Source organism: Jaculus jaculus, chromosome 1 (genome assembly GCF_020740685.1).
Source record: "Jaculus jaculus isolate mJacJac1 chromosome 1, mJacJac1.mat.Y.cur, whole genome shotgun sequence".
Classification (NCBI taxonomy): domain Eukaryota; kingdom Metazoa; phylum Chordata; class Mammalia; order Rodentia; family Dipodidae; genus Jaculus; species Jaculus jaculus.
Window position 1 is genome coordinate 285,040,425 of NC_059102.1, and position 144,179 is coordinate 285,184,603.

Genomic DNA, 144,179 nt, shown 5'->3' on the forward strand with positions numbered 1-144,179 from the left:
TGGAGCAGACTCTAGGGGAAATCCATAGAAAAATGGGCTAATTTTACAGCTTAACTTGTCCTCTTTTCTAAATCTTGTGTTCTTTATGTTGTGACTATGTGACATTTCTCTAGAGGACATATCACCTAAGCATAACCCAAAACTGTGGTAATTCAAGACAACTTTTTTTAAATTATCTTTGCCACCTACCAAATTTATGGCACTATCTTTAGGCCAAAGTTACTTTACTATGCTTTTAAAGGTATTCCTCAAATTTAGTCTATAATTCTGCTTTCTGAAATATATATTTTTGGCAAAATCGAGAAAATGAGGAAAGAATCCTGCCAAATGGTATTTTGCCAATTATTATTAATACTGGCTATTTTAGATGATTAATGAGCCAATGCTAGTTAATAACTGTATGCTGTTATTTAGAGTATGAGTTTTTGTGCCTTTCCAAAAAGATCTTGAGTGGAAGTATATTTCTTCTTTCTCTTTTATGAGAGAATAGTGACTTTTCCATCAATGCCTTAATTGAAAATTTCTAGTTTCACACTGTATGTAAGAATATTAAAAGAAAATCAGGTAGATTAAACTAGTCTCATATTTTATTAACCAAAATAATTTTAATTAAAAAGGTTTTGTTTTGTATTACAAGTCCTGTTTCCTAAGTTTAATTATTTGTAAATATTAAACTGTCTATTCAAGACACCAACATTGAATCATGAAAGTTAAATTGGTTATCTTCAATATTACAGCACATTAAGTAAAGCTACAGAAGTTCCAAAGGGTAGGACTAAATTCCACTCACTAGCATATTGCCTAACATTCTCATAAAACAGTTAGTTATAAACTTTTAATAAATGTAATTTCTCAGAAATTATCAACTATAAAGGGTGAGATTGTAGCATTAATGTTTTCTTAATTAAATATAAACCCTGGATTTACTTATTATCTAGGAAATATAGTTTATTTTCCTTAGCATTGTTTTTAACAACAAATTTTCCTAAATATTAACAGTAACCATAAAAACAGTTTCAAAAACTTGTTTACCACTTGGGTGCACTCTACTAATGAGGTAAAGTCTGTATTTTTTTCCCCCATAGGGCCGTATTATAATACAGTAACATGGGCTATGAAAATGTAACTGTGCTGAGAAGTATTATGAACTACAAAATCATAAAGGCTATAGTCTCCTAAAGCAATCATGTGTACAAACATTATTTCCTATTATCTAACTAAGGTAAACGGCTTCCAGGAGTCTGTCTACTTTACCTCTTCTGAGTCAGTGTCCTCATGTACTAAGAAAGTAGACATTGGAATATAAGCAAAGAGATTAACATTCCATAGGCCATAGTGCTCCAGAATCACACTGTCTTGGACCTTGGGTATCTAGGGCTTCCTTTAGCTCGGCAGCTCAGTGATTTGAAGAGAAAATCAACTTAATGTGGTGGCCTTTCCCTCCTTCTTAAACTCTATCTTATTAGATTTACCTAATGCCTTCAGAAAAGGTCATCTTTAATCTGATTCCCACATGACAGATTGAATATTAGCTCTTTGAAATATTGTTTTTCTAAAAGCACTATCAAAATAGTATACAACTGAAAGAAGTAAACTTTTATGTTATATTCTATTTAACATTTCCATACGTAATAAAATGTTAGCTCATGTTACAATCTTTATTTTCAGAAGATCCTGGGTTTAGAGAATTCAGTAGCTCCCATATAATATTTAGGTTCTTTAACTTTAAATTCAATTCAACCATGAAATTTTGGTGTATCTACTGCAGCTAAGATGCTCAATTCAACACTCGACCAAGGGTTAAAATCAGAGTAACACTGAAGTAATGCATAATTAGAGTGGGAAATGCTAGTAGTTTACTGGCCAAAAGTATCTTAGGTAAATAACATTTAAAAATGTTACCAGTTGCCTTGAAGGAATGGCTATAAATCAAAGCAGCATCAACATGTCAAATACACCTGAAAGGAATATTTTCTTATTCCCAGAGCCTATATTTTCCAAAAAACAGAGGAAACTATGTACACAAATCCTTACACTACCAAAGCCTGTCTTTCCCCCCAAATATAAAACCTCTAACTCCCCAAGCACAAGGTTGTAACTTAAATTTCTAGTACTTGGTTTTACATGTAACAGTGAGAATGGATTTACAAGCACTCACTAAAACTCAATTACAGTGCATAAAAATTATTTTATACATAACTACCTTAGATAGCATCATAAAATTATGAGAAAAAGGTAAGAGTGTTTCAATAGACTGCTTCCATGCTAACCCTCCCAATGGAAGACAGGATAATTGTTCAAAAAAATAATGTATATTAGTATAATGAAGAGGAAGTTTAATACACCGAAAATATTTTAAAATATTTCCTACACACTGGTTAGTAAGCTACTCTAAAATTCCTTTAAACCTGCAGGATATATCTTGCTTTATTACTTCTTTGCCCTATGAAAAAGAATGGGCTGGGCATGGCGGTGCATGCATTTAATCCCAACACTTGGGAGGCAGAGGTACGAGGATCACTATGAGTTAAGAGGCCAGCCTGACTACAAAGTGAATTTCAGGTCAGTCTGGAATAGAACTGAGATCCTACCTCAAAAACCAAAAGAAAAGGAAAAGAAATGGTTTCCCACAAAACGAATAATGGACAAAGATGTAGGAGGCTACTGACACATTCATAATTAAAAAAGATATAAAAAAAAAGTTACAAGTAATTAGCAGAATTCTTATTTTAAGAGCATGGAAAAACTAGTTATGACATTTTAATTGTTATGCTTTCAAGATTATGAATGGGGGGCTTAAATCTATGAAATATTTTATTTTCATTTCTGAGTATGAAAATAGTGATTACATGATGGTATATTTGTTATTCAGAGGACATCACTGTCAAGTTATTCCCTACTCATGGCAACAAAACACAATGAAAGAAAACAAATCAGATTTCTCAGTAAATACAAACTTAACAGTTTCTTTTAGATTTCCATGATGTTTTGGTCAAAGGGTAACAAATTCCACAACTACAAATGAAGCACATGAAATAAAATATCTTTTTCATTGAATAAGAAAGCTGTTATTTATATGATCTTAGAAAACTCTGAAAGGAATTGCAAAATTTAATCAAATGTCTGTCTGTTTTTTCACTACCTTGGTATAAAAGTTTACCACATGAGTTTCATCTTCTATCACAGTTACTTGGTCTAGTGCATTTCAGAGTATTTGGAGATATCAAAGCTGTCCTTTTCCAATGAAAACAGTTAAAAAAACAGTAAGCACTTCTTCAAACAAGTGGCATGATGTGGGATTACTCACTTTTGGATCTCACCTCTTTTAAGTACAAATGTATTGTTCACCAGAGTGCAATGTGATTATTTTATAGTGTCTATTAACAAGAAGTTCTCTATCAGATAGAGGCAGTTACAGTATCTTGAAGGTAAGCTAGCTTAGTACATATGATTTCCAGCTCAGCACATTTTTTCTTCTTTCTTTCCTTCCTTCCTTCCTTTATTTTCTTGGAAATGTATGTTTTCATTGTGCACACACTGATCACCGTCTCACTGGCCTGCGATGAGCTTGGAAGTTGGGGTGTATGACTAGTGAGGTCTCCTAGTAGCAGTGGACTCTCAGATCATGCTGTACGTATGTTAAATCACATCTAGTGTGAAATTGCGAATTACATCCAAAGCTCCAGTATCAAAGCCACACATATCCAACATGCCCCTATCATCTGGGTCTGCCACGGTGAAACCATTTGACGTCATCCCACAGACAAGCAATTTAGCTGGAATATCCAGTTTCTGTAGGAAAAATAAAGGAAGAAGTAAATACATATAAAAGTTGTATGTAAGGAAAAACTAACCCTTATAAAATTAAGATTTTAGAGCCTGTCAGACTTCTATTATAAGCCTTTTTTTTTTTTGTCAATCTTTTAAGGGTCAGAGGAGAATGCAAAATAAAACAATAAAAATCCTACTTTAATTTTTTTTTTTTTTTTTTTTTTTGGTTTTTTGAGGTAGGGTCTCATTCTAGCCTAGGCTGACCTGGAACTCACTATGTAGTCATGTAGTCCCAGGGTAGCCTTGAACTCATGGCAATCCTCCTACCTCTGCCTTCTGAGTGCTGGGATTAAAGACGTCCACTACCATGGCTGGCTGAAATAATTTTTTTAATTTATATTTTTACTCATTTTTATTTTATGGCATGTGTGTACGCATGTGCACGTGCACACTGCAGTAAGTGTATGAAGGTCAGAGGACAACCTCAGCTTCTACTTTGTTTAAGCCAGGTCTCTTGTGCACTGCTGCATTAGCCAAGCTGACCTGTGAGCTTCTGAGGTGTTTGCCCATCTCTGCCTCACATCTTGCCATAGTGCAATGGGATTACAGATACCTGCTACAGCGTCCAAATTAGATTGGATTCTGGGGATTCAATCTTAGGTACTCATGCTTGTGCAGCAAATGCTTTATCCACTGAGTCAACCCTATATTTTTGCTTGTTTTATGGGCTGCAGAATACATTTTGTAACTATGAAATCTGTCAGGGATGCCAAGCATTTTATCAAACATATCAAGTGTTGGTGACTGTGATTGTGAGTACAAGTACAGATAGGGAAATATTTCTCCGAGATTATCAACCTTATTCTATCTTGCTTCTGAAGCTTAGTTTGGCCTGAAACTCACTAGAACTTGAAGTCTCTACCACTGTGCTACATTCCCACTTTCTCTACATCTACATTTAGGGTTTAAATAATTCTAAGAAAAACAACAACAACAACAATAATAATATAATAACAATAATAATAATAGGTTCACTACCGCAATGAACCTATTAAACAATGTATCTAATGTAACTGGAGGTCCCTCCCCTCACTTTTTTTTTTTTGTTTCCAAGGTAGGGTCTCACTCTAGCTCAGGCTGACCTGCAACTCACTATGTAGTCTCAGGGTGGCCTTGAACTCATGGCGATCCTCCTACCTCTGCCTCCTGAGTGCTGAAAGGCGTGTGCCACCACAGACGGTTTCCCCTCAATTTTTAAAAAAAAATTAAGTAGAAAGTTGTATGGATACATCATCTCCCTCCTCCCTGCCCCCATTCTGCTGAGGGCCCTCCTCAGTGAGATTGCTGGTATTTCCCCTAAGATTGCCAGTTATGAGATGTGAGAGTGGCAGTTTGTCATTGTGGGTGGGAGGCAGTATCTCTGGACAGTCCTTCCACTCTGTGGCTCTATCACTGAACCCAGAGACCCTTATTTTTTGGCTAGGCCAATTGACCAGGGAGCCTCTGCAACACTCCTATCAGTGCTGGGGCCATAGTCATGTGAACTGCATGCAGTTTCTTATGTGGGTGCTGGAGATTGAACTAAGGTCTTCATGTTTGCACAGTAAGTGCTCTTATATACTGACCCACCTCGCAGCCCCTAGAATTAATTATTATTTTAAAATTTTATTTATTTATTTGAGAGATAGAAAGAGAACGGGTGTGCCAGGGCCTCCAGCCACTACAAACAAACTCCAGATGCACGTGCCATTTTGCGCATCTGGCTTAAGTGGGCTCTGGAGAGTCAAACATGGGTCCTTAGGCTTTGAAGGCAAATGCCTTCACCGCTAAGCCATCTCTCCAGACCTATTATTAATATTATTATCATTTGGTTTTTAAGGTAGGGTTTGGCTCTGGCTCAGGCTGACCTGGAATTAACTATGTAGTTTCAGGGTGGCCTCAAACTCACAGCAATCCTCCTACCTCTGCTTCCTGAGTGCTGGGATTAAAGGCATGCACCATCACGCCCAGCTTCCTATTATTATTATTGAGACAGAGTTTCATGTAGCCCAGGCTGACCTTAAAGTTGCTATGTACTCAAGGATGAGTCTGAATTTCCTGGATCTATCTTCCTGGTTTTATGTAGTGCTGGCATCAAACCTAGGGCCTCATGCACGCTAGCCAAGCACTCTACCAACTGAACTATAGCCTTAGTACTTCATTTATTTATATTTATTTATCAGTACATAAGTAGCCCAGGCTGGTCTTGAACTCCCTATATAGCTGAGGTTGGCCTCACTCAGGATCTTCCTGGCTCAGCCTCTTGGATTACAGGCATGAGCCATTATGCCCAGGTCTAATATAATTGTCATATCAATTCTAAAAGGTAGAGCATAGATCCCTACTATGACATGTATTATTAAATAATTTTTTCAGATCCATAATTAGCAGAAGAGACTCAGAAGTTAGATCCAGACCACCTTTAATCCAAACACTAATCTCTCACCTGTGGTTCTCAAAATTAAGCATTCATCAGAATTCTAATTCAATTTCTAATTTCAAGCGGAAGGTCGCACATGCCCACTAGGTGGTGCAAGCGTCTGAAGTTCAACTGCAGTAGCTGAGGCCCTGGTGCACCAATTCTATTGCTCTCCCCCTCTCTCTCATTCTCTCTAAAAAATAATTTCAATTCCCCAGGACCCTTGTAAACCAGATGCACATGGTGGCACATGCATCTAGAGTTTGCAATGGAAAGGCCCTGGCATGCCCATCCTGTCTCTCTCATAAAAAAAAAAAAATTAAAAAGAATAGTTTTAGCAGTGAATTATCTTAGTAATATTTAGCTCTAGAATTGGTTAAATAAATGAACTGCATTTGTATAGTCACCAAGTTTATTATTTCAAGTCCATAACTGAAAGAGAATGGAGAAAAATAGTTACAGAAGAATTATCTCACCTTTCGATATTCCCTCAGAGCAACAGCAGGATGGACATTTCCAGCAAAGGTCTCATTGTCGGTGAATACAATGAAGACATCAGCAGCTGTATTTGTCTTCTGAGCCCAGATCATTGGAAGAGAGCAATCAGTTCCACCTGCTGGGATCTAACTCAGAAAGATAAATATGAATAACAATATAATAAAATTGCCTTATCCATAATGAGATGTCTGAGATAAATAGTCAAAAGAACCTTTTTTTTTTTTTTTGGTTTTTCGAGGTAGGGTCCCATTCTAGCCCAGGCTGATCTGGAATTTACTATGTAGCTTCAGGGTGGCCTCAAACTCATGGCGATCCTCCTACTTCTGCCTCCTGTGTGCTGGGATTAAAGGCGTGCGCCACCACACTGGGCTTTAAAAGTACCATTTTTTATAGTATCATTTTAGAGCTAATATACAGGCCTTTCCTATGGCTGTGTGTGTGTATATTTAAAAAAATGTGTATATGTATGTTCACGTGCATGGGCAATGCTTGGGCATGTGTGCATGTTTTTATGCAGGTGTGGGAGGTACAAATTTACGCCTTCATGATTGCAACAAAAGTACTTTGCCCATTGAGCTATTTCCTCAGGCCCCTGCATTAAGTATTTTTGGTTTTGTGCCTATTATGAGAATACAAAATAATTTCTTCTTACAAATTAATATTATGCATGCCATGAAATTACATATTAAGTACACAATTAAAAGTTTCTTACTTGATTCATAGCCATTAAAACCTGCTGTAAGGTCATCTCTGCAGTCACAGGGAATGGCACCATTTCATCTGAAAAAGCAACTACAGAAGAATCTTTTTCTGTTCGTGTGACCACCTGAAAAATTCAATGGTGGTAACTTTTAGCAGACTTGGGGGAGAGAAATCCATACAGTCTCTTGAAGTTTATAGTCTATCTTTGAAAGAAACAGTACAGTGCTTATTTTGTTTCTAAACTCCTATTATTGTGTTTAAAGAATACAAATTTATCTTTTTAAAAAATTTTTTTTGTTTATTTGAAAGTGACAGATAGAGAAAGAGGCAGAGAGAGAGTGAGAGAGAATGGGCACGCCAGGGCCTCCAGCCACTGCTAATGAACTCCAGATGCATGTGCCCCCTTATGCATCTGGAACGTGGGTCCTGGGGAATCGAGCCTTGAACCGGGGTCCTTAGGCTTCACAGGCAAGCGCTTAACTGCTAAGCCATTTCTCCAGCCCCAAATTTATCTTTACATGTAAAATGATACCTAAGTTGAAATGACAAAAATAAGTAAATAAGTTTCTTGTTATTTAACTCTATGGCTACTTTTACCCATTTTTAGAGGGGTGGAAACTCTAGTTGTTTCAGGTATTCTCACCATGCTCATTGCTGCAGCAACTGTACTAGCATGGAGTATGCTACCCAGAACTCTCTGGTTCATAGAAGCACTGACATCAACAGCTAGCAGGAAACGCTTTCCAGTTGGCTCCACTGTCTAAAAGGAAAACAAAACAAGCAATCATTAAAAGAAGTCACAGACATTGTAAGTAGACTAAATTTCTAAAAAAAAAAAAAAATATATTATTTCCTTATCTTTTGAAATAAAATTTCTGACTATTTTATTTAAAAAGTATTTTATTTGAGAGAGAGAGAGAGGGAGGGAGGGAGGGAGGGAGGGAGGGAGGGAGGGAGGGAGAAGCAGATGGATACATAGAGACTAGGTCTCCAGCCACTGCAAATGACTCTGGATGCATGTACCACCTTGTACGTCTGTGTTTATGTGCGTACTGGAGAACTAAACTTGGGCTGTTAGGCTTTGCAGACAAGCATCTTAACTGCTAAGCCATCTCTCTAGCCCATGATCCTCTTTTTTAGACATCTTTTATTGCTGAAATAAAACAGGAATTTGTAGGAATTGTTTTTATTGTGGTATAAATAACAAAATTTACTGTTTTAACTCCTCCCCCACAGACAAGGTCTCACTGTCTAGCCCAGGCTAACTGGAATTCACTATGTATTCCCAGAGTGGCCTTGAACTACAGCAATCCTACCTGTGCCTCCCAAGAGCTGAGATTAAAAGTGTGTGCCACTACACCCAGGTTCTGTTTAACATTTCTATTTTATTTTATTCTTAATTTATTTGAGACACAGAGAGAATGGGCACACCAGGGCCTCCAGTCACTGCAAACGAACTCCAGACACATGTGCCACCTTGTGTATTTGGCTTATGTAGGCCCTGGGAATTGAACTGGGGTCTTTGGCTTTGCAGAAAAATGCCTTACCTGCTAAGACAGCTCTCCAGCCCTTAACTCCCTTTATTTTTTATTTATTTGAGAGAGGAAAGAGGTGAGAGAAACAATTTTTAAGTATTAAATTCAGTACTTTAAAGCATATTCAGAATGTTGTAAAACTACTGCTTTTATTTCCAATATTTCATCATTCCATATAGAAACTATTCCCATTAAGTAATATAACTCCACAGTTCCTACTTCCATTAGTGACTTGTTTTTTTTTTTTTTTTTTGGTTTTTTTAAGGTAGGTTCTCACTCTAGCCCAGGCTGACCTGGAATTCACTATAGAGTCTCAGGGTGGCCTCAAACTCATGGCAATCTTCCTACCTCTGCCTCCCAAGTGCTGTGATTAAAGGCGTGCACCACCACATCAGACCATTAGTGACTTTTTGACATATCACCCAATATAGACTTGTAATATTTATCCTTTTACATTATACATACAGCTTATTTCACTTAACATGTTTGCAAGGTCTACTCTTTTTTGGGGGATGGGTTTTCAAGGTAGGGTTTCACTCTAGCTCAGGCTGACTTTGAATTCATGCTGTAATCTCGGGGTGGCCTTGAACTCATGATGATCCTCCTGCCTCTGCCTTACAAGTGCTGGGATTAAAGATGTGTGCCATCATGCCCAGCCCAAGGTCTACTCATGCTTTAACATAACAAATTTTATTCTTTTGTAAGGGTAAATATATTTTACTGTGCATATACACCTTATTTGATTATATTTACTTTTTTATTTTTATTTTTTTCTCAAGTTTTATTAACATTTTCCATGATTATAAAAAATATCCCATAGTAATACCCTCCCCCTCACTTTCACCTTTGAAGTTCCATTCTCCATCATATCCGCTCCCCATCTCAGTAAGTCTCTCTTTTATTTTGATGTCATGATCTTTTCCTCCTCTTATGATGGTCTTTACTTTTTAATTTTTGAGACAGTGTCATGCTATGTAGCCTGCCCCATGCTGACACTGAACTTGAATTTGTAATCCTCCTCACTCCTTCAGTTTGGTCAAGGTTAAATTTGTAATGGACTGATATGTTTGGCTGAAGATATTGGACTGAGAGATTTAAGATTTAAAGTTGGAAAACCTCAAGCAAATTAAAAATACAGGTACTAAGACTAATTTTGGGTTACTGAAGCTACTACTGACAAACACATTAGCAGTCTAAAGGAAGACAGCCCAACTGTTTTACATTAAAACAATGGAGAAGATGCCTGAGGAAAGAGTGTAATAGAAATGCAAACTCTTTTGGAAAGAGTTGACTGGAGAAGGAACCTGCTCTTCAAGGTCATGATTTATTTCATCTCTGAATTAAGAATATATTGGTGTCTTGCACACCTGGTATTGATTTCAAAAGCATGAAAAATGCATGGAGTGAAATATAAGCCATTCCAGAAGCTGCTGCTGAGATGTGGCATATAGGCAGGGCATGATGATCCTCATGAATAGGCCAGAAGAGCCTTTGGAAGATGGGACCATTGTTTGCATGGAGAGATGTTTTGAATATACCAGGACTGTGCAAGGGCTACCATGGTGTGCACTGCTGGCCTGAGATGGAAGTGTTCCCTGGCTACTCTACCCAGCTGGAAGGGCAGAATTGGAAAATCTGGAGAATGTCATTCTCTGGTTATACTGGACCTGACCTACAGAAGTTTGATTTTTGCTTGAAGTGGTTGAACTTATATTGTTTCAGTATCTCCTTGTTATGCCTTATACCAGTTGAAAATGTTTACTCTCTGGCTTTATATGTTGAAAGCTAAGAGACAATCTTTTCCTTTTTTTTTTGTTTAAAATATATTTTATTTATTTATTTATGAGAGAGAAAGGGAAAGAATGGGCATGTCAGGGCCTCCAGCCATTGTAAAGGAAGTCCAAATGCATGCACCCCCTTGTTTATTTGGCTTATGCGGGTTCTGGAGAATTGAACTGGGATCCTTTGGCTTTGTAGGCAAATACCTTAACTGCTAAGCTATCTCTCCAGCCCCTAAGAGATAATCTTAAAATTCAGAGGAGATTTGGGACTTTGTTGGTCAAGCCTGTGGGGAACTTTGAAATTGGACTGAATACAATTTACAGCATGTGATAATTTTGAATCTATTGGGAGCCAGGGGTGGAATGTGGTAGTTTGCATAGATGACCCCCAATATATTCAGTGTTTTATTAGTTTGTAGTTTGGATCTGCAGCTACCTGGCTGGCTATGTCACTGGGTGGATCTTAAGGTGTGGTGGTGGTTTGAAATTCCAATCTAAAGATATGCAAAGTGCCTAGCTCCACCAGGAGTCCCTGAAGTGTGCTGGCTGTGTGGCTTTTTGCTTGTGCCCCCAACCACCCTCTCTGCTTGGGCCTGCGAAAGCAGGCCAGCCTCTTCTGCTATTATGGAATTTCCCCTGGATCTGTAAGCTTCAATACATATCCCTTCTTCTATAAATGTGCCTGGTTTGGAAGTTCATCTCAATGAACCTGAAGCTGTCTGCTACAGTGTGCTTCAGATGTGTGGTGTATGCACAAGTATGTGCCCGATGCCCATGTGTGCACAGGCCACAGAAAGGTGTTGCACATCCTTCCATGTCAATCTTTCATTTTATTTCCTTGAGACAGATTCTCTCCCTGAACTTGCAGCTCAGAGTCCTAGGTATCCTCCTGTCTATATCCCAGCTCAGAGCTGGGATTACAGGTACACATGGCTATGCTCAAATTTTTTATGTGGATGCTAGAGATCAAATTTAGTTCCTCAGGCTTGCACAACAAGTACTTTTACCTACTGAGCCATCACCACAGCCTCTGATGTTAGCTTTTGGAGATGGGGTCTTGCTAAGTATGCCATCATGCCCAGTCTAACTGATGGTTTTTTTCAATGTATTGATTTAACATCCTTCAACTTTGCTGAATGTGCTTAACTCTAATAGGTGTGTGTATGCCCCTGTGTGCACACACATTCTTTAGTGTACTCTCTATATAAGATCATACCACTTGAGGACAATAATTGAGTTTTCTTACCAAGCATGGTGGTGCATGCCTTTAATCTCAGCACAGAGGTAGGAGGATCACTTACTGTGAGTTAGAGGCCAGCCTGGAGTAACAAGAGAGAGTTCCACATGAGTCTAGGATAGAGGGAGACCCTACCTTGAATTTTTTTTTTTTTTCTGGTTTTCTGAGGTAGGGTCTCACTCTAGTCCAGGCTGACCTGGAATTCACTATGTATTCTCAGGGTGGCCTTGAACTCACAGGGATCCTCCTACCTCTGCCTCCCGAGTGCTGGGATTAAAGGCGTGTGCCACCATGCCCGGTTTGAATTTTTTTTTTCTTTTTTTTACTGTTTTCCTATTTGTATCTTTCTATGCTTTCTCCCTTGTATAATCGTTACTACTTTCCATACTAACACAATGGACCTCATTCTTATCTTCAGGGGATGATTTATAAAGAATATAAAAATGATCTTAGGGTAAAAGTAGCTGCAACACAAAGGTAAAAAGAAATACATTACTAAAATTTACAAGGTTAATTATATAGCCACCTGGATACAATTCAAGGGAAAACAAATGAATAGGAACTTAAAAATGGGTAGACTATTAATAATGCTATTAAAGTGTTTTTCTAAAGAAGTATTAACCTGAAGTCACCCCCTCCTCCCCCACAGTAGGGTCTTACTCTAGCCCAGGCTGACTTGGAATTCACTATGTAATTTCAGGCTGGCCTCAAACTCAGTGATCCTACTTTAGTCACTTTTTAAAAAACAATAATAAAACCATTACCTTAAATGTTTTATAAAAAGCAGCATCCAACGCTTTTAAAATTTCTTCATCAGGATTCCACTTCAGTTTACCTCTGAGTCCGTGACCTGTTTTGTAAGTTTCTAATGCAATTAAAATATGAAATGGATGTACACGAGCCTAGAAACAAGACAAAAAAAAAATAACTGCAAAATTCAAGTAAAAAATAGTGACTATGGGTATTCATTTTTATGTTAGTGAAGGCATTAAACATTTATAAAGAAAAAAAGAGTATGTTTTAATGCTCTATTTAAGAATCAAGTAGCAAAAGAACACTTAAAAACAGTTGACTTTATTTCCAACATTTAAGAGTCAACTTTTTCTGCTAGTAGCTAACAAAAACCATTGATAATATATACCTTTTTTAATAATTTTTCATTGCAAAGTTTTTCACATACTAAAGATACTTCAGAATTTCCTGGTTCAAGTACTGAATTAGCAGTCATCTTTCCTAGATTCCTTAGTAATGCAGTAAGAGGCATTTCTTGTAACAAAGCCTTCCATACCTACAGGAAAAAATATAAGGATGTAAGGAGACTAGCACAGGTAGAAATATAATAAGGAGAAATGAATTAATGTAACATAGCTACATCAAATAAGAGCAAATAAATGAATAAATTCCATAAGGCTTTCACTTAGGGTATAAAGTATTTTCAGAATGAAAATTTGCAGATGTTAATATAGAAGAGGAGGGTGATGGTAATCTTTTTTTTTTGTTTTTGTTTTTGGAGGTAGGGTTTCACTCTAGTCCAGGCTGACCTGGAATTCACTCTGCAGTCTCAGGGTGACCTTGATCTCAGGGTGGCCTTACCTCATGATGATCCTCCTACCTCTGCCTCCCAAGTGCTGGGATTAAAGGTGTGTACCACCATGCCCAGCAATTATGTATGTTTTTAAAATAAAGGTTATTTTTTAAAAAAGAATAACTTGCCCAGCAAAGTAGGTAGTATAGCTGATATGTGAAGGCTGACAATGCAACCTCTTTAATTAAAAAAAAAAATGCCTTAACTGCAACAAAGGATTATCAATCCAAATATTAGATTAAGATAGTGAAGTTCATTTTGTGGAGAAAATACGCAGACTTTTAAATTTGTTAGGCAGCATATTTTCTTTACTGGAACTAATATAAAACACCTACTATATTCAGGTATCTTGTTCATACCGAACATTTTTACTAAATATTAATTCCAAGATATATTTTTGTTAATTCTATTCTCTCTCTTCTTTGGGGGGATTTTTCTTTTTAAAATAATTATCTCAGGCTGGAGAGATGGCTTAGTGGTTAAGGTGTTTGTCTGCAAAGCCAAAGGACTTCTGTTCAATTCCCCAGGACTCACGTAAGCTAGATGCATAAAATGGCACACGCGTCTGGAGTTTGTCTGCAGTGGCTGAAGGCCCTGGCGTGCCCATTCTCTTTCTGTCTCTCTCTCAAATAAATAAATACAATATTTTAAAAAAGAGAATTAACTTACCTCTTTGGACTGTAGGTGATTTGTTAGCAGATGCTCCCTGACTAATCTATGTTCTTCTATTAGATGAATGACTTCCAGCTCATCTTTTGTGCGCTTTACTTTCTCTACAGCCTCCAGGTACTTTAATAATTTTTCAGTCTCCACAGAAAGTGCTTTTTCTTTATATAGTTCATGGACTTCTTTCCAGCCCTTTGTAATATACTTAGTCACAATAGCAAGTCCTTCAACAAGATAAAGAATTAAAAGGTAAGTAGGATTACCAAGTAAAAAAATAGAAGGTGTTTTCCAAGAATGCCTCATGATCAGCTTAGCAAAATGGATAGGATTTAATTCCCTGAGGTGGGATGCTATTTTCTGTAGTAACAAACACATTTAAGCAACTGAAATGAGTTAAATTTACTTACTATACTATTTCTGTTTAAATATGAAAAGGAAATCTATACACCCTGAGTAATTGTACTACAAAAGCTTTTTTTGAGACACCAGCCCCTGAAACTTGTAACAGTGCCTACTTCATGTTTACAATCTTAGAACAATCCACAAGAGTATAAGATCTATTTCAATTAATACCATGATCAATTGTCCTATGTATCTAGATAAATATGCATTAATGAGCAAAAGAGGTGGGAAGAAGCAGACAGGTAGATTTTTAAATTGTTAGTAACAAATTATGGAAAATGCTATTAAAAATAATTTGTTCAGGGTTGGAGGATGGCTTAGTGGTTAAGGTGTTTGTCTGCAAAGCCAAAAGACCTAGGTTCGGTTCCCCAGGACCCACGTTAACCAGATGCACAAGGGGACGCACACATCTGGAGTTTGCTTGTAGTGGCTGGAGGCCCTGACATGTGCCCATTCTCTTTCTTTCTCCCTTTCTCTGTCAAATAAAAATAAAATAAAAATTAAAAAAATAATTTGTTCATTCCTTCTACAATTTCTTCTAATAGTGAAAGAGGTTTGGGGTGAGGAAATCTGGGTTAATCTTTCTGCCTCTTAGCCTCCAGATCTACAAAGGATAAGGAACCCTTTATCCAATTCAAGTGTGTGAGGGAGGAGGAATGTTAAAACACAAAAGTGGCCATGGTGATATAAAAACTACTAGGACTGTGGTGAACTGCAGAGTATGCACTGACAGGTTTTGGCCATGTATTGACTTAAGTGTTGCAAAAAAAAAGTATTTTCAAGAGAAGTCTTGAGCTGCGCCTGGTGTTATAGGGCCTTGTAGTACTAGGTACTCTAAAGCCTGCATGAGCTACAGAATGAGTTCAAGGCTAGCACGGGCAACTTAGTGAGACTTTGTTTAAAAATAAGAAGTTTAGAGGGTTGGAGTATAGTTCAGAGATACAGCAAATGTCTAGCATGTATGAAGTATGAGGTTCAATCCTAGTGGCACATGTATGCACACACACATGCATGTGTGCACACACACGCAGAAACACACGCAGAATACAGATTTTTTTTTCTCTCAAGGTAGGGTCTCGTTCTAGCCCAGGCTGACCTGGAATTGACTGTGTAGTCTCAGGGTGGCCTCAAACTCACGGCAATCCTACCTTGGCTTCCCAGGTGCTAGGATTACAGGCATGAATCACCATGATGGCCTCAGAATAGTTTTTAAAAAATTATTTATTTATTTTCGAGGAGAGTGAGACAGACAGACAGACAGACACAAGAGAGACAGAGATGGAGAATAGGTGTGCCAGGGTCTCTAGCCAGCTGTAAAAAAACCAAAAAACTTCAGATACATGTGCGACTTTGTGCATTTATCTGTCTTTACGTGGGTACGGGGATTCAAACCGAGGTCATTAAGCTTTGCAGGCAAGCACCTTAACCACTGAACCATTTCTCCAGCACCCAGAATACAGACTTATTTTTTACTTTTCTGGTTTTTTGAGGTAGGGTTTCACTCTAGTCTAGGCTGACCTGGAATTCACTATGTAGTCTCAGGGTGGCCTTAAATCACGGTGATCCTCCTACCTCTGCCTCCAGAGTGCTAGGATTAAAGGGGTATGCCACCACGTCTAGCTTAGACTTTTTTTAAGTTAAACTTTTTATATTTACAATATTCTCATCTTTTGCTAGGTTTAAAAATGTGTACAAAGCTACAAAGGGTTAGGGCTGGGGTGCAGTCGCAGGACTGTTCTGGAGGGGCTGCTATGGAAATTAGAGCCCATAATTATATCATGGGGTGCCTAGCCCTGCTCTCTTGCCCTAGATCTGGGGATATTTGCCTACATGGCTCAAGGGTAGGCTGATAGCATTTGGAAGTCATAGCTATTTCAAGAATTGCTAGACCAGGCAGAGGAAAGGGCCAGAAAAGAACTATATTTCCATGGGTGGAAGTGGGAAGTCCAAGGGGACTCAAGACCAGGATTCTGGATCCAGGTATCAGTGGAAGAAAGCACCCCACCCTATCCAAGTTTGGCACTAACATCCCATAGAAAGTCATACAACATATTCATCACACCTCCACTGGTGTCCCTTACAATCCTTTTGGACATGGTTCTTCTCCCAGAGTGCTTGTGAAACCCAAGGATCTCTGGGCAGGTACCTCACATTTCCTCTCAAATTCTTCCTGCTGGTATCTACTAAAGCCCCTGTCAGGGCAGCGGACCTCATTCACTCCTCAACCTGTCCACACAACCTTTTCCCCTGTTCCCTCCTCTCTCCTTTGTTCCTTTCTTTTTCATCTTATTTTATCTCATTTATTTATTTATTTATTTTTTTGAGGTAGGGTTTCACTCTCAGGCTGACCTGGAATTATGGAGTCTCAGGGTGGCCTTGAACTCAGTGATGCTCATATCTCTGCCTCGCAAGTGCTGGGATAAAAGGCTGTGCCACCAATGCCCAGCTTCCTCTGTTCCTTTTCATCAGCCCAAGCAGTCAGGGAGGGAGAGGAGGCAGGACAAAGAAGGTAAAGAGAGAAGGCTGGTCTGACCCTGAGAGAATGAGGAATCAAGACAGAGGGAGGAATGACAAAGAAAGACAAGACAGGTGGGGGTCCCCTTAGCTTCCACTTAGCCCTTGGCATTCCCCTCAACCTTGCCTAGGATTAGGAGATCCTTGCACATTTTAAATTTCCCTGCTCCCACAACCCACAGGTTGCACAGGTGAGCAATGGTGTGAGAAAGGCTGTCTTCAACCCTATGAGGGCTCTGGTCAAACACATATGGCTTCTGTGGGTGACACATGCCATGCCCCCATCCTCTCTACTCAGCACTCTCTCAGTTTGTACATCCTCCTTAGCTTCTGTCAGGTTGAAGTTCATTCCCACCTGTTAGGTGAGGAGGAAATGAGTGCTGGGCCAGAGGCATGGGGGATGCAGGGAAGGGCTGGGGAGACAGGTCCCTCTGCCTGGGAATCACACACCTCCATGAGGGAACATGTTTCCACTCAGTGAAGTATGTGCAGGACCATGGGAAAAGAAGTTTCCAGGCCATAGTGAGAACACAGACCTTCCTTCCCCCTGACGGGAAATCTGTTTGCAGAATGCAAGGGCCTTCCTAGGAGAACTTGCTTCACCTGATATGTGCTATGGTGGGGGGGGGGGGGGGGACACAAGCTTTGTAGGGTGATGGGAAGACTGGGGTCAGAGGATGTGATGTCCTTGTTACTCCCCAGGTACCAATGTCTAGCGGCCAATGGTCACCAGAAGACAGATTTTTATATGAAGTCTTATGACTTTAAAATATTTACAATTTGTTTAAATTTCTTTTTACCACAGAAGTCTAGGGATCTTCTATATGCAACATAGGACTACTGCTATCAACATGATCATAGCATAAGCTTCTGCCGTGAAAAATTAAGATGGAATCTTATTGTGGAAGTAAGTTTAAGGAAGTTTTAAAATTCTCCACTTTACAGACTAAATCAAGAAAGCCCAGAACTGTTCTTAGGTTTGGAAACTAATCTGTTTAACTACAGCTGTCAATACAGGTGGTGCTTCTAGCACTCTACACTTGCTCTATGCTGCCATATACTATCTCAGCAAACAAAACTGGACCAGATTTAAAAAGTGAAAGCAAAAAAAAAACACCTTGAAGCACAAAAACATAAACGTTTTTGTCACTTTAAGGTGGAAAGTGTCTTTCTAAACCTAACACAAAACAAATACCTATGAAGACATAAGCAACTTTGATTGGATTGAAAAATCCCTAATGTTAGTGTTATCAGAACTCCCTCACCCTGCAAAAAAGAACAAAACAAAATCATGAGGGACAGACTCACTGTATATGATGATAAATTACTAATATCTATAAATATGTATCCTAACTTTTTAGATCAATATCCATATGTAGTAGATACTCAGTATGTATTTAAACTAAAGAATGAGGACTATAATCAGTATTAAAAAAGAAACAGGGGCTAGAGAGATGCCTTAGTGGTTAAGGAGCATGACTGTGAAGCCTAAGGACTCAGGTTCAAGTCTCCAGGTCTCATGTAAGCCAGATACACAAGGTGACACATGCTTCTGGAGTTAGTTTGCAGTGGCTGTAGGCCTTGGAGTGCCCATTTTCTTCCTTTCTTTCTCAAATAAATAAATAAATAAAATATATTTAAAACAAAGCAGAGCTGGGCATGGTGGCACATACCTTCAATCCTAGCACTTGGGAGGCAGAGGTAGGAGGATCACAGTGAGTTTGAGGCCATCCTGAGACTACATAGTTAATTCCAGGTCAGCTTGGATCAGAGACCCTACCTCGAAAAACAACCTCCCCCCCAAAAAAGCAGTAACTAGATAAAAGGGCAATGATACAATAATATAACACACATATGTACAAGATACAAATAATCAGCAAGCATATAAGAAGGTGGGCAATGTCTCAAAAATATAAAAACAAAGCACAAGACAGAAATTTTCAACCATCTTAGTAGCAGAGATTGGAAAAACATCTTAAGAGTCTGTTCAACTGTGAGGAATCTGTACTCTCTCCCTTACTGTTTGAAGAGACTGCTAAGATGGGAACTACTTGAAAATCATCAAGATAATAACTGAACATATTATAGTACATTATAATATTAAATATGAATTATTTCTAATAGCCTGAAAAAAAAGGGAAAGAAGTCAAGAACATATGTAAAACTTGTTTTTTTCAGTAACACAATGTATGTTTAGGAAAAACCTGGAATAATATATCATATCTCATATCTGGTGGCTTCTTTTGAAGTATAGAACCCATAGTTCTGTATCATAAGTTTTCTGCATTATTCAACAATTATTTACTAATTTATTTGAAACGGGGACTCATTATGTAGCTCACGTTAGCCTAGAACTCTTGTTCCTCTTGCTTTGGCCTTCCAGGTGCTGTTGCACATGCCACTAAGCCCAGCTGACTCAGCTACTTAAAAATATATCATCTTTAATAAACAAATCAAGACACTATGTGCATATAAATCTCTGCAATAATTTATTAACTTTCACTTGAAAGTCATTGTTGCAAAAATGTTAATCAGGGATTACTGAAGAGATTCTATGCATAAAGATATATTATGTTAAGCTTGGTGGGGGAAGGAGTGGAAGAAAACAGTGCATTTCTATTACATGCCAGGAACTATGTGTGCTATTTTAATATACATGATTACATTTAGTCCCAACAACACTAAACAAACTTCATCTCCTTCCCCCTCTTTTTTGGTTTTTCATGGTAGGGTCTCATTGTACCCCAGGCTGTCCTGGGAACTCACTCTGTAGCCCTAGGCTGGCCTGGGAGTCACAGTGATCCTCTGCCTATGTAGTGCTGGGATTAAAGGCATGTGCCACCACACCTAGTGCAAATGTAAAATTTTGAACATGTTCACTTATGTAGCAGCTCACTTTTTAAATTATTAATGCCCATGACATTTTCTTTTCTCCTCAGAAACACTATACAACCAACTTCTAACTTCTCAAAAATCTCTTTCCATAGACACACTTTCCAATAATTAACAGCCTTAACTGTTCAGTTCAGCACTATTTAAGGTACTCTTTAGGTGCATGGAACGTATAGTCTGGAAAGTCAAGGAGGAAAAGATAGCAAGCTAGACCAGTAGAGCTTTGCTACCTGTCACCTGTGGCCAGGAAGCTGTATTTACTAAAATTTCATCTTGTTCCTGCTGCATTCAGACCATAATCTGCTAGTGAGCTTGAGTTAGTGTTGTCACATTTTAGGATTTAGAACATTAATCTGTAAATCTGTCACACGATTATTAAATATTAATGTTTAGATTGCTAGTGTCAGGCAATTAGTTCAGGTTGGCATTAGATATTTTGGGATTAATTCATCAACATGTTTGTGAATGAAAAAGGCGATTCTAGAAAGGTTAATCTCCAATGGAAATTTGTTGTTATTGGATATCATCTCTGCCTACTACCCTTTAGGAAAATCTTATACTTACCTTCACTGGAAGGTTTAAGATGTGACAGTCTTAAAAGATCTTTGTGAGACCAGCCATTTCGCTGTTTATATTTTGTCACTGCCAGAGCAACGGCCATTCCACCCTTTTCATTATACCAGTCCGCAACTGCCTTCCGGAGAGCACGACCCCACATACCGCATTTCATACTTTCTTTCAGATCCTTCTTAAACTGAATGAAAGTAAAGAGATGTGTGGGGATACGGCAAACTTCCGAAACAGCTTTAAATGCTGCCTGTTTGGTTTTTACATCGGAACACTGAGAACAAACTGCAAGCGCAAAGAGCAAAGGCTCTTGCTTGGCAGCTCTGCCTTCCTGACTGAACGACTTTATTTCCTGGATCACTTCATGTCCTCTGCCATCTTCAATCAATCTAATTAAAGCTTCTGCATTTTCTAGGCCCAGCTTCTGTTCCTTGATATAATAAGTGCCACCTTCGGAACCAAAGCATAAGAACCGGTGTAGCCGGTTCATGTCAGTGACTTGCCATACATATCCACCTTCAGAGTTCACTATTTGCTTCTCATTCAGAGGCTGCATTTGGTTTACAGATTCTTCCATCTTTTTCTTTTAGAAAACCTATCAAAAAAGCAAAATGTTAGTATAAACAGATGGTTGTAATATAATTATATAAGGGAAAACAGTATTAATCAATACACACTTATTGAAAAATTATGAAATCACTTTAAAAATATCTCTTGGGCTGAAGAGATGATGGCTCAAAAGGTTAAAGGCTCTTGCTTGCAAAGCCTGATGGCCTGGGTTTGAGTCCCTAGTACTCACATAAAGCCAGATGCACAGATTGGTATATGCATCTGGAATTCATTTACAGTGGCAAGAGGCTCTGGTAATCCTATACTCAGTGTCTATTTCTCAATCTGTCTGTTTGTCTCTCTCTCTTTCTCAAATAAATGAATAAACAAATATAAAAAATAAAAATAGGACAAGTGTGGTGGCACACGCCTTTAATCCCAGCACTTGGGAGGCAGAGGTAGGAGGATCAGGATTGCTATGAGTTCAAGGTCGCCTTGAGACTACAGAGTGAGTTCCAGGTCAGCCTGGGCTAGGAGACCCTGCCTTGAAAAGAACAACAACAAAAATATCTCTAAGCTCAGCAAGGTTTTTTTTTTTTTTTTTCTCTCAGCACAAAGTCAATACAAATGTCCTTAAGAAAAATTAGAAAAGGCAGAAAATGAAGAAAAAAAACCACATGTGAATATGGTGTAATGATTTATAGTAATATATACTTTTTTTTTTGTTTATTCTTATTTATTTGAGAGCGACAGACAGAGAAACAGGCAGAGAGAAAGAGAGAATGGACGCGCCAGGGCTTCCAGCCACTGCAAACAAACTCCAGATGCATGTGTCCCCTTGTGCATCTAGCTAACGTGGGTCCTGGGGAACTGAGCCTCGAACCGGGGTCCTTAGGCTTCACAGGCAAGCGCTTAACCACTAAGCCATCTCTCCAGCCCATATATACATTTTAAAATTATTTTATTATGCATTCATATTTTTATCATCTAGGGAAATCCAAAATACTTCAAATTAGATTATAGTCAATAACCACAAAGAACTAAGGAGTGACATTTTTGGGGTAGGATGTATTGCTCCCAAGGTTAAATACAAAGTTTTAAAGCTCAGGCGGGGGGGGGGGGGGGGGGGGGGGAAGGAAAGGAGCAGCAGTAGCTGATTCTGAGAGCTTATTCCCTATAAAAGTATAGACATTTTTTGTCATCTATTCAGGATTCACACACCTTCTGCCTCCTTCTTTCTTTCTCCTCCTGGTCTGAGTGCTTTGTCGCCTGCAGTCTACTTTGCCTTTCTCTTGTTCAAAGAACGAAGATTTTTCTAAGCCAGTGGTTCTCACACTTGGCCTATATGCTTGAAGTACTGTTTAAAATACAGATCAGTAGGCTTTTCCTGGCCCGAGTTTCTTTTATTAAGTGTGGGGTGAGGCCTAAGCATATTACTTACTTCAAGTTCCCAGGTGATGCTTTTCCTGTTATGCCAATGGTAATCATGGTGTTCTCACTCTTTTTGCCACAGGCGTGGTACCTGAGAAATATTTATAGCTTATGCTACCAGTAACAATAACTTTCACTTTCCTCCTAAGCTTCAAAGCTGCTAGAACTAGCTTTCTTCCAACAACATTCCTTTTCTGTTCCTAAGGGTGGAACCACAGTTATAAGTACATCTTCCAGTAGTATAAGTTTACTTATGAATAGGGCAAAGCTAGGACTCAAGATATAATGATTATGTTATTGGGGTAAGGGCATGTGAGAGTGGAGAGTCTCATGTTTTGCATGTGACTAAGAAAGACAGTGATTTGAATTTGTGTTTGAAACATCAATATCAATATTCCAAATTTACTTATGGTTTTGGGTAGGGCTAGGCCTCAAGTGTTTGTTTGAGGTAGAGTTTCATTCTAGTCCAGGCTGACCTGGAATTCACTATGTAGTCTCAGGGTGGCCTTGAACTCATGGTAATACTCCTCTATTACTGCCTCCCAAGTGCTGGGATTAAAGGCATGTGCCACCACGACCAGTTTTATAATGATTTATTAGTAATTAGGATCTTATAGGACTGGGTGTAGGCTGAAATTCCTGGTGCTTTGGAACCAGCTATTTTATTTCCAATTTAATTTGCCTTTACCTTTCCTTTTTTAAAATATTTTATTTTAATTTATTTATTTGACATAGGAGGGGGTTGGGGAGAAAGAGAGAATGAATGGGTGCACCAGGGCCTCTCCAGCTGTTGCAAAGGAACTCCAGATGCATGTGCCTCCTTGTGTATCTGGCTAACACGGGTCCTGGGGAATCAAACCTCAGTCCTTTGGCTTTGTAGGCAAATGCCTTAACCGTTAAGGCATCCCTCTAGCCCCATTTGAAAAAAATTAAAATTTTTTTTTTTATTTATTTCTTAGAGACGGAGAGAAAGAGAGAGAGACAGAACGAATGGGTGTACGCCAGGGCCTCTAGCCACTGCAAACGAACTCCAGATCCATGCGCCACCATATGCATCTGGCTTACGTGGGACCTGGAGAATCAAACCTGGGTCCTCAGGTTTTGCAGGCAAGCACCTTAACCGTTAAGTCATCTCTTCAGCCCTGCCTTTACCTTTCAATATAAATCTAAGAATTAACACTGAAACTGGCAATTCCAGTAGAAACATTTTTTTGTTCATTTTTTTAAAAATTTATTTATTTGAGAGCGACAGACACAGAGAGAAAGACAGATAGAGGGAGAGAGAGAGAATGGGTGCGCCAGGGCTTCCAGCCACTGCAAACGAACTCCAGACGCGTGCGCCCCCTTATGCATCTGGCTAACGTGGGACCTGGGGAACCGAGCCTCGAACCCGGGTTCTTAGGCTTCACAGGCAAGCGCTTAACTGCTAAGCCATCTCTCCAGCCCTCCAGTAGAAACTTTTATCTTACAATATTATCTAGCATTTCTGGCCTCTTCCTTAGCTTTTCACAAAAAGACTCTCTGGTGGCACTTTCATCTGTTTGTTCAAGTTTTCTCATTGCATTTGTTAGCTGAGTAACACTGACTTGAACCTTCTCCAAGGTCCAAGTGGTAGAATTTAAAGGATCCAGTTCCAACCTCAAAATGTACCCTAACCATTCTTTTCCTACAGTATTCATCATGAGCATGCCTATCTACTTCATTGGTTTCTTGGAGAGCAAGATCAGGTTTTGTTTGTTTGTTTTCTGAGGTAGGGTCTCACTCTAGCTCATGCTGAGCTGGAATTCACTATGTAGTCTCAGGGTGGCCTGGAACTCATGGCAATCCTCCTACCTCTGCCTCCCAAGGGCTGGGATTGGTTTTTATCATGTTAAAATCTCTTTTTTTACATATGGAACATTGTTTTTAAATAAGGAATAATATTTAAGAAAGACTGAATAGCATTAAGATGGATTTTTTTAAACCATATGCCTAAAAATTATGTATGATTAATTTTTCTTTTCTGTAACTCATTTTGAAAATAAAAGCTAAGTATGATGAGAATTTTATTTACAAACAATCCTTTATAATAATTTCTGTAATCAATCAAATAACAAATGTACTATATGCAGGAAATACAATCAAGAAGAAAATATAATTAAGTTACAAAGGAAAGTAATAAGAGCTGAGTAAAAATGTCACAAGAGAACAATAATTCAGTTAAGTTTTTATATTACAGGATATTTATATAGGGTATTCTCATATCCTTTGAAAAAGAGCAGCAGAATAAACACCAAACATAAAGAATGCCAAAGACAGGCCATCCCTAGATAGAACCCTCACAAACTAGACTGTAAGTAAACCAAAAACTTATTTCTTCTCAGTCCAGGCTAGACTGGAACTCATAATCCTCTTACCTTGGCTTCCCACATGCTGGAATTCTAGATGTGTGCCAAGTTCAGTTCTATGACTATAATTTCACTAAAAATGTCACTGTCTTATACTGAGCCTTCGAAGTAATCCTCAATAGACCAGGCAAAACCAAACTGTAGCCAATCATGCTAGATGTCATACAACTTGAAGGGAGCAGACAGATCTATCCAAAGACCAAATGTTCTGAGAAGTGAAAATTCTAGCCCACTTGAGTAAACAAGTTAGTCCCTTGTAATTTAACTTCTCTAAAAACGCAATCTCAGGCTAACCAGCATCTTTTCTTCTATTCTTGTTCCTTCCTACCTTACCTTACTCCCTGTTTTGTTGCTGTCCAGTGGTACTCTTCATTCTATTCTATACAATATAGTGCCACTCTAGAATCGCAAATAAAAGACAATTAAGATATTCAACATTGGCTACAATTTTGTCCTTTGGCACAAGAAATAGTTACTTATACACAGCTTTACCAGTGAACACTCACCCTTGAGTATATTAATGACAGCCACCAATATACAACTGTTCACTAGCTCTTTAGCATAAATTGTTTAGCTTTTAATATGCTTCTCTGATGATACATTTTAGGGAACAATATAAAGCTGTAAACCAGACTGAGGCAGCATAGGATAGGGAAAACTGAAAGGGCATGAGAAAGGAAAAGAGCCTCATCCTTCTGGATGTCTTTCATGTTTCTCACTAGCTGAGCATCAAAGCACTGTGACATAAATGACTAAACCACTCAAGACTCCCTTTAAATGAGAAATACCTCAAATAGCATTAAGACAGCTAATAAAACATGCTTAAAGTCAAACATACATGCTAAACCCTTGCAAACTTTCATTTACCAGCATACAATTTTCAACCATTAACTTGAATATTGTGCCTCATAAACCACCATACAATCTTACTTATAATGCAAATTTTAAGAGAAATAAGCCAGTTTAGTTTTTCCTTACTTTTGTTTTATTTTTATTGTTTTTTAAAAGATTTCTGGAATTCTTTTATTTTTATTTATTTATTTATTTATTTGAGAGAGAGAGAGAGAAAGAGAGAGAGAGAGAGAGAGAATGGGCATGTCAGAGCCTCCAGTCACTGCAAACCAACTCCAGACACATGTGCCACCTTGTGCATCTGCCTTACGTGGGTCCTGGAGAATTGAACGTAGGTTCTTAGGCTTCACAGGCAAGTGCCTTAACCACTAAGCATCCCCCCAGCCCTAGTTTTCACTTATTTTTAAACCTTATTTAATCTTTCATTCTAAATATAGGTTATATCCTCCAAACAATGTAATTTCAAGTCATAAAATCGCATCTGTAGATACCAACCAAATTAGGAGTCTCTGTTGAGGCCTGCATTTGAATCTGTTTCTGGGTGTATATCTTCCTTTACTTTTTCTTTTTAGTTTTTCCAAGGTACACTCTCACTCTAGCCCAGGCTGACCTGGAATTCACTATGTAGTCTCCGGGTGGCTTCGAACTCATAGCAATCTTTTTACCTCTGCTTCCCAAGTGCTGGGATTAATGGTGTGTACCACAACAACCAGCATGATAACTTTCGTAATAAAACTTCAACTAGGCTTCACATGGACTCATCCTGAAATTCTTTTCTGCAGTGTAAGTCAAGATCCTATCTGCACCTGAGCAGAGGTTTCTGAAAACTCCTCAGGTTACACAGTGACATAATCATTTTCAGTACTTTACTATGTACTTACATAAATGTACCAGAATCAAAATTCAAAGTTAAAAGATGGAAACAAAGTGGCAGCATGTCCTCCCAAACCAGTTATATTTATTTTGCCACTGAGTGCTGAAATAGAAAATAATTCTAAAGTTGGCTATGTGGTATGAATCTGTGGTCCAACATGGTTCCTGATAGTTTCATAATCTCTTGAACTACTCTGCTAGGAGTGTCTTTAGTAATGTGTATAAAGAGCCTTATTGTGGGCCTCAGGACAGCTTCAGGATATGGGAAAAAATCACCAGAAATGTCAATCATGTAATTAATTACAGGTTCGAAACTTTGGGCAGATGAAGGCTCAAGACAGAGTTTAATCACATGACCCATGGTTTAGTTCCATCATGCCTATATAAAGAAATTCCACATGAGCACTCTGGACACTGATACTCAGTGAAACTCCCTGGATTTCCACCACAGGTAAAATGTTAAAGGAGGAGCAAGTAGATTTTAATTTTAATGTATTCATTTGGACCAATAAACATTTTCTTTTTTTTAAAATTTATTTGAGAGTGACAGACACAGAGAGAAAGACAGATGGAGAGAGAGAGAATGGGCGCGCCAGGGCTTCCAGCCTCTGCAAACGAACTCCAGACGTGTGCGCCCCCTTGTGCATCTGGCTAACGTGGGACCTGGGGAACCGAGCCTCGAACCGGGGTCCTTAGGCTTCACAGGCAAGTGCTTAACCGCTAAGCCATCTCTCCAGCCCCCAATAAACATTTTCAATCTCAGAGTAATATTTCAGATTAAAAAAAAAATCACAACTAGGCATAGTGGTCTATGTTTGCAGTTCCAGCACTCAGGAGAAGCCTGGTGGATTGCCATGAATTTGAGACCAGCCTGGGATAGTGTGAAACTGTCTTAAAAATCAAAACAAGGGCCGGAGGGATGGCTTAGCGGTTAAGGTGTTTGCTTGCAAAGCCAAAGGACTCATGTTCAATCCCCCAGGCCCTATGTAAGCCAGATGCACAAGGTGGGACATGTGTCTGTCTGGAGGCCCATTCTCTGTGTGTGTGTGTTTCTTTCCCTCTCTCGCTCTCTCAAATAAATAATTTTACAATAAAGAAAAAATCAAAACAAAACACATGATTTTATTAAAAAAATTACAAAGAGCCCTGGGATCTAATGCCAATCAACTTTAGATAAGGCTCATAAAGAAATGTGACTATATACCTTGTGTCTTCAAACTTTTCCAATTAGGTATCACAAGGATAGATTTAGAATGGAACTTCCCCAACTTGTGGGCTGTACTCAGGGAGAAAAGTCCACATTTCAAAGAAATGTTTTAACTCCACAATACACCTATATTTGTTTGAATAAAAAAGCAGTTCTGTTATTTCTTTCTGCAAAATATATCATGCTTATCTTATTTCGTGGGCTTACAAAGTCTAGCACAGTAGTTCTTAAACTGCAGGGTACAGGTCACCAGTTTGAGAGACAAGAAATCAGTTTCATTCACGTAAGTTCCTGCCCCCCGCCCCGGTGAAGCCAAAGGCTTTTCTTGGAACATGTTTTTTAAGGAATGATAAATATACTGTAAAAACAATCTTAATACTATAGTACACGGTAAGAACCTGATGAGAGCTACTTTGTGAAAAATAGTCATTTTTGGTTTGATGCATCAGAACTCTCCCAACAGTTCCTAGAGTATTACACTATATTAAAAAGAAAAGAAAACCACAGCTCATTTTCCTGTAAGGCATCATATCCCGTTACCGAACTCTCTAATGTCCTTGGACTTTAGGACAGATCTTTCTCTTCTCCCTATTTCCTCTAAGATCAGTTCGCCTTCTGTCTTCCCACAAAGCTCCTTCCAAAACCCCGGATGGGAGACAACGCCTGTGCGCGGACGCCCCGGGGAGCAGCAGGGAGGAGGGGGCGGCGGCGGCTGGCAGGCCGACAGGACGCCGGCGGGGAGGCAGGGTGGGTCGGCCCGGTCCCTCCCTGCGGGGGCGTCCGCACAGCGATGCTCCGCTTCCCAGCAGGAGCAGGGCGCGGCCGCCCGGCCTGGGAGAGTGAGGAGGACCGGGCCGCGCGGCGCGGCGCGTCCCGGGAGCGCCCCGAGCGCACAAAGACCCATCCCCGCCCCCCAGCAGCTTCCTCACCGGTGTTTGGAAGACGAGCCTGCGGGCCCGCAGCGCCGCTACGCAAGCCCTGCGCAGCTCCGGGAAAGACGAGGCGGCAGCCTGACGAGCAGGGACACGGCTCCCGATCCGCCGCCGGGGTTCGCAGGTTCGGGTCCCAGAGCGCGCCCCGCCCCTTCCCTCGCGCCCCGCCCCCGCTCCAGAGTGGCGCGGACCCCGGATGTTCCCTTCTGGGCTCGGAGGCTCCGCCCCCTCTCCTCGGGTCCCGCCCCTTCCGATCCGCTACGGGTCCTGCGAGGCCGGGGAGAGTGTCGATGTCTCCTTGGTGGCTAGAGCGTCCTCCGTGCTCTGTCGCGCCGCAGGTGTCGGCGCCCGGAGGCTGTCGGGAAGTAGGCGGGGTGACGTGGGGTTGACGAGCTCGGCGGCGGGTTTGCTGAGATCCGTGGCCGGCGGCAGCTGGTGCGGGGGGCTACCTTGAGCGAGAGGTGGAGTGGGGCGGTGTGTTGCCAGGGCCATGGCGGGCAATGCTGGGGAGTGGTGTCTCATGGAAAGCGACCCCGGGGTCTTCACCGAGCTGATTAAAGGATTCGGTGAGCACCTAGGGGACCGTCCTGGGCTGGTGGGGGGACTACAGGAGGAGGCCCGCGTTGGGCATGGATGGAGTGACCACCTGCGGGTCACCGGCGTCCCGCATCCCAGCAGAAGTGACCTCAGGAACCTGGAGTCGGCTTCGGGGACCAGGAGTTTCCTCCTGGTCTTCGCTCCGGGGCAGGCGCGGTTCACACCACGAGGGCAGGGATCCTGGCTGTCATGTGCACTGCTGTATTCTCAGGGCTCACACACTGACTCGAGAACCTTCCCTCCCTCATCTGACACCCTCATCTTGGCCTCCCCCCTGTCCCTTCTCTTCTGAGCCTCCCTGTTCGAGGCTCGAGTGGTCAGGTGCATCGCTCAGGCCACCGATCCTGCAGAAGTCAACCTTGGGGTGCATGTGCCCCAAGGTGGTGTCTCGGCCCCTGCGCCCAGGAACTCGAGGTTCCAGTTTTTCCAAGGAGAACACCTGGCCCCTGTGCATATCTCTTCCGCCCCGCCGCAGACGCTGACTGCGCGCGTCTGGCACGCTACTACACTGGTTCTCCCTCAGCGTTTTTGGCTTCCGGTGAAATGGGTTTTCTGGAGGTAGTGCTCTCGCCTAGAGGCCACATGCTTTCCTTTCTGCTTTTCTCTCTTTTCATTTCTTTCTCTACTCTGAACGTAGATTTAAAAAAAAAAAAAAATTGGTCCCAGCCTCACTGGGGAGTAAAAAAATTTCCTGCTCACGTATTATTTCTAGCTATTTTGTTAAAAATTGTGCTTTGGAAAGCAAGCATTAATGTAGATAATGTCTGTTGTAGATAAATGGGCATTTGGGATGTTTCCTGACATGTGTTACTCATCTATGCTGAGGCATACTGTTATGGATTGGGATTTGTTATTTATTTAGAGGATATGAGAATATGAATGAATGGGGATGAGAATTGGCATGCCAGGGCCTCTTGCCACTGCAAACAAACTCCAGATCCATGTGCCATATTGTACCTTTGGCTTTATGTGGGTGGTGGGGAATCAAGCTCTGGCCGGAAGGCTTTTCAAGCAAGCACCTTTGACTGCTGAGCCATTTCCCCTGCTTGATTGGACGTTTTAAAATACTTTTATTTGTTTTTAACCAGAGAGAGAGAGAGGAAAAGAGAAGGGGTGTGCTAGGAGCTTCTTGCCATTGCAAACAAACTCCACATGCATATGCCACTCTGTATCTGGCTTACATGGGCACTGTAGTATCAAACCCAGGTGGTTATGCTTTGCAGGCAAGTGCCTTAACCACTGAGCCACCTCTCCAGCTCCCCACTGGACATTTTTAATGTGACTACTTGGACTGCTGTTAGGAAGAAATGATAGTGTATGCCAATGTTACATTAAGCATATGTAGAGAATGTTTTAAGAACATAGGTTATGGAACAGCAGAGGCAAAAGAAAAAGCATAAATTAGTGCTGTTACATGCATATCACTTAGGGAACAGTTAGCAAGGTAACTAAAACACGAAATGAATGAACAAGAAGGCTATGGATCTGAAAGTGACAAGGTAAACCAAGGCAAGATTGTAGGCTACTTTGTACAGCTTGGATTGCCCTGAAGTCACAAGAGACTGACTCTGAAAAGGATTTGAATGAAATTCAAATATATTGAAATAAAATTATTTCTGTAATTGAGTTTGACTGTGCCTATAAGTGTGCAGAGGTGTAAGATGAAGAGAATAAAATCTGAAAATGGACAGTTTGTGACGATTAGCTTGACTTAGATGTGGGCCAAAGAGAATACACAGTCAGTACGTATGCTGTATTTAAATCATAAGTTGCATGTGGAAATGCCTTCTCCTCATTCCTTTTTGGAGGAGGAATACATCCATAATATGCTACACTAAAAAAAGGAGTTCTCAGGGCTGCCAACCTTACAGTAGAGGTTGAGTAGTAGTATATTTCTCCTACATTAAAAAAAAAAAAGCCCAGTGTGGTGGCGCACAATTTTAATCCCAGCATTCAGGAGGCAGAGGTAGGAGAATCACCATGAGTTCAAGGGCACTCTGAGACTACATAGTGAATTTCAGGTCAACCTGAGCTACAGTGAGACCCTACCTCGAAAAAAAAAGGGGTGGGGGTGCTGGGTGTGGTGGTGCATGCTTTTAATCCCAGTACTTGGGAGGCAGAGGTAGGAGGATAGCCATGAATTTGAGGCCACCCTGAGACAACATTCCAGGTCAGCCTGGGTTAGAATGAGACCCTACCTCAAAAACCCAAAATAAATAAATAAATAAATAATGCAAAATTTAAAAAGGGGGGGGGAGCCAACAGGACTATTGCTTGAATGTGGGAAAAAGAAGCATTTGTGGCTATGGTTGTAGCTTGAGCAGCTGATAAAATAAAACTACAAGACAGGGTTGATGGGCAAGAAAGTGGAGTCAGTTTTGGACATACATTGAGTTTGGTAAATTTTAGTGATAAATTTTACCTTCCAAATTTTATGGTATGAGTTTTATTTATTGTGTTTCATGTGTGTGTGTGTGTGTATGTCTGTATGTAGGGTCTCTAGCTCAGGCTGACCTGGAATTCACTACATAGTCTCAGGGTGGCCTCAAGCTCTTGGTGATTCTCCTACCTCTGCCTCCCAAGTGCTGGGATTTAGGCGTGCGCCCTGCAGGTTGTTTGTGCCTTTCTTGATAAACAGACATAGATAAAACAGGTTGAAAATTAGATTTTTTTAAAATTTTATGTGTGAGTTTCTATCAGTGTGTTGCGAGATATTCAGGTTTCTTATAGTCCTCTACTACAATTCATGGGGTAACTATTTGTGTATGCATCTTTCATATCAGAGTGAACACTAAATAGATAATTGCTGAGCAGAGCAAACAGGCAGAGTGATATGAATGCCCCATGTTACATTGTTATTTGAACTAACAGTTTTGCTTGTGTCATGCTGGAGATCGAACCCAGGGCCTCAAAAAAAAAAAAATGCTAAGTTTGGCTGGGCATGGTGGCACACACCTTTAATCCCAGTACTTCGGAGGCAGAGGTAGGAGGATCACCATGAGTTCGAGGCCACCCTGAGACTACTTAGTGAATTCCAGGTCAGCCTGAGCTAGACTGAGAGTGAGACCCTACCTCGAAAAACCAAAAAATAAAAAGAAAAAAAAATCTAGGTTAGTGCTGTACCACTGGATTAAGTCAACCTTTTAAAGAAGTTAAATGTTTTTAATGTATGGTCTGAAGGCTTCTCTGGCTCTCACCTGAAAGTAATTAGAAATGTTAGATACCTAGACTATCCATGTGTGAGTTTTAATTAATACTGGCTGTAGTGAATTTAGAAAAGCCACTTAATATCTCAAATCCTTTTCTGTTAAGTTCATACCTTGTAGGTATTAGAAAAAGTAAATTCAAAACACTATATATAAGAAAACATGGTAGTTAATAGTCATTTCTTACATTGTGATAATAATAGCTAACACTTAGTAGACCCTTACAGTGCTAGGCACTGTACTAATATTACATATATCATGCATTGTCTCATTTATTTCTCACAACTCTGTATGGGGAATGGAGAGGTTAAATGTCATACACCTAGTAAGTGGATGAGATTTTGGGACAGATACTATTGGAGGCCTCATTATATTTGCTAACTGCCCCTGAACTCCTGACTAAAGCCATCCTCTTGTCTCAGCCTCCTTTCTAGTGGCTGGAACTACCGATATATGTCTTCTCAACCATCCAGATAATTTTTGGCAGTGCTGTCCTGTGCAGTCAATGTAGGAGGATTATCTGAATTCCTGTCTCTACTCACTTGATGCCAGTATTTAGCCATCAATCCTCTCTATTCTAGTAACAATTAAAAATGTGTTTAGACATTCCTAGATGTTCTAGGAGAGCAAAATAATTCTGGTTGGAAACCATTGTACTACCAGAACATATTTAGATAGAGGAAAGAAATAAATATACACAACTGGAATTTATTGAAACTAAACTTGTGCTCTGAAAGTCATTGCCAACGGCTAGGTTAACAATTTTTAAAAAAGGATTAAGGATGGAGTAGGGAAAACTCAGTAGCTGAAGAAGAACCAAGGACTGAGATAAGAGAGTAAGTCATAGGGCATTGACTTGATGCAAATAAACTCTTGAGACTTTAATAATGTCTTGCATAAGTCACTGGGAAATGTTAGAAGTGACAATAAAACTTGGCTATGAGCTTTATCTGCTTTTCCACTTTAATTGGTCATGTCTTACTGCCTCACTATATACCTTTCTTTTAGTTAATATTTTATTTAATAATGAAGGGAAAACTGAATTACTTTATTTTCTAAAGAAAGTAATTTCTTTTCCTAGGTTGCCGTGGAGCCCAGGTAGAAGAAATATGGAGTTTAGAACCTGAAAATTTTGAAAAATTAAAGTAAGTATAGTTGTAGTTGTGTTAAGAAGAATATGTCTATACCTCAGCAGACTTTAAAAAATACTCTGATTTTAATTGAATTATCACCTTAGGTTGAATATTTTATTTCTTAAAGTCTTTCTTTAATCCTGCAAAAAAGGTAGTATTCTGATTTTATAACCAGGAACTAGAAGCTTATAGGTAGGTAACATGCAAGAAATCAGACCTAAGGCTCTATAATTTCATATCTACAAAGTTCTAATTTGTTGATTTTTCACAAAGTTCACTTATAGGCCAGTAGTGTTAGAGTATCTTATATCATGCAAACATGAATAATAGGTCAGTATAAAAAACATTTTATGCCGGGCGTGGTGGCGCACGCCTTTAATCCCAGCACTCGGGAGGCAGAGGTAGGAGGATCACCAAGAGTTCGAAGCCAACCTGAGACTCCATGGCAAATTCCAGGTCAGCCTGAGCCAGAGTGAGACCCTACCTCGAAAAACCAAAAAAAAAAAACAAAAAAACAAAAAACATTTTAATAAAGAATACATATCAATAGTAATTCAGAACTTCTCTATATATCATATTGCTTCCTGAGAAAGTAATATTCAATTTCTAAATGTAGATGCCTAGGAAGAATCATCCCCTTTCTGATCACCTCATTGAGCTGAGCTAAGAGGTGAGGCTGAGGTAAAAGGATTACTAATTCCAGGACAGCTTTGGATATATAGCTTCTAGGTCATCCTCAGCTACAGAAGTGAGATATTATACAAACCAGTCCCCCAGAAGCACCTCTTAGAGCCTTTCTCCTTAATTTTGCTCTCCATATCTTCAAGGATTGACCCTGCTGTGCAAATGGAGGACTAGAAGCATTTTTATTTGGAGAGTTCTTAGAGTCTTAGAATGGGGATAAGGAGTAGGCTTTACAAAAGGAAAACGGGAACCTTATAATCCCAGAATTTGGGAGGTTGACACAGGAGGATTGCCATGAGTTCACAGCCAGCCTAGATTAGCAATAAATTCACTGTCAACTGGCCATAGAGTAAGATGTCTTAAAAGTCAATAAAATAATGAAGGGGAACTAGGGACTTAGGTGATACAGCTTTCTGCACTTAATTGTAACAAATTATTTGTTTTCTCCCATCTTTGTACAAAAAGAGCAATGATTTGAGAGGAAATAAGAGATTGATTTTGGCTGAAATCAGGAAAGGCTAAAGATGTATCGTTAAAATTGTGTTATAAAAGTAAAGATTTTTTCAAGTACAAGGATGCTATGAGAGACAAGGAATCCTAAACAAGTGACTTCCTGTTTTGTACACATCAACAGTTCTATTAAAAATGTGAATGACTCCACTATGTATGAAGTAGCAGTGGCCATTTGTACCATAACTGGAAGATTATGTATGAACTGGATAACTATATGAAGGGAACTTCCTGGATTTAACAGTGTTACAGTCAGGTCTGCATTGCTGATAGAAATCACCCAACCAAGAGCAGCTTCTGGGAAAAAGAGGTTTATTTTGGCTTACAGTGTTGAGGGGAAGCTTCACAATGGCAGGTGAAAATGATGGCATGAGCAGAGGGTGGATATCACCCCCTGGCCAACATAAGGTAGAAACAGCAACAGGAGAGTGTGCCAAATACTGGCTTGGGGAAATTGGCTATAATATCACCCATAAGCCCGTCCCCAACAATACACTCCCTCCAGAAGGTGTTAATTCTCAAATCTCCATCAGCTAGGAACCTGGTATTCAGAACACCTAAATTTATGGGGGACACCTGAATCAAACCACCACAAACAGTGTGTATGCTACTAGCTGTTTACATGGTGACACCCTAGAGGAAATTGTTTTGTAGAAGTCAGAATTCCATAGCATCTAGATTTCTATGTTCTTCATTTTTAAATGTTTTTGGGTGGAGGGGATGGGCAAGATATAGGGTCTCATGCATCCCAAACTGGCCTTGACCTCTTGATCTTCCTGCTTCCACCTTTCCAAGTGCTGGGATTATAAGCTTATACTCCCATGCTCAGCCATTTTCCATTTTTTCAAATGAGGCAATGTAAGATAGAAGTAAATTGTCCACAGATCTGATAGTAAACTACTCATGTGATTCTATTTCAAAAGTTTTTCTTAAAATATTTTATTTATTTATAAGGAGAGAGAAAGAGAGAAATAAATGGGTGGGCCAGGGCCTCTAGCCATTGCGAATGAGCCCAGATTCATGTGCCACATTGTACATCTGGCTTTACATGAGTACTGGGGAACTGAACCTGGGTTGTTAGCTTTTGCAGGCAAGTGCCTTAACTGCTGAGCCATCTTTCCAGTGCATGATTAAACTAATGTATTTTTAGTTTTATTTGCTCTTAAGCATTAATTCTAATGACAATGGATACTAGTAGTAATACTTAAAAATTTCCAGTTTACTTATTTCATTTGTATTATGCTCATTTAAGTTGTCAACTACAATTTATTTAATACTGTGTATAAGTGAGTTAGGATTTGGTGTTACTAATTTGTTTTATTTTTTATTTTGTAGGCCAGTTCATGGGTTAATCTTTCTTTTCAAATGGCAGCCTGGAGAAGAACCTGCAGGCTCTGTGGTTCAGGACTCCAGACTTGACACAATATTTTTTGCTAAGCAGGTATGGTCTTCAGGTACTCTTAAACAATCTCATGAGCCAAGGGATTCTAGTCTGTCTTTGTGTGTCTCCTGTAATATTTTTCTTTTGTCCTAGGACCACCTATACATGTTTAAAAATTATTATCCTAAAGAGGTTTAGTTTATGGGATTATATGTCAATATTTGATACATTAGACATTATGACAAACATCTAAAAATAGTTACTAGTTGATTAACAGTAAGATTGTTGCATGTGTGTCTGTATGTGCATGTTATGTTGTCTGGTGTCAGGGACAAACTCAAAGCCTTGAGCATAACAGGAAAGTGCTGTATGATCAGGCCATATCCTCAGCCTCAATCATTCTGTACTCATGGCGATCCTCCTACCCCTGCCTCCCAAGTGCTGGGATTAAAGGTGTGTACCACCACACCTAGCTGACTTTTTGATCCTGCATGATTCTGTGTTGTATTAATGATTAGAAAATTCACTGATCATATACTTCATTCAAGTATTAGCACATTTGATGAGTTGAAGATAAGAAAGTCACATTTGTCTGTGTCATTGGAAAAGCTAACTGTTAAGACGCTTTCCTTTTTTTTTCTTGTTTGATTCAAAATTTCATAAAATCCATGTTGAAGCCAGGTATGGTGGCACATGGCAGAGGTAGCAAAAATGCTTTGGGTTTGAGGCCACTGTGAGACTATATTCCAGGTCAGACTGAGCTAGAGTGAGACCCTACCTTGAAAAAAAAATGTAGATTTAGAATTTTATGACATTCTTATTTTTTAAAAAAAAATTCAATTTATTAATTTTTTTATTTGAGAGAGAGAAGGAGGGGGGGATGGGCATGCCAGGGCCTCTTGCCACTGTAGACTCCAACTCGTGCATCTGGCTTACATAGGTCCTGGAGCATCAAACCTGGGTCCTTTGGCTTTGCAGGAATGCACCTTAACTGCTAAGCCTTCTCCAGCCCAACATTCTACACTTATATGAACATACTTAGTTATGGATACAACATGTGTTTGTACCATCCTTTCCCTTGTCCCTGCCCCCATTCCACTGGAGGTCCTCTTTGATGGGGTTGCTGGTATTTCCCATGGGGTTGTGGCTTATGTGTTGTAAGAGCAGCAGTCAGTTCCTGAGTGGGGTGGGGGGAATGACTCTGGGCATGATGTCCCAACCTGAGGCTCTTATAATTTTTCCACCTCCTCTTCTGCAAAATTCCTGAGCCATGTTGGGTATGTTTGAAGTCTACTTCAGTGATGAGCTCTGAGGCACCTCTAAATCTCTGCTTTGGTATGTGTTGGGTATCCTGAGCATCTGTCTCCTTCCCCTTGGCACTAATTATCAGCCTCACCATGAAAAGAGCACTCTTGCTTGTCCCAATTCCCCTGTGATTTCACCTGGGCCTTGGTTGAAGTGCGGAGGGGTGGTTTATCTCTTTGGTCTCCCTACCTTCTGAAAAATAAAAACAGGATCCAATGGAGAGTGAAGTCAGCATTGGTTAATTTGGATAAGTAAGTGTTACTAGTTTAGAGAGAAGTTGATGTATGTAGTCCCTCTTTTAGCCAGAGACTAGTGAGAGCTTAACATTGGAGAGCATAATCTTTGTCTCCATAGTATTCTGATCTGGTTCCTAGTTCCAGATATGGGCTCCTTTACACTGAGCAGATCTCTTAGCCAACCTGAAAGCTATTGCTTACCCACCAAGGCTGTGTGCCACCATTGCACGGGTGTGCACTTCTTGTCAGGGTGTTGGCTTCTGAGTAGCAGGAGCTAGACCCCTGGTTGTTCAGACAGTTCTTGGCCACTTTTCTCTGGTAGCTAATGTAGCACTGTGGTGGTTTGAATTGATGGGCCCCAATATATTCAGTTTTTTATTTGTTTGTAGTTTGCATCTGCAGCCACCTGGCTGGAGGCAGTGACACAGGGTGAATTTTTAGGTGTGGTGGTGGGTTTCAGATTTCAATCTAAAGATTGCATAGTGTGCCTAGCTGGAGTTCCTTTGTGTGCTTTTCTCTCTCTTCTTGGACCTGTGAAGGCAGGCCAGGTTCTTCTGCCATTTATGGGACTTCCCCTGGATCTGTAAGCTTCAGTAAATATCCCTTCCTCCATAACTGTGTCTGGTCTGAAAGTTCATCTCGGTGAACCTGAAGCTGTCTGCTGTAAGCACTTTCCAGCACTAGACAGGCTAACAGTCTGGGAACTGGCTCTCTTCCAGATTCTAGTTGGGTCTCTCCATGTTTTGTATTGGCAGCATATAGTGTCTTTAGCAATAGGGTCTTACCTTTTGCCTCAGGCAGGTAATCAAGTGCTTTGACAGAAGTCTGTCCTGTTTTGGGGAAGTCATAGGTCTCTCTGATCAACAGTTCATTGTTAATTCTCCCATTGCATTCCACATAATATTAAACACTTGTACAACAATGTCAGAATTTAGTAAGAATAATTTTTTCTGCTATATAAAATTTCTTCAGTGAAAGTGACCTTGTTTTGTTTCTTCTAACTGGATATGTATGTCAGTGAAGTGGTTTAATGCTGCTGTTAAGATTAATGCTGAAAAGGCAACAGGAGTCAGAGCAAGGGGGTTAGAGAGTATAACCTGCTATTAATGAACAAAATAAAATTTTTAAAAATGTGCAGGTAAGTAAAAGATAGACTGAAAAGATCGATAAAGTATTGCTTTCAGACAGCAGGGTAAGTGTGAAATGGGAAAGGAACTAATGGTTTTCTTGATAAGCCGTTACTGCTGTTTAACTTTAAAACTGATTACCTTAATTAAGTTAATAAAAATTATTTAAAATGGAAAAAATGATACTGAAATACTATCACCTTTATACATCATTGCTTTTATACTATCAGTGCAAATGGAAAAGCAAGCAGATAAAAAGGTAAAACTGTATTAGAATTATGCTAGAAATAATTGAGTTGACAAAGCCTCTTGAAAAGACCCTTAGTTATTCCTTGAGAGCTGTGGCCCACATGTTGAGGACTGTCATTCTAGTATATACAATGGTCAGAAAAAAAAAAAAAATGATACGAGAGCAAGAATTCTGAGCTCTACAGTCCACCGTTGATTAGTTTCTAGTTCTCTCACTTTTCTTTTTGGTGTCTATATGATATATATTCATGTGTATGAGTGTGGTACATATGTGTGTTTGTACTGTAGAGACAGCTTTAGATGTTGGTCCTCTCCTACCTTGTTTTTGAGGTAGGGTCTCACTCTAGCTCAGGCTGACCTGGAATTTACTATGTAGTCTCAGGGTGGCCCTGAACTCATGGTGATCCTCCTACCTCTGTCTCCCAAGTGCTGGGATTAAAGGCGTGTGCCACCATGCCCAGCTCTCTCTACCTTTTTTCAAGGTAGGCTCTCACTGTAGCCCAGGCTGACCTGGAATTCACTATGTGTGGTGGTTTGATACAGGTGTCCCCCATAAACTTAGGTGTTCTGAATGCTAGGTTCCCAGCTGATGGAGATTTGGGAATTAATGCCTCCTGGAGGGAGTGTATTGTTGGGGGCGGGCTTATGAGCTTTATAGCTAGTTTCCCCATGCCAGTGTTTGGCACACCCTCCTGTTGCTGTGGTCCACCTTATGTTGGCCAGGGGGTGATGTCCACCCTCTGCTCATGCCATCGTTTTCCCCTGCCATCGTGGAGCTTCCCCTCGAGCCTGTAAGCCAAACTTTTTCCCAGAAGCTGCTCTTGGTTGGGTGATTTCTAACAGCAGTGCGAACTGGACTGCAATACTATGTAATCTCAGGGTGGCCTCGAACTCATGGTGATTCTCCTACCTCTGCTTTCTGAGTGCTGAGATTAAAGGTGTGCACCACCACGCCTGGCCTTGTTCCTACCTTTTTTGCGGCATGGTCATTCTTTGTATTACCACTGCATTCATTAGGTTAGCTGGCTGTGAGCTTCTGAGAGAGTCTTGTCTCCACCTCCCATCTCACTGAAGACATGTTAGGATTACAGACACAAGTTTCTGGGTCCAGCTTTCCATGAGTTCTGGAGATCTGAACTCAGATCCTAATGTTTATGTGTCAACTACTTTATACCCTGAGCCATAGTTCTGTTATATTTCGATCTTACTGTAATTTGATGTTTTCTTTTTTTCTTTGTTTTGTTCCAGCTGTTTGTAAGATGTCAAATTAGTGATTTCTAAGTAATGTTGCTTTTGTGCTATTTTATACTAACTTCTTATCAAACTGATAGGCCAACTCCCCATTAATTTTTACTAATTTGCTTAGTATATGCCTCATAAGCCTGGTTAGAGATGTACAGAATACATCATCTTTGATTTTAGATTTCAAAGACTTACCACAAGATTTGCAATGCAGAGTACCTGGACTATTAGTAACATTTTTAGAACTTAAAAGTCCAAAGCAAGAATTTTTTTTTTTTTTTTTAGTTTTTTGAGGTAGGATGTCACTCCAGTCCAGGCTGACCTGGAATACACTATGTATTCTCAGGGTGTCCTCAAACTCATAGCAATCCTCCTGCCTCTGCCTCCCAAGTTCTAGGATTAAAGGCACGTGTCACCATACCCGGCTTTGAAGCAGGAATTTGAGACCAGCTTGGACAACATAGCACTCCTCAAAAATTCATTAAAATTGTATTTAGTTCTGATAAGGTTATATAGATTAACTAATGGATTAGTATTTTCAGTTAATAGAATTGTATCAGCTTAGGTAACACCACATGTTATGCTAATCTAATGCTATAATTTGTAAGTATGGAAGTCTGTGTGTTTATATCATTAAGTAATAAGAAGTTACTTAGTTACTTAGTGGTTAGAGTGCTTGCTTAGCATGTACAAGACCCTGAATTCATTTCCTATCACCACTAATGTATAAGAGGAGGGGAGATTGGTTTTGTATCAGTTAAACAATTGCATCCCAGTGGTTGTATATAAGGACCCAGGAATGACATTTCAGTAATGCGTCTCTGCAAAACTTGTTATATTACTGATGAAAAGCGAAAACATTACTGGTTTCCTTTCAGTTTGACTACATTCATTCAGCCTTTCCGGAAGAAAGAGTGATTCAGTAGTTAGAGGCACTTGTGGATTTCAAGGAAAGATGTTACATTTACCATCTGTGGCTTTTTGTGTGTATTTAAATTTTTTTAAATTTATTTATTAGAGACAGAGAGATAGAGAAAGTGAGAATGGGTGTGCCAGGGCCTCCAGCCACTGCAAACAAACTCCAAACACATGTACCACCATGTGCATCTGGCTTACATGGGACCTGGAGAATTGAACCTGGGTCCTTAGGCTTCACAGGCAAGTGCCTTGACTGCTAAGCCATCTCTCTAGCTCCTTTTGTGCATTTTCATTCTAAAAGTTACTTATGTTACTTATTGGTCAAGGATGATTGCTGCAGGCTAGAGGCTTGTTGGTTAAGCGCTTGTTTGTGAAGCCTAAGGACCCTGGTTTGAGGCTTGTTTCCCCAGCACCCACGTTAGTCAAATGTACAAGGGGACACGTATGTCTGGAGTCTGTTTACAGTGGCTGGAGGCCCTGATGTGCTCATTCTCTCTATTTCTCCCTATCTGCCTCTTTCTCTGTCTGTTGCTGTCAAATAAATTTAAAAAAGTGATTGCTGGATCTTCAGTCATTCAATGTTAGCTCCACATTCCAGATAACAGGAAGGGGTAGCACTCTGTAACATTCATGAACATTACATATAGTACATGAACATGTCACATGCTTACTTCTTTCTCTTTACCCAAATACTTAGTAATAGGAGTTAGCAGCAAAGGAAACTAGGAAAGTTGTTTTCATTTCAGGTGGCCATGGGCTGAGCCAAAATTTGGGCCATCTAATATAAGAAGGATGAAATTGGCTTATTGTCCTTATGTTCTTCATATAAATTTCAGAACGATTAAGTTGTATAAAAAATTGCACTGAAATTGTGAGTGGAAAAGCACTGAATGTCAGTTGAGGAAGAAATATATGTATTTATGATCTTTTTCTTAAAATGTTTACTTTTTGAGTTTTTTGAGGTGGGGTCTTGCTCTATCCCCAGCTGGCCTGGAATTCACTATATAGCCTCAGGGTGGCCTCCAATTTACTGTGATCCTCCTAACTGCCTCTCCAGTGCTGGGATTAAAGGTGTGTGCCACTATACCCTGCTGAGTTTTTTATATATATACTTGATTTTTTAAAATATATTTTCAAGTTTTTAAATATTTATTTATTTATTTATTTATTTTTTCGAGGTAGGGTCTCACTCTAGCTCAGGCTGACCTGGAATTCAGTATGTAATCTCAGGGTGTCCTTGAACTCATGGTGATCCTCCTACCTGTGCCTCACAAGTGCTAGGATTAAAGGTATGCACCACCACACCCTGCTTGTGTTTTTTTATATTTCTGTTTGGATGTTCACATTTATTTTTCCCCAATAATCTGCTAGTTCATTTAATTCTGCTTATTAATTTTTCTAATATTAAGTTATACTTCCATACCTAAACTAAGACCAGTTGGTCATAGTATGATAACTTTTCATGTACTGTTAGATTAAATATTATAGTATTTTTGTCTAAGGTTTTTACATCTATATTTGTGAATGAAATGTTAGTTTTTTTTTTTTTATTATAGTGGCTTTGACTAATTTTAGTATTAAGGTTGTGCTAGCTTCATGAACTAAATCAGCACTTCCCCTTATTTTGATTACCTTGAAGAGTTTCCATAAAATTAAGGTAGTTTCTTCAAATTTTGGCCAAGTAGCCCGTTGAAACATCTGAGGTTGGTGTTTGTGAGAATATTCTAAATTATATCTTCAGTTTAGTTAGTAAAGGACTATTCAGGCCTTTTATTTCTGCCTGAGTTGGTTCTGTGTTTTCCCAGAATTTCCTACCTTCAGCATCACTTTTCAAAGTTGGTTTTTGTGGTCATTAGTATTCCTTTGTCATTCTATCTTATTTTAATTTTAGGCTTATTTTTTATTAAAATATTTTATTGAGCTGTAGGGATGGCTTCGTGGTTAAGACACTTGCCTGTGAAGCCTGAGGACACAAGTTCATTTCCCTAGCACCTATGTAAGCCAGATGCACAAAGTGGTGTATGTTTCTGGAGTTTGTTTGCAGCAGCTGGAGACCCTGATGCATGTCAACAGAGAGAGAGAGAGAGAGAGAGAGAGACAGAGACAGAGAGAGAAAAGAAAGAAGGAAAGAGAGAGAAAATAGGTGCACTAAGGCCTCCAGGTGCTGCAAACAAACTCCAAATGCGTGCTCTTCTTTGTGCATCTGGCTTTACGTGGGTACTGAGGAATTGAACTCAGGTCCTTAGGCTTCTCAGGCAAGTGCCTTACTTGTTGAGCCATCTCTTCAGCCCCTAGGCATATTCTTTATTCCTAGATTTTGTTTGTTTGTTTGTTTTGTTTTTTGAGTTTGGGTCTCACTCTAGCCCAGGCTGACCTGGAATTCACTATGTAATTTCAGGGTGGCCTTGATCTCACGGCAATCCACCTACCTCTGCCTCCCCTCCCAAGTGTTGGGATTAATGGCGTGCGCCACCACACCCAGCTCCTAGATTTCTTATTTACATATTTGTGTAAAATTTTAAAATTTTATTAGTTTACCTTTTTAAAATTTTTAATCTACTTCAGTCTTTTCTTTGAGTCTTTGAAGAATTATTTATTTTATAATTTTTCTATTAAATCTTTTAGGTAATCTCAAGGTTAGTTATTTACAAGTTAATAAATAGCCCCCTTCTACATCTGTACCCATAATACAACCATTATCTTCTTTAAATGACATAATTTTTTCTTTATCAAAACTCTTCCTCACATCTTAGAAGGAATCTCATTTTCTGTGACCTAGTCCCACTCATGTTTTCAAAGCTCTATGAAAATTTCATATTTACAGAGAAACCTCTAATATTCCAGACTAAGCTGATTTCATAGTTTACTATTTTGGTTTTCTTTTGTTTGTATCTTTTTGAGGAACATTTCTTTCTAAATTATTCATGAACGGCACATTTACTTCAGTACCTTTGTTTGTTTTATTTTGTAGTTTTGGGTCTCACTGTGTTGATAAGGCTGGTTCCTTAACACTTAAGCTCAAGAGCTTCTCTTTTTTTGGCCTCCTTAGTAGATGTGACCGTATCTGTGTGTGTGTGTGTGTGTGTGTGTGTGTGTGTGTGTGTGTGTGTGAGATTTTCTCTTCAAGAAGCCTGAGTTAACCTTGTGTACTATTTACTTATTTATTTATTTATTTACTTTGTTTTACAAGGTAGGGTCTCACTCTAGTCCAGGCTGACCTGGAACTCACCATGTAGTCTCAAGGTGGCCTTGAACTTACGGCAATCCACCTACTTCTGCCTCCTAAGTGCTGGGATTAAAAGTGTCCGCCACCATGCCTGGCCTGTTTTTTTTATTGACTAATAAATATTAAAATTTTGTTAATTTATATTGCTATAATTATGATTCAATAAAAATTGACTATAAATGTTACTTTAGTATTACCCTCTGGGCATCTGCAGTGTTCTTTGAAACATGGAAAAGAAGTTTTTCTGTATTTCCGGGTTTATATAGTCAAATGGCTGCAATCTCAAGATAACAACATGAATTTGTGAACTTGGTTTTGTATAACAGATAGGGAATAGATGGAATCTGATCAACTACGCACTTTATAAGCTGTCAAAGGGATTTAAGGAGAATTCTGGACCAGCTTTATTTGTGACCCCCTGCTCTAACCTGGTGTGTATGGTTGAATTCTGCTATCTTAAAAATGTTTTAAAAGCCAGAATAATAGAATACTTACAGTAAAATACTCAAAACAAGCTAAAGATTAAAAATTGGTATAGTATAATTAAATTTTATTATAATAGATTTTTTGGGCCATGAGTTATAAAGTTCTCCAACAACATATTTTTGTTATAAATATATCCTACTTTATAGTAATAAAATGATGTTATATGTATTCCATGAGTACAAGGGCTATATCTCCCTTACTCACTGTTTGTCTAATATTATGACCAAATCTAGTACATAATCAATACTCTGTGAATATTATTAGAGTAAATAAATGGCTTTACACTTTTAAATTTTTATTTTATAAAAATTTGTACTATGTATAACATAACCACTTGGTGGCACTAAATTCATTTAAAATTTGAGGTAGTTTTATACCTATGCACACTATAACTACTATTCTTCACATATATAGAAGAGTTATAGACAATTCACATTATTTATATACAATGAAATCAATTACTACATGACTTTTTTCTCTCTCTAATGTGTACAGTGATGGATTTGAAGTCCTTATGTTGTAGAAAGGTTTGTTAGGATGTCTCTGTGGCCTTCTACCCTAGACTAGCTTTGGGTATGAGTATCTTTAATATGATATGTGTGGTAGTTTGAATGGTTGGCCCCCAGTGTATTTAGGATCTAATTAAAGTTTGTAGTTTAAATCTGTAGCTATCTGGCTAGAGGAGATATTACTGGCAGATCTTAGGGCCTAGCCCTAAGGTGTGGTGGTAGATTTGGAATTCCAGCCTAAAGATATGTAAAGTGTTTGAGTTTTGTCTAGAGTTCCAAAGTGTGTTTGTTTCTTGGTGATGGCCTTTTTTTTTTTTGACCTGTGAAAGGCCAGTTTTCTCTGTCATTATGGAACTTCCCCTCTATCTTCAGTAAATTCCTTCCTTTATAACTGTCTGGTCAGAAAGTTAATCTCGGTGACCTGAGGCTACTACAGAATTGGTACCAGAAGTAGGGTGAGATAAATCTGACCATGAAGATTTTGGTCTTTTAAAACTTTTGTTTTGGAGCAATGGGCATGGACTTGATACTTGCAACTGAAGATACCTTCTGGAGGAGTAAGCTAAGTCTTATGGACTATTATGAGGAAAGGTTGAAAATGCTAAGTGCAGAGAGAATTGAACTTGGAAGCTTGGCTGATGAGCTTTCTAAGAGGAGGGAAAGACTGCATAAAACCTTGCTGGAACTGTTTAAGGGCTGGCTCCGTTCTGCTGCCCAGGCTTAGAGAGTTAGATCAAGGTTAAATTTCTAATGGGCTGATATACTTGGCTAAAGATACTGGACTGAGAGATTTAAGATTTTAAGTTGGAAAAACTCAAGCAATTTAAAATTACAGGCACTGAGACTGGTTTTAGGTTGCTGAAGCTGCTGTTGTCCAACACACTAGCATCCTTAATTAAGGAAGATGGCCCAACTGTTTTACATTAAAACAATGGAGAGGATGCCCGAGGAAAGACTATGATAGACATGCAAACTCTTTTGGAAAAGAGTTGACTGGAGAGCCTGCTTTTCAAGGTTACAATTTATTTAGTCCCTGAATTAAGAATATGGCTGTGTCCTGTACATCTGGTATTGGTTTTGGAAGCATGAAAAATGCATGAAGTGGATCATGATGTGCATACATGGTTCCAGAGCTGCTGCTGAGATGTGTCATGTGATAGGGTATGATGACCCTGATATGCTGGCAAAGCCATTGGAAGATGAACAGTGGTTTACATGGAGACCCAAATATGTTTTAGATATACCAGGACTATACAAGGCCACCATGGAGGTTGTTGGTTAGGGATGGAAGTTTTCCAGGCTACTCTGCCCAGCTGGAGGAATGAAATTGGAAAATCTGAAGACTGTCAGTCACTGGTTGTATTGGACTTGAACAACAAAAGTTTGATGTTTGCTTGATGGTTGGTTGTGTTTGCACTGTTCCAGTCTTCCTGTTATACCTTATAACAGTTGAGAATTTTACTTTGAACCTTTTCATGTTAAAAGTATATAATTTGTTTTGATTTTACAGGACTCACAATTAAGAAACAATCTTAATTCTCAGATGAGACTTAGGACTTTGGAACTATCTTAAGTTATTAATGACTGTGAGAACCTTTAAAATTGGACTGCATATAACTTACAATGTGAGATGGTTATGAATCTATTGTGGGCCAAGGGCTGAATGAGGTAATTTGAATGGATGACCTGCAATATATTCAGGATCTTATTAAAATTTGTAATTTAGACCTACAACCACCTGGCTGGAAGAGGAGTCACTGGGTGGATTTTAGCCATAAGGTGTGGTGGTGGATTTGGAATTCCATTCTAAAGATATGCAAAGTGCTTGAGTTCTGCCTAGGATTCCTGAAGTGTGCTTGCTTTTTGGTGGTGCCTTTTTCTCTCTTTGCTTGGACCTGTGAAAGCAGACCCGCTTCTTCTGCCAGTATGGAACTTCTGCTCTGTCTTCAATAACTTCCTTCTTCCCCAACTGTGCTTGGTCTGGAAGTTCATCCTAGATGTGAGGCTGTCCACTACAAAATGATAATTGAAAAATGTGTGGTTAAGTACAAATTTTAACTTGTAATTTCACTCCTGCCACTACTGTCCTCAGACATTTTCACCACAAATAATTTGGCTTAAGACTACGGAACAACTAAAAATTAGGAAGTTTTAGTAAGTTACATTTATGGTCTCTTTTGATCATTAAATCTTCATCAAACCAGACTTAGTGGTACCAGCCCAGCTACTCTGGAGGTTGAGGCAGCATGAAGATCACAGGTTAAAGGCCTGCCTGGACAATAGAATGAGTTCAGGGCCACTATGGGCAATTTAGCAAGACCCTGTCTCAAAAAATTAAATAAATAAATATACTGAGGATGTGTTCAAGGTCAGTGATAGAATACTTGGCTGGCTTGTGCAAGCTGTAGGTTCAATCCCCAGTACTAGAATAACAAACTAAGAAATACAAAACAAATTTTCATTCAAACTTACTAACAGCTGAGTTAGACCAAAATACTTGAAACAATATTAAAAAGCAACAGTATTGGGCTGGAGAGATGGCTTAGCGGTTAAGCGCTTGCCTGTGAAGCCTAAGGACCCCGGTTTGAGGCTCGGTTCCCCAGGTCCCACGTTAGCCAGATGCACAAGGGGCCGCACGCATCTGGAGTTCGTTTGTAGTGGCTGGAGGCCCTGGTGCGCCCATTCTCTCTCTCTCTGTCTATTTGCCTCTCTCTCTCTGTCACTATGCCAAATAAATAAATAAAAATAAACAAAAAAAAAATTAAAAAAGAAAAGCAACAGTATTAATGGGGTTCTGGACCTCTCACTACTTTCCTTAACTTATCAATTATAACATGGCTTTGAATACAAAATACTTTGAGAGAAATTACTGAAGGGTGTCAGTGCTAGGCGTGTTAAGACTCAGAAGCAATGCTGCTCACTAATAGAGATCACAGACTTGCATTTCTCAGACATGTGGAGATCAAATTGTTTGAATTAGAATACTTGTAAAATCTTAAAAGGTTTTAATGATACCAAAAGTAAGACTTATAGGAATTAAAAAGGAAACATAATCAAAACCTTTTCTTCCAAAACAGGCAGGGAAATAATTAAAACTGTTAGTTAGCATCATTGAAAAAACTAATTAGAAAGTATTTAATTGCAGTCTAGTTACAAAAAAAAAAAAAAGAAAAAAAAACACAATAGGACTAAGCTATGTTTTAACTTTGTAACCAATCAACTGCTGGAATTCATACTGATCATGAGGGTTTTTCCAGTTCTGTGGTCTTAACATTGTATGGAGTGTAGAAGGAATTGCTTTCCAGAAAGTCCTGTTGGAAAGCCCACATGTATATACAGAGCCAGCTTAGCATGATGGCTAAGTATACAAATTCTACAACCAGACTGTCATCTCTTGAATAGTTGTGTGCCTTTGGGAAGTCAGTTAACTTCTTTGTGACTTAGGTACCATAAGCATAAAATAAGAATATGACTTTCCTAGTTTGTTGAGAATGAAATAATTAGTGTATGTGAAGTACCTAGAAAAGTTCTTGGTACATAACAGGTGCTACTAAAAGTATCTCCTTTGGCTAGAATATAGGGTCCATGTTATTTTTTGAGCATTTAACAATAAGATGAGAACACTATGATTTGTGATTGAGTGATAAGGAATATGTGAACAATATACATTCTCCTTAGAGATTCAAGTGAGGTTAGAAACAATATGAACTGTTGCAGAATTTCTCTGAAAGCCATCTAGAGGAGTTACAGTTCGTGCTGAGTATTGAAATGCAGGTTGAATTTGGAAATGAAGTAAGTACAGAAGGACAAGTTCTCTGGGCATTATCATCTGTTTTGAGTTAGGATGATTGGTCTGAACTGGACTAGTTTTCACTAATTTTATGAATTACTCAGTTTCTTCTTATAGTCATCAAGAATTTTAGCAAATTCTATAAAATAAACTAAAATGTAGAATAAATGTTTATGTTATGTTAAGACTGTATGAAACAGAGTTTGAAAACCTTTAATAAGATCACACCTATGAATATCCACTGCATTCTAAAATTTGAAAACTTTTATATTTTGGGGATCATTGTCACCAGGTAGGTTTTCCTTTTAGTTCGTAATATTCTTCCCTTTTATATTTTCTAGGTAATTAATAATGCTTGTGCTACTCAAGCCATTGTGAGTGTATTATTGAACTGTACTCATCAAGATGTCCATTTAGGAGAGACATTGTCAGAATTTAAAGAATTTTCACAAAGTTTTGATGCAGCTGTGAGTACAAAATTCTTAATCCTGAAATCATAAAATGACATATTTGTGATAGTTCTTATTTTAATAAGTTACTTTAAAAATTATTTTAGATGAAAGGTTTGGCCTTGAGCAATTCAGATGTGATCCGACAAGTGCACAACAGTTTTGCCAGGTAAAGAGATGACATTACCTACGTCCTGATTGTGGTGATGGTGGTGGTGGTTTTTGCATCTTTGCATCTCACTATCTTTTCTTTACCATAGACAGCAGATGTTTGAATTTGATGCAAAGACAGCAGCCAAAGAAGAGGATGCTTTTCATTTTGTCAGTTATGTTCCAGTGAATGGAAGACTGTATGAGTTGGATGGATTGAGAGAAGGACCAATTGATTTAGGTAATTTGCTTCATGTTCTTGGTATTTCATATCAGACAAGGAGAAATAAGATTGACTTTTCATCCTTATTTTAGCTGTGGTTCTATTTAAATTTTGAAGGTTACAGCTACCTTTATGCAGTTTGAATGGCTGTAAGCTCCTGATGAAATTAAATAGTAGTATGTAGGAAGGACATGTTGGCTATGACAGTTAAGTTTGGGCCTTGGATTTTCTTCTGAGGGAAAATGTGTGGTTGGTTCGTTGGTTTGTTTGCCTCCTTTTGAGACAGGGTCTTTCTGTATAGTTAGTTTGGGCCTGAGCTTGTGATCCTTCTGATCCTGCCTCGCAGTTGCTGGGATTACACGAATTCACCACTATGCCTAACTCACTCCATAGTCTATATTTTATTTTTTAGCTAACTTTAAAAATTATTCTTGGAAGTAGGAGGATATAATGACCTCAGAAATAAAAAAATAAAGAAAAAAAGTCACCCTGGGAGATCTCTAACATTACCTTTGCAACAACTGTGGGGATTGACCTTCAGCGAGAAAGAAAACTCCTATGAAACCCTAACCATGCAATAAAAAGGAAATTGAGGTCAGGAGTGATGACACACTCCTTTAATCCCAAGAGAGGCAGAGTTAGGAGAGTGTAAAAGTTTGAGGCCACTCTGAGACTACTCCCTATGTAGAGAAAAAAAATTACTCTTGGAGGGCGGGAGGCTTAGGGGAGAGTAGCAGAGCTGGCACTGCTGCACGTTGGTTCTGAGGCGGAGCAGGCATCAGCTGTAAGCTCAGCCTCATCTCCAAGGCAGAGGTCGGCTATCAGTGCATCCTCTACACCATAGCCCTGGACAAAGTTTGAACCTTTGGTACAGAAGACAGACCAACAGGTTGTCTACTACCACTGCGAAATTAAGTTTTTGAGTACATTATATTTCGTGGGAGTGACATGAAAGACCTCCGTGTGAGCCACCAAAACCCAGTGTTCTTTGCCTTAGAACCCAACTGTTGTTCAGTCTTCACTAGAGTCATCATCATCTTCATTCCAGTCAGTGGGCTCCTGTGGACCTGTGGGCAGGAAGCCAACGTATAGCCAGTTAGTTCAGTCCAAGTATGTCGCTCAGGCAGCAGTTTGGTGCTGTTTGTGTGGTGCAAGCTTTTTGACTTCCTTTGGAACAGAAACATCAAACAGCACGGTCCTGTCCCAAAGTAGTGCAGTGGTTTCTGCCTTTACACAGGATACCAGATGTATAAGAACAGTTATCTCAGGGTCAATCAAAAAAAAAGAGAAAAAGTCCAGTGTTGGAGCAAGCACTGCAGACCACCTCGGCCCACTTATCTCTTCCAGCACCTGTTGAGAGATGGAGCCCTCTGTTCACCAGGCCTTTGCCACTGACCAGCCAGAGAGCAATAGAGAACCAAGAGCACAGGCGAGCTGAAGCACACAAAATCTCAAGGCCAGAAAACATGAATGATCATTTCAGAAATGACAGCGAAAAACAAATAGCTCCAGGTGCTCTATCAGCTCCAAAGAGAAGGCACAGGGGTCTTCAAGGAGGCAGGGGAAGATTTGGTATTCATTCACACCAGTCCGGTGAAACTTGAGAAAGACTTTGACTTTGAAAGTGCAAATGCACAGTTTAACAAGGAGGAGATCGGAGAGTTTCATAGAAACAAGAGAAGCCTGTAAATGGTTAAGATAAAGGAGACTTGGGAGTGCCTATACAAAACAGTGAAGGAAATGCTGATGACGAATATCTGCTTGGTTCTAATTGCTGTTATGACAAGACTAAATCCTTTTTCGACAATATTTCTCGTGATGATTACAGAGAAAGGAGACCAACCTGGGCTGAAGAAAGGTTAAAGCTGAAATGTTTGGAATCCCACTTCATCCAAACTGGTACCAAGGCAGAGGAGGTCTTGGTTTCCGTGGTGGCACAGGTCATGGTGGTGGAGGTAGCTGAGGAGGGACCTTCACGCCGTTTTAAGATTTTGTGGTGGATTCTGAGAAGGCCCTGGGGGCAGAGTGTTTCCAGGTTTTGACTACAGGAAAACCACGGCTTTTGAACCCTATACGGTTGGGGTTGGTCATATGGCTTTCTGAAAGAAAGACAGCACAGTCACTGCATAGTCTATAGACAAGGCTTCAAAAAAGTGAATTTCTTCCCGGTTCTGGAAATTTATTTCAGTTTTTGTGAAGAATGAAGTAACTCTTCTGTATTTGCCACCAGAAAAAAAAAGAAAACCAAAAACCCTTAGAGAACTTAAAAGGTTATTGTTATCATTGTTAACCTACTGATGAGGGTCAGCAAACCTTATCATTTTGCATTAAAATATTTTCAACAGGTGGCATGGTGGCTTACACCCTTAATCCCAGAATTTGGGAGGATGAAATAGGAAAATTGGCCTTAAATTTGAGGCCAGTTTGGGTCAGAGTGAGACCCTGCTTTAAAAAAATAAACAGCTAAAAAATTATTTTTTTATGTTTAATTGGATCATTTAGAATTACATTCATTTTTTAGGAATGCATTAACTAGTTTTCTTCAAAATTTCTATTTAGACAGTACATTAATGTTCAAATCTTTCTGCCAGAAGCTGACTTTGTTTGTTGTTAGCCTTGAACCAAATGCTATGTGCTTATCAAGGGTGAGAATAGAATCTATGATTCTGAAATATTACTAAAAAATAAGGTCGCTGAAGTATTCTTTTTGTGTAATGGTGTTAGGAAAACTGGATATTCATATGTAGAAGAATAAAACCAGATCCATATCTCTTATCTTGGATAGAAATGAGTTCAGAATGGATCAAAGTCCTTAACACAAGATCTGACTTTGAAACTGATAGAGGAAAATCTAGGTAAAATACTTGAAGATATATGCATAGGTAAGGAGTTTCTGTACAGGATTCTAATAGCATCAGAATTAATCCTAAGGAATGACCAATGGGATTACATGAAATTTAAAAAGCATTTGAGCAAAGTAAGCAATATGAAAATGAGGAGATAGCCTACATAATAGGAAAAATATCTTTGCCAACTACACATCAGACAAGTGATTGGTTCATTAGTACCAAAAAAAGGTACAAATTCAACACTAATCCCCAAATTTCCTTTAAATAAATGAACTAATGAACCAATAGCTAATTCTCTAAAAAAGAAAAGCAAATGGCCAATAAATACTTGAAAAAGTATTCAATACTCTTAGCTGCTAGAGAAATGTAAATTAAATGTGCTTTGAAATTCCATTTCACGCCCAGTCAGAAGGTTTATCATCAAGTAAACATGGTAATATTTGATGAGATGTAGGGAATGAGGAACTTATTCACTGCTGGTTGGAATGTAAACTTGAGCAGCTACTCTGGAAATTAGTATGCAGGTTTCTCAAAAAATTAAAATTGAGTTGGGTGTGGTGGTACATATCTTTAGTCCCAGCACTCAGGAGGCAGAAGTTGGAGGAATGCTAAGAGTTTGAGGACAGCCTGAGACTACAGATTGAGCTCCAGGTCAACCTGGGCTAGAGTGAGACCCTACCTCGAAAAACCAAAAAAAAATTAAATTAAATTAAAATAGAATTCCGTAAGACCCAACTGTACCCCCCATATATAATTTTTGTTTTTGTTTTTTCTAAAAGGCTCAAGTGAACAAACAATAAAGACATCTGTACATTCATGTTCATTGTTGTAATATTCACAATAGCCAGGAAATGTATCCAGCTTAGATGCCTGTTAATAGATAAATGAATAAAGAAAATGTTCATATGCATAATAAAATTTTATTCAACCATAAAGAAAAATAAAATTGTGACATTTGCAAGAAAATAGTCGTAACTAGAAGTGATTATGTCAAGACACATACTATGTTTTATGTATAGAACTTGGATTTATAATTATATGTGTGCATGTCTATTCATATGTGTATGTGTAGGTTATAAAACTAGAAAAGAGATCCTAAGAAGGAAAGAAGAAATCTTTTTTTATTTGATTTAATTTATTTGAGAGAGAAAGATGCAGAGAGTGAAAGAGAGAGAGACAGAGACAGAATGGGCACCCCAGGGCCTCCAGCCACTGCAAACGAATTCCAGACACATGCGCCCCTTGTACATCTGGCTTACGTGGATCCTGGGGAATCCAACCGTTGTCCTTTGGCTTTGCAGGCAAATGCCTTAATTGCTAAGCCATCTTTCTAGCCCAAGAAGAGATCTTAAGAGAATTGAGAAACAGGGAAGATAAAGAAATACGTGATAAGAAAGCAGAATGGGGGATTATCTGGTGGGTGGGAGGGAAAGGAACCCATGGGGGGGGGGTGGTAGTATAAAGATATATATGTATGATGATGCCATAATGAAATAGCCATACTGTGTATGTTAACCAAAAACTAATTGTAAAAGAGATTTTGTGTGTGTGCCACTGGTAGAACCTTGTAATACATGCAGTATGGGCAAGCAGTCTACAAATGAACTATACCAGCCCTCTGCAAGAGAATTTTAATTCCTTATTATGGCCATATTTATTAAATTTCTTCATTTGTTAAAATCAAGTTGAGAACCAGTAGTTTGTCTAGTGCAGATTTGCATTCTTTGCATTTAAAAAAATTATTCTATGTTAGTTAATAGAAAATTTGCAGCAATTTTGTGGAAACTGTGTTTCCCTAGTTTGGTACTTGATTTGCTCTCTGCATATTCTGTTGACCTCTGTCTTACCAGCTATTCTTCTTCTTCTTCTTTTTTTTTTTTTTCTTGAGGTAGAGTCACTCTAGCCCATGCTGACCTGGAATTCACTATATAGTCTCAGGGTGGCCTTGAACTCATGGCAATCGTCCTACCTCTGCCCTCCAAGTGCTGGGATTAAAGGCATGCGCCACCACACACAACATTATCAGCCATTCTTTTTAAAAAATATATACATACATGTCTGTCTGTCTGTCTGTATGTGTGTGTGTGTGTGTCTGTGTATGTATGTATGTGTATATATATATTTGAGAGAGAAAGAATATGAATGGGAATGTCAGGGCCTCCAGGTGCACTATAAATGAACTCCAGACACATGCGCCACCTTGTGTATCTGGCTTACATGAATCCTGGGGAATCGAACCATGGTCCTTTGGCTTTGCAGGCAAAGTGCCTTAACCACTAAGCCATCTCTCCAGCCCTATCTTTATTCATTGTAATCCTCAAATAGAAAGGGAATTGAAGACAAAACAGTGTACCTACTTTTACCATACAACTCTGTTCTAACTTCAGGTGAAAAGAGGAGTAAAGCATTTGAGGAAAATGACCTTGTATTATAGGTGGATTTCAACTTTTTTAAAAAATTATTTTTATTTTATTTATTTGTGTGTGTGTGTTAGTGAGAGAGAGAGAGAGAGAGAGAGAGAAAGAGAGAAAGAAAGAATATGAATGAATGGGTGTGCCAGGGCCTCTAGCCCATGAACTTTAGACACATGCTCTCTCTAGTGCAGCTGGCTTAGGTAGGTACTAGGGAATCCAACCTGGGTCCTTAGGCTTCACAGGCAAGCACCTTAATTGCTAAGCCATGTCTCCAGCCCTAATTCAACTTAAAAAATTTTTTCAAATACGTTAATAAGTATTTATTTATTTATTTGAGAGAGAGAAGGAGGCAGAGAGAGAATGGGCACACCAGGGCCTCTAGCCACTGCAAACAAACTCCAGATTCATGTGCCCCCTTGTGCATCTGGCTTATGTGGGTCCTGGAGAGTTGGATTGGGATCCTTTGGCTTTGCAGGCAAACACTTTAACTGCAAATCCATTTCTCCAGCCCTAATTTCAACTTTTTAAAGATTATTAGCATGTATTATTTGTATAAAGATGTTTCCTTAGACAATATCATATATGCACATAATACACTTAGAAAATCCTTTTTTAAAAAATATTATTTATTAGAGAGAGAAGTAATAAGACACACACACACACACAGAGAGAGAAAATGGGTATGCCAATTGCCTCTAGTCACTGCAGACAAAACTCCAGATGCATGCACCACCTTGTGCATCTATCTGGCTTTATGTGGGTACTAGGTAGTTGAATCTGGGTCATTTGGCTTTGCAGGCAAGTTCCTTAACCACTAAATTATTTCTCCAGCCACCCTTTTTATTTTTAAAAAATGAGTTGTTTTGTTTGTGGAGAGTCAGACAAATAAGAGCTGAACCCTTAGTTTGCTACTAGCATGGGCTTTTATAAAAAATTGTTTTAATGTATTCTTTTAAAAATATTTTATTTTAAATTATTTCTTTGAGAGATAGAGAGGCAGATTGAGAGAGGGAGAAAGAGAGAAGGAATGGATATGCCAGGGCCTCCAGCCACTGCAAACAAACTCCAGACACATGTGCTATCTTGTATATCTGGCTTCCGTGGGTCCAGGGGAATTGAACTTGGGTCCTTTGGCTTTGCAGGCAAGCACCTCAACCACTGAGCTATCTCTCCAGCCCTATTATTTTAAAAAATTATGTGTGTGTATGTGTGTAGATGCACTTGTCCTATGTGGCTCTCTTCCTCTATCCCTCTTGAGACAGAGTGTCACAGAAACTGGAGCTGCTGGTTTTAGTCAGACTGGTTGAACTGTGAGTTCCAGAGATACTTTGGTCTGTGCTCATTACAAGACTGGGGTTGCAGGCATGAGTGGCTATACTGTCTCTGTGTGTGGGTGCTAGGGAATCAAACTCAGGGCGATTCAGGCCCTCTCTGGCCTTCATGCTTACATGGCCAGTGCCCCTTGTCTGTTTTTTTTTCTAAGCCTTCAGTTTTCTCACCTGTAAAATGAGGTAGTTTTTTTTTTTTTTTTTTTTTTTTTTTTAACCTGGCAGGGTTGTGAATTCAGATGAGATACTGCTTAATTCATTAGTTCCTTCAGTATATTAAGTGTTCATTAACATGTTACATTATAGTAGGACATGTTGTTAAATGCTAATATGAGAAAATGCAACTTTTGCATTGTGGTGCAAATGCAATGACAATCCTTTTTCTTTGATGACTGGAAGACAGGAAATTGAAGCTGTACGTAATTGTAGTTAAAAGAATTGTCATGGAGCCGGGCGTGGTGGCTCACGCCTTTAATCCCAGTACTTGGGAGGCAGAGGTAGGAGGATTGCCATGAGTTCGAGGCCACCCTGAGACTCCATAGTGAATTCCAGGTCAGCCTGGGCTAGAGTGAGACCCTATCTCAAAAAACCAAAAAAAAAAAAAAAAAAAAAAAAGATTTGTCATGGTGGGTTGGCTCACTACTAGAGTTGGGGAGGCTGGCAGGAGAGTTGTAGGTTTTAGGCCAGTGTGGGCTGGGTAGTGAGAACTTCAAAAAATAAGTATATTTACATATATATGTAAAAATATTTATATGGTCCTGAATTTGCTAAGATATTTGTAAATAGAAGTATTTTAAGCTTTTGAGAGACTGTTAATCCTGATTTTTCTTATTTTTAACTGTTTTTAAATTTCTTTCTAGGTGCATGCAATCAGGATGACTGGATTAGCGCAGTGAGGCCAGTCATAGAAAAAAGGATACAAAAGTAAATGTCCAGCTAATGTCATTGTGTAACACTTTTTTTTTTTTTTTTAAGCATTCCTTAGTGCTATCTGTTAAACAGCAGTCTACTGTAGACTAATGACTTCAGGAAATTTATGTTAGAAAAATCTGTAAATTTTATACAGTGATATCACAAGTAAACATGGTGATCTGATCTCCACTAAGTGAGTTTTTTTAAATTTAGAGTATTTTTCAAATATAGTCTTTATTTTGAAATAATCATATATTCACATCCAGCTGTGATAAAAATAGTGTAGTGTATACTATTTCTCTTGTAATGGTAACAATTAAAAATATAATAGAATATCAACAGCCAGGTTATTGGTGTTGATACAGTCAAGACACAGAAAATAATTTCATCTTCCCTTCATGTTGTCCTTTTATAGCTATAATTACTTCTCCTCCCTTGCCCTGACCTTCTCTTCCGTCTCTGCCTCACATCCCTAGTTCTATATTTTTTCTCAAAGAATGTTACAGAAATGGAACCATATACCATCCTTTACATTTACTTTTTTTTTTTCCCCCATTCAACACAATACTCTGGTGACCTTTGTTGTTTTTCAGGGCTGAAGATTAAACCCAGGGATTCATATATTCTAGGCCAGCACCACACTGTTGAGCTACATCCCCAGCAATGTTAGAGTCATTACTGATGGGTAGTACTCTGAAGTATAAAAATACTAGTTTTTTTTTCTTCCTGTTTACCCACTGAAAAATAGCCAGATTATATTCACTGGGGCTATTATCAATAATGCTCCAGTAAACATTTTTGTAGACTTTTGTGTAGACGTGTTTTTATTTTTCTGGGATTAATGCCCAAAAGTATCATTCCTAGACTTTATAGTAAGTGTGCATGTCTAGTGTTTTAGAAATCGCCACACTCTTTTCTAGAGGCTATATATACCATTTTACCTTTGTATTACCAGAGTATGCATGGTCTAGTTTTTTTGCATCTTTGCTACCATTTTGTGACAAAATTATTTATTTTTGCCATTGCTATAGTTCTCTGTTCAGGGAACTAAAGACATTAAAAATCTTTTTATGTGTTTTGCTCATTTTATAATTGGGTTAAAAAGTTGTTTAATCCCTGCACTTGGGAGGCAGAGATAGGAGGATCACCATGAGTTTGAGGTCACCCTGAGACTTTGTAGTAAATTCCAGGTCAACCTGGGATAGAGTGAGACTCTACCTTGAAAAGCAAAACAAACAATCAAAAAAAGTTGTTTTGAAATGTTCCCCTTTTACAAATTTTATATACTGGTACTTGATCAGCTTTGACTCTAGTACAGAGAATATTGTCTAAAGGGTTTCCTGTTTTGCCAGGCTTCTCCTTTCCTGTTTGACCAGAGAGCAGACTTTTGGTGTGTCTGAGTTGCTGGTTTTTCAGCGTTGAGGCTGGGAGAGAAAGAATGGGTGTGCCACTGCAAACGAAATCCAGATGCAGGCACCACCTTGTGCATCTGGCTAATATGGGTCCTGGGGAATCAAACTTGGGTCCTTTGGCTTTGCAGGCAAACGCCTTAACCGCTAAGCCATCCCTCCAGCCCTGGCCTTACATTTTTAAATATATTTTTATCTTAAGTGCCATTTATGTGTTATAGATCATTTTTAACATAGCAGTTCTTATCATATATAAGCTTATGCAATGAAGGGTGTTATTGGTATCAGAATAGCAAGTATTAAGCAACATTCACAAATTTTACTACAGGATATAATTATACATTAAATTACTAAATATAAATTTACATATTAGCTATAGTTAAAAGTTTGAAAGCCAGGTGTGGTGGTGCATGCCTTTAGTCTTAGCACTTGGGAGGCAGAGGTAGGAGGATCGTCCTGAGTTCAAGCCCACCCTGAGATTATATAGTGAATTCCAGGATCGCCTGGACTAGAGTGAAACTCAGGGAAAAGAAAAAAAGTTTGAACCCAAAACAAAAAAAAGTCAGGTGTGGTGGCACACGTCTTTAATCCCAGCACTCGGGAGGCAGAGGAAGGAGGATTGCAGTGAGCTTGAGGCCACCCTGAGACTACACAGTGAATTCCAGGTCAGCCTGGACCAGAGTGAGACCCTTCCTCAAAAAACAAACAAAACAAAACAAAAGTTTGAAATATTAATAAAAAAACTACATTATGACTTGAAAAAATTAGGTAGTATGATACCGGTATTATTCAACAAATGCAGGTTTTAGCTTCTTTTTAGCTGAGATATTAAGTAATATATTGCCCTATTTCTTACAAAGTTAGAAAGAATATTGAAAACATGTTTTCAAATGGAACAAATCTTATTCTAGAATATTTAAAAATATTTGATTGATGAAATTTAGCTGTTTTTTTGCTATGGTTATAATTTTCATATGCAGAACCAGTTTTTAAATTGCCAATTTTTATTGTTAACCAATTGATATATTTTTACTTACTCTTCAGAGTTATGTGTAGTCATAATAAATTATCATAATACTAATTATTTTATAATTATTACATTAAAATTTTTAAATACATTTTTTTGCAGGTATAGTGAAGGTGAAATTCGATTTAATTTAATGGCCATTGTGTCTGACCGAAAAATGGTATATGAACAGAAGATAGCAGAATTACAAAGACAACTTGCAGAGGTTTGTGACCATATTTTAAAAATTTTAACTATCTCAGGGAAAAAGGCCATTTTTTCTTTCTTATTTTTCTTTCCTTTTTAAAAGAAGATATAATCAAATATTCTGAGTAGAGGTTAAGGGAAAATACTCTGAATTCAAGCTACCAAGATCTAGGTCCTGGCTTTTCCATTTGGTATATTTCTCAATTTTTTCATGTAACATGATGATGATAGTATTTACCATATGAGGTTATCATGAGAATTAAATGAGGTTGTTACTATATCATACCTGAAACAATTGCTAACGTGGCAAATGTTAAGTAAATGTTAGAAATGAGTTATTTTAGCTATTTACTATTATTGCATTAAACAGTTAAGCAAGTTAGAGTATATTTTTCCAAATGTCAATTGAGTATATTCACATATAATGTTTACTAGTCTTTATGATTATCTTTGTACTATAGTAAATGATTTAAAGAGGATTAATAGTAGAAAGTTTTTTATAATCATTTGATTACATTAAAAATTTTTTTTTCATTTATTTATAAGAGAGAGAAGTTGAGAATGGACACACCAAGGCCTCTAGCCACTGCAGATGAACTGCAGACATATGCACTGCCTTATGCATTTGGCTTACATGGGTACTGGGAAATTGAACCTGGGTCTTCAGGCTTCTCTGGCCAGTGCCTTAACTACTAAGCCATCTCTCCAGCCCCATATGATCACATTTTCAAGACTAAACAATTTTATTTTATAGCTTTTTTGAAGATTATAACTACTGTTATGTTGCTTAGGTGAAAAAGTCATGCATTAGTATAAAGCATAGAAATATGGAAGGTACTGTTGATAGCCTTTATCTTTTAACTTTGCTATTTAAATTAATATTAGTTAATTAATACTCTGTTGCCAACATCCACTAGAAATTGAAAATAACTACTACATTAACCATTTAGAAGTAGACTGGACTTAAGCCTCAGTCATTAGGGTATGCTTTCTTTTTCTTTCCCCCAAGGAGGAACCCATGGATACTGATCAAGGTAGTACTATGTTAAGTGCTATTCAGTCAGAAGTTGCCAGAAACCAGATGCTTATTGAAGAAGAGGTACAAAAACTAAAAAGATACAAGGTATGCATTCACAAGTATGTTCCTTTAAGTGGAAAGCAGTACATTTTGAGATGACAGTATTTTGAATGTTTGATTACTTTTCCTCCCATCATTGTTCAGTTTTCAGAATAATGTGTTGATTCTCTGGCTAAAGATAAGCAATATGGTTTATGAATTTGTGTGTATGTGTGTGGTTTTTAGTTTTTTCTGGGTAGTGTTTCATTCTAGCTCAGGATGACCTGGATCTCACTCTGTAGTTCCAGGCTGGCCTTGAACTCAGAGTAGTCCTCCTACCTCTGCTTGGATTAAAGGTGTGCACCTGGCTGGTTTGTGTTTAAATGTTATTATAAATAGATTTATAGCCTATTAAATGCTTCAGTTTGCCGTACTTAATATTCTTATTAATCGTCAAAGTGTTCCATCTTTAGCCATTGGGATCCTTTTTATGCTTTCTCCTGTCTTTCTGACGTAACATCAGTAGTTTTTAATAGCATCTATGCTGCCTGGTGTTACAAGATGTTTCAGACTCATTTTGTATACTGCCTGCTTCACATTTTCTTTTCTTTCTTTCTTTTTTTCTTGTTTGCTTTCTCCAAGGTAGGGTCTAGCTCTAGCCCAGGCTGATCTGGAATTTACTATGTAGTCTCAGGTGGCCTCGAATTCATGGCAATCCTCCTACCTCTGCCTCCGCAGTGCTGGGATTGTGCCACCATGCCTAGCTGCTTCATATTTTTTTGGGGGGGGGAATGTACAAATGTCTTTTTATTAAAAATACAAAATAAATTATCCATAGGCATGGATAAATGATAGCAGTAAACCAGTATATATTGTCAACTGAAACCAGTAACTGATGGTTATAGTGATTTGCTTAAACATCAGTCAGCTTTTTCTTCAGTCATTTTCTTTAACTCATTTCTCTGAAGTTATTGATGAGGAATCCTGCCTTGAGCTTTCTGTCACAGTTCATTACAAGTGGCAAGCACTATTCTAGGACTTAGAACATGCCCCTTCCCATACCACACCATTCCTCCCATTGCGCCCATTCCAGGTTCCTTCTCTTCCTTGGGAATTCCTGTGAGTACAACTTCTGCTGTAGTTAGCAGGGAGGCCACCCCAGCAGCATCCATTAAAGCAGTTCTTACAACTTTTGTTGGATCGATGATTCCCTTCTCCACCTTATTCACAAATCTCTAAGCATAGCATCATAGCCAACTTCTGAGGAACTTTGCAGGATTTTCTCAACTATCAAAGATCCTTCAACACCTGCATTCTTAGCAATTGTCATTGCAGGAATTATGAGTGATTTTCTAATAATGTCTATACAGATTAAAAAAAATTTTTTTTTATTAGTTTTCTATTCAGCAAATACAAGCAGTTTGGGACCATTATTAGGCTCATCCGTGACCTACCCCCTCCCCATTGGCCTGTCCTTGTTGAGGTATATGGGTCGTGCATTGTGGAGTTAGCCCACAGTTATTGGTACCATAAATGTCTCTGCATATCATGACCCAACATGTGGCTCTGACATACTTTCTGCCCCCTCTTCTGCAAAATTTCCCAGAGCCATGTTGGGTTCATTTTTGGTCTGCTTCAGTGCTGAGGTGTTGGGGGCCTCTGAGGCTCTGGTTCTCTGATTTGGTAGGAGATGATTTTTCTCTGTGTGGGACTCCTTCCCCCTTGTGCTGGTATCTGGTTCATCAGGAAAACAGCACCTTTGCTTGTTTTGCCAATTTTCCTTAGTTTCAGTCGGGGTCTTTTTGAGGTATGATGGGGTGGCTCTCTCCTTAGGATCTGCATCTGTCTGAAAAAGAGAAGCAGAATCTCCAATGGAGACTAAGTTAGCAACAGGACAAATGACATAACCCTTACTTTTTTTTTTTAATTAAATTTTTTTTTTAAAATTTTATTTACTTATTTGAAAGTGACAGACAGAGAGAGAGAGAATGGGCATGCCAGGGCCTCTAGCCACTGCAACCAAATTCCAGATGTATGCGCCCCCTTGTGCATCTGGAATCAGAGAGCCAGAGCCTCAGAGGCCTCCAACACCTCAACCCTTACTTTTTTTAATACAGAGTTTAATAGGTGTAGGCCTTCTTGTAGCCCATGATTGATGGTAACTTGATATTAGAGAGTGGGCTTATGTTTGGATATGGTTCTGACTTGTTTCCCAGCTCCAGCTATGGGTCTTGTACCACTGAGGGGATCAGTTAACCGAATCAAGAGCAGTTGGTTCCCCACCATGGCTGTGTGCCACTATTGCACTTGTGTGGGCATCACAACAGGTTATTTGCTGCTACGTAGGTTGGACCATGAGTTGTGTGGACAGATAATGGTTGTTTGCCCCAGTCGCCCATGTAGCACCTTTTGGCACTAGACACGCTGACTGTCTGGGGACTGACTCTCTCCTGGCTTCCAGCCATGCCGTTCCATTTTCTGTGTCAGCTGCATATGTGGGTCATCAAGTACTCTGACAGAAATCTGTCTGTCTTTTAGAAAACCTTGTAGGTTTCTCTGATCAAAAGCTCATTGTGGGTGATAGCCCCATGCTGGTACTGGGAGTTACAGGTCAGTGCCCCCTAAAGAAAATGAGGGGAAAAAGGTAACTAATAAATAGGAGTTAGAGAGGCGAGAGAGAGAAAGGGAGAGGGAGAAGAAGGGAGGGAAGATGTAGAGGATTTAGGTTAGACTTGATCCTACCCTCTCCAGTGTCTTGTGGTTCAGGTGTTTCCTATAAGGGCCTGGTGAAGGTTCCGCCATTTGGTCTGCCTTTTAGGAAGTAGAATGTTATGGTACCATTGCCGTTTGGGTCTAGATTAGTGTTTCCCACCCCTTGGATGCTCTCCCTCCCTCCCTATCCCTCTAGTCCATGAAGTGCTTGCTGGGTATGTAAGGTATCTTGGGTAGATTCAGTATACCGATTTTTTGATCTTCATTAACAGGCTTTAAAGAGTCCAAGGCTGGAGTGCAAGGGAGGAGAGCGCAGCCGCCCCCTAGAGCAATGCCTTCTTCTATAGCTGTTCTGTAGCATTGAGGGCGTCTGTAACTCTGTTTTTCTTCTCATTTATCTCCACATTGCTTGTTCTACCAACCTTCAGCACAGCTACTCCATCTGAAAGCTTTGCCAGTCACTCATTCAGTTTTTCCTTTTCATATTCACTAGTTGTGGTGTCTAATTGCTCTGTGATTACTTGAATACATTTTTCAATTTGAGTTTTGTCACCTTTGCCTTTCAAAAGCATGGCATCATCCTTGATGACAATGACCTCTCCGACTTTCCCTAATTCATGAGGCTGAACATCTTCAAGATTTAGGGTCAGTTCTTCTTCTCCAAATGCTGTGCCACCAGTAGCAATAGCCATATCCTTAAGTTGGTTCTTTCTGTTGTCACCAAAACCTGAAGTTTTGACTGCTACAACCTGAAGACCAACTTTTAACCTATTTAAAACCAGTGAAGAGCTTCACCATTGACATTTTCAGCAATTATGACTAAGGGTTTATGGTGATCATTTGCAATTTCAAGAGCAGGTACAATGGACTGGACACTAGAAATTTTCTTTTCACTCAACAGAACATAGGCATCCTGGAACTCACATTTTTGACCTTTTGATGTGTTAATAAAGTATGGTGAAATATAGCCTCTATGAAACTTCATGCCTTCAATAATTTCTAATTCATCATTCAATGTTTTTCCATCCTTCACTGTGATGACACCCTTTCTTCCAACCTTTTTCATTCCATCAGAAATGATGGTTCCAATTTCTTTGTCTCCATTAGCAGAAATTGTAGCAACCTGAGCAATTTCCTCAGGTGTTGTCACAGGTTTAGATTGCTTCTTAAGTTCAGCAATTACAGCATCAACAGGCAACGTTACACCTCTCCTGATTTCCACTGGATTAGCGCCTTTGCTGCTCTTCTTAAAACCTTCCTTGGCAGTTGAGCGTGCCAGTACTGTAGCAGTGGTGGTGCCATCCTCAGCCTCTTCATCCGTGTTATTGGCAACATCCTGAACCAGTTTAGCTCCAATATTTTTATACTTATCCTTTAAGTCAATTGCCTTTGCAACAGTCACACCATCTTTTGTTACTTTAGGACTTTCCCAACTCTGTTCAATAATTACTGTTAATCCTACAGCATTGGCTAAAAGGTCTATACCTTCTGCATCACATTTTACATCTTTGGTATAAGCCCGAGTGAGATGAGGAGCCAGTGCCCAGGACACGGGTCTCATTTGTTGAAGGATTGTAGGTAGTCAAAGCATTTCTGCAGGGCATCGCTAAAGGGGCACACGGTGAGACAGGCTGTTGGCGATGAGTGAAGGCGGCTTCATATTTTGAATCAGTTTTTTTTCCCCCAAAACTCCTGAGTTCCTCTAGTAGAAAAAAATTATTAATTATTTTTGTTTTTGTTTTTAAACATATCCTTAACTATGAGTTATAGGAAGGTGAATGAATATGTAATTCACATAATGGTGAATGTACACTCTTGTCTTCATTGACTTTTAATTAAAACCATGACCCTATTTATTTTCAAGGGGTGGGGAAAGAGAGAGATAGACAGAATGGTCATACCAGGGCCTATAGCTGCTGCAAACAAACTCTGAATGCATGTGCCACTGTGTGTATCTGGTTTTATGTGTGTACTGGGCAATTGAACCTGGGTTCATTAGGCTTTGCATGCCTTAACCACTGAGTCATCTCTCCAGCCCTAGTTTTGTTTTTTGATCAGGGTCATTGCTATGTAGCTCTGGCTGGCCTCAAGCTCAATTGTGACCAAGTGGGCCTCAAACTTGTAGCAGTCCTCCTGCCTCTGCCAACTCCCAGGGATTCCAGGTGTGTGCCCAGTTGAAAATGATATTGTAAAACAATTATCTGCTTGTTAGTGCTGCTGATTGTTCATTATTTCTAGGCTTTTCCCAGGCTAAGAAAAAATTATGTGAATTCATATTAATACTCAAATTTAATATTAAAAGGCTTTATACTTGAAGAATTTATATTTCTTAAGCAGAAAATTTTGGATTCTAGAAACTTTCACTTAATTACTTAATTTGCTTTATGCTCTATGGCACAGTATAGTACCAATAGTTTTTTAATGATATTTTATAGTTTTTTTAAGATAGCATACTAAAGCTTCATTATAGCATTTGAAAAATAATTTGTTTATTTATTTGCAATCAGAGAGAGGGGTGAGAGAGAGAATGAGCACTCCAAGGCCTTTAGCCATTGCAAATGAATTCTGGATATATACACTACTTTGTGCATCTGGCTTTATGTGGGTACTGGGGAATCAAACCAGGGTTGTTAGGTTTTGCAGGCAGACATCTTAACTGCTGAGCCATCTCTCTAACCCCATTGTAGCAGTTTTAATGCATACGTGTCAATAGTGTTTCTTTTCACTTTTGGCTTTTTGAGTTAGGGTCTTGCTGTAGCCCTGACTGACCTGGAATTCACTGTGTAGTTTCAGGCTGGCCTCTGACTCACAGTGATCCTTCTACCTTTGCCTCCCGTGTGCTGATATTAAAGGTATATGCCACCATGCCTGGTGCTAATAGCATTTCTTAATTGTCTTTTGTTCCTTGGGACTTATCTCATTTTAGGCATTAAAATCAATGTGCTTTGAATTCACCTAAAAATTTTGGCTCTTGATTTGTGCTTTAGAATGATCTGATTTAATTTTTTTAAAACTTGTATTAAATTTGTGATTTCAGAGTCAAATATGAAAGCAATGTTCTTTTCAATAGAGTGATAGTTTTCCTTGACTTACAGTCTGTTTAGTAATTTTTCTCAGAGAGGGAAAAGAGGAGGGAACTTTGATTTGGCATGACTGATTACGGAACTCAGGACACTGTTAGAGGAGCACAGGGGTCCTTTAGCATCTGAAGCAAGGACTGTCCTTTTGTTTGTGTAGCTCTCTACAGTGTCAGCTCAGACATTGGCTTTATATTTAATAGACAACAAATGACTTAAATAAAATGAAATGGACTCTGACTAATGGGATTTCTTGAGGTGGGAATTGTAGGGTTGAGCAGGCTCCAGTGCCTTCTAGGTAGAGAAAAAGGCCAATTTTATGATGTTGGAAAAGTAAGAGATGATAGCTTTAGCTATCATTTCTATCCCATGTTGTAATACCAAAACAGAGTCCAAACTACCTATAACTTAACTGTAAGGACCTGTCACATGCCACATTTAGTTCTAAAGAGATGATGAAGAAGTTTAACTTTATGCAGTGAAGGAATGTTGAAATGATTTCAAAAGACTGAGGCTTTTTCCTGTGGAGTAGTAGTGAATACAGGAGTGGTCAATTGAGTGTCTCTCTCTGTATATAGACATAGATATAGATATAGATATAATATATACTAACTCAGTGTTGATGACAGACTGAGTAAAGTGACTTGGGAAGGGTGTATCTAGGTGAGGCAGGCATAGTGAACTGTGAACCACATTTGATTTTAAAAATGCCTAGAGAGATTGTTCATGCTTAGAAAAGAAGGCTGGTCTCATTAAACGTGGCTTGATTAACTACAGAGATGTCATAGCAAGTGTTAATTTATCATGTCAACTTTCTTTCTTAAGCTTGCTTTTATAGCTTTTGTTTTTATCAATACCCTTAGAATTGACTTTTAGAAATCCTGATTGCCAAACTTACCACTTAGTCTTTTATGTTCACTGGGAACAGAATCTCATTGTTTCTAGTATTTTTTTTTTTCTTATAAGAATGGAGGATTTAATTCCATTTCTTTAAATTAGTTTTAAAAATAACAACAGAAAATTAATAGAAATGTATTTAGTATGATTTGATATGTTTTATTTTCAGATTGAAAATATCAGAAGAAAGCATAATTATCTGCCTTTCATTATGGAATTGTTAAAGACTTTAGCAGAACACCAGCAGTTAATACCACTTGTAGAAAAGGTAAGTATTTTATTGGTGAACACTTCAATTAGCCTTAGAATCTCCAAAAACATAGATATATATGTATTTGGCATGAATGCAGGTGTAATTTCTTGAAGCTTCTCATAGTTTTATTCTTTTGCTTAGTGTTTTATATTCTGTGAGAATTAGTTCAGCCTAATACTTGAAAATAAAAGTAAAATATTGCCCCCCCCCCCTTTATTCTTCCAATATTCTTTAGTATCTAGAACTCAGGTCATGCTATATGAAACTAAAACTTAAAACATTGTTCCTTTGTTTGAACAGAAATAAACTGTAACAGAGTGTTAATAACAAATAATATACTTTTTCTAGTTAAGTTGCCAAAATTGGAATTGGTATATTAGAATGTAGAACTCGGATGGATTTTGATGGGGAGAAAAGAGTAGTCTGGATTAGGAAATTGACTTTATTCCTGATCTCAACTTTTCCATTGAGTAATAACTAACATAAACAAGTGAAAAATTCTGATTTCTAAGATTTTTTTTCTTTAATATAATACTTGTGGAATAAACGGAGTACAGTTAAATTGTTTTTAAGTTTATTGTAAATCAACATTTCTGAAAATGACCATCACTGGATGTTCTTTAAAATACATGTTACCTGGCCCCTCCCCAGATATTCTCACATAGGGGAAGGAATCTTTAATAAGTTCCCCAAGTGATTCTAATGCAACTGATCTGTGTACCACATTTTGAGAAATACTTTGAGAAGACACTACTAGGCAAATAAAAATTTGGACCATTAATTTAAAGACAAGAATACATGGTAGGTATACTTTTCTTATTAATTTTAAAGTTTACAGAGAAAAGATACATTTTACATTAGATGTTTCATATTATAAATTCAGATAATATGAGAGTTAAGTTCATAATATTTTTGTGTTTGCCTTATTATCTGAAAAATATGACTCAATTTTTAGCATTAAATGCACAATTATGCTAGAAGACAGCTAACTTATCTTCTCCACACATGCTTTTCTGTTCATGCTGCTCAGGGTATTCCAAGATGGGAAACTGATTTATTTAAAAAGTTTAGATTAACAGTTAGGGTCCTGTTGGTTCTTAAAATTTCTTGGTTAACAGAGATTGTTAACCTAGATGTAGTATTTTTTGTATGAGTCATCTTAAAATGTCTTAAAAAATATGTCAGGTATGGTGGCATATGCCTATTATCCCAGCACATAGGAGATGAAGGCAGGAAGGTTAGGAGTTCAGGATTATTCTCAGCTACAAAATTAGTTCAAGGCCAGCTTGGGCTACAGTGAGACTATCTCAAAACAAACAAACAGAATAACCCAAAACCTAATTTACATAGAGATGACTTGTGCAAAATTACATTTTTTATATGTGTGTGTGTGTATCAGATTTTAATTTTATATACATTTTTTAGAGATTCATAGACAATTTGCCACATTTTTTAATTTTAAAGTTTGCCTAAAGATTTGTCTTTTTTTTTTTTTTGGTGTTTTGAGGTAGGGTTTCACTCTAGCCCAGGCTGACCTGGAATTCACTATGGAGTCTCAGGGTGGCCTCGAACTCATGGCAATCCTCCTACCTCTGCCTCCCAAGTGCTGGGATTAAAGGCATGCTCCACCACACCCGGCTTAAAGATTTGTCTTTGAGGGTACTTTTTGTGCTAATTTGAAAAAAAAATGTTTGATTTTCCATGGCAATACTTAGTTAATAGTATTTGGACACCAGGTGGCAGTATATGAATATGTAATGTTAATGTAACACCAACTCAGTTGAAAAATATTTTGTATTTTCATCTTATTTTGAGGAAGTGGATATTGACCTTCCAGTTTGCCTATTTCTTTTTTTTTTTTTATAAATTTTTTGTTGTTGTTGTTCATTTTTTATTTATTTATTTGAGAGCGACAGACATAGAGAGAAAGACAGATAGAGGGAGAGAGAGAGAATGGGCGCGCCAGGGCTTCCAGCCTCTGCAAATGAACTCCAGACGCGTGCGCCCCCTTGTGCATCTGGCTAACGTGGGACCTGGGGAACCGAGCCTCGAACCGGGGTCCTTAGGCTTCACAGGCAAGCGCTTAACCGCTAAGCCATCTCTCCAGCCCAGTTTGCCTATTTCTTGAAATTATTCTTTAATTAACAACATTGAGTAAGCAAATTTGAGGTGCATTTATTCCTTTATTGTATGAAGTTGCTCTTATTTCTCCTAGATTTTGAGAATTCAGATTCATTATTTGGAAGGAATTTTTAAAACATTTTAAATTATTCATCAAATATTTATCTATCTGCAATTATATTCTAGGCACTATGTTAAGGCCTTTTGAAACATGTAACCATGTAATTAGCACACATTCTTTTTTCAACCAACTTGTTATATAGTTCCAACAGGGGAAAAATAAACAAAAACACCGTAGTACTGTGCAGAACAGTGCTTATTGGTTGGTACCAGCAAAACATCAGGTTAAGAATCTTGAGCAAACAGAGTAGCTCTTCAGCAATTGTGTAGCCACTTAAAATTTCATACTCAAAAAATTTTAATTCTATGGTTGGAATTAAGTGCTTACTGTATACAAATATGCCTTTCTTAGCACGAATTTATTTTTGTTTATCCTATCTTGAAAAACAAAATAATTACACTACACTGAAATCTCACTTTTGCTAATAAAAGCAAATGCTAAAAACAAGGCAAGTTGAAAAACAGAATAGTTTAAGATTAGAGTTTATAATTTCTTTAAAAAGCTATTCTAGTGTTAGTAAGTAATTAGTTAATAACACTTAAGAAAAATTACCTTTAGAATTCAGAAGTGGATTAGGATTTGTAATATGTGGGTTTGTTTGGTTTTGGTTTTTTCTTTTCTTTTTTTTTTTCCTTTTTTGGCTGAATTTTCAAGGTAGGGTCTCCCTCTAGTCCAGGCTGACCTGGAATTCAGGATGGCCTTGAACTTGCAACAATTTTCCTACCTCTGCCTCCAAGTGGTGGAATTAGTGGGATTAAAGGCATGTGTTACCATGCCCAGCTCAATTTTGGGTTTTCATTCTTTGAGGGGAAACAGGTAATACAATAGAGTGAAGGGGGTAGGAGTAACCCAAATTGGTAAAAGGTGGCTGCTCTAAGTGATGGTGTGAAATGCCAAGTGTGTCTGAGAGTACAATTTGAGTAGCTAAGGGAGCTATCTATAGCTTATGAAAGCATAATAGTAGTTGAGTTAATATCTATTCATTTCTTCTTTGGTCATATGGCTATAATGAAATAAACTAAGATTTCATAAATATTTTTGATATATAAAACTTGAATACATTACATAAAAACTGCCCTTGGAGGCAACCTAAAAATAGTTGTGACACTTACTGTACCAGACACTGGATCTGCTCCTTAGAGTGAAAAATAATACTAGGCTACATTAAAATTTCACTTGAGAAACTTCTCTTTATTCAGGAGTTCTTGTAATTCTGTTAACTTTTTATCTCAACCTTAAAAAAATTTTTATTTATTTATTTATGCATTTATTTATTTGAGAAAGAGACAGAGAGAAAGAAATAGTCAGGGAGACAGAGAGAGGAGAGAATGGGCACACCAGGGCCTCTAGCCATTGCAAACGAATTCCAGATGCTTGTGGCCCCTTGTGCACCTGGCTTATGTGGGTCCTGGGGAATTAGACCTGGGTCCTTTGGCTTTCCAGGCAAGTGCCTAACTGCTAAACCATCTCTCCAGCCCTGTTTTAACTTTTTGTGTGCTTCTGAATCACTTTTTCAGCTTTTAAACTGTTAGTAACCTATGGTAATATAAAATCATGGATACAGTTGATATAAGGATACAAAATGACTTCACAATAATGAATTTTTGCCCTTAAAATGTGATGTCTTATGGTTCAGTGGATAATAAGTAGCTAACCTTGAGCTGTATCCCTATCTTTCTTATTTTAAAAGATATTTTAAAAATATTTTCTTTATATATATTTATTGATTCATTTATTCATTCATTCATTTAAGAGAGGCAGATGGAGAGAGACTGGGTACACTAGGGTCTTTAGCCACTGAAAATGAACTCCATGATGAATGTGCCCCCATGTACACCTCGTTTACAGGAGTACTGGGGAATTAAACCTAGGTCCTTAGGCTTCTCAGGCAAGTGCCTTACCACTAAGCCATCTCTTTAGCCCACATCTGTCTTTTTTTTTTTTTTTAATTTTTATTAACATTTTCCATGATTATAAAACATATCCCATGGTAATTCCCTCCCTCCCCACCCCCACACTTTCCCATTTGAAATTCCATTTGTCCTTTTATTCTGTATTTTGAGACAGAGTCTTGCCAAGTTACTATCCAAGCTGGCCTTGAATTCACTCTATAGACCAGGCAGGCTTTGAAGTAGCTATTCTGTCTCAGTCTTTGAATTGCTAGGATTCCAGGCCTGTGCTTTCATATCCAGCTTTGCTCTTGATGTTTTGCTCAGTTTGATCATACTGTTTTGTGATAGTTATTACTTGATGTATCATAAAAAGTTGTAATTGCTACAAGTATCCTATTTCATTAGTGTAAGGAATTTTTGTTTTGTTTTGTTTTTTGAGGTAGGGTCTCACTCTAGCCCAGGCTGACCTGGAATTCACTAGAGTCTCAGGGTGGCCTTGAACTCTCGGCGATCCTCCTACCTCTGCCTCCCGAGTGCTGGGATTAAAGGCATGCGCCACCATGCCTGGCTGTCTAAGGAATTTTTTAAAACTTGTATAATACAGAAATCTAATTTATTGATTCGTTTTAAAGACTAGCAAAATTGGTATCACATGGGAGTTTGTTAGACTTGCAGAACCTCAGGCATTTGAATTACTGTGTCAGTCTGTATTTTAATAAGGTCTTAAGGTCATTGGCATGCATATTAAAGAGATTTGCTGTAGAATGTGTGTCTTGACATCTATTGAGACCCATGTGCGTCTTTGGTTAAATGTTAAGAGCTTGGCCTTCATCTCCTACAGGATAAGACAGAGTTACTGTGCTTAAGTTGTGTTGTGTTTTTTTTTTTTTTTTCCCCCCCCGAGGTAGGGTCTCACTCTAGCTCAGGCTGAGCTGGAATTCACTATATAGTCTCAGGGTGGCCTTGAATTGCAGCGATCCTCCTACCTCTGCCTCCCAAGTGCTGGGATTAAAGGCGTGCGCCACCATGCCTGGCTACTTGTGTCATTTTTATGGGGATCAGATGACACAATTTGTGAAAACATTTTTAGGTCATATAATTAAGGCTTGTAGGCACCACAGATGCATATTCCTTTAGTGATAATTTATTAAGCTCGCTTAAACTTTATGGTTTTGTACTCAGTTTGAGTAGGGAATGGACAAATAATGTGTTCGTTTGGATATTGACTTGATGGAATAAGCATGCATTTTTAAATTATTACCAAATGTGATCTTTTCTTATTGAGAGCAGAGAATAAGTGTATTAAAAAGAAGTTGTTGCAAGTCTCAAGTTATAAAATACAATATTCCAGAAACCTTGTCTTCATTCATGCATATATGTACGTATATATGTGGAAACCAGTCCTTGGCTATGTTTCCCAGGTTGATCTCAAACTCCTGGGCTCAGATCATTCTCTTGCATCCTCCCTACTATCATGGATTACAGGTTTACCACCCAGCTCTAATAATCTTGTGAATTTGGCTTTAGACTTCCCTGCTAGATACATTTTAGGATGACCTAAAGCAGGCTTTGAAGATTTTGTAATATGCTATCTTTTATTTTTAGGCAAAAGAAAAACAGAACGCCAAGAAAGCTCAGGAGACTAAATGAAGAGGATGCTTGGAGATGTGCACACTCTGCTACATTTATTTTCATGGAAACTATTAAATAGAAGGAACTTTGAGCAACATCCTGATAGATTCAGTGCACGTTTGGCAATAGTACCAGTCTGTCTTGTCTTGAATGCATGGATTCACAAACTTTCCCTACCTGCATTATGTGCATGTAGTGCATATTAAATAAAAATGATATAAAGTTTGCTTGACAATTTCCATTATTTAACATTGAACCTAAGGACTCTGTTGGTACTCTGAATATAAAACTATATTAATGAGCTTAGAAAATATACAAATAATTTTCTCTGCCAGTAATTGTCCTAATTAATATTTTGATTGTTATCTTAAGTGTTTTCAATGTATTGTCAAATCTTAATTAAACTTAATCATTTGTTTCTTATCCTTAATGGGTATAAAAAAAATCTGTCTCTTTGATATGTATTTTGAGGATCTTTAAACCGAGTTAACATCTGATACCAGTTTGGCTTAAAGGCAGAGTGTTTGGAAAAAACAAAAGTAAAATGTCTAGTGATTGCCACTGCTATTAGCAGAGAAGGTAATCAACAACTCCATTTCACTTCAGCAAACTTAGCTGGGTTTGGTGGCGCACGCCTTTAATCCATGAGTTTGAAGCCACCCTGAGACTACATGACTTCATAGTGAACTCCAGGTCAGCCTGGACTAGAGTGAAACCCTACCTTGGAAAAAAAAAATCATTTCAGCAAACTTTAAGTGTCTGCTGTTTATGCATCATAGAATTATTCTAGGACACTCTGAATTCCATACTTCAAAACAAAATTGTGGTTAAGAAAACAGTATACAACTTAAAAGAATCTTGAAGTTATTTTCTACTTGGCCACTTTTTTTAAGTTGTTAAATCTTTATTGGAAATTCGGTTTGCCAGTTCAGGTTATCTGCTCAAGAAAAATATGTCAGAGGTAGTATAGGCTCCTCCCAGCCCAGTTTCCATGAGTCACACACACTGTCCACAGTGGATCTTTCTTACCACTTTTCAGAGTTGCTTTGGTTTTTATTCATAAAATAATGCTATACTATATTCTTTTTTTATTTTTTATTTATTTGAAAGCGACAGACACAGAGAGAAAGACAGGTAGAGGGAAAGAGAGAGAATGGGCACGCCAGGGCCTCCAGCCACTGCGAACTCCAGACGTGTGCCCCCCCTTGTGCGTCTGGCTAACATGGGACCTGGGGAACCGAGCCTCGAACCGGGGTCCTTAGGCTTCACAGGCAAGCGCTTAACCGCTAAGCCATCTCTCCAGCCCTATACTATATTCTTGTTCCTCATTTTCTTTTCCAAGTTAAACTTAAAAAAATTTCTTTAAGCCTTCTTTTATATGAAAAATACTTATTTTTCTTACCAAGCACACACTTGACTTTTTAACAAGCTTGTTATAAATAAACAATGTAATTTATGAGGTAAAATGTTTATCTACCTGCCAGCTTCAACACATTATTTTTTTCTCCTTTTTTCTTTTTTAATTGACAACTTCCATAATTGTAGACAATGTCACATGGTAATTCCCTCCTTCCCCACACTTTCCCCTTTGAAATATCACTCTGCATTATATCCCCTCTCTCTTCTATTTTTATTTTTTAAAATTTTTTTAAATTTATTTATTTATTTTTTGAGGTAGGTTCTCTACCCTAGGCTGACCTGAAATTCACTGTGTAGTCTCAGGGTGGCTTGAACTCATGGCAATTCTACATCTGCCTCCCAAGTGCTGGGATTAAAGGTGTTTGCCACCACACCCAGCCCTCTCTTATTTTGATGTCATGATCTTTTCCTCCTATTATGATGGTCTTGTATAGGTAGTGTCAGGCATTGTGAGGTCATGGATATCCAGGCCATTTTGTGTCTGGAGAAGCATATTGTAAGGACTCCTACCCTTCCTTTGGCTCTTACATTCTTTCCGCCACCTCTTCCACAATGGACCCTGAGTCTTGGAAGGTGTAATAGAGATATTTTAGTGCTGAGCACTCCTTGTTACTTCTCAGCACCATGGTACCTTCTGAGTCATCCCAAGGTCACTGCCATCTGAAAAGAGAAGCTTCTCTAAACAAGAGAGTAAAATTAATATATGCATATGAACACTAAGAGAACTGCTCACTGGGCAATTTGGGGAGCATACTATATGCATTTACCAGACACCAGCAAATGTTATATCCCTAGGGCTCATGACTACCCCTGTTGTAGGCTTTCAGTATGAGGGATGTATTCCCTCCCATGGTGCTGGCCTCCAGCCCAATTAGAGGGTGGTTGGTTTCCTTTGTAACAGACATGCCACTATTTCATCCATTGTCTCATTTGGCCTGGCTGGCCAAATTTAAGGCTTGCAGTGTCCGCTGTTGAGTATCTATCTTCATTGGTGATTTCTCTCTCCCATTGAACTGCATGCAGTGTAGCTTTTTCCAGCTTTCTGTTAGTAGGTCTACATGGAGGAGGTTTTCAGCTATGCTCCAGTAGGATTTCTCAGTGACCTTGCAGCCCAAGTATGTGGAGTCTTCAGCAATAGGGTCTTACCATCTATTTCTGGTGGGAAGACAAGGGCCTTGGCAATGGCTGTAATGTTTTGGGCATATCAGGGACCACCCTGGCCAACAACTCACTGGAAGGTATTCCATCCCTGGTACTGAAAATTTTCTAGTAACAATCAATGGCTTCTGAGTGTCCCATTTTCCAAAAAAGTAGATTTCCATATGACTTATTTATATCCTCTTAGATTTTGGTTAGCCCTTCCTCCACGTTTCCTTTACTCAATCTCTTCCCCTGACCTCACTAGGCCTTTTCACCCCATTAATCTGTTCTACTTACATATATGCAATACCATCCTATTAAGTCCCCCCTACCTCCCTTTTTATTCCCTTTATATACACTTTCAGGCTTGCTGGCCTCTGCTACTGAGTTTTATTCCTACTCACATAGAAGTCTAATCATTTGTAGCTAGGATCCACATATGAGAGAGAACATGTGACGCTTGGCTTTCTGAGCCTGTGTTACCTCACAAATTATAATTCTATCCAGATACACCAATTTTCCTGCTAGTTTCATAACTTCATTTTCCTTTACTGCTGAGCAGAAAGAACTCCATTGTGTAAATGTGCCACATCTTAGTTACCCACTCATCAGTTGAGGGACATCTAGACTGGTTTCATTTCCTAGCTATTGTGAATATAGCAGCAGTAAACATGATTGAGCAAGTTATCTCTAAGGTAGTGAGATGAGTCCTTGGGATATATGCCTAAAAGTGTTATAGCTGGGTCATATGATAGATCTATTTTTAGCTGTCTCAGGAACCTCCACCCTGATTTCCACAATGGCTGGACCAGATTACATTCCCACTAACAGTGGGGAAGGGTTCCTCTTTTTCTGCATCCTTGCCAGAATTTGTGGTCATTTGTTTTCAGGATGGTAGCCAATCTGACAGGAGTTTTTAAAATATGTTAATATGTGTTCCCCTGATGACTAGGGATGTAGAGCATTTTTTTAGATGTTTATATGCCATCTGTATTTCTTCTTTTGTGAACTACTTAGTTCCATATCCCATTTTTATTTATTTATTTATCTGTCTCACTCTCTAGGGTCTCACTCTAGTCCAGGCTGACCTGGAATTCACTAATACAGTATCAGGGTGGCCTTGAACTCACAGTGATCTACCTACCTCTGTCTCCTGAGTGCTGGGATTAAAGATGTACACCATCACAGCCGGCTCCATACCCGCTTTTTATTTTTTTATAATTTTTTTATTTTTTTCGAAGTAAGGTCTCACTCTGGCTCAGGCTGACCTGGAATTCACTAGGTAGTCTCAGGGTGGCCTCGAACTCTTGGCGATCCTCCTACCTCTGCCTCCTGAGTGTTGGGATTAAAGGCGTGCGCCACCACACCCGGCTCATACCCACTTTTTAATTGGTTTGTTTGATTCTTAATATTTAATTTTTTGAGTTTGTTGTATATCCTAGATATTAACCCTCTCTCAGATGTATAGTTGGCAAAAAATTTCTCACATTCTGTAGGTTGCCTCTTTGCTGTATTCACAGTGTCCTTTGCTGTACAAAGGCTTTGTAATTTTATGAGGTCCCAGCAGTTAATCTGTGGTTTTATTTCCTGAGCAACTGGGGTTATATTCAGAAAGTCTTTGCCAATACCAACATATTGAATGGTTTCCCCTACTTTTTTCTCTAGCAGTTTCACAGTTTCAGGTTTGGTATTAAGATCTTTGATCTATTTTGTTTTAATTCTTGTACATGGAGAGATATAAGGCTCTATTTTCAGCCTTCTATAGATACATATCCAGTTTTCTCAGCACCATTTGCTGAAGAGGCTGTCTTTTCTCCAATGAGTATTTTATGCATTTTGTCAAAGATCAGTGGCTATTGCTACCTGGACTTATATGTGGGTCCTCTATTCTTTTCCATTGATCTACATATCTGCTTTTGTGCCAGTACCATGCTGTTTTTGTCACTATGGCTCTGTAATATAGGTTAAAATCAGGGATGGTGATACCACCAGCCTTATTTTTGTTGCTCAAAACCTCAAATTTGAGGTTTTATGTGCTTCCAAGTGAATTTTTGGATTGTTTTTTAAAATTTTTATTTTTATTTTTATTTATTTATTTGAGAGCGACAGAGAGACAGAGAGAAAGAAGCAGAGAAACAGAGAGAATGGGCACGCCAGGGCCTCCAGCCACTGCAAAGAACTCCAGATGCATGCGCCCCCTTGTGCACCTCACTAACGTGGGTCCTGGGGAATTGAGTCTCAAACCAGGTCCTTAGGCTTCACAGGCAAGTGCTTAATGGCTAAGCCATCTCTCCAGCCCTTTTGGATTGTCCTTCCTTCCTTCCTTCCTTCCTTCCTTCCTTCCTTCCTTCCTTCCTTCCTTCCTTCCTTCCTTCCTTCCTTCCTCCCTCCCTCCCTTCTTCCCTTCCTTCCTTTCTTTTTAGTTTTTCAAGGTAGAGCTTCACTCTAGTCTAGGCTGACCTGGAATTCACTATGTACTCTCAGGCTGGCCTCAAATTCACAGTGATCCTCCTACCTCTGCCTCCGGAGTGCTGGGATTAAAGGTGTGTGCCACCACACCCAGCTTGTTTTCTTCTTTCAAAAACATCTTCAACTTTTAAAAATTTTATTTGCAAGCAGAGAGAGATAGAGAAAAGAGAAATGAGAAACAGAGCGAGAATGAGCACTTCAGGACCTCTAGCCACTGCAAATGAACTACAGACACATGTGCCCCTTGTGCATCTGGTTTACGTGAGTCCTGGGGAATCAAAACCAGGGTCGTTTGGCTTCTCAGGCAAATGCCTTAATCGCTAAGCCATTTCTCCAGCCCCTGGATTGCTTTTTTCTATTTTTGTGAAGAAAGCCACTGGAATTTGGTGGGGATTGCATTAAGTGTGTAGATTGCTTTTGGTAGGATTGACATTTTCACAATATTTATTCTTCCAATCCAAGAACAAGGGATGTCTTTCTATTTCCTAGTGTCTTTTGCAATTTCTATCTTGAGTATTTTAAAGTTTTCATTGTGGAGATCCTTCACTTCCTTGGTTAGGTTTATTCCAAGGTACTGTATTTTTTGCTGTTGCAATTGTGAATGGGAGTGATTCTCTGATTTCATCCTCTGTGTGTTTGCTGTTAGCATATGGGAAGGCTACTGATTTATGTGTGTTTATTTTGTATCCTGCTACATGGCTGTAGGTGTTTATTAGCTCTAACAATTTTCTGGCAGAGTCTTTAGGGTCCTTTATGTGTGTCTTGCCTTATTGCTATGGTTAAGACTTCAAGTACTATATTAAATAAAAGTGGGAACAGTGGACTCCCTTGTCCTGTTCCTGATTTTAGCAGAAATGCTTCAAGTTTTTCACCATTTAGTATTATCTTGGCTGTAGGTTTGTTGTAAATTGCCTTTATTATGTTGAGATATGTTCCTTCTACTCCCAGTCTCTGTAGGACTTTTATCATAAAGGAATGTTGAATTTTGTCAAATGCTTTTTCTGCATCTTTTATTTTATATTATTTTCTTTATTTTATTTATCCAGAGCAACAACAGAGAAAGAGGCAGAGAGATACAATGGGCACACTAGGGCCTCCAGCTACTACAAACAAACTAGAGATGCATGTGTCAGTTTGTGCATCTGGCTTACGTGGGTGCTGAGGAATTGAGCCTTGAACTGGGGTCCTTAGGCTTCATAGCCAAGCGCTTAACTGCTAAGCCATCTCTCCAGTCCTCAGGATCCTACTTTTTAACCCAGTCTAAAAACCTATGTCTTTTGGTTGGGGGCCATTGAGGCCATTGATATTAAGAGTTATTATTGAAAGGAGTGTATTTAAGTTTGCCACTTTTCTTGTTTTGTAGTTCTTGATTTTACCTTTGCTCTCTTGTATTAACTAGTATATGAATATGGTTTGTTTTTTTCCAGGTTCCTTATATGTGTGCTTTTCTTTCTTTTTAGCATGGAGGATCCTTTCAAGTATTTTCTGTAGAGCTGGTTTTGTTTTCAAATATTTCTTTAGCCTGCTTTTGTTGTGGAATGTCCTTATTTCTCTATCTACTTGAATGAGTAGCTTTGTAGGATAAAGTAACCTTGGTTGACAGTTGTTATCTTTCAGAACTTGGAATATATCACTCCAAGCCCTTCTGGCTTTTAAGTTTGTGTTGAGTAATCTGCTGTGATCCTGATGGGCTTGCCTTTGTATGTGACTTCATTTTTCTCTCTAACTGCTTTCAATGTATTTTCTTTGTTTTGTATGTTTGGTAGTTTAATTATAATATGACGAAGAGAGGTTTTGTCTGTTTGGTGTTCTCAAGGCTTCCTGTATGTGCATTGGCATCTTTTTCCCAAATTGGGGGAAGTTTTCTTCTGTGATTTTGTTGAAAATGCCTACCATGCCTTTGGAGTGAAATTCTTCTCCTTCTACTATACCCTGAATTCTTATGTTTGATCTTTTCAGTGTCCTGAATATTTTGAAATTCCCATTTATACCTTCCTATTAGTTTGTCTTTCTCTTTGTTGTACTGTATTAGATATGCCACCTGGTCTTCTAGTTTAGATATTATGCTTTCTCCTTCATCCTTTCTATTGGTGAGATTTTCTGCAGAGTTTTTATTTCCCTTACTGTGTTCTTCATTGCTAGTATTTCTTTTTTGTTTTTTTTGAAAAAAAATTTTTTGTTTATTTTTACTTATTTGAGAGTGACAGAGAGAGAGAGAGAGAGAGAGAAAGAGGCAGACAGAGAGAAAGACTGGGTGCGCCAGGGCCTCCAGCCACTGCAAACCGAACTCCAGACATGTGCGCCCCCTTGTGCATCTGGCTAACATGGGTCCTGGAGAATCGAGCCTCGAACCGGGATCCTCAGGCTTCACAGGCAAGCGCTTAACTGCTAAGCCATCTCTCCAGCCCCATTGCTCGTATTTCTGAGTGGTTTTTCTTTATTATTTCTATTTCCTTGTTCATGTCTTGTATTGACCTCCTTATTTCATTAAATTGGTTTCCTGTGTCTTCTTTGATTCCTTTGATTTCCTCTTTGCTTTCTTTGAGCATATTTATAACCATTCTTTGAAAATGTTTCTCAGGAATTTCCTCTAAATCAGTCTCACTGGAGATCATTCCTGATGCACTAATATTTTTTAGTCAATTTATATTGTCTTAATTTTTTTGTGTTTCCTGTATTATAATATAGAGATTTTTGCATCTTGGGTTAATTTAACTGTTGGATTATCTAATTAGCTGCAATATTATTTGATGTATCAATCTATCTGATGTTACATGTCTTCAGGGTAGGAGCTTAAGTTTCTAGGTGTGGCACTTAAGACTCTCAGAGTATCTACAAAAATGACCCTAGGCATTGGGTTTGCCTGCTATGAGAGTATTTAAGTAGGCTGAGTGGAATAAGATACAGGCAAATTCTAAAATTTAACTGAAGAATGTACACCTTCAATGAAAAACAGCAGAGTCTTTATACAAGAGTAGGTATTATGGACAACACATCCTGTAACAAAATCACAGTCCCCAAGGATGTGTTTTTTCCCCACACCCTTAATCCTGTCAACTGGGAGGCTAAGATTTCTAGTCTGTTCCAAGGTCAGTTTGGGACCAAGTGTGACCCTTCCCTAACAAATGACAGAAGAGGAAACAAAGGCACTATATATCAGGAAGCAACAAATGAGAAGCCCAAATTATAGCTTATGTAAGAATGTCAAATCTGACCATCCATCAGATTTAACATATAATTTACCCTGACATGAAGGTGCAATTAGCACTTCCTATGCAAGCCTATATGCCAGGCTTATTTGGCAGGTACTGACCTGGTGTAATCCCAGTTACCTTTTGGCTTTGGCCTCAATTACTCTGTGTGCCTGCTTGGGTCCTGCTTTGCTGCCCTCTGGGCTCAGGTAGGCTGCCTGCATTGGTGTGTCGCTGCTCTGATCCCCTGTGCTGGGTGCTGTGTAGGCAGGCTCCCTTCCCCAGGTCTCTGGTACTTGCTGGCGCTTGCCCTGGCAGTGGTGGAGGGGAGACTGTGGATGGTGGCTGAAGTTCTACTGATCATCGTGGTCCCCTTCCTTGTGGGCCACTCTGCTGGTTCAAATTGTCCTCCCTTCCACGTTTCTTGAGTTTGTGAGGAGCTCAGGTGTGAGTGGAAAATTTATTTATTTGAGAGAGTCAGAGAGTGAGTATGGGCATGCCAGGGCCTCCTGTCACTACAAACAAATTCCAGATGCATGCTCCACTTGTGCATCTGGCTTTATGTGGGCACTGGAGAACTGAACCCCAGTCATCAGGCTTTGGCAAGCAAGTGCCTTTAGCCACTGAGCCATCTCTCCAGCCATCTTTGATGATACTTTATCACTATTTCTACTTCAGATTAATGAGTTGTCCTAGTCTTGGTCCTGTATATTGTTGGTTTGAAATTAAGTCCTGGAGCTAATCTGTAGAGAAAATGGGAGTGAACAGCAATCCAGAAAGAAAAATGTTTGCTAAGTAGACTTTTTTTTTCCAGTAGTATTTTATTTATTTATTTATTTATTTATTTATTTAACTTTTTTGTTTTATTTTAATTTATTTATTTGAGAGCAACAGAGAGATTGAGAATGGGTGCGCCAGGGCCTCCAGCCACTGCAAATGAACTCCAGATGCGTGCGCCCCCTTGTGCATCTGGCTAATGTGGGTCCTGGGGAATCGAGCCTCCAACCGGGGTCCCTAGGCTTCACAGGCAAGTGCTTAACCACTAAGCCATCTCTCCAGCCCAAAGTCCCCATAGTTTTTAACCAATCCTAATGATGTTCAAATATTCCCATTGTCCAAGAGCTTTTAACTGAGCCATAATAACAAAAAAATATATATAGGGCTGGAGAGATGGCTTAGCGGTTAAGCGCTTGCCTGTGAAAGCCTAAGGACCCCGGTTCGAGGCTCGGTTCCCCAGGTCCCACGTTAGCCAGATGCACAAGGGGGCGCACGCGTCTGGAGTTCGTTTGCAGAGGCTGGAAGCTCTGGCACGCCCATTCTCTCTCTCTCCCTCTATCTGTCTTTCTCTCTGTGTCTGTCGCTCTCAAATAAATAAATAAATAATTAAAAAAATATATATATAATGGCACAGAATAAACATTCACACTGCAAGAGATGGCATTAGGCATAGCAATAAAATATTCAAACCAATACAACATTTAAACAGGGCAAACATCAAACTCTTCAGTTCTAAGTCCAACAACTCTAGTCAGTGACAAGTCTCCAAGTCTGATCATTCTAACCATTGGCAAGTCTCTGGAGTTCCAGTTCTGCCCCTCCAGCAAGGCTTCATCCAGGGTGGCAGCTCTCCTTAGCAGTCGTGTCGTGGTCCCGGCATCTCCACTGGGTCTCCACTGTAACCCACAGTCCATCCTCAAAGCACCATCAGGTCTCCATGCAGGCAGTCCTTCATCACACTGCCCATGGCCACTTCCAAAACCAAGACCATATTGCAAATTCAATGACCCTCTCTTTGCAGGAGTATTTTAATAAAACTCTTTTCACTAGTTCAATTTACTTTTTCTAAAGCCTCATTAATGACAGGGTAGGTGAAGAAACATTTTTCTTTGTGCTTTTTACAGTAGTCAGTTCTAAGGGATGTACTTATTATAAACAGAAAACTTTCCAACAGCTGTGGTACTGACTAGTTCACCTAATGTGTTTAGTTCCCAAGAGATCTGCCTTGTTCCTAGCAGAGAGCAGTCAATTCCACACACAAATATTTTCTCTGGGATCATAACTGTGGAGCATTGCTCTCCTGGTAGGATTGTGCTACATCTGTGTTACGGTGCTACATGTAGGCTAATACCTTTAGTTAATCTTGGTCACTTAGAGCATTCAAGATCCAAGTCAAAGCTTTCACAATAGAAGACTTGTTTCACTTGAAGTGAGATGAGTCATGGTTAAGTTAACCTCAAAGGGGAAAAAAATTACCTTAGAGAAAACGTGTAAACAAAAATGAAATATATATTACCCATAATTATATCCAACAGCACTGTCTTAGTATATTGAGTTATCCTTTTTTCTTGTGTGTATACATGTGTTCTTATGGCAGTCTTGCATACAACTTCTGGGTTTTTATATATAGAATTAGATAAAATTAGATAATAGGCATTATTTTTTCACATTTCTTTTTAATTTTTTTAAATTTATTTATTTGAGAACGACAGAGACAGAGAGAAAGACAGATCTAGAGGGAGAGAGAGAGAATGGGTGCGCCAGGGCTTCCAGCCTCTGCAAACGAACTCCAGATGCGTGCGCCCCCTTGTGCATCTGGCTAACGTGGGACCTGGGGAACCAAGCCTCGAACCGGGGTCCTTAGGCTTCACAGGCAAGCGCTTAACCGCTAAGCCATCTCTCCAGCCCTCACATTTCTTTTTATTTTGGTTTTTCAATTTAGGGTTTTGCTCTAGCCCAGGCTGACCTGGGATTTACTATGTAGTCTCAGGGTGGCTTTGAACTCACAATGATCCTCCTACCTCTCCCTCCTGAGTGCTGGAATCAAAGGTGTGGGCCACCATGCTTGGTTCTATGTTTCCACTTTTTATACACACACAACACACATACACACACACACACACACACACACACACACACACACATATTCTTTTATCCCCTTGCTGCTGCTCCCATTACCCTGGGGGGCCTTCCTCAGTAGTGGATATGGTATTCACTGTGGGAATCAAGAAGGCCTCAGTCAGTCCCTATGGGATAGGGAGAGGTACATGCCTCAGGGTACTCCTCCCCATTGTGGCTCTTACAGTCTTTCTGTCTTCTCTTCGACAATGTTCCCTGAGCCATGGCAGGCCTGTTGGCAGTCTGATTTAGTGTTGAGTTCTTTGTAGCCTCTGGATTTCTGCTTTCACTGGAGGCTTGCATTGTGGGACTAGGTCTTCTTGGTGGATGTTACAGTCAGGTTCGCATGGCTGGTAGAAATCACCCAACCAAGAGCAGCTCTTGGGGAAAAAGAGGTTTTATTTTGGCTCAGTGGCTTGAGGGGAAACTCCATGATGGCAGGGAAAATGATGGCATGAGCAGAGGGTGGACATCACCCCCTGGCCAACGAAAGTAGACCATAGCACCAGGAGAGTGTGCCAAACACTGGCAAGGGGAAACTGGCTATAAAACCCATAAGCCTGCCCCCAACAATACACTCCCTCCAGGAGGCATTAATTCCCAAATCTCCATCAGCTGTGAACCTATCATTCAGAACACCTAAGTTTATGGGGGACACCTGAATCAAACCACCACATTCCACTGCTGGTCCCCATAAACTGATATTCATACATGAAGTAAAATAGAATGCATTCAGTCCAACTTTAAAAGTCCCCAAAGTGTTTATCAATTCCAATGATGTTCATACATCCCCATAGTCCAAGATTTTTTAACTGAGCCATAATACCAAAAAATAACCTCAAAATCCCATAATGGCACAGAATAAATATTCACACTGCAAAAGATGGCATTGGGCATAGCAAAGAAACATTCAACCAATACAAGATTTAAAACAACCAGGGAAAACATCAAACACTAACTCCAAGTCCAACAACTCTAGCCAGTGACAAATCTCCAAGTCTGATAATTCTAACCAGCAACAAGTCTCTGGCATTCCAATTCCACCCCTCCAGCTAGGCTACTCACAGTCCTGAAAAACTTCGTCGGGATCAGCAGCTTTCCTTGGCAGCCATCTCATGGTCCCAGCATCTCCACTGCGTCTCCACTGCAAGCCACGGTTCATTCTCATGGGGTCTCCATGTAGGCATCCAGCAAACCTGCTTCACATTGCCCATGGCCATTTCCAAAACAAAAGACTGTGTTGCAAACTCAGTGAGCCTTTCTTTCCTGTATTTCTTCTACTCCACGATACCAGGTAGGGTGCCAATTTTTTAATCCAAGGGGGAAGTAAAGCAGACTTTGAAGAATAAGACACTCCTTGAACACTCAGGCCCCTTCAAAAGAATCAACATTCTTCCTTTTGCCCCAGCACAGGTCAGCTGGCACCATCTCAAAGTTTGTGATCTCTCAGATGCAGCTGAATGGGCAACAGTTCACCCGAAGATTTTCCTTTCTGTGCCATATCCCTCTGCTCACACCAGTTCATTTCTATGCAAAGCAACCCTGCACAACTTCTCAGGACATGGGCATAAGAGCAAGCGCAGTCCAAGCAAAGCTCTTTCTCACCCTCATAAGCCAAACCTCACAGTCCATAGTTCTTACTGCATTCAGGTCTTGCAGCTCAGACCAGCATATTTCATCAAGCTGTACTTACAGCACTGCAAGGCATCTCGTATGCCAAGATTTCAAATTCTCTCACATTCCTCTTGAAAATCAGCTCAAAAAGGCCAAAGCCACACAGTCAGATATCTAGCAGCAATCCCACTCCTCAGTACCACTTTACTGTTGCAGTCAGGTTCGCATGGCTGGTAGAAATCACCCAACCAAGAGCAGCTCTTGGGAAAAAGAGGATTTAATTTGGCTCACTGGCTCAAGGGGAAACTCCACAATGGCAGGGAAAATGATGGCATGAACAGAGGGTGAACATCACCCTCTGGCCAACATAAGGTGGACCATAACAACAGGAGAGTGTGCCAAACACTGGCATGGGGAAACTGGCTATAAAACCCTAAGCCCGCCCCCAACAATACACTTCCTCCAGGAGGCGTTAATTCCCAAATCTCCATCAGCTGGGAACCTATCATTCAGAACACGTAAGTTTGTGGGGGACGCCTGAATCAAACCACCACAGCAGGGAGCCCTTTGCTTGGTGTCATGTGTTATTCACTTTGCCCATCTCCAGATCTGTTTTCTCAGTAAGGATGCAGCAATAGCAGCTCTTGTATAGCTTGTGTTTGGTGGCCTGGTCTAAATTGTTCATAGTGAGTGTGGGGTTGAAGACTAGCCACTGGGTTGGGGTGGGTGCTCTTGAGCCTGAGCAGGGTCTCCTTTGTGTGTGCTGTCTCCCCACAAGTTGGGGTAAGACCGTGGGAGGCCTGGCTAGCTGCTGACTTTTTCTTGACTTGTTCCCTCCCAGGTATCTAGCTCTGGCCCCTAACTCCTGCACTCAGTCCAGTCTCACAGTGGCCTCGTCCCTGCTCCCCTCTGACCTTCCACTGGTTTGTTCCCTTCCATGATGGCGCCCTGGAATGGCATCTAGCCCTGATGCACAGTCTCATCTCACCTACAATAGGTATTATTTTAAAACTTGTTAATGTACAATTTTTCATTTTTACATTTATGATGACATGGGAGAGATGAGGATTAATACTGGGAAGTTTGAAGCCACCATCCTATTCCTTGTAACATTACTGGGAAGTATGACAGAGTGGGCTCAAAGTGTGAGTCTTCAAAAATGACTTCAAGCAAAGCATATTGCAGTGATCTACCAGAACTGTTCCCTCTGCAACAATGGTGTCAAGCAGTGTTCCAGGAATCAGGAAACTACTGTAACCGTGGATGGGTGTATATGGGAATGTAGAAAACATGGCACTTGAAAAATAAGTTAAAAAAGACGAAAAATACTGAGTAATGGTCTGATGGCCTCTGCATTACGTTTACCTTGGAAATCTTATTTTTTTTTTTAAAGATTTTAATTTTTATTTACTTATTAGAGATAGAGAGAGAGAGAGAGAGAGAGGGAGTGAGAATGGGAATGCCAGGGCCTGTAGCCATTGCATACGAACTCCAGATGCATGCACCACTAGGTGCATCTGGCTTATGTGGAACGTAGAGGCTCGAGCCTGGGTCCTTAGGCTTTTCAGGCATGCACCTTAACCACTAAGCCATCTTTCCAGCCCTTCCCTTGGAAATATTATATGATTTTTTTTTTCTGCAAGGGCTTATGGAATGTTTTGTTTTAGCTTTTCAGTCTGCAGTGTGAAAAGATAGGAGGTTGGAACAGAAGCCAGGTCTAAGTCCATCCAGTCACATGGGTCTTACTTAGGAGGAGTTTTTCTCTTCTGCCTAATAATGGTTATTGTAGAGGAATGAAATGGAAAAAATAAATCTAATTTCATTATTCAGAGATAGTCACTACTAGCTAGTATTTCAATGATTCTCTCTTCAAACAGCATGCACTTATGCTCATATGCATCTATGTATAGTTATTTTCTTGTAGAAATGACATGGTACAACTAAACATCACATGCTTTTTCTATAAACTTTATGTCAGTAAACATACTTGCAACACTTTTTTTTTTTTGTATTTTTTCAAGGTAATGATCTCACTCTAGCCCAGGCTAACCTGGATTTCACTATGTAGTCTCAGGCTGGCCTTGAACTCATAGTAATTCTCCTACCTCTGTCTCCTGTGTGCCCCACCATGCCTGGCTATGTAATCATTTTTTTAGTGGCCACTTGATGTTCTACTCTATAGATAGGCTTAAATGTAATAAACCCCATAGTAAAGAATACAGAATAAAAATAAAGCAGTCAACTTGGTAGTTTGATTTTTCTAAAGGTTTCTTTTTAAGATTCTTTTTTCTTCTTCTTCTTTTTATTTTTTTTCTCAATTTTTATTAACATTTTCTATGATTATAAAAAAATATCCCATGGTAATATGCTCCCCCTCCACTTTCCCCTTTGAAATTCCATTCTCCATCATATCCTCTCCCCATCTCAATCAGTCTGTCTTTTATTTTGATGTCATGATCTTTTCCTCTGCTTATGATGGTCTTGTGTAGGTAGTTTCAGGCATGGTGAGGTCATGGATATCCAGGCCATTTTGTGTCTGGAGGAGCATGTTGTAAGGAGTCCTACCCTTCTTTTGTTTCTTACATTCTTTCTGCCACCTCTTTCGCATTAGACCCTGAGCCTTAGAAGGTGTGATCGAGATGTTACTCAGTACTCCAGTCACTTCTTTCCAGTACTATGATACCTTCTGAGTCATCCCAAGGTCACTGCCATATGAAAAGAGAAGATTCTCTACCCAAAGTGAGAGTAGTGTTAATATAAGGGTATAAATATTAAGAGAAGTGCTTACTGGGCAGGTTGATAAGCATAGTATATACACTTATCCAGACATCAGCAGATGTTACACCCCTAGAGCTCATGACTACCCCTGTTTTAAGTTTTCAGTATCAGGGATGTATTCCCCTCCATGGAACAGGCTTCCAGTCCAATTGGAGGGCAGTTGGATTCCACCATGACAGACATGCCACTATTGCACCTGTTGGCTCATTTGGCCTGGCTGGCCAATTTTAAGGCTTGCAGTGTCCACTGTTGAGTATCTTCACTGGTGGTATCTCTTTCTCCCATTGAACTACATGCAGAATGGCTTCTTCCAGCTTTCTGTCAGCTGGTCTACATGGAGGAGGTTATCAGCTCAGTTCCAGCAGGATTTTTCAGTGGCCTTTTAGTCCAAATCTTCAGCAATAGGGTCTTGCCGTTGATTCCTGGTGGGAAACAAATGGCCTCAGCAATGGCCTATAATGTTTTGGGGGCATCAGGGACCTCCCTGGCCAACAACTCACTGGAGGTATCCCATCCCTGGCACTGAAAATTTTCTAACAACGATCTATGGCTCCTGAGTGTTCCATTGTCTGAAACCGGAGGATTCCATATGATTTTTTTTTTTTTTTTGAGGTAGGGTCTCACTTTAGCCCAGGATGACTTGGAATGCACTATGTAATCCCAGGCTGATCTCAGATTTACAGTGATCCTCCTACCTCACCCTCTCAAGTAATATGGGATTAAAGGTGTGTGTCACCACACCCGGCCAAGGTTGTTATTCTTATTTTTTTTTAAATTAAGAACATACTTTGTATGGCTACATCATGTGTTGCTACCATCTTTTCCCTCTCCTTGCCCCATTCTGCAGGGGTCCCTCCTCAGTGGGGCTGTTGTTATTCCCCATGGGGTTGTGGTTTATGCATTGTAGGAGCAGCAGCCAGTTATTGGGGGAAGCCAATATCTTTGGGAATAATATCCCAACCTGTGGATTTTTACAGTATTTCTACCCCATCTTCTGCAAAATTCCCTGAGTCTTGGTGGCTATGCTTTAAGTGTACTTCAGTTATGAGCTCTCAGGTGCCTCTGATCTCTGCTTTGGTAAGTGTTGAGTATCTTCAGCTTTGTCTCCTTCACCCTGGTGCTGATTGTCAGGCTCACCATGGAAGCAGCACTCTTGCTCATCTCCCCACTTCCTCTGTGGTTTCACCTGGGCCTTGACTGAAATGTGAGGGCTCATTTGTCTCCTCCAGTCTCTCTACCTTCTGGAAAAGAAAAACAGATCTTCAATGGAGCATGAAGTCAGCCTAGGTTAAATTGGAAAAACGTTATTTAGGGAGAGTTTGATTGATGTAGCTCCTCTTTTAGTCAAAGACTACTGGGAGCATGACATTGGAGAGCATAATTGTTGTCTCCATAGGATTCAGGCCTGGTTCTCTGTTCCAGATATGGATTCCTTTCCAATGAGTGGATCTCTTAGCCAATCAGAAAGCCACTGGTTACCCATCAAGGCTGTGCACCACCATTACATTAGTGTGTACATCTTGTCAGGCTGGTTGTTGCTGAGTAGCAACCCCAGGTTGCTCAGACCATTTTTGGATACTTCCCCCAGGTAGCTCATGTAGTGCTTTCAGGCACTAGACAGGCTGTCTAGGGACTGGTTCTCTTCTGGATTCCATCTTGGTCTCTCCATCTTCTATGTCAGCCTCATATGGTATCGTCAGCAATAGGCCTTACCTTTTACCTAGGGCAGGTAATCAAGGGCTTTGATAGAGAAGCCTGTCTTGTTTTGGGGTCCTCATAGGTCTTTCTGATTAAGAGCTCAATATGGATAGCACCTATTTTTTAAATTTTTTTTTGTTTAGTTTTATTTATTTATTTGACAGCCACAGACAGAGAGAGGAAGAGAGAGAGAGAGAGAGAGAGAGAGAGAGAGAGAGAGAGAGAGAGAGAGAGAGAATGAGAGAGAGAATGGGCGTGCCAGGGCCTCCAGCCACTGCAAACGAACTCCAGATGCATGTGCCCCCTTGTGCGTCTGGCTAACGTGGGTCCTGGGGAATTAAGCCTTGAACCGGGGTCCTTAGGCTTCACAGGCAAGCATTTCACCGCTATGCCATCTCTCCAGCCACCACCTATTTTTTCGTACTGCATGTTACAGGTCAGGGACAAAATATTTTAAGGTTAGGCTTTATTCCACCTTCTCCAGGACCCTTCTTTTCAGATGCTCCCCCTATACTCCTGTTGAGGGTTGTTAAATCTTTTAGTCTACCTTCAAAGAGAAAGATTTATTTGGTACCAGTTCATTTTGGGTTTAGTTTTGTGCTTATTTCCCTTCACCCTATCATTCTCCTCTCCACAAATTCTTCCATCCAGCTTGTCTGGGCCTCAAGTTGCCTATCAGGTATGCCAGCAACTCAAGCTGACCCAGGTTAGGAACTGCAGATGAGTGAGAACATGCAGTATTTGTCTTTTTGTGATTGTGTGTGTTTGTTGAATATGATCTGTTCTTAAGTACATCCATTTTTCTACAAATTCCATTGTATTATATTTTCTTACTGCTGAGTAGAATTCCATTTTATATATATACCAAAATTTCATTATCCATTCATGCAATGATGGGCACCTGGGTTGATTTCAGTTCTTAGCTCTTATGAATTGAGCAGCTATAAACATGGTTGAGCAAATATGTCTGTAGTGAAGCATGGAACATTTAGGGTAAATGCTCAGTAAAGGAATCATTGAGTCTGTTGGTCTATATTCATCATTTTCAGGAATCTCCATATTGATTTTGACAGTGGTTGTACAAGCTTATATTTCCACAATCTGTGGGTGAGGGTTCCTCTTTCTCCACATCCTCACCAACACTTGTTGTCATTTTATTTTGTAATGATTGCCATCCTTACTGGAGTAAGGTGGAATCTCATAGTTGTTTTTATTTTTTTTGAAATATTTTTTTGTTCATTTATTTATTTATTTATTTGAGAGTGACAGACACAGGGAGAAAGACAGATAGAGGGAGAGAGAGAGTATGGGTGCGCCAGGGCTTCCAGCCACTGCAAACGAACTCCAGATGTGTGCGCCCCCTTGTGCATCTGGCTAACATGGGACCTGGGGAACCGAGCCTCGAACTGGGGTCCTTAGGCTTCATAGGCAAGCGCTTAACCGCTAAGCCATCTCTCCAGCTGTCATAGTTGTTTTAATTTGCATTTTCCTAATGGTTAGGAATGTTGCACATTTTCTTAAGTGTGTGTTAGCTATTGTATTTCTTCCTTTGAGAACACCCTGTTCAGTTCTCTAACCCATTTTTTATTTTGAGATAGGGTCTCAGTTTAGTCCAGGCTGACCTGGAATTCACTATGTAGTCTCAGGATGGCCTTGAACTCACAGCAATCCTCCTACCTCTGCCTCCTGAGTGCTGGGATTAAAGGTGTGTGGCAGCATACCTGGCTTCTACCCCATCTTTTGAGTGGGTTGATTTTTTTAATTGTTTAGTAAGTTTTTTGAGTTCTTTGTAGATTCTAGATACTAGGCCTCTGTCACTAGTATTGTTGGCAAAAATTTTCACCCATTCTATTGGTTCTTCTTGTGGTATGTTTGTCAGTACAAAAGCTTTTATTAAAATTTTTTTTATTAAGTTGTTTTGTATTCAGCAAATGCAGTCAGTTTGGTACCATTATTAGGCTCATCCGTGACCTGCCCCCTCCCCATTGGCCTGTCCTTGTTGAGGTATATGGGTCGTGCATTGTGGAGTTAGCCCACAGTTATGGGTAAGATAAATGTCTCTGCATATCATGACCCAACATGTGGCTCTGACATTCTTTCCACCCCCTCTTCTGCAAAATTTCCCTGAGCCATGTTGGGTTCATTTTTGGTCTGCTTAAGTGATGAGGTGTTGGGGGCCTCTGAGTCTCTGGCTCTCTGATTTGGTAGGAGTTAATTTTTCTCTGTGTTGGTCTCCTTTACCCTTGTGCTGGTATCCAGTTCACCAGGAAAACAGCACCCTTGCATGTTTCGCCAATTGTTCTTAGTTTTAGCTGGGCTGTTCTAAGGTATGATGGGGTGGCTCTCTCCTTAGGATCTGCATCTATCTGAAAAAGAGAACCAGATTCTCCAACAGAGAGTAAGTTAGCAACAGGACAAATGACATAACCCTTACTTTTTTTTTTTTTTAATATAGAATTTAATAGGTATAGGCCCTCTTGTAGCCCATGATTGATGGTAGCTTGATATTGGAGAGTGGACTAGTGTTTGATATGGTTCTGATTTGTTTCCCAGCTCCAGCTATAGGTCTCATACCACTGAGGGGATCAGTTAGCCAAATCAAGAGCAGCTGGTTCCACACCATGGCTGTGTACCACTATTGCACTTGTGTGGACATCATAACAGGTTATTTGCTGCTAAGTAGGTTAGACCATGAGTTGCTTGGACAGATATTGGTCATTTTCTCCCAGTCGCCCATGTAGCACCTTCTGGCACTAGACAAACTGACTGTCTGGGGACTGACTCTCTTCTAGCTTCCAGCCATGCCATTCCATTTTGTGTGTCAAATGCATATGGTGTCTTCAGCAGTAGGGTCTTACCACTAACCTTTAGTGGGTCATCAAGTACTCTGATAGAAATCTGTCTGTCTTTTAGGAAACCTTGTAGGTCTCTCTGATCAAAAGCTCTTTGTGGATGCTAGCCCCTTGCTGGTACTGGGAGTTATAGGTCAGTACCCACTAAGAAAGTGAGGAAAAAGATAACTAATATACAAGAGTTAGAGAGAAGACAGAGAGAGAGGGAGAGGGAGAGGGGGGGAGGGAAGATGTAGAAGATTAAGGTTAGCTTTGATCCTACCCTCTCCAGTGTCTTGTGGTTCAGGTGTTCCCTGTAAGGGCCTGGTGAAGGTTCAGCTATTTGGTCTGCCTTTTAGGAAGTAGAATTTTATGGTGCCATTGCCGTTTGGGTCTAGATTTGTGTTTCCCACCCCTTCAATGCCCTCCCCTTCCTCCCCATCCATTCTAGTATCTAGTCCACGAGATGCTTGCTGGATATGTAAGGGATCTTGGGTAGATTCAGGTTAGGTGCTGTAGATGAGTGAGACTATGTGGCGATTTTTTTTTTTCTGTGATTGGGTAAGTTCACTGAGAATGATCTGTTCCAGGTTCAACCATTTTTCCTCAAATTTCATTGTGTCATTTTTTTCTTACTGCTATAGAATTTTCTTACTGTATAGAATTCCATTGTGTAGATATACCACATCTTAGTTATCCATTCTTCTAGTGATGGACATCTTGGTTGATTCCAGCTCTTAGCTATTACGAGTTGAGCCACTACAAACATAGTTGAGCAAATCTCTCTGGCCTGTGGTTTGGAGGTTTTAGGGTAGATGCCCTGTAAGGGAATAACTGGGTCTGTTGGTATCTCTATAGTCAGCTTTTTCAGGAGTCTCCATATTGATTTCCTAAGTGGTTGTACCATCCTACATTCCCACCAACAGTGGATAAGTGTTCCTACTTCTCCACATCCTTGTCAGCATTTATTTTCATTTGATTTTTTGATGTTTGCTATCCTTATTGGGGTAAGGTGGAATCTCATAGTTGCTTTAATTTGCATTTCTCTGATGATTAGGGATGATGAACATTTTCTTAAGTGTGTGTTTGCCATTTATATTTCTTCCTCTGTGAACTGCCTGTTCAGCTCTTTGCCCCATTTTGTGAGTAGGGTGTTTGACTTCTTACTGTTTAGATTTTTGAGTTCTTTATAGATTCTAGAGATTAGGCCTCTGTCAGTTGGATATTCCGCAAATATTTTTTCCCATTCTGTGGGTAATCTGTTGGCTTTGCTTATTGTATGCTTGTCTGTAAAGAAACTCTTCAGCTTCATGACAAAAGCTTTTTTAGCTATGATATCTCATTGATTGAGAGTTTGTTTAATTTCCTGGGCTACTGGAGTATTGTTAGGAAGTCCTTCCCCACTTATATATCATAGAGAGTTCCTCCTATTTTTTTTTTCTTCCAGAGTTGAAGAGTTTCAGCTCTTATATTGAGGTTGTTAATCCATTTAGATTTGATTTTTGTGTATGATGAAATGAGTGGGTCTAGTTTCATTTTTCTACATGTGGTTATCCAATCTGTCCAGCAGCATTTGTGGAAGATGTTATCTTTTCTCCAGTCTGCATTATTGGCAACTTTGTCCAGATTTTCAGTTCTGTTCCATTGGTCTATATTTCTGTTTTTATGCCAGCTACCATGCTGTTTTTGTTATTATGGCTTTGTAATATAGCTTTAGATCTGGTATGGTGATACTTCCAGAGTTTTTTTTTTTCCCCCAAATATATGTTTGGATATCTGGGATCTGTTGCCATTCATATAAATCTTAAGGTAACTTTTTCTATCTCCGTGAAGAATGATACTGGAATTTTTATTATTGCATTAAATACGTATATCTATTTTGGTAGAATTGCCATTTTCATAATACTAATTCTACCTACAAAAAAGGCCCTAATCTTATTTGAGATAGATAATAAACAAGTATGAAATCTCATTTTTCTAGTAGTAACTTAAACAAAAACACAGCAGCAAACAAAGGTACAGTGAGCTGGAAGCTTTACAAGGTAGTCATGGAAGGGCCCTTTAAGTATACTTTTTTTTTTTTTTTTTTACAACAGAGACCTAAATGAAGAGCATTTCTTTTCCCAAATACTATGTCAACCCTGTGGAAGTGAATTGTATACAAGGAAGATGAACTTGTAATACAATAAGCTAATCTGCAATAATATTTGAAAGAAGCTTTATGAAAGTTGATGTGGGACATCAATATGAAAATTACTTGAATAAAATATATCAAAAAGTGTAGAATTCATTGTCTATGTGCTTTTTGTATTTTACATAACATACACTGTCCCCAATCCATTTTTTGAAATAGTTTCTTGCTGCCCAGGAGGCTGGCTTTGAATTCCTGGCCTCATACAGGCATGTGTCACAATACTCAGCTTTGACCTTCTGTTGTCACAATGAGGATACAGTATTGATAACCCACAAAAGCTATGGGGAAAGATAGGTGCAAGTGTGATTTTTAAAATAATGTGAACTCCATTTATTATAAAGACATAAGTTTAGAGCTTGGGGATGGCCCAGTGGTTAAGGTGCTAGCCTGAGAATCCTGAAGACCCAGGTTTGATGCCCTCGTACCCACATAAGCAAGCTGCACAAAGTGGTGCATGCATCTGGAGTTCATTTGCAGTGGTTAGAGGCCCTGGTGTGCCCATTCTCTCCCTCTCTTTATCTCTCAGGTAAATTAATAAAATATTTAAAAAAGACATGGGTTGAAAACTAAAACAATGAAATTACTAGAGATAATATGACAATTATTTGAGAGAAAAGCTTCCCAAATAAGAGATAAAACATAACAGGAAAAGACTTGGCTATAGAAATAATTATGTATAATATAATATGAAATATGAAAATAGCAGCAAAAGCTGCCATTTAATCCTCAAAGACAGCAAGCTAACATGGAATTTTGTCATACATTATAAAATCTCTAATCTATATATGAGAAATGTCTTATACAGAGGGCTCCTATCAAATAATATGGCATTATAGACAGCTTCAAGTTGCTGGGATGAACATCCAAACCAGAGAGTTTGTAGAAAGAAGGGATTTATTTCAGTTTACAGATCCATAGGCAAGTTCAATTGATAGCAGAAGAAACTGCTTTCATTTGTCCAAACAGAGAGCAACTGTCACCAGCCAGAAAAACACAAAAAGCAAAAGCACAAACGCAGCAAGCAGGTAGAGCTCAAACTTCTCGGTACACCTTTGAGCTGGAAATTATAATTTGTCCCCAAACACACTTTAGGGCTGGGCCCCACAATCCACCCCTAGTGACACCTGCCCCTGCCAGGCTGCTGGAGACCTGTTACAAGGATTAATAAAACACCTGAGTCTGTGGGGGACGCACTTGGCAAGTGCCATAGATGGCAAGTACCATGATCAGGCAATTCATGGAGAAATTAAAATGCTATTGAAATGGTAGATCACTGGTGATTAAAAAAAAAAAACTTAAAAAAGAAATGCCTGTCCTTCCTTTCCATGCCACATCTACCCTTCTTCTCTCTTCCATCCTTCCTCTTTTCTTTTCCATGATCTCATGATGCTCAGCTCATGAGGACACCTCCTGCACATACTTCCACCATTCTTCCCAGTAGGATAACATTTCTTTTTGAGACAACACATCACTAGGCATGCTGCCCATGCTGGTCTTAAACTTATTATCCTTCTGTCTCGTCCACTTGAGTAACACTACACCCAGCTAAGAACGATATTTTGGAGGTGAAAATTGCACTGTAGATATCATTGCACTGTGGAGAAACTCATATGAGAACATTACTAGATGCATTACAGGGGATATTGGTGATCTTTGCGGTTACTGAGGACTGTGTGGATGAGTGGTAACCATAAGCTTTGGACTTCCATGTCTCCTTGACAAATGGTAATTATGATTTTGATTAGAGGCTAATAGGCTATAAATCCTGGGTTTTCTAGGCAATATTTTCTAGTGAGGTTACTAATGGCCAAGATCCGACCTTTCAGTTTATGATCTGAAATAGTGGGGACTTTGGACCATTAATCCAGTTAAATAAATTTGCAAGATGCTAATGTATACCTGAAAAATACAATTTATTAGTTTACTTTATAATTATAATTGCCAACAAGACAGACATTTCTACCAACCTATTAATACATTCTCTCCCTGGGAGATAAACTTACCAAGGAAACCATATTAAAACCAGAAGGTTGGTTGACTATAGTAATGGTCTAAAGGAAATAATTTGTCTTTTTGGGCTGGAGAGATGGCTTAGTGGTTAAGCACTTGCCTGTGAGGCCTAAGGACCCCAGTTCGAGGCTTGATTCCCCAGGACTCACGTTAGCCAGATGCACAAGGGGGCGCACGCGTCTGGAGTTCGCTTGCAGTGGCTGGAGGCCCTGGTGCGCCCATTCTCTCTCTATCTGCCTTTTTCTTTCCGTCTGTTGCTCTCAAATAAATAAATAAATAAATAAAAATATTTTCTTAAAAAAAATTTGTCTTTTAGAAATACTGGCTGTGATTGTGTTACATGCTTTGCTGCCTGTTCCATTACACACCTCCTTTTCCAAAATCTTACTACATCTTTCAATTACACATTCTTTTTTTTTTTTTTTTTTTGAGGTAGGGTCTTGCTCTAGACCAGGTTGACCTGGAATTCAATTCACTATGTAGTATTAGGATGGCCTTAAGCTCACAGTGATCCTCCTATCTCTGCTTTCTGAGTGCTGGGATTAAAGGCATGTGACATTATCCCCGGCTTCTTAGTCTAATTTTTAATCATGTCCAGATCAGAGAATTATTTCCTATAAACAATGTAATATCATTATGTGAGGAATTAGACTTTATTAGTATCTTATTATTTGAAAAAAATTATTTATTTTCAAGGTGAAGAGAGAGACAGAGAGAATGAGAATTGGTGCACCAGGGCCTCTTGATGATGCAAACAAGTTCCAGATACATGCACCACTTTGTGCATTTAGCTTTTTGTGGGTATTGGGAAATCAAACCTGGGCCATTAGGCTTTGTAAGCAAGCACCTTAAACACTGACCCATCCCTCCAGCCCAGTATCTTATTTCTGAAACAATCTATATCTAAATCATAAATTTGAAAATTCCTTTTTCTTTGTATTAGGGTGGCCTCGAACACATGGTAATCCTTCTACCTCTGTGTGGTAGTTTGATTCAGGTGTCCCCCTTAAACTTAGGTGTTCTGAATGCTAAGTTCCTAGCTGATGGTGGAGATTTGGGAATTAATGCCTGCTGGAGGCAGTGTATTGTTGGGGGTGGGCTTATGGGTGTTATAGCCAGTTTCCTCATGCCAGTGTTTTGCACACTCCTGTTGCTATGGTCCACCTTATGTTGGCTAGGAAGTGATGTCTACCCTCTGCTCATGCCATCATTTTCCCTGCCATCATGGAGCTTCCCCCTCAAGCCTGTAGGCCAAAATAAACCTCTTCCTCCCCCCACCCCACAAACTGCTCCTGGTTGGGTGATTTCTACCAGCAATGTGAACCTGACTGTAGCACTCTGCCTCCCAAGTGCTGGGATTAAAGGTGTGCACCACCACATACGGCTTTTGTCTTATGGTTCCTGATTCTTCTAGGGGTCTTAGCCAATAATAACCAAGCTTTCCTAATGGCCCATATGAGCTAGCCCCTCAGGGACTGACTTCCCTTATGATGCCTCAGCCTTTGTCTTAAAGACAAAGAGAGAGAGAGAGGGCAGGGGGGGAAAGAAGGAGAGAGAATGGGTGCACCAGGGCCTCTAGCCACTGAATGAACTCCAGATGCATGTGCCACCTTGTGCATTTGGCTTATGTGGGACCTGGAGAATAGAACCTGGATCCTGAGATTTCGCAGGCAAGTGCCTTAACTGCTAAGCCATCTCACCAGGCTGATTTTTTTTTTTTCTTTTAAGTTTACTACTAGAAACAAAAACACTCAAGTTCGTGGCAAGGGGCAGTTGGCCAGATTAGCATAGATGTCACACATAGAAAATAGGTACTCACTTGAAGAAGGTAGCCATTCCTTGGTTGCAGTTGAAAATATAAGCTCAGTATTGTCAGAAACCAAACATTTAAATCTATTCAAGTTTTCTAATGTTGGCTTAATTTTTTAAAAACACCAGAGTCCAAATGAAAGCATCAGTGAACTGAATTTGATCCAAAGTCTTCATTGAGTGACCTCTGCCACAATATAACCAAACACGCTAATACCTCATGGACATATCCTCAGCATCTAAGAGCTGTTTTAAAAGGAGTCATCAGCTACAGAAGCTCAGCTATAATATCATCGTAATTACTGAAGTATGTCTATGGGAAGAGTCTTCCCCATTACCAAATATTCACATGGATATTGCTGATTTCAATTTCAGGGTTAAACCAAATTCTATTCCTTTGATAAACCCAATTTGGTTTTATTGTGGCATTTCACTATGTTACAAGACTCTTTATTTTAAGATTTTTGTCCATATGTCCATGAATATTATTGGCCTTCATTTTGCCTTTTTAATACAGTGTTTCCTTGGAATTTTATGTTATTATACCATATTATAAATTTAATAATTTTCATTTCAAGTCTTAATGGATTTGGCTTTGTATGTGTGTGTGTTTTCCATTAATTCATGCTTAAACTGTCTCTGTGTGTTTGGGAGAGTGCAAGTGTCATATTTATTGTTTGTAACAAATTATTTGATGAGGCTGAGGATGAAGGTAACCTCCTCTTAAGGAGATATGCATTGTTTAAGCCAGTTATCTGAAGTCTCAAGAAGTTTGGGATGTCCTTAATCTATAATGAAGGCCCCAGTTTTGCTGGACTACACAGCTGATGCAAACATGGACCAGACTGTGTGAGAGCTGGTTTGAGTATTATTCTCCTTTCTGACTATGTAATCCTGTGGAAGTTCCAATGCTTTTGTGAGGAAGGGTTCCAGTTGGATTTCTATTATGTGGAAGATAAGGCTTTGATTTCTATTCCTGTGGACCTGAGATTTCATTCCTACTTTCCATAAAAGTGAGAGTTTTATTTCAGAGTTTAGCAGGTGTTCATAGGACAAAACCATCTTTCATGTTCCCTTATCTCTGTGGGTCATTCTTTTTGCATCTATGGTAATTTGATGATTATTATTTTTGGTAATTTTGTTTATTTTTCATGCTTCATTATTTTTAAAAATTATTGTAGACAGGAGATTTAGTCTGCTTTTAGGCCAGCATTAGTGAATTACTAGCCATTGAAATTTATTTTGTATTCATTTCTACAGTGTAAAAACCCTCTGTGTTTACTAGCAGTTCTTATTTATTTATTTATGTATTTATGTTGTTTTTACGAGGTAGGTTTTTGCTCTAGCCTAGGATGATCTAGAATTCACTATTTGACTTCACAGTGATCCTCCTACCTCTGCCTCTCAAGTGTTGGAATTAAAGGCATTCACCACCATACCTGGCTGTTCTTAATTATTTTTAAAAATTTGTAGTAATTTCAGGAAAAATAAAAAAAATATAGTTCTTTACAGTAGTGGTATACTTTGTTCCTCCACATCTTTGTAAAAATTTTTTTTGTTTATTTTTATTTATTTATTTATTTGAGAGTGACAGACAGAGAGAGAAAGAGGCAGAGATAGAGATAGATAGATAGATAGAGAGAGAGAGAGAGAGAGAGAGAGGGAGAGGGAGAGAATGTGTATGCCAGGGCCTCCAGTCACTGCAAATGAACTCCAGACACGTGCCCCCCCTTGTGCATCTAGCTAATGTGGGTCCTGGAGAATTGAGCCTCGAACTGGGGTCCTTAGGCTTCACAGGCAAACACTTAACTGCTAAGCAATCTTTCCAGCCCTCCTCCACATCTTTTAATTTCCACTGCATGTTCCCTAGTTGCTTCTTCATATTCCATATATTCTATTAATCTTTTATGTATGTGTTGGTTATAGGAGGTTGTTTGTTTTGTGATAATCTCATTATGTTGCCAGACTGGCTTTGAATTTATGTTCCTCAGCCATAGACTTCTGCGTACTGGGATTAGTCATGTGCTATCATCTCTGGCTTCTTTTGTGTTTTTAATGTCCATTTCTATTTTTAGAACATTTTAATTTATTTGAGTGAGTGGTGGTGGGGGGGTTGGAATATGAGTGCACCAGGGTATCCAGCCACTGCAGATGAATTTCAGATATATGTGTCACTTTGTGCATATGGCTTTATGTGGGCACTAGGAAATTGAATCTGGACCATCAGGCTTTGTATGCAAGAGCCTTTAATTCCTGAGTCATCTCTCCAGCCCCATTTGTATTCTCTACTAGTGAAGTATTTAACATGTATTTAGCCTACTTTTCTCTTGATATATTACTGTTTTTGTTACTCATTTGTAAGAGCTCTAGAAATAGAGCGTAAGAAACAATGGTTCCTAAGATAAGCTGAAGTCACATATACCTATACCATATGTCCTATACCATAAGATTAGTCATTCATTTAGGAGGAGGACCATTGGTATGGATGGCATAAGTCTGATGATGTAGATCTGGTTGTGGTTAAGGGTTAAGAGACATGAATAGGATAGTAATAAATACATAATTAAAATCATTATAGTTCCACGAAAGTGAAGAATTTGGTGAGGTCTGAAAGGCTAGTCGGTGAAGGATAGATGTATTCTAAGTAGAAAAAATACAAGCACTGTGAGAGAGCAAATATGTTAGAAACACTGAAAAGGCCAATCTGACGATGCAAAGAGTAAATACATGTGATAAATTAAAGAGATCATAGTTGAAATTATATGGTTTTTTTATTTTTGGCAGTTAAACCAAATATTTTTTTTTCTTAGCAAGATTATAGAAGCCATTAAAGAGTTTAAGATGTTTTAAAAAATTATGTGCTATAATAAGGAAATAAAGAGTGAAGTGCATGCAGAAAGAGTTAAGCTCCTGTTGTCATCTGGATGTGAAACATTTTTTATAGGCTCATGTCTTGGAACCTTGTTACCCAGCTGGTGGCACTGTTGGTGAAGGTTGTGGAACCTTTAGAAGGTGGAGTCTTGCTGGAGGAAGTGTGGCACGAGGTGAGCCTCCTTGTGCTCTAGCCCACCCGCTTTGCTGTTTACGCTTTCTCTACTTCCTCCTGCTGTATGTGATGCTGGCTTTTTGTTCCTGCTATGTTTTTCTCACCATGGTCCATTCTGTCCTCTGGAACAATATCCTCTGAAACCATGTTTTGTCCCAGTAACGAGAAAGTAACAGATACCCAGTATAATGCTAGCTTCATCGAAAGAGATTGAAAGAAGTCCTTAGTTTTCTGTTTTATGGTGAAATTTGAGTAGAATTGGTTTCAGTTATTCTGACAGAATTCTGCCACAACCCCATCATGATCTGAATTAAAAAAAAATATCTCCTCTATATATTTTGTTCATTTGTTTTGAAGTAGGGTCTTGCTCTAGCTCAGGTTGACTCAAAATTCACTATGTAGTCTCAGGGTGGCCTTGAACTCATGGTGATCCATCTGCCTTTGCCTTCCAAGTGCTGGGATTAAAGGTGTGTGCCACCATGCCTGGCTTAAAAGCTATTTTCCTTCTCTCTCTCTCCCTTCCTTCCTTTTTTTCCGAGAAAGAGAGAGAGAGAGAGGGAGGGAGAAAGAGAGAGAAAGAGCAAGAATCAGATAGACAGATAGAGAGAGAATGGGCCAGGGCCTCTAGCCACTGCAAATGAACTCCAGACACATGTGCCGTACTGTGTATCTGGCTTATGTGGGTATTGGGGAATTGAACTGAGTCCTTAACCACTAAGCAATCTCTCTAGCCCATGTACTTTTTTATTTGGGATATTTTAAAATTAATGTTTTGATCTTTCTTTCTTTCTTTCTTTCTTTCTTTCTTTCTTTCTTTCTTTCTTTCTTTCTTTCTTTCTTTCTTTCTTTCTTTAAGAGAGACAGACACAGAGAGAAAGACAGATAGAGGGAGAGAGAGAGAAATGGGTGTGCCAGGGCTTCCAGCCTCTGCAAACGAACTCCAGACGTGTGTGCCCCCTTGTGCATCTGGCTAACGTGGGACCTGGGGAACCGAGCCTCGAACCGGGGTCCTTAGGCTTCACAGGCAAGCGCTTAACCGCTAAGCCATCTCTCCAGCCCATAAAATTAATGTTTTAATGTTATTGATGGTTATAGATCTGTTTAAATTATTTATATCATTTTGGTTTAACTTTTAAGGGTGTATGCATCTAGAAATTCACCAATTATTTCATTTTAAAACTTTTATTAACATCTTAGAATAGGTTTTTTTAAAATAGTTTATTGACAATATCCATACATATATACACTATACCATGGTCATAGTCTTGGTCCGACAGCCTCCCTTTTCTTTCTGTTGCTTGCTCCCTCCATTGAGTTTTTTCTTTTAGCTAGACCCTCTCCTATATTATGATAACTTTTATGTACAAAATGTATTTAGATCATAGTTGCCTTGCCTTTCTCTTAACTTTTCTCTCCTCCCATTTCTTTCTCAGCCCCCTTCCTCCCTCCAAAAAGTTCTTCTACTATTTTTTATTTTTAAATTTTTTTTGTTTATTTTTATTTATTTATTTGACAGTGACAGAGAAAGAGGGAGGGAGAGGGAGAGAGAGAGAGAGAGGGAGGGAGGGAGGGAGGGAGGGAGGGAGGGAGAGAGGGAGATATTGGGCATGCCAGGGCCTCCAGCCACTGCAAACAAACTCCAGATGTGTGCACCCCCTTGTGCATCTGGCTAACATGGGTCCGGGGAATCGAGCCTTGAACCTGCATCCTTAGGCTTCACAGGCAAGCGCTTAACCACTAAGCCATCTCTCCAGCCTTCTACTATTTTTAAAACTTCTTATAAATTGTATTGTATGACCCTGTTGGATGCTGGTCATATTCCCATCAGGTTTTACTCTTATATCCTGTCCCCCACATCTAATCTACTAAGGGGCCTTTTAAGTGGGGTTGCTGGTGTTTCCTGTGGGGCCATAAAAACATCAGCCAGTCTCTGAGGGGGTAGGAGGCAATTTCACAGGATATACTTTCCCACCCTGTGGCTCTTACAGTCTTTCCACCCCTTCTTCCACAATGTTCCCTGAGCCTTGGTTGATGCGTTGTATGATTAATTTAGTGATAAGCTCCCTATAATTCCTGAATTTCTACTTTGAGACATTTGGAATGTCCTCAGTGTCTATTACCATCTTCCTGGACCTGGTTGTCAGGCCAGCAGTGAGAGCAGCAATCATGTTTAGATAATCACTTCTCCTGTAGTGTCTTTTAGGCCCTGGTAGATGACATGAAGTTAGGCTGTCTCATGTTAGGCAGTCTACTATCTTTTCTTGTCATATTGATCAATCTTGGTTCTCCCCAGTTTCCACTGCTTTCTGTAAAACAAAACAGATTCTCCAAACAACAGTGAGAGCAGTATGATTAAAAGGGATAAGTCTAGTAATTTAGGAAATTTTTGGATTGCCACGCTTGGCCAAAGGACAAGAGTCTATGGACTTCTTACCCATGGATTTTGACTTGGTTCTCAGTACCAGGATTCGTTTTCCCTCTAAGAAGTCCTCACATCCAATCAGAGAGCTGCTGATTACCCACATAGGCTATGTGGCACTATTGCATAGGTGTGTATATCTTGTCCAGCTGGTTGATTTCATAGCTTTCAGGGTTCCCTGCTTGTTCATGCAGTTGGTGACTATTGCCCTCAGAAGCTCATGCAACACTTTCCAGCACTATGAGAACTAGTCAGAAGGAAGTTGGCTGCTTTTAGGTTCCAAGTGACCTCTCAGTGAATGTTGAAATAGATTTTTGAAATATGTCTTTATGGCTTTGTGGATTTCATTGGTTTCTACTATAATATCCTTTTTGATTTCTAATCTTATCAATTATGATTGTCTCTCCCTTTCTTTTTTCTTTTTTCTTGGTTTTTCGAGGTAGGATCTCACTGTAGCTCAGGCTGACCTAGAATTCACTCTGTAGTCTTAGGGTGGCCTTGAACTCATGGTAATCCTCCTACTTCTGCCTCCTGAGTGCTGGGATTAAAGGCTTGCACCACCCTACCCAGCTCTCTCCATTTCTTTTAGTTAGTTTTCCTGAGGGTTTGTCAATCTTTTTATCTTTTCAAAGAACAAACTCTGCTTCATCAAACCTTACTTTTAAAGACATTTTTTTCATTTATTTATTTATTAGAGACAGAGAGAGGGAGGGGCAGAGAGATAGAAAGTGAGTGAGAATGGCTGCACCAGGGGCTCTAGCCACTGCAAATGAACTCCAGACACATGTGCCACCATGTGTATCTGGCTTACATGGGACCTGAATTGGGAGTTTCTAGCTTACATGAGACCATGAGAATCAAACCTGTGTCCTTAGGCTTTGCATGCAAGTGCCTTAACTGCTAAGCCATCTCTCCAGCCTTGCTTCCTCAGTTCTTTTTCTGTTAAGTAATCACTTTATTTATTTATTGTTTCTATTATATTGACCTCTGCCCAGATCTTAATTATTTCTTTAATATCTCATTCATTATTCAATAGTATGTTGTTTAATTTATTTAAGTTTGGGTATTTTCTGTAGCTTCTTTTTTTGTTAAATTTTAACTTTATTACATTATGGTCAGATAGAATACAAAAAGTTGTTTCAATTTCCTAAATTTGCATATACTTTCTTTGTATCCTAAAATGTGACTGTTCTAGAGCAAGCCCCTTGGACTCCTGAGAAGAATGTATATTCTGTAATGACGGGGTGCAATGCTCTGTAGACATCTGTTAAGCCCATTTGTTCTAATGTCATTTAACTCTAATGTTTCTCTATTCATTTTTTTATTTTTTATTTTTATTTATTTGAGACAGAGAGGAGGTAAGGGAGAAACAGAGAGAGAGAGAGAGAGAGAGAGAGAGAGAGAGAGAGAGAGAGAGAGAAATAGGGAGAGAGAGAAAGGGGATGGGCATGTCAAGGCCTCAAGCCACTGCAGACAAACTCTAGATACATGCGCCACCATGTGCATCTGGATTATGTGGGACCTGGAGAACTGAACTGGGGTCCTTAGGCCTCATAGGCAAGTGCCTTAACAGCTAAGCCATCTCTCTAGCCTTCCCTATCACTTTTTTAAAATTTATTTTTTATTAAATATGTACATACTTAGTATGCAAACACCATATATTGGTACTATACTTTCCCTCATCCTTGACACTTTTCCAAAGAGGCCCTCCTCATTCCGGTGCAGGTCAACTCCATGGGGATTGTGGGTCATGCACTGTGGGGGCAGTAGTCAGTTACGGGGAGAGGCAATGTCTCTGTGCATAATGTCCCAACTTGTGGTTCTAACAATCTTTCTGCACAGTCTTCAGTAAAATTCCCTGAGCCATCTTGGGTACATTTTAAGTCTACTTCAGTGAGGGGCTCTTAGGAGCCTCTGGATCTCTGGTTTGGTAGGTGTTGAGTGCCCTCAATGTCTGTCTCCTTCACCCTTGTGTTGATATCACATTCACTGAGACAGCAGCCCTCTTGCTCCTTTCCCCAGTTCCTCTATGGGTTCAGCTGGGGCCTGGCTGAAGTGCGTTGGGTCGTTTACCTCCTCCGGTCCCTCTCCCATCTGAAAAAGAGAAGCAGAATTCCGTGTCGCCGTGTCTGTCTGCACCTCTCTATTACTTTCTTGTCTGAATTACCTATCTCTTAGTGAGTGTAGGGTATTGAAGTCACCTAATACTGTGTTGTGATTAATCTGTGATTTCATATCTAATTGCATTTGTTTTATGTGATTGGATGCACCCATACTTGGTGTGTATGTAATTAGAACTGTAATATCCTCTTGATGGGTATTTCCTTTATCAAAATCAAGTGGCCTTTTTTTTTTAAATCTCCTCTGACTTGTTTTAGTTTGAGTCTATTTTGTCAAATATTAGAATATTAACTCTTAATTTTTTCCTGATTCAATTTTCTTGGGATACCTTTTTCTTTTATCAGTCTTGGATGATGAGGTGAGTTTATTGAAGATAGCAAACAACTGGATACTGGTTCATAATCCAATTTTCTAATCTCTGTGCTTCTTTCGCTTTTAAAAAAATATTTTATTTGAGAGAGTGAAAGAAAGACACCGAGAGAAATATCGAGGGAGAGAGATTGAGAAGGCACTGCAAACAAGCTCCAGACACATGTGCCACCTTGTACATCTGGCCTACATGGGTGCTGAGGAATCGAACCTGGGTGCTTAGGCTTCATGCCTTAACTGCTAACCATTTCTCCAGCCCTAGTCTGTGTTTCTTGATTAGGTAATCAAGACCATCAGTATTTAGAATTGTTATTGAAAAGTGTGTATTAATTTCTGTCATGTTGATTTTGTAGTATTTGTTTTCTTCATCTTCATTTGTTTATCAGCTGTTCTATCATTGCTTATTTGTCCTTGCAGATTTTTGGATTTGTTTATCCCTTCCCTCACTTGGAACTAGTTCTTCTATTATCTTCTGTAGCACTGTTTTAGTGGCCATAAGTTCCTTTAGCCTGTTCTTATCATGGAAAGTTTTACTTTTCCCTTCAATTATGACAGATAGTTTCATTGTGTATGGTGGTCTGTGTTGGCAGCTATGATCTTTCAAAACTTAAAATACATATTTCCAAGCTGTCATGGCTATTAGAGCTTCCGTTGAAAACTCAGCTGTTATTATGATGAGCTTTTCTTTATATGTAACTCAGTCTTTTTCTCTTGCAGCTTTCAGTACATTTTCTTTGTTCTGTATATTTAGTGAAAGTTTCTTTTCTGGTCCCGTCTATGCCTTTTATACCTATGATCCTCTTTTTTTCCCCCCTTATGTTTAAGATATTTTCTTGTACAATTATTTTCATTAAACTAATAAACCTTCTATTTAATTTGAAATGTAAAATGGAGTGCAATGTTACAGGTTGACTGCTGCCACAATGCTAAGAATGTTTGAACATGGCTGGGGAGATAGCTCAGTTTAAAAGAAAAAAAGTGCTTGCCTTTATGAGGAAAAAATAGGCACATGAGTGATGAAGGGGACACCTAAGTGTTGTCCTCTGGCCACAGCAGACAAGCTCACAGGATGCCCTAGGTAAGTTTATGGAGCACCACGCCAGCCCATACACATATATACAATACACACGCCATGCCACACATACTAAGCACATGTAAAAAACAAAACCCATAAAAAACGGAGAAAAGATTTATTTTGTCTCATAGTTTTAGAGATTTCAGTTCATGATTTGTTGGCCCCATTGCTTTGGGGCCTGTCATGAGGTAGCACATCAGGGTGGGAGTTTCTACCACAGAAATACTACTCATCTCATCCTCAGGGAACAAAAAGGCACAGGAAGGGCCTGGATACCACCTCTCGCTCCTTTGAGGCCATGCTTTCAATTAACTAAAGGCCACCCATTAGACCTTTAACAGATTTTACAATCTACCAGTCATGCCACCATAAGGAAGAAGCCTTTAACTCATGGGCCTCTGGAGGACATTTAGCACCCTATCTATAGCAATTCCTTATGATTAAAATAAGTTGACTAAAATTAAAATGTAATTAATACACAATATCTAGGAAAAGGAACCAGCTTAGATGTCCCTCAACTGATGAGTGGATAATGAAGATGTGGTACATTTATACAATGGAGTTCTATTCAGCTGTAAAGAAAAATGAAATTGTGAAATTTGCAGGGAGATGGATAGATCTGAAAAGGATTATACTTAGTGAGGTAACCCAGGCCCAGAAAGCTAAGCATGACATGTTCTCTCTCATATGTAGATCCTAGCTACAAGTGTTTGGACTTGTATTTGAGTTGGAATGAAACTTGGTAGCAGAGGCCAGAAAGCTAGAAAAGGGTTATAAGGGAGGGAGGAGAGGGGAGGACTTAAGGAGATGGCATTGTATATACGTAAGTAGAAGAACAGATTGCTGGGGGTGGAAAGGCCTACGTGAAGTGAGGGGAAGAGATTGAGTAAAGGCAGGGTGGGAGGAGGATTAATAAAAATTTAAGAGGGCATGAATAAGGCATATGGAAACCTACGTTTTTTTGGACAATGACATACCCAGAAGCCATAGATTGTTACTAGAAAATTTTCAGTGCCAGGGATGGTATACCTTCCAGTGAGTTATTGGCCTGGAAGGACCCTGGTACCCCAAATTGCAGGCCATGTCCAAGGCTCTTGGTTTCCCACCAGGAATAGATAAATGGTAAGACTCTATTGCTCGACTCCACTTGTTTGGGCTGCAAGGTCACTGAGAAATCTTGCTGGAGCTGAGGTGAAAACCTCCTCCATGTAGACCAGCTGACAGAAAGCTGGGAGAAGCTACATTGCATGCAGTGGAGATAAACAACAGTGGACACTAAAAGCCTTAAGTTGGGCCAGTCAGGCCAAATGAGCCAATAGATATGATAGTTGCATGTCTGTTATGGGGGAAACCAACTGCTCTCTAATTGGACTGGAGGCCTGCTCTATGGGAGGGAACACATCCCTGATACTGAAAACCTATGGAGGAGTCATGAGACTAACAGTATAATGCCTGCTGGTGTCTGGATAAATGCATATATTATGGTCACCAAACTGCCCAGTAAGTATGTCTCTTAATGTTCATTCCCATATATTAATGCTGCTCTCACTTTTGGTTAGAAAAACTTCTCTTTTCAGATGGCAATGACCTCTGGGATGACTCAGAAGGCACCATGGTGTTGAGAAGAAGTGATAGAGGAGTGCTCAGCACTGAAATATCTCTATAACACCTTCCAAGGATCAGGATACATTGCAGAAGATGTGGCCAAAAGAATGTAAGAGTCAAAGGAAGGGTAGGGCTCCTTACAATGCACTTTTCAAGACACAAAATGGCCTGGATATCCATGACCTCTCAGTGCCTGACATTACCCACACAAGACCATCTTAATAGGAGGAAAAGATGATGACCATCAAAAGAGAGAGACAGAAGCTGATTGAGAGGAAGAGGGGATATGATGGAGAGCAAGTTATAAAGGGGAAAGTAAAGGGGGAAGGAACTAGCATGGTTTATTGCCTATAATTGTGGAAGTTGTCAGTAATAAAAAATAAAAATTATAAAAAATAATTAAGAGGGGGCTGGAGAGATGGCTTAGCGGTTAAGCGCTTGCCTGTGAAGCCTAAGGACCCTGGTTCGAGGCTCGGTTCCCCAGTTCCCACGTTAGCCAGATGCACAAGGGGGCGCACGCGTCTGGAGTTCGTTTGCAGAGGCTGGAAGCCCTGGCGCGCCCATTCTCTTTCTCTTTCCCTCTATCTGTCTTTCTCTCTGTGTCTATCACTCTCAAATAAATAAATAAAAATTTAAAAAAATAATTAAGAGCCAAGGATTCCTTGGCTGAAGTAACCATTCTGTATTAATTTCTCGTATTATAAAAATAAGACTGAGTCTCTCACATTCCACTCTTTGTGTGCTGGTGGCAGTTGATCATCTCCAATCCAGAGTGAGAGATGCAAAACCCCAGCAGCTCAAGACAGGTCCCAGTAGGATTTCACCCTGTGTCCTCTTCCCCAACTGTTGTTTTGTTTTGTTGTTCTACTCTGTCTCCTTCCTTGGTGTTTGGAGATGGAAAGAGTAATCTTTGAGATGTGCTGCCACTAGGGCATGTCCTTCACATTCTCAATGACCTCAGGTTTGTGGGGTTTTATCCTTTATATTTTTTTACCAAATTAATTTCTGGATTGCCTGAATATAGGTAGGTGGGGAGATGAAGAAACATGATTGGCTAGTGAACTGGGAAGGAAGAAGAGGGAGGTGAGTAGTGGGGAGATAAGCAGTTGGCAGGACAGACAATGCTGGCGTGATGCATTAGGACTTGGGCCTCGTGTGGATGCTGAATCAGAAACACTGAGAGTGAAGAATATGAGTGTTCATATTCCTCCTTGTTTCAGGAGTGACTAGGGTTACCAAGAGCTAAGGCTGGCTTTCTCTAACTTCAAGAGAGTTATGATCACAATAAGTTCTCCAAACTAGTTACATTTGCTTGCTTTTATTCTTATAGAGCATGCTTCATTTGGTCTGCATCTTCTAAGCATTTACATAGAAACTGAAAGAGTCTGTACTTGCTTATCACACTTACAACTGCTTTTTAAAGTATTTTCACATAAAGTTATCCAACAAAATTGCAAATCAAGTAACATGACTGTTTATACCCTCCCATGTCCTTTGCCTCATTTTTTTCCAGCCCTCTGGGTTCCACCGCAGCTGGAGGTGACTGTTCCATTGATGTCTCCATCTCTGCCTTTTTGATGACGTCATCCTACCATAGTTCAGGATGACTGAATTGTTTTCTGACTCATGGTTTTCAGTTTACCTGTTCTTCCCAATTTCCTTAGTACCACTCTGTTATCCTCTCACATTCTGCCCACATACAGGGTGAGACATCTTCAAAATCAAACTAACCTGTTTTCCATTGAGTTTTGAAGCATTCTTCTTATCAATTATTGACTGCTCCTAACTGTATCCAGGAAGAATATAGGTTCTTGTGCAAAACAGTGGGCAAATGAGATAAAATGTTCTGTTCCATTTGTACTTTATCTCCCCATGTTCCTTCACACATCCCGACTGAATTATCACCTACATTTAGTTTTCTACCACACACATAATAAGCAGAGGGAAGAATTTACTTCAGTTAGGATGAGATGTGTATGTGTGTGTGTGTGTGTGTGGGGGGGGTAGTTCTAGTTTTTTAAGGAAAATAATGTTTCTTCTCTAACAATGTTCTGTTTTCTTTATTAGACTCTCCCATGCTCATTGGTTTAACTCACACATCTTTTGGATGACTCCCAAGGTCTAGTTTCTCCCATAAGTTCCTGTCCAACCACTTCTAAACTTCTCCATCTAGATATTCTTCGGTAATCTCAAATGTGTCACAGCCTAAAATGCGCTCATATCTCTCCTCCTGATGTACCTGTTCTCTTCCTGGCAGGTAGTCATCCAAAATTAGATGCAGTCATCTTTGACTCGTCTTTTACCTTCTCCTCCTACACTGGCTGTCTTGTGTAGTTAGTTCACCTTTGTGGTGACTCATCACTCACCTCTTTGCATTTCCATGAACATCACCCTAGTACTGGCAGGGCCATATTAAAACCATGAGGTTCTGTCTTTCCTTGTACATTATTCAAATCAAATCTCTACTATATATTGACTGAAAGTGATTTTTTAAATTTCCTTTATCCTTTCATTTGACTTTTTCTTTAAGTTCACCATAAGTGAAAAGTTTTAGCTACTATTTTGTCTATATCTTGTCTATTCTAACCTTATCCAAACTAATAAAATATTTAAAAAAATATTAAGCAAAAGGGACTCTGCCTCAAACAAGACCGAAGGAGAAAAATAACACCCCAAGGTTATCCTTAAACCTCTATACACACACACTGTGGCATGCACTTTCTCATACACACACACAATAAATATGGTTAATTATTGGATAATAATATCCAAAAATATGTCAATGAATTATATATTGCTAAATACATAACTGCTTACAAATAATATGACCTAAACAGCTATAATTTTTTTTTTTACTTTTTTTTGCTCATTTTTTATTCATTTGAGAGTGACAGAGAGAGAGACAGAGAGAGAGAGAGAGAGAGAGAGAGAGAATGGACATGCCAGGGCCTTCAGCCACTGCAAACAAATTCTAGATGTGTGTGCCCCCTTGTGCATCTGGCTAACGTGGATCCTGGGGAATTGAGCCTCGAACTAGTGTCCTTAGGCTTCACAGGCCAGTGCTTAACTGCTAAACCGTTTCTCCAGCCCCTAAAAAGCTATAATTTTATTTTTGAGCATCAATTATAGGCTGTTCCTGACTGTATCTAGGAAGAATATAGGTTCCTGTGCAAAACAGTGGGCAAATGATGAATGAGATAAAATGCTGTGTTCCACTTGTACTTTATGTCCCCAAGTTCTTCACACATCCCGACTAAATTATCACCTACATTTCGTTCTCTACCACACACACAATAAGCAGGGAGTAGCTGTAGTAACATGGTTCTTATGAATAGTATCTTCCTATATTTAGTAAATATTCACATATGATTATCAGAAACATGCTTTTTGTAGTGGTTATTTAGTTTGCTTTTAGAGAAAGCTAAATTAAAAAATGGCAAACCATTAATTTTTAAGTCTATAATTATGGCTATTCTCTGTGGCCCTCTTTACCATTTTCTTTTTCGTTTTATAAATTTATCTTCAATAGTCATGATGCTTTTCTTAGAAATTTAAATCGCTCCTTATTTTAAAATTTTTATCTAGTTGAGAGAGATAGAGAAAGAGAGGGAGGAAGGAAAGGAGGGAAAAAGAGAGAAGAGAGAGAGGGAGGGAGGGAGAGAATGGGCATGCCAGGTCCTCTAGCCATTGCAAATGAACTGCAGATACATGTACCACCTTGTGCAGCTGGCTTATATGAGGTCAGAGAAATTGAGCCTGGTTCTTTGGCTTTACAGACAAGTGCCTCAAGTGCTAAGCTATCTCTTCAGCTCCTTCTAACACACCAAATCAACTGGGCATTGTGTTATAGGAACATGTTAGCAATTTTCTTTTTAAGAATATTTTATTTATGAGAGAGAGAGAGAGAGAGAGAGGGAGAGAGAGGGCGAGCGCATGGGTGTACCAGGGCCTCTAGCCACTGCAAATGAATTCCAGATGCGTGTGCCACCTTGTGCATCTGGCTTACGTAGGTCCTGAGGAATTAAACTTGGGGTCTTTGCCTTTGCAAGCAAGCACCTCAACTACAAAGCCAGCTCCCCAGCCCAGCAATTTTCATATAGCTTGCCTTCTGAGCTCTTTCCCTTCTACTTCTTGTGCCTCACTTTCCAGTCAAGTTGAAGTACCAGTTCTCAGAGGAACTCTTCAAGATTCTTTCTCTAATTTTGCCTTTTGCTGAATTCCTACTCATGAGAATCTTCTTTCCATACCTCCCTAATTTTTCCTACAAGATTCTAGTTACATCTTAGGATCCATTTTAAATATCATCTTTGTCAATCTTTCCCTTCACCTTGAGAACACGCAAACAGAACTGAAGGAGCTATAGCTCTCCTCAGTTCTCACAGAGCTCTTCAGTTCTCTTTTGCCACAGTTGCTATGTTTTGCATTCTATCAGTATTTACATATGAGTTGTTTCAAAGTTATTGTTCAGGTCCCAATTTCATCTTACTCTTCTATGTTATATGGTCTAGACCATATGTTCTTAGATATAAAGTCAATCCCTAGCCACTCTCCCTATAAGTGGTCCTAAAGTTTATTTCCATTCTTGCTGGAGAAAAAAGGAAATTATTATTATGATCCCGTTTTTTTTTTTTTTTTTTTTTTTAAAGGTAGGGTTTCACTGTAGCTCAGGCTGACCTGGAATTTACTATGTAGTCTCAGGCTGGCCTTGAACTCATAGTGATCCTCCTGCCTCTGCCTCCCAAATACTGGGATTAAAGGCTTGTGGTCACCACATGAGACCTAGAGACAGAGAGAATGGTTGTGCCAGGGCCTCTAGCTGCTGTAAAAGAACTCCAGATGCATGTGCTACTCTGTGCATTTGGCTTTACATGGACACTAAGGAATTGAATTAGGGTCATCAGGCTTTGTAGACAAGCACGTTAACTGCTGAACCAACCATCTCTTCAACCCTCCAGTCTTGTTTATGGTAACATTGCTAATTTTACACTTTGTTTCATAGTTTGTATTCTTATAATAGTTGAAATTTTCTCTTGTTGAAGATTGGGAAGTAGTTTCCCAACTCTATCTGTAGTCTTTGATATTTTAAGTATGCACTACTGATTATTTGAGGAGAAACAGAAATAAATTAATAAAAATAATTGAATACAAACTTGTATTTGCATTTAATACAAACTGTGAAACCTTAGGATGAATTAACCTTGCATCAAGAGGAGTCAATGGCCTTATCTGCAACATATTAATAATAGCTCCTGACTCACTAGGATGTTGTAGGGATGAAATGAAGTAGATTATGAAAAGCAATTAGCATGGTGCTGGAAAATAGTAAGCATGTGCTGAAAGGTAGCTATTATAGTAATTGCTTTATACTGTACTCTAATTCTGTAGGTCAAGTGTAGAGGCTGGGAACCAGTACCTTGGGTGATCATAAAGTAACCCATTTCTTCTCTAGACAGCATTTCTATCTTTCACTATTAACAAAATAGAATAATAGTCCATGAGATGCTTGATGGGTATGTAACTAGATTCAGGTTATGTGCTGTAGATGAGAGAGAATACATGGCAATTTTTTTTTTCTGTGGTTGGGTAAGTTCACTGAGAATGGTCTGTTCCAGGTTTGACCATTTTTCCTCAAATTTCATTGTGTCATTTTTTTCTTACTGCTGTATAGAATTCCATTGTGTAGCTATACCACATCTTAGTTATCCATTCTTCTAGTGATGGACATATGGGTTGATTCCAGCCCTTAGCTATTATGAATTGAGCCACTACAAACATGGTTGAGCAAATCTCTCTGGCCTGTGGTTTGAAGGTTTTAGGGTAGATGCCCAGTAAGGGAATAACTGGGTCTGTTGGTATCTCTATAGTCAGTCTCCATATTGCTTTCCAAAGTGGTTGTACCATCCTACATTCCCACCAACAGTGGATGAGTGTTCCTACTTTTCCACATCCTCGCCAGCATTTAGTTTCATTTGATTTTTTGATGTTTGCTATCCTTATTGGGGTAAGGTGGAATCTCATAGTTGTTTTAATTCGCATTTCTGTAATGATTAGGGATGATGAACATTTTCTTAAGTGTGTGTTTGCCATTTGTATTTCTTTCTCTGGGAGCTGCCTGTTCAGCTCTTTGCTCCATTTTGTGAGTAGGGTGTTTGACTTCTTACTGTTTAGATTTTTGAATTCTTTGTAGATTCTAGAGATTAGGCCTCTGTCAGTTGGATATACCACAAATATTTTTTCCTATTCTGTGGGTAATCTATTGGCTTTGCTTATTGTATACTTGTCTGTAAAGAAACTCTTCAGCTTCATGTGATCCCATTAGTTGAGTGACTGTTTAAGATCATGAGCTACTGGGTTTTGTTCAGGAAGTCTTTTTCCATTCCTACATCATGGAAAGTACTTCCTTGGATGGGGAAGGAAGGGAGGGCATTAAAGGGGTGGGAAACACAAATCTAGACTCAAACAGGAATGGTACCATAAAATTCTACTTCCTAAAGGCAGGCCGAATGGCTGAACCTTCACCAGGCCCTTACAGGGAACACCTGAACCACAAGACACTGGAGAGGGTAGGATCAAAGCTAACCTTAATCTTTTACATTTTCCCTCCCCCCCTCTAACTCTTGTATATTAGTTATCTTTTCCCTCCTTTTCTTAGTGGGCACTGACCTGTAACTCCCAGTACCAGCATGGGGCTATCATCCACAATGAACATTTGATCAGAGAGACCTACAAGGTTTCCTAAAAGACAGACAGATTTCTATCAGAGTACTTGATGACCCAGGAGGTTAGTGGTAAGACCCTATTGCTGAAGATACCATATGCATTTGACACATAAAATAGAATGGCATGGCTGGAAGCTAGAAGAGAGTCAGTCCCCAGACAGTCAGTTTGTCTAGTGCCAGAAGGTGCTACATGGGCGACTGGGAGAAAATGACCAATATCTGTCCAAGCAACTCATGGTCTAACCTACTTAGCAGCAAATAACCTGTTATGATGCCCACAAAAGTTCAATAGTGGCACACAGCCATGGTGTGGAACCAACTGCTCTTGATTTGGCTAACTGATCCCTTCAGTGGTATGAGACCCATAGCTGGAGCTGGAAATCAAGTCAGAACCCTATCAAACACTAGTCCACTCTCCAATATCAAGCTACCATCAATCATGGGCTATAAGAGGGCCTACACCTATTAAATACTCTATAAAAAAGCAAGGGTTATCTTATTTGTCCTGGTGCTAACTTACTCTCCATTGGAGAATCTGCTTCTCTTTTTCAGAGAGATGTAGATCCTAAGGAGAGAGCCACCCCATCATACCTCAGAAGGGCCCCGGCTGAAACTAAGAAAAATTGGTGAAACAAGCAAAGGTGCTGTTTTCCTGATGAACTGGATACCAGCACAAGGAGGAAGGAGACCAACCCAGAGAAAAATCAACTCCTACCAAATCAGAGAGCCAGAGACTCAGAGGCCCCCAACACCTCATCACTGAAGCAGACCAAAAATGAACCCAACATGGCTCAGGGAAATTTTGCAGAAGAGGGGGTGGAAAGAATGTCAGAGCCACATGTTGGGTCATGATATGCAGAGACATTTATCGTACCAATAACTGTGGACTAACTCCACAATGCATGACCTCAACAAGTAGGGTCCAATGGGAAGAGGGTAGGTCATGGATGAGCCTAATAATGGTACCAAACTGACTGTATGTGCTGAGTACAAAACAAATTAATTAAAAAAATTAAAAATGAAAAAATAAAATAGAAATATAGAATCAAGGCTAGAGAGATGACTTAGTGGTTAAAGTGGCTGCTGGCAAGGTGTTACATAGGCGACTGGGGGAAATGACCAAGATCTGTCCAAGCAACGCATTGTTTAACCTAATTAGCAACAAATAACCTGATGTGATGCCCACACAAGTGCAATAGTGGTACACAGCCATGGTGAGGAACCAATTGCTCTTGATTTGGCTAACTGATCCACTAAGTGGTACTAGACCCATAGCTGGAGCTGGGAAACAAGTCAGAACCATACCCAAACACAAGCCCACTCTACAATTTCAAGCTACCATCAATCACGGGGTATAAGAGGGCCTACACCTATCATACTGTCTATCAAAAAAGTAAGTGTTATCTCAATTTTCCGGGTGCTAACTTACTCTCCATTGGAGAATCTGCTTCTCTTTTCCAGATAGATGCAGATCCTAAGAAGAGAGCTGCCCCAACATACCTCAAAAGGGGCCCAACTGAAACTAAGGACAACTGGCGAAACAAGCAAGGGTGATGTTTTCCTGTGAACTGGATACCAGCACAAAGGGGAAGGAGACCAACGCAGAGAAAAATCAACTCCTACCAAATCAGAGAGCCAGAGTCTCAGAGGCCCCCAACACCTCAGCACTGAAGCAGACCAAAAATGAACCCAACATGGCTCAGGGAAATTTTGCGGAAGGGGGGCGGAAAGAATGTCAGAGTCATATGTTGGGTCATGATTTGCAGAGACGTTTATCATACCAATAACTGGGGGCTAACTCCACAATGCATGACCCATTTTCATCAACAAGGAGGGTCCAATGGGAGAGGGTAGATCACAGATGAGCCTAAACAATGGTACCAAACTGCCTGAATTTACTGAAAAGAAAACTAATAAATAAAATTAAAAAAAAAAGTGGCTGCTGGCAAAGCCAAAAGACCCAGGTTCAATTCCCCAGTGTTCATATAAAGCTAGATGCACAAGGTGGTGCATGCATCTGGAGTTCATTTGCAGTGGCTAGAGGCCCTGGCAGGCCCATTCACTCTCTCTCTATCTGCTTTTGCCCCTCTCTGTCTCACTGTCTCATTGTCTCTTAAATAAATAAATAATATGTTAAAAAATATAAAATCACATCACATAGTGGTTATACTTTCCTTACTCAGTGGTTAAGCTAGTGCATATTGTCAAATTTGCCCTGAATTTATTAATTTTTTTTGAAATAAATTTGTATCTTCAAGTTAAACACAACATATGCCTTTAACGTAGCAGTAAATTTGTGTAATAGATATATATTTAGTCTAAAGCCTGTTTTTCATTCCAAAGCTATTCTAGTTGTGCGTGTAGCAGTTTCTTTTGAGATTGGTGACTGCCAGGTCAGAATTCAGGGAACTGCTTTATGCCCAAAGCATTCTGGAAGACATGGTAGGTCCTCTACAAAAAGAGAAAATGTTCATGAAATAAACTTTGGACATACAGGGAACACTGCACACTAGTCTTCCTGCTGATGTTCATGAAGAATAGTAAGATATTAAAGGCCCTCAAATAATGATATCTATTTGATTATATTTAATATAGACTCTAGGTCCTAAGGTTTCTCAATTTCATTTGATTATATGACCCACTATTATGAACAAACCTGTCTACATTTCTGGATGTAGTACACTGAAGAATACACTGAGAAATACTATCAGCTTCAGGAAAACCATGACTATTCCTGTTGATCTTTATATTTTCAGTATGGGTTTAAGAACTGACACATAGAAACTCCACAATAAAGTAATTATAATAAAACACTTCAAATACATAGAAAAGGACAAAGAATGATATGAATCATAGCTATGACCATATAATCTATCACTTTCTAACTAAAATGTAAGTTGTTTAGGAAAAAATATATTTGTTTAAGACACTTTGTTTTGTTTTCTTTTCAAGGTAGGGTCTTATTGTAGCTCAGGCTGACCTGGAATTCATTATGTAGTCTCAGGGTGGCCTTGAACTCACAGTGATCCTCCTACCTCTGCCTCCAGAGTGCTGGGATTAAAGGCGTGCACCACCACACCTGGCTAAGATACTTTTATCCCTGATTTTTCAAAGAATATCTGGCCTATTGTGTAGATAAATGTATACATATATGCATTTTATGAATATTATATATTATATACTTACCATATATATTTAATGTTCATATTAATACATTGAATGTTCATAATAGCCCTTTGATGCATACTAATATTATTATCCTGATTTTTAAAATGTAAGAAAATATAGTATCATTGAGGCTAAATGGCCTGAATAAGGTCAAATAGCCAACTGGAAGAAGAGACAAGTTTTAAAATGTAATCTGTTATTGATTTTGGATCTTTCTGTCTTTTTTATGAAGGCATTGAGTGCTATGAATTTTACCCTGAGGACTGCCTTCATTATGTCCCATAAGTTTTGGTATGATGTGTTCTCATTGTCATTCAATTCCAGGAATTTTGCAATTTCATCCACTATCCATTTATTGTTTAAGAGTGTGCTGTTGAGTTTCCAGGTGCCATTGGGATTCTTGGAGGGTCTTTTGTTGTTGATTTCTAGCAATATAGCATTGTGATCTGATATCATGCAGGGAATTACGTTGATTTTTCTAAATATGTGGAGGCACTCTTTGTGACCCATTATATGGTTTATTTTAGAGAATGTTCCATGGGCTGCTCAGAAGAATGTGTAGTCTGTGGATTTGGGATGGAAAGTTCTGTAGATGTCTGTTAGGTCTGAGTGTTCTGTGGTTTTGTTGAGCTCTCTTACTTCCCTGTTGAGTTTCTGTTTGGATGATCTGTCTATTACTGATAATGGTGTATTGAAGTCCCCAGCTCTGATGGTGTTGGTGGTTATTTCTGTTTTATTGTCAAGTAGGTTTTGTTTTATGAACTGTGGTGCCCCTGTGTTTGGTACATACAGATTTATGAATGTAATATCCTCTTGATGGATTGTTCCCTTGATAAGTAGGAAGTAGCCTTCTTTGTCTTTTTTGATTATTTTTGGTTTGAAGTCTATTTTATCTGATATTAATATAGCTACACCTGCTTGGTTCTTATTCCCATTTGCTTGGAATATTGTTTTCCACCCTTTCACCCTGAGGAGGTTTCTGTCCTTAGTGGTGAGGTGGGTTTCTTGAAGGCAGCAGATTGAGGGGTCTAATTTTTTGATCCACCCTGTTAGCTTGTGTCTCTTGATGGGTGAATTAAGGCCATTAATATTTAGGGTAATGACTGTGAGATTTGATTTGATTCTAACCATCCACCTAAAGGCACTGGAAAAACAAGAAAAATCCAACCCAAAGAGCTCCAGAAGGAAAGAAATAATTAAAATCAGAGCAGAAATTAATGAATTGGAAACCAAGGAAACAATTAAGGCAATTGACAAAACAAAGAGCTGGTTCTTTGAAAAAATAAACAAGATTGACAAACCTCTGGCCAATTTGATCAAGCAAAAAAAGGAGAGGCTCCAAATTAACAAAATTCAAAATGAAAAAGGAGAGATCACAACAGATATAAGTGAATTGGTAGAATCATCAGGACTTTTTTCAAAAACCTCTACTCCACAAAACTGGAAAATGTGGAGGAGATGGATAAATTCCTGGACATATTCCATCTACCAAAGTTAACTCAGAGCAGATTAATCACCTCAATGAACCCATCACACTCATGGAGATTGAAAAAGTAATAAAAAAGCCTCCCTAAAAAGAAGATTCCAGGACCAGATGGATTCTTAGCCAAATTTCATCAAACCTTCATGGAAGAACTCAAACCAATCTTCCTAAAACTGTGCCACACAATGGAAGAACAGGGAAAGCTACCCAACTCCTTCTATGAAGCTAGTATCACCCTAATCCCCAAACCAGGCAGAGATGCCACGAGAAAAGAAAACTACCGGCCTATTTCCCTAATGAACATAGATGCAAAGATCCTCAACAAAATACTTGCAAACCGAATCCAACAACACATCAAAAGCATTATCCACCTTGACCAAGTGGGATTTATCCCAGGAACACAAGGGTGGTTCAACATACGAAAATCTGTCAATATAATACACCACATAAACACGCTTAAACATAAAACCACATGATCATTTCGATAGATGCAGAAAAGGCCTTTGACAAGATACAACATCACTTCATGATCAAAACATTGGAGAGAATCAGCATGGTTGGTTCACATTTTAACATAATAAAGGCAATATACAAAGCTCTAAAGGCCCAAATAATACTTAATGGAGAGAGACTGGAGGAATTCCCATTAAGATCAGGAACAAGACAGGGATGTCCTCTCTCACCTCTGCTTTTCAATATAGTTCTGGAAGTCCTAGCTCAAGCAGTAAGACAGGAGAAGGAAATAAAAGGGATACAATTTGGAAAGGAAGAAGTTAAGTCAGCTCTATTCGCTGATGACATGATTGTATATGTAAGAGACCCAAGAGACTCCATCCCAAAACTCCTGAAGGTGGTTAACTCCTATAGCAAAGTAGCAGGATACAAAAATCAATGCACAAAAATCGGTAGCATTTCTGTATGCAAATGACAAAGATACAGAAAAAGAAATAAGGGACATAGTCCCATTTTCAATAGCAACAACAACAACAAAAATACCTTGGAATAATGTTAACCAAGGAAGTAAAAGATCTATACAACGAAAATATAAAAACACTCAAAAAAGAAATTGAGGAGGACTTGAGAAGATGGAAAGACCTCCCACGCTCCTGGATAGGCAGAATTAACATTGTGAAGATGACAATCCTACCAAAGGCAATATATAGATTTAACGCAATTCCAATTAAAATCCCTACAGTGTTCTTCACAGAGATAATCTGTGCTAGTGAGTGCTGTTGCACTTCTTATTGTAGACAATATTTGTTGAATGAGTGAGAGATTAAAGGATGAAGGATTTAAATGACAATTAAAAGCACACAGTTCATTAGTCATCTTTAAAATCTATGTCCTATTTATGGCTAGAGCTTTTTATTACAAAGATAGCAGTCATGCACTAATTTATGACATGACTGCTGAGATTAGGATGTACTTTATGATCACTAGTAATTTTATTGTCCTGTTTTAAAATTCTTTATTAAAACATTTTATTTATGTATTTATTTGACACACACACACACACACACACACAGGGAGATAGAGTGAAAATAGGCACACCAGGACCTCTAGCCACTGAAAATGAACTCCAGATGCATGGCCATGGATTTTTGTGAGTACTGGGGAATTGGATCTTTGGATCTGCAGGCAAGTGATTTAACCACTAAGCCAACAATCTAGCCCCTATTTTCCTGTTTTAATATTCAGAGAAGATGTGGAATTTATAGGTAACATTCATAAGTCTTTTTTTTTTAAGTATAAGAAGCAAACAGCATTTGGGGTCCTCCACATAATGGAAGAATGGGAAATTCCCAGTGGGATCTGAAAAGAGCAGAGGCAGTAACACTGGCCCAGGTGGCTATCCCACAGCTTCACCATTGATATTTGAAAAGACACATTCATGCCAGGATGAAGACAAGGTGCAGTAAGCACTACCTTGAACTGCTACAAGACATTCTCCTGGGGACCACACAGTTCTCTTTTACTTTTTTAATTTATGAAGGAAGTAATTTCTTGAAAGGATAAGTTAAAGATGTAAACAAACAACAACAAACTGTTTCCTTATATCTGGAGTAAGAATATCTTCTTTCTGATTAAATTGTTAATGGTATCCATACAAAAACAATTTGTTCTAGGTAATCTGTGTTTGTTTCTGTTTCAGAAATAAGATATAGGCTTGTTTTGGTTAGCTTTCCATCATTACAATGAAATACATAGGAAGTAAAAAGAGGTTTATTCAGCCTCACAGTTTTGAAGAGTTGAAGTCCAAGGTCAGGTAGACTCTATTGATGTGGCCTTTGGTGAAGGTGGTAGATGGTGACATATCAGGGCAGGACTGCCTGTCTGAGCAAAAGATCACATCACGAACAGAAGCACTGAAGCATGGAGGAAGGAAGGGATAAAGGGAGGTATGGGAAGAGAGAGAGAGAGGTATTAACTCTCTTTATAGAGCATGCCCCCCTGCCCCCAATGACCTTAGGATCTCTCATGAGGCACACCTTCCTAAGGCAGTACCAGTAGTGTCGTACTTGGGACCAAGGCTTTAGTTCATTGGTATTTGGGAATATTGTACATATAAACCCAAGCAAGGCTGGCGAGTGGACCTCTTTCATAAGAACTGTACTCAATTTCAAATGGTGCTATTTATATACTAGGTGATGCCAAGAACTTTTTCTTTCTTTCTAGTTCTCAGTTTCTTTAACATAGTCATGAAGTTGCCCATCTTGTGAGGTTACTATGAAGACTATAGTCTCTTTACATGATGCATATAGTTTTTTTTCTGGGGGGGGCTTGAAAGTCTTTTTTTGTTTTATTTTTTAAATTTTTTATTTTATTTTTTCACAATTTTTAACATTTTCCATAATTACAGAATATATCCCATGGTAATACCTCCCCCCCACATTTTCCCCTTTGAAATTCCATTCTCTATCATATTACCTCCCCATTACAATCATTGTAATTGCATATATACAATATCAACCTACTAAGTATCCTCCTCCCTTCCTTTCTCTACCCTTTATGTCTCCTTTTTACCTTACTGGCCTCTGCTACTAAGTATTTTCATTCTCACGCAGAAGCCCAATCATCTGTAGCTAGGATCCACATATGAGAGAGAACATGTGGCACTTGACTTTCTGGGCCTGGGTTACCTCACTTAGTATAATCCTTTCCAGGTCCATCCATTTTTCTGCAAATTTCATAACTTCATTTTTCTTTACCACTGAGTAGAACTCCATTGTATAAATGTGTCACATCTTCATTATCCACTCATCAGTTGAGGGACATCTAGGCTGGTTCCATTTCCCAGCTATTATAAATTGAGCAGTAATAAACATGGTTGAGCACGTACTTCTAAGGAAATGAGATGAGTCCTTAGGATATATGCCTAGGAGTGCTATAGCTGGGTCATATGGAAGATCAATCTTTAGCTGTTTTAGGAACCTCCACACTGATTTCCACAATGGCTGGACCAGATTGCAGCATATGGTTCTTAATAAATACTTGTTCCCATGTCTCATGGAAACCAATGGATCCAATACTATCTGTCTTGTTGTATGTGTTGCCTGTGGTAAGTAATGTTAGACCATTTTGTCCATCTTTCCATTCATTTCTACACTGTTACTATCACTATGTATGCCAAGGATGATTAGGTTAGGCTGCATGCAACAAAGCATTAAAAACAGTGGCTTAAGCTGGGTGTGGTGTTGAACGCCTTTAATCCCCAGCACTCAGAAGGCAGAGGTTGGAGGATCACTATGAGTTCTAGGCCAACCTGGGACTACAGAGTGAGTTCCAGGTCAACCTGGGCTAGAGTGAGACCCTACCTTGAACAAAAAAAAAAAAAAAAAAAAAGGAAAACAATGTATCATATCTATGTATAAACAAACATATACATATATGAGTATTATGAAGCCACAAGAAGAATTGTATTCTGTTATTTGAAGCAGTAAGAATGGGACCAGCAGTAAGAATAATATAAGGCAGATGCAGAAAGACAAATGCCTTGAATTCTTACTTATATGTGGAAGCTAAGAAAGTGATCTCAGAAATAATGAGTAATAGTGGTTACCAGAGCCCGAGAAACAGAAAAGGGGGAGTTGGAGAAAAGATGGCTAGTAAGTGCAGGTTGCAGTTAGATGAAACGTCTTCTAAGTTTTCTAAAGCACAGTAGGAAAACTGTGGTTGACAACAATTTCTATTTCAGAATAGCCAGTAGAGAGGATTTTGAATGTTCCCAACACATGGAAATTATTATTTTTTTTTGCATTTTCATTCATTCAATGTATGCCACTTGTCCTGATCTGTTCATTACACATTTTATACATGTATCATAATGCCACACTGCACCCTATAAATATGTGTGAACACTAAATATCAATTAGCCCAGGCCCAGCCAGAGGAAAAACACCCCCAGCTGGAAGTTCTGAAGTTTCTTCTGTCTTGTCCTGGCACACGTGACTTCAATCTCCAAAGTTACCTCCTGGGAATTTCACCTGGAGGAGGTGGAGCTCCATTTATAACACCCTCATTTCAGGGAGGAGGAAAGAGGGAGTAAAGATTAGAAAAGATTGCTCTTTTCTTTTAAAGACACTTCCCAGGAAATGCCACACATTTAACACCAATGTGCATTATTAAGTAAGCTAGTTAATAATAAATAGTAATAAATAAATAAATAAATAATAATAAAACGACAGGGAGCTAGGATTCTGCTTCATGATATAATCCAGAAGCAGGCTGAAAATGTGGTTCTCCCTGGCTTAACACAAGGGCACCAGACTGCTGTGCTTGTCACCAGTTGCAGTCAGTAAGTAGGAAAAGTAGGAGTGAGAGCAGAGCCACTGTCTTCAGAAGGCTGGCTTAGCAACCGCATCTTGGTCTATTAGCCTTTGGACAAACTAACAGAATTGGAGTGCCTTCATTAAGAAAGAAGGGCAGGGCTGGGGAAATGGCATTTGCCTGTGAAGCCTAAGGACCCAGGTTCGATTTCCCAGAACCCACTTAAGCCAGATGCACAATGGGGTGCATGCATCTAGAGTTCATTTGCAGTGACTGGAGGCCTTGGTATACCCATTTTGTTTTTCTCTCTGCCTCTTACTCTCTCTCTCTCTCTCTGAAATAAATAAATAAATTAAATAAATAAATAAATAAAATATTTAAAAAAGAAAGAAGGGCAAAGTAAGAATTGAGAGGAAATCTGCTATCATATCAAACTTCTAGATTACTGATACTCTCTTTACTAGTATTGCAAATAATTAAGGCCTGGGTTTTCCAAACTGTGACTCACTATTACCAGCTATTTATATTCAGGGCAAATAACTCATGATAAAATAAAATGTGACTTTTTATGACATGGGAAGTCTGTCATTAATACTGGGAAAACAAATTGATTTATATAGTATTGTTTTCATAGGAACTAAAACTGTTCTTATTAAGTTATCCAGCCTTTTAATTGCCATGTTGATGGTTACATAGAGCCCTTATTTCACTTCATTTGCTGGTGTTTGTCAATGTGAATTATTTCCTTCTCTCTATTCCTTTGATTTCTGAAATATTAAACCTCTTTGCTTTTTTCTAACCTCTGAGGTGTTCCTCCTTAAAATTATTTCTCTTCTTTATATATTTGTATTCTCAAGCTTTTGTCTGGAGAGCTCATTTCTGTTTAGTGTGTCACCATCATGCAACCTCTCCCATGGCTCCAATTACCTTCTGAAGAGTACAGTCCTGAGATCTCCATCCCTGGCTTCTCTTAAGGTCTTATCAGTATTTGTAAATGCCTGTTGGGCAATTATCTGTCTTAAATTTCTCCTTTCTATTGAGAAATATGCCATAAATGTGCAAAGCATAGATGTATGTTATAATGGTCAGTTAAAAAAACAAACACCTGTGAGACCCTACCTCAGAAAAAAAGAAAAGAGAAACCAAAAATCAAACACCTAAGGAAACATACCCTATCATAGAGAGTTACCAGCCATGCTGAAGACCTTGTAAGAACCTTTCTTCTATCCTTCAGTAATCATGATTGTGTTATGTGTGCTAAGGTCAGTTTTGCTTTTAAAAATGCCATTTAATGGTCTGGAGACATGGCTCAGTTTGATGCTGTTATTACAAACATGAAGATCTGAGTTCAATCCCCAGGACCCATGTTAAAAACAAAAAAGAACCACCTCGACACTTGTAATTCCAGTGCTGGGAAGGCAGGGAGCAGGTGGATCCCTGGGACTTCCTGGTCAGCCAGTATAGCCTACTTGGAGAGCTCCAGGTCAGTGGGGGACTCTATCTCAAAAATGGATGGTGTTCTTGCCTGAGGTGGTCCTCTGGCACACGTGTGTGTTCACCCATATGCACTAAGCTGCACATACATACACACACAATGAAAAGTAGTTTTACACCTATGTATGCTTGAGTAAAGAACCCAGTATAATTTTACATGTTTCACGTATCTTGGTAAATGGAATGATGCTGGTTTATTTATTTTTCTAGATATATGCTAAATAAGCGTATTTGAACATAGATGTGTTTGGATCGTCAGTCTACTGAAACATTTATCTTTCTGAGAAACCTCTTTATCTTTAGTGGTATGTTTTTATCCTGCTTTTAATGTACTTTTTTCAACTTTGCTTTTTTTTTTTCCATGTGGCTAAATAATGAGCATTTATTGTTTCAACTTTGAATGTAGTTGTTTCAACATTCTTTTAGTTACTATTGCAATGAAATGTTTACCTCACACTTGTATTTTCAACCATGCATTATTATGTCTTGAATCTTTCTAAAGTATTTTAAAAATATTTATATTTATTTATTTGGAGAGAGAGAGAGAGAGAGACAGAGAGAGAGAATGGGCACAACAGAGCTTCTTGTCATTACAAACTCCAAATGCATGTGTCTTTTGTGCATATGGCTTTATGTGAGTCTTGGGGAGTTGAATAAGCCTGTTAGTCTTTGCAGGCAAATGTCTTTAACTGCTGAGCCATTTCTCCAGCCCTTTCTTGGATCTTATAACTAACATGCAGCAGGTTTTAAATCTTGGCTCTTACTAGTTGTCTCCCACCTGAAGTATTTTTTACATTCAATTTTATTATTGACCTGTTTTATTTGAAGTCTCCTGTTTTACTGTTTGATATTTTTGTCCTTATCTATTTGATATTTCCTTGGCTTTATTTTTCTTTGTTTTTATATTTATCTGTTGATACACTTTTAGTTGAAACTATTTATATTTAATTTATTTATTTGAAAGAGAGGGAAAGATGGGGGGGGGGAGGAGAGAGAAAGAGAGAGAGTGAGTGTGCCAGGGCTTCTAGCCTCTGTTACTGAACTCCAGATGCATGCGTCACCTTGTGCATCTGGCTTACATGGGTCCTGGGGAATCAAACCAAGGTCTTTTGGCTTTGCAGGCAAGTGTCTTAGCTGCTAAGCTATTTCTCCAGGCCAGTTGAAAGTATTTATAAAAGATTACCAGTCATGGGGCTGGAGAGATGGCTTAGTGGTTAAGGCGCTTGCCTGTGAAACCACAGGACCTTGGTTCGATTCTCCAGGGACCATGTAAGCCAGATACACAAGGGGGCACATGCACCTGGAGTTTGTTTGCAGAGGCTGGAGACCTGGAGAGCCCGTTCTCTCTCTCTCTCGCTCTCTCTCCCCCTCTTTCCTTCTCTCAAACAAGTAAAAATAAAATATTTTTTAAAATAAAGATTACCAGTCCTACCCAAAATACACATTATTTGGGCACAGAAGGCAAGCTGCTGAAATTTTTAATATTTTAAAGCTTTACTTTGAAAATGAATTTTCTAAATCATCTTTCCTCTTCTAATTAAATGTAGTCATTTGTAACCACAGAAATGTTAGCAGCTATTCCACTGTTATTTAAGAGTTTTGAATTATGCATTATCTCAGCAGAGTGAATACCTTCCAATGGCATATTTGCTAATATATGGCTGAATGCTCATCAAATTTTAGTGTGTAATAGGAGCACTATTTTACAATACATACACTCGTCGAGTTCCTTTTCATCCCTTCTTACCCACTAAAATGGTCCTGATTCTCATGATGACATTTACATTTTTAGAGACCCCTCTTTCCGTCCTCAGCCCCACATTGACTTCTGGAGGTGGGTGTGCGTTCTGATCCATGGTCCCCTCCCTCCCTTTTCCACATGGATCTCTACTTCAGCTGCTGCATAAGTGCTGCTCCTGCTGCTTGGTCTCTAGAGGAGCTTTGCCAGATTGGAATGCTAGTTCCTATTTTATTGCTTGAGACTTAGTTGTATTTTTCTTTTCTTTTCTTTTCTTTTTTGGTTTTTCAAGATAGGGTCTCACTCTAGCCCAGGCTAACCTGGAATTCACTCTGTAGTCTCAGGGTGGCCTCGAACTCATGGTGATCCTCCTACCTCTGCCTCCCGAGTGCTGGGATTAAAGGCATGTGCCACCACGCCCGGCCGCTGTATTTTTCTTTACTGGTCTCTAGCAAGAGGGAGTAATGGTGGTGTGAGGAGACACATCGTGCTTTGTTTTTTCTTTTGCTACACACACACACACACACACACACACACACACACACACACACACATCATTTTCTCCCCCTTACCATAAATATATGAGAGAGTGAGAGTGAGGAGGAGGACAAGAGTGCAATGGAGGGTGAATATAACAAAACATAATGACATGCATATAATACAACAAAACTCATTTTTTATATTGAATAAAATAATTAAAAACTTGAGTGCATCCTCATAGCTAACCGTGGTATGGTAAAGAGTGACTGAATTCTGGACAAGACAATCTGGGTTCAAATCTCAGGCCTGACACCATGACCCTAGTGCTTCTGGAGGCTGTGCCATCTTTTGGGGCTTCATTTGTTTCCTTCGTCAAATGTATCAAAGGAACGTTGTATAGTTTTGGTATAGTGCATGAAATGTACACACAAGGTGCTCAAGCAATGTTATTTACTATAAAGTCACAGTTTTTCCTGATTGAAATAGGACAGCAGAGTCAGTGGTGTATTCCCTTTTGTGATTCCTCAGGTTTTGCTCAGTGTGTTTTGTGCATGGTGGGTTCCAAGGATTCAATTTTGTTAAACTGAATTATATGGAATGAATCCAATTAACTATAAGTGATTAGGGAGCATTTTAAATCTCCTTTGCAAACCTCAGGAGTTATTTTAAGTAACACACTTCATTTATTATATTAATAATGCGACTTTTCTGCCAACATGAAGTAACTTGAAATATCTTTAAATGGAGACTTGATTATGACATTTTCATGTAAAAAAATGTCTGCAACACAATGTGTCCACATTTTTTCTTTTTTTAAAAATAAGTTTTTTGGGGAGTTTTTAATATATGAATATACTATAATTTCATCTTGTTCTCATTCCCATTCCACCAAGGAACCTTTTTATTCAAGGCAGTCTTTCCTTTGTTTTGTTGTGTCATCTCTTTTTATCTCCTCAATCTTCCATGACAAAATGCTTATGGGCTCAGAACCATGCAGGTCTTGTGGGGGCATGAGTAATCACTATGTTGGGAGGATAGTGTTCCACAGTATGCCTTCCCATCCCATGTATCTCATATTCTTTCTTCTTTTCTTATTTTTTTAAATTTTTTTTGTTATTTTTATTTATTTATTTGAGAGCGACAGACAGAGAGAGAGAGGGAGAGAGAATGGGCACTCCAGGGCTTCCAGCCACTGCAAATGAACTCCAGACGCATGTGTGCTCCCTTGTGTATCTGGCTAACGTGGGTCCTGGGGAATCGAACCTTGAACCTGGGTCCTTAGGCTTCACAGGCAAGCATTTAACCACTAAGCCATCTCTCCAGCCCTTTTTTTTTTTTTTGTTTTTTTGAGGTAGGGTCTCACTCTAGCCCCGGCTGACCTGGAATTCACTATTTAGTCTCAGAACTGTTTAGTCTTGAACTCACAGTGATCCTCCTACCTCTGCCTCCTGAGTGCTGGGATTAAGGGCGTGCGCCACCATGCCTGGCTTCACATTCTTTCTGTCTCCTCTTCTACAAGGTTCCCTTTACTTTAGTGGGTGTGTTAGAAGTCTCTGTCAATGTTGAGCTCTTAGTAGTTTCTTATTTTCTGCTTTAATGAGTTTTGAGTCTCTTCAACATCTATTGCAATCTCCATAGAGAAGGTTCTCTGGCTAGCAGTGAGAGCAGTACTCATTTTCAATCACCACTTCCTCTGTAATGTTACTTGCACATTGGTGGGTTTGATAGGGATGACTTTTCCAATGCCAGGAACTTGGCTTTCTTTTTCACATAATGCCTCCATTTAGCCAAATAATTGTGGGAGCTTCTAAAGTCTTTGACCTTCCAAGATATAGGCATTTTATTTTTACATTTTAATTTTTTTTTTTTTTTTTTGAGGTAGGGTCAGGTCTCTGTTTAGCCCATGCTGATCTGGAATTTACTGTATAGTCTCAGGAAGGCCTCAAACTCATGGCAATTCTCCTACCTCTGCCTCCGTAGTGCTGGGAAAGGCATTTTCCACCATGCCTGGCTAACATAGGCTTATTTTTTTCAAACTTTTTTATTTTTTGAGAAAGAGAGAGAGAGAGAGAGAGAGAGAGAGAGAGAGAGAGAGAGAGGGAGGAAACTGGCACATCAGGGCCTCAGCCATTACAACTGAACTCCAGATTCTTGCACCACCTAGTGGGCATGTGTGAACTTGTGCTTGCCTCACCTCTGTGTGTCTGGCTTACATGGGATCTGGAGAGCCGAACATGGGTCCTTAGGCTTCCCAGGCAAGTTCCTTAACTGCAAGCCATCTCTCCAGTCCTCCCATAGGTTTTTTTCAAAATTTACTTTCATTTATTTATTTGAGAGCAACAGACAGAGAAAGAAAGAGGGAGAGAGAGAGAGAGAGAGAGAGAGAGAGAGAGAGAGAGAGAGAGAGAGAGAGAATGGGTGTGCCAGGGTCTCCAGCCACTGCAAATGAACTCCAGATGTGTGTGTTCATTTGTTCATCTGCCTAACGTGAGTCCTGGAGAATCGAGCATCGAACCAGGGTTCTTAGGCTTCACAGACAAGTGTTTAATGGCTGAGCCATCTCTCCAGGCCTCCCATAGGCTTTTAAATTGTGTTTTAGTACCAGGCATGAGCTCCCTACTACTGAGTGGACCTTATATCCAATAAGAGAGCAGTTGATTACCCCTATAGCTTGAGTGTATATGTCTTGCCTAACTGGTAGACTTTGTAGCCTGAAGATGCTCTATTTACACCATTGATGACTTTTATCCCCCAGCAGCTGGCATAGTATTTTTCAGCATTATAATAGCTAGTTGGAAGGGAGCTGGCTTCCATCTCAGTTCCAGCATGATTTCTCAATGTTTTGCCACTGCACTCTGAGGTGTCCTCAGGAATAGGGTCTTCCCATCTAGTTCTCACTGAGTAACCAAGTGTTTTGGTAATGGCCTGCATTGTTTTGGGGGACTCATGGGCCTTTGTGAAACTTCTTGAAACTATAAGCTGAGATATAAACCTTTTCCTTCTATAAGTTGTTTCTATTCAGGTATTTTGTCTCAGCAATGAGATAGTCACTGGAAATAAATTTATCTGAACCATATAAGGAGAGTTGGTGCTGGGATAAGGATTACAGCCTTCTGTAAGACAGTGTAGGTGATTGTGATTGTGTATTTCCTTCTTATTTAAAACCTTTTTTTTTTTTTTTTTTTGGTTTTTCGAGGTAGGGTTTCACTCTGGTCCAGGCTGACCTGGAATTAACTCTGTACTCTCAGGGTGGCCTTGAACTCCCAGCGATCTTCCTACCTCTGCCTCCCAAGTGCTGGGATTAAAGGCGTGCGCCACCACGCCTGGCTTATTTAAAAACCTTTAATGGGTTCTCACTACAAACGAGAAGCTCAAGACTGCTAAAAGCATTTCATGATGAGGTTTTACTGCTTTACTTATGCATTTTTTTGGCTGTGTGAGTATACATGTTCCCTAGGGCTCTCTCCTGGGCTTCAGTGTCCTCACTTTTCATGACTGGTCTATCTCTACTCAACAGAGTTTGATTGCCATCTATAGACATATCTCTTCAAACTCTTGATATCAGGGCTACCTTTTGGAGTCTAGGCTGTTGCCAAATGGATATGCTGCACAGATGTCCAGTCTCAAAATGTCATTTGCTGCAGGTGGTCCCATTCTAGCCCCATTCTTGTTTGTTCCATAGTGCTAAGAGAGTTTTAAAGTTCAGTTCTTTTGTGTTTGTCAGGGGTTTCCACAGAAACCATATCAATAGCATACATAGATGATAGAAACATATATATATATATATATATATATATATATATATATATATATATGTATATGTATATACACACACATTACAGTGGTATTATAAGAATTGATTCACACAATTGAAGAGGACATAAAGTCTCCCATACTACACGATATTTAAATTAGATACCCAGGCCAACTGTGATATTATTCAGGCCAAGTTTAAAGACCTGAGACCTAAAGGAACCAATGATATGACTCTTAGTCTAATGCTGGAGCTAAGAGAACTTGAGAGAGCATCTACCTGTGTGAGTCTTGAATTTGAAAGAGCATGGGAACCAGAAACTGTCTTTCTCTGTCATCAAGGAATGACTTACCCAAAGAAGAATCTTAAAAGACAAGGTCATAGACAATCTTACAGCCATACCTAGCAGAGGAACTTGAGCATTCTGTTAATGGAATGGGAAGAAAACAGGGATCCAGCTTTTAGTCTAAATGAACAAGGGCATCCTTATCTTACATACATGCTTAGTTCATATGAGGTGCATCTATTTTTTTAGGGCTATCATAACAAAGTGCCATAAACTAGTGGCTTTAACAATAGAAACTTATTTTCTTATTGGCCTAGGGGCCAGAACTCTGAAATTCAGGTGTTATAATGACTTGTTCCTTCTAGAGTCTCTGAAGGTCAAGTCTGTCTTAGGTCTGTCTTTTTGCTTCTGGTGGCTATTGGTTATTATTGGTGTTCCAAGGTTTGTAATTGTGCCACTTTAATATCTGCCCAGTTTAATATAGTCTAGTTCCCTGTCTGTGTCTATATATGTCTGTTCCATTCTTTAAAAAATGTTATTTATTTCCAAGGAGGGAGAAAAGGAGAATGAGGAAAAAAAAGAGAGAGAGAGAGAGAGAGAGAGAGAAGGAAAGAGAGAGAATAGGCATGCCAGTGCAAATGAACTTCAGATGCATGTGCCACTTCGTGCATCTGGCTTTATGTAGGTACTAGGGAATTGAACCAGAGTCCTTAGGCTTTGTAGGCAAGCACCTTAATCACTTAACCATCTCTCCAGCCCTGTCACATTTTTATTTTTCAAGGTAGGGTCTCACTTTAGCCCAGGTTGAGCTGGGATTTTACTATGTAGCCTCAGGATGGCCTTGAACTCACAGCAATCCTCTTACCTCTCCCTCCCGAATGCTGGGATTAAAGGCATGTGCCACCATAGCTGGATTGTTCCATTCTTATAAACACTACAGATGCTACAGTGTTTGATTTCAGCTTCCAATTCTCTATGTATTTGGAAAAGTTATTTGGAGATGAGATCTTGGTTTTTAAGTATTTGGAAATAAGGTTTATTTATATGGTAATAAGGTCTTTGCAGATGGACTTATCCAATTTATATTAATTAATAAAACCATAAAGACCTTAATTCCAAGAAGGTTCACATTTTGAGGTTTTGGATAAGCACAAATTATGAAGGAACACTATGCAACACAAAGTGGGAGTCAAAATTCAACAAAGCTTAAAATAAGAGGTTGTTGAGAGATCACTGTTATGGCCTCCAAGGTGAAGAGGCCATGGCAAAAAGAAGGTGGCAATAATGTAAGTGCTGCAGCATGGGAAGGAGTACTTTGGAGTGCTATCATCCAGATGTGAACTGGCTGAAATTCATGGTCTCACAGTTGTTACTCCACAAGACCTGCACAATCCTGAGCCCATCAATATTTTGACAGAGGACAGAGAAGGACAACAAGAATGAGACATCTAAGCAGAAGAAGGACATCTTGGAAAGACTGGGTGCTCAGTGGGATAGGGGTGGTGGAGGGGCAAAAGAGGACAGGTATATGTGATCAATTACAGCTAGCATGTTTTCAATACTCAATAAAAATGCGGAAAAAGGAAAAATAGACAAAAGCTTCAAAGGAACTTTTAAAAAACTTATTTATTTTATTTATTTGAGAATGAGAGAAAGGGGGGAGAGGGAGAGAAAGTGGATGCACCAGGGCCTCCAGCCACTGTAAATGAACTCCAGACACATATGCCACTTTGTGTATCTGGCTTACATGGGAATTAAACCTTGGTCCTTTGGCTTTGCAGGCAAATAGCTTAACCACTAAACCCTCTCTCCAGTCCTCAAAAGGGCTTTTTAACCCCGTAAAAAGAAAGTTCTAACCAAAACTCTGTAGGCTGCATTGTCTACTTTTGCAAAGTATGGACTTTGTTAATGTCTCTCACAGGGTTATTATATAGAAGTCCTATTTTTCCTGTCTGCTCTCCTCATAATCAATATACCTAACTTATCTGTGATCCCGTAAATGTCAGCTAAATTAACATATAGAATATTCAACTTAAACTTTTTACTTGACTTTATATGAGAATGTTTATGGAGCAGATTGCCATGCTAGTGAAAGATGGGAGTTGGCTTACTGAGAACTCACTGAGCACTAGTGGTATCAAGCTGAGATTCCCAGATGAGGAGCCTGATGTTTATGCTTGAAAGTTCACATTCACATTTCTCCTATATGACACTTAGGTATTTTTTCAACCCAACCCCAAATTTATTTTTATTCTCTATAATGTAATTAGAGGCAAATCAAGCACTGAAAAATCTGTTCTTTTCTTTTTTTAAAAGTTATATAGTTGAGAGCGACAGGCAGAGAGAGAAAGAGGCAGAGGGAGGGAGGGAGAGAGAGAGAGAGAGAGAGAGAGACAGAGAATCGGTGTGTGCCAGGGCCTCCAGCCACTGCAAACGAACTCCAGATGCATGTGCCCCCTTGTGCATCTGGCTAACGTGGGTTCTGGGGAGTGGAGCCTCGAACTGGGTTCCTTAGGCTTCATAGGCTAGCGCTTAACTGCTAAGCCATCTCTCCAGCCCATGAAAGAGCTTATTTTCTTACAGCAGTGATTACAAAACTTAAAAAACAGCCCTCAGAAAATCCAAAGTGCTGGTTTGGTGGTGGCATTTCTTCGGGGAAGCTGGAGGATGGTGTTGCAACCATTTTGGCAGGGGCTGTTATGGTAAGTGCATCATGAGTGCCATCAGCAGTGATGTGAAACCATAGAAACAAATCAAAGCTACTGTTCCTGTTTGCATTGGGCTGAGATGCATGTGTAGGAACTGTTCACACCACCAAAAATGGTAAGTGTTTTTACCAGCCAGAAATCAATACATTTGTCCTGTCTCAATCCATTTGTGGATGCTTAATTGTTTTGACAGTTATATAGTCATCTCTCTAACCTTCTGACATTGCTGAGAAAGTGACTCCAATTGTCTTTTATGGTATGTCAAGTTGGTGGAAAGAGTGGCTTGAAAAGAAATAATATCATGAAGCTGGACTTCGTGATGCTCCTTAACGCCAAGGCTGTAAAACAAAACCCTCTACAATACAGCTAGGAAATCACTCAGACCTCTTTGTTTGACTTGATGGCACACAATTCCCAGTACTTAGCAGAAAGAGGAAGACCAGCCATCTTTGACACATTAGCTTGAAAAGAAAAAAATATTACTTTCCTGTTATATACAATACCATTTGGCTAGATTAAAAAATGTGATTGATTATCTTGAGCATTTAGGACCGTTACCTCTAAAGAACTGGAATTGTTAATCTCTGGTGAGACTAGTCTTGAAAACATAAAACTTTTGGGACAAATATTTCCTTCAAATATTTTATTTATTTATTTGGGGGCAGAAAGAGAAAGAGATGGGGAAGAGAGAGTGGGGGAATGGGCACTCCAGGGCTTCTAGCCACTGCAAATAAATTCCAGATGCTTGTCCCACCTTGTGAATATGGCTTTATGTGAGTACAGGGAAACCGAACCTGAGTGCTTTGACTCTGCAGGCAAGTGTCTTAGCCACTGAACCATCTATGCAGTCCATGAGGCTAATAATTTATTTAAGTGAAGTTTCTTCTATTTGATATTATAAATATAATGACCCATACAAATGCAGTAGAACCAAATATTATTGGTTTGAAATATGTGGGAATTTAAAATTTTTCTTTGTCAAAATCAAGGATAGAAAGATGTTATTAACTTCAGATTGCTACAGATGTCTCTATGTGCAGGTATTAGAAATTAGATGTGGTCACTGCTTTTCCTTTACTTCTTAGTGAGAACCCCAGTTTGGCAGCCTAAAGCTCAAATCTGCCTCTCACTATGTGTCTTTTGACATTTACAGTTTATTTAAAATTGTTTTGAGGAATGTTGGGTGTGGTGGCATACACCTTTAATCCCAGCACTGAGGAGGCAGAGGTAGAAGGCTCACTGTGACTCTGAGGCCACCCTGAAACTACATAGTGAATTCTAGGTCAGCCTGGGCTAGAGTGAGACCCTACCTCAAAAAACCCCCCCAAAAAAATTGTTTTGAGGGCTGGAGAGATGGGTCAGCCATTAAGACGCTTGTTTGCAGAGCCTAACAACCTGGGTTTGAGTAACTGATACCCACATCAGGCCAGATGCAGAGTGGTGCATGCATCTGGAGTTCATTTATAGCAGCTGGAGGCTATGATGCACCCATTGTTCCAGTTTTACTTTTCTCTCTCTCTGATTGAAAATAAGTTAAAAAAATTAAAAGATGTTTTGAATCCAAATACTTTTCATTCTCTAACAGATCTTTCCATCTAATGTTGCTCTTTTATTTTTATTTTTTTTTGGTTTGGCATTTATGATGTGTTCAATCACATTTTCTTTTTTCTCAGTTTTTTTCTTTTTTTTTTTTTGAGGTGGGGTCTCACTCTATGGAGTCTCAAGGTGGCCTTGAACTCACAGCAATCCTCCTACCTCTGCCTCCTGAGTACTGGGATTAAAGGCATGCATCACCACGTCTGGCTCTCAATCACATTTTCTATGATACCAACATCTGTGAGATAATTGTATCAACTGCTGTGATTTTTGTAGATGGTTAAAATTAGCTTTTATTAGATGTGTTGTAATTATTTCTAACTTGCTCTTCTGTTTTTCAACATGAGAATGCAAAATAGCATACAAAAAAGAAGCAATGCTGACAAAGTGCAAATGCATTCACTTGCCAGTCACTCCCCATTGCTATAGAGCTGACAAGCTTGCTGGAGTCCGAACTTATGTTAATACACAGTCCATTTCCCTCTGTGTCTACCAGTACCCCTAAGAGATGAAATGAAAATTGGGGCACAAAAGGTGTTATTATTGTCATGACTAGGGTTAGATGTGGTGGATTATGAGCTCCATGCCAGCCTGGGCTACAAGACTTATCTCAACTCTGCAAGTTAAAAAAAAGTTTGTTGGGTATGGTGGTTGTGGTGGTTTGACTCAGGTACCCCATAAACTTATGTATTCTGAATGCGCAGGTCCCCCACTCATAGCAATTTGACAATTGAAGACTCCTGGAGGCAGTGTATCATTGGGGGCGGGCTTATGGGCATTATACCAGCTTCCCCTTGCCAGTGTTTGGTTCACTCTCCTGTTCCTGTTGTCCACCTGATGTTGACTAGGAGGTGATGCCCACTCTCTGCTCATGCCATCATTTTCCTTTGTCATTATGAAGCTTCCCCTCGAGTCTGTAAGCCAACAATAAACCCTTTCCTCCCACAAGCTTCTCTTGGTTGGGTGTTTTCTGCAGCAAAATGAAGTAATTGCAACAGTGGTACACATCTGTAATCCCAGAATTTGGAAGGTGGAAGTAAGAGGATCAAAAGTTCAAGGTAAACTGGGCGTAGTGGTACATGCCTTTAATCCCAGCACTTGGAAGACAGAGGTAGGAGGATCACTGTGAGTTTGAGGCTATCCTGAGATGACATAGTGAATTCCAGGTCAGCCTGAGCTACAGTGAAACCCTACCTTGAAAAACGAAAAAAAAAAAAAAAAAAAAAAGTTCAAGGTGTTGCAGATGGTGGTGACTACTGGGAAACTCAAAACTTGCCAAGGTGCTGAGAGTAAGTGAAGGTTGAGTGCTCAGCATGAATTGAGACATCTATAGCATCCTGTCCAATGCTCAGGGGACATTGTGGAACAACAGGTGGTAAGAATGTAGGATGGGAAAAAGCACTTTTGGAGACTATTTTCTGGATATGAAGTGGCCATTACATTATGACATAGTGCTGTCACTACCTCCACAAGACATCCATAAAAATGAGCTCATCAAAAATTTAAAATAATATTTATTTGCAAGCAGAGAGAGATAGAAGAGACAGACAGATAGAATAGGTACACCAGGGCCTGCAGCCGCTGCCGACGAATTCCAGATACATGCACCATCCTGTGAATCTGGATTTATATGAGTATTGGGGAATCAAACTCAGGTTGTTAGGTCTTGCAGGCAAGCGCCTTAATGGCTGAGCCATCTCTCCAGCCATTTCTCAACATTTTGAAATGAACAATGGAAGAGGAAGAAAAGACAAAGTCATCAGAATAGAAGAAGATCTTGTTGGAAAGAAGAAGGAGTTCAGTGAAGGAGGATGCGTGAGATGTGGGACAAAAGAAAAGATTGGGAGGAAATTATGATCCAATTACATTATCTTTACATATGAAAATTGTCAATAAAAAAAGAACAACTGAAAAAGAGTCAGTACAGACAGGAGACATATAGTTCAGTTTTAGGTCAGATATTATTTTCTATCATGGTACTTACAGAAACTGGTTTGTACTTACAGACATAGTACTGGAGCTGTCTGTGATAGTCATGCAGAGGGGCAAACTAAGCAGACATCTCAGAGACTCTAATCTATGGTTCTAGATGCGCTCAACTTCCTTGGGTTTTCAAATATATAAAGAAATGCCAAATTTTCAGACTCTTTCTAATGTAGAAATCACTTCAAAGAGTTCAAAGGCAAATGAACAATTTTAGATTACTACAAGGTCATAAAGGATAAGATTACACACTTGGTAATCTGGAAGGTTTTACTGGAAACTATTTTTCTATCTACTAATTTGCTTCCAAAAGATGAGCCTTATAACTATATTTATCAAGGGTGAATTGTAACACATATAGTAGATGTTTCCTAATTTTGTTAAACCTTTAAAATAGTTAAAAGTTGCTGCAAAAAGAGCTGATGTTATAAATGGAACTACCGCTCTGGTTGATTCTAGAGCTAAAAGTCCTCAGCTCCCACTCAGAGATTTGGTCTCACATGAATGTGTCCTTCTGTCTCTATTGTATGTGCCCTTGGAAAATTGCACTTGATACCAAGTCACCCTTGTTTCACGCTATATTAACTCAGCAAATACTTATCAAGCATCTACTATACTCTAGACACTGCGCAAGATGTTAGGACTGAAACATCATGTAGTGTTCACAATAGAAGTCAGTTCCTGGCTTCTGTAGCTTGTTGTCTTGACAATTCCTAAGGAATCTAGGGAGATTATGTCAAAGCCATCTACGTTCTGGATTGGACTACAGGGGACGAGATGAGTTGGGTTCCTGATTGATCTTGTTTGTCAAACAGCTCCAAAGCCAATTTAATTTCAAAAGCCACCAACTCCAAGAAGAATCAGAAACTAGCTCAGGCCTTCTCAACTGAGTCAGAACTGACAAGGTCAGCAAAGACTATTTTGTTTTCATTCTGAAGTCTTATAAATGTTAAAAAGGCCAAAAAAGTATCCTAGAATATGTCTTCAGGTTAAACTCAGTCTCAGATGGTTGAGTTTATATTTGTATATGGCCCTTGTAGAGTTTACCATAAATTCACAAAGAAACAAAAAAGTTGAATAATGGCACATTTCTCCTGTGACTCATTTTTCCTTAAAAGTTATAATGCTACTTTTTTTGTTATTCTTTTTTTTTTTTTTTTTTTTGAGGTAGGGTTTCATTCCAGCTCAGACTTATCTGTAACTTACTCTGCAGTCCCAGGCTGGTCTCAAACTCAAGTGATCCTCCTGCCTCTGCCTCCTAAGTGCTCAGATTAAAGGCCTGTGCCACCACAGCTGGCTAAAGAATTGTACCTATGTCTTAATCTTTTTCTTTTTTCTGAGATAGTGTCCACTTTAGCCCAGGCTGACCTGGAACTCACTGTGTAGTCCCAGGCTGGCCTTGAACTCTTTCTTCTGTTTCCAGAGTGCTGAGATTAAAGGCATGCACTATCATGCCAAGTTCTCTTTGGTTATTATTAAACTTAGGACTTTATAAACAAACACAAAAATTCAAAGTTATCCTCAGCTATATAGTGAATTCAAGGCCAGCCTGGGCTACATGAGACCCTGTATCAAAATAGCAACAACAAAAATAAATAAATTTACACGGCTTGGAGATTGTGGAGAAAGCTCAGTTGGAAAAGTGCTTGCCTTATTAACATGATGACCTGCGTTTGATCCCCAGAACCCACTATAAAAAGAATAGGGAGTGGTGGTACACATCTGTAATATCAGCACTAGGGAGCCAGAGACAATCAGATCCCTGGGGCTCTCTTGCTAGCCATTTTATCCTAACTGGTGATTTTCAGGCCAATGACAGTCACTATCTCAAAGAAGGTAGATGGCATTACTGAGGAAGGACACCCTAAGTTGATCTCTGACTTCCACAGGCATGCATGCCCTCCCCTCTAATCATACGATTTGAACAATTCTATGATCTAGAAAGTGTCAAGTATAGGACCTACAAGTAGGTGCTCTGACCTTAGACTTAGTGTCCTTTCCACAAAGCCCTAAATACCAGATAGAGGTTGAAGCAAACCTAATCATTTTGGTGAAAAATTTATGAAAGAAAAACAGTAAGACAGACCTAGCAAGCCAGCTGGGGTCTGCATCTGACTATGACATTCACTAGCTCTGAAATCTTAGGTGAATCATTTTATTTCTGTGAGTTTCCTTTTCAAGGAGTTTCACTGGAGAAGTGGTACTGCTTCCTGACTGGGTCTAACATCCTGTGATTCTGTAACCAAGAATTGCTTATGTAAGAAGGGCGCAAATCATGCTTTATATAAACTATAAAGCTTCCCTGGGGACTACCTAGGAGGCACCAACTGTGTGTGTTCTGCTGGAGTTCTATTTTAGACTCTTCATTCCTGCCACGTGAGCACCTGGGAACGTGTCAGCAGTTAACAGATGGGCTGAAAAGCAACTAAAACCAGCTTTATGATTGAAGCCATGGGCTTGTCATTTACCGAATGATTTTACTCTAAAGCTGTGAAAATTATTTGCTGATGAGCTGATCTTGTCACTGTGATTCTTACAATATATCTCAAGTAGCATAAAAATCCAATGCTGTAGAGTCTCTGGGATACCTTTTTTTTTTATTATGTCCTTGAATGGTAGACTTCCACAATTAATCATATCAAGACTGGCTTCCCTTCACTATTTTAATGAGGCATGTGATATTTGCTGCCTCATTAGAATTAGGTTTGCAAATTTAGCAGTACCACGGGCTATTTTCTCCTAAGCAATGTGTCAGCAATTTGGGAAAATTACCATAAGGGAAACCTTATCCTTTTCTTGAAATTTTACACTTAAAAAATGCATCTTCATACAGGCAAATGATTAAGTGAAAGAAAACATGGCACACCAGGACTCAAATCTCCTGACAAGAAACCAGTAGAGGTCAGAAAGCAGTAGATGGTCTTTGTAGGGATACCACACAAGAGAGCTTTGTGAATAAATTCAACCACTGGCTGATTTGAAAACACCAGGGGTTATGGACACACAAAGAAAGTAACCAGGGAGGGAAGGGGAGATGGTTAGAGAAAGTTTTCCTGAGTGAAATTATTGGCCCTTTCCTTTAACCTTGAAAACACCATGCTAGAACCTGAGTCCCGAGAGGAATGATAGGATAGCACAGGGGTGAGGCAAACTCTTGTGTTAGGTGTTGGTGT

The 144,179-nt window shown here is 39.3% G+C and overlaps 2 protein-coding genes, 1 non-coding gene and 2 pseudogenes across 6 annotated transcripts; 3 read left to right on the forward strand and 2 right to left on the reverse strand.

Annotated features, from left to right (window-relative positions):
* Positions 1–569: 569 nt before the first annotated feature.
* Positions 570–28,981, reverse strand: Ro60 (Ro60, Y RNA binding protein). Of its 2 annotated transcripts, XM_045142994.1 has the most exons (10): positions 28,837–28,964; positions 22,599–22,679; positions 20,606–21,203; positions 14,237–14,457; positions 13,124–13,270; positions 12,747–12,884; positions 8,073–8,189; positions 7,440–7,553; positions 6,706–6,852; positions 570–3,792 (listed from the first exon to the last, which is right to left on the reverse strand). In XM_045142994.1, exons 3-10 carry the CDS (start codon positions 21,183–21,185, stop codon positions 3,640–3,642), a joined length of 1,617 nt encoding a protein of 538 aa, XP_044998929.1. In that variant the 5' UTR covers positions 21,186–21,203; positions 22,599–22,679; positions 28,837–28,964; the 3' UTR covers positions 570–3,639. The 2 variants fall into 2 exon arrangements, with proteins under 2 accessions (XP_044998929.1, XP_004659575.1); XM_004659518.2 differs by lacking the exon at positions 22,599–22,679 and having other exon boundaries at positions 28,837–28,981.
* A 232-nt stretch (positions 28,982–29,213) lies between these two features.
* Positions 29,214–74,374, forward strand: Uchl5 (ubiquitin C-terminal hydrolase L5). Of its 3 annotated transcripts, XR_006635739.1 has the most exons (12): positions 29,214–29,405; positions 33,724–33,787; positions 36,305–36,410; positions 49,780–49,905; positions 49,995–50,056; positions 50,148–50,278; positions 57,712–57,775; positions 60,302–60,404; positions 61,395–61,508; positions 68,298–68,396; positions 69,033–69,182; positions 74,121–74,374. XR_006635739.1 is itself a non-coding variant. In XM_004659514.2 (11 exons), the coding sequence occupies exons 1-11, from the start codon at positions 29,330–29,332 to the stop codon at positions 74,163–74,165; spliced, it is 990 nt and encodes a 329-aa protein (XP_004659571.1). In that variant the 5' UTR covers positions 29,214–29,329; the 3' UTR covers positions 74,166–74,374. The 3 variants fall into 3 exon arrangements, 2 of the variants coding, with proteins under 2 accessions (XP_004659571.1, XP_004659572.1); XM_004659514.2 differs by lacking the exon at positions 69,033–69,182; XM_004659515.2 differs by lacking the exon at positions 69,033–69,182 and having other exon boundaries at positions 61,398–61,508.
* Positions 31,206–31,342, forward strand: LOC123457962. Its single transcript, XR_006635308.1, has one exon. It is a non-coding gene; the product is annotated as a small nucleolar RNA U109 (small nucleolar RNA).
* On the forward strand, positions 50,503–52,223 carry LOC105944074 (annotated as a pseudogene).
* On the reverse strand, positions 62,482–65,745 carry LOC101598980 (annotated as a pseudogene).
* Positions 74,375–144,179: the final 69,805 nt, after the last annotated feature.

What these genes read in the sequence shown, in the direction of transcription:
- Ro60 (XM_004659518.2), bottom strand. Translation starts at nt 21,185, where the DNA reads ATGGAAGAATCTGTAAACCAAATGCAGCCTCTGAATGAGAAGCAAATA. An exon ending in TCTTAAACCTTCCAGTGAAG is followed by an intron (nt 14,458 to 20,605) that starts GTAAGTATAAGA and finishes ATCTTGTTGAAG; the next exon opens with GACTTGCTATTGTGACTAAG. An exon ending in TTGCTGCAGCAATGAGCATG is followed by an intron (nt 7,554 to 8,072) that starts GTGAGAATACCT and finishes TGAATTTTTCAG; the next exon opens with GTGGTCACACGAACAGAAAA.
- Uchl5 (XM_004659514.2), top strand. Translation starts at nt 29,330, where the DNA reads ATGGCGGGCAATGCTGGGGAGTGGTGTCTCATGGAAAGCGACCCCGGG. An exon ending in GTGCACAACAGTTTTGCCAG is followed by an intron (nt 50,057 to 50,147) that starts GTAAAGAGATGA and finishes TCTTTACCATAG; the next exon opens with ACAGCAGATGTTTGAATTTG. An exon ending in TAATACCACTTGTAGAAAAG is followed by an intron (nt 68,397 to 74,120) that starts GTAAGTATTTTA and finishes TTTTATTTTTAG; the next exon opens with GCAAAAGAAAAACAGAACGC.